This window comes from Trichosurus vulpecula, chromosome 4 (assembly GCF_011100635.1).
Source record: "Trichosurus vulpecula isolate mTriVul1 chromosome 4, mTriVul1.pri, whole genome shotgun sequence".
Taxonomy (NCBI): Eukaryota; Metazoa; Chordata; class Mammalia; order Diprotodontia; family Phalangeridae; genus Trichosurus; species Trichosurus vulpecula.
This window is the reverse complement of record NC_050576.1, coordinates 430,548,380-430,692,092: the sequence shown is the minus strand read 5'-3', so window position 1 is coordinate 430,692,092 and position 143,713 is coordinate 430,548,380. Positions and strand designations below refer to the sequence as shown.

At 45.6% G+C, this 143,713-nt stretch overlaps 3 protein-coding genes across 3 annotated transcripts in view; 1 reads left to right on the top strand and 2 right to left on the bottom strand.

Annotated features, from left to right (window-relative positions):
* Window positions 1-9,895, bottom strand: part of CROCC2 (ciliary rootlet coiled-coil, rootletin family member 2) — a 124,574-nt gene extending 114,679 nt beyond the window's left edge. The window contains exons 1-2 of the mRNA XM_036757719.1: window positions 9,811-9,895; window positions 8,628-8,773 (exon numbers count right to left, since the gene is read on the bottom strand). Of these exons, the coding sequence (XP_036613614.1) occupies window positions 8,628-8,773; window positions 9,811-9,880 (216 nt within the window). The 5' untranslated portion in view covers window positions 9,881-9,895. The remainder of the gene's footprint in view (window positions 1-8,627; window positions 8,774-9,810) is intronic.
* A 67,743-nt stretch (window positions 9,896-77,638) lies between these two features.
* Window positions 77,639-105,587, top strand: MAB21L4 (mab-21 like 4). Its single transcript, XM_036758163.1, has 5 exons — window positions 77,639-78,143; window positions 96,360-96,585; window positions 99,414-99,567; window positions 103,976-104,329; window positions 105,495-105,587. Exons 1-5 carry the CDS (start codon window positions 77,642-77,644, stop codon window positions 105,585-105,587), a joined length of 1,329 nt encoding a protein of 442 aa, XP_036614058.1. The 5' UTR covers window positions 77,639-77,641.
* A 4,285-nt stretch (window positions 105,588-109,872) lies between these two features.
* AGXT (alanine--glyoxylate and serine--pyruvate aminotransferase) lies at window positions 109,873-133,038 on the bottom strand. The gene is made up of 11 exons (XM_036753874.1): window positions 132,632-133,038; window positions 128,552-128,744; window positions 125,709-125,773; window positions 123,747-123,847; window positions 122,886-122,956; window positions 122,090-122,174; window positions 118,312-118,407; window positions 116,618-116,687; window positions 114,310-114,405; window positions 112,188-112,316; window positions 109,873-110,372 (listed from the first exon to the last, which is right to left on the bottom strand). The coding sequence occupies exons 1-11, from the start codon at window positions 132,890-132,892 to the stop codon at window positions 110,265-110,267; spliced, it is 1,275 nt and encodes a 424-aa protein (XP_036609769.1). The 5' UTR covers window positions 132,893-133,038; the 3' UTR covers window positions 109,873-110,264.
* Between the last annotated feature and the right edge of the window lie 10,675 nt (window positions 133,039-143,713).

The following is a 143,713-nucleotide window of genomic DNA, read 5'->3' as shown; positions in this document are numbered from 1 at the left end:
TCCAGTATCTTTGCCAGGAAAACCCCAAATGGGGTCAGGAAGAGTTGGACACCACTGAACAATAGAGGAGGAAGACAGGGCACTATCAGGAAGTTTCCTGTAGAAAGCAGTGTTTTGTTTGTTTTATGTCTTGGAGGCTCTATGGTATTCTATGAAGTGGAGGTGGAGGTGGAGAACCTTCTGGGCATGAGGGAGAACTAGGCCAAATGTACAGAGGAGGGAAATGACACCCATCTGTGAAGAACTGTGATAGTGTGACTGGACAATAGTGTGTGGGAGAGGAGTAAGGTGCAGCAAGGCTAGAGAGGCAAGCTGGAAGGGCACTGTGTTATCCCCTGCTCACAGAGCTTCAGTGAGTCCCCTCTGGAACCCTCTAGGGTTAAATAGCAATCCCTCAGCCCTCCCTCACTTCACCCAATTCTTGGGCATCTTCCCTTTTCCCACTCTGTTCAGTCAAACTGACCTCCCTGCTGCCAACTGACCTTGACCTTCCACCTCCTGCCTCTGTGTCCATGTGCATTCTGCTCCCCCTGCCTCCTCACCTCTAACTTTTAGTATCCTCTTTCTTTCAAAGCTCAGCTCAGGGACTTCTTCCTGCATGGAGCCCTTCCTCATTTCCCCCAGCAGAAAATGTCCTTCCTCTCCCTCCTCAAATTCTTCTTGAGCACATGATCTCCTTTGCTCTCACCACACTCTACATTCTCTTATTTCAAGATCATAGGCTCCTAGAGCTAAAGGTAAAGGACCTCAGAGGCCATTTTACAGATAACAAAACTGAGGCCCAGAGAGATAGAGTGATTTAGGGTTATAGATCTAGAACTGGAAGGTCTCCAGAAGCTATTGAGCTGTCCGGGGATACACAGCGAGTAAGCATCATTAGACTGTGAACTCCCTGAGACGGGGACTGTTTTTGGCCTCATTTTTCTGTCTTCAGTGCTTAGCATAGTACATAGCACATAGTAGGTACTTAATAAATGTTTATTATATCAGAGACAGGATTTGAACCTAGGTCCTTTGGCTTTAGATCCAGTGTTCTTTCTGTTATAGCAAAGCTCCTTGTTTCCATGCTGTACCCACTCTTCCATCAAGGAAAGTGGAAGTTCCTTGAGTTTAGAGACTGGGCAGCATTTCATCTTTGCATCCCTGTGGCTAGTGCTATACCTTGCACACACTAGGGGTTTATTAAATGCATGTTGAATCTCATTGGTCATTGTTACCTTAGCTCTCTAGGGTAGTACTCATTCAATTGAAACCTGTGTACAATGACTGCCACATCTCCAGCAGAAGATTCTCTTCCTCCTTGGGATCCTTCCCCCTTCCAATTCAGGGGTCATTTGGGCAGTATTTGTTTCTACCCACCTTAGTCCAAAGGACAGAAAGGAGTTGTAATGTGCATAGAAACTCTGGGTCACAACCATGACCACTCACAATTATATAGGAGGATTTGAGACTGACAAAGCTCTTTCCTTGAGACCACCCTTTGAGGCAGAGGGTGAAAATATCTTTTATGGAGAAGGTCTCTGCCATCCACAAAGGCTGGGTAAGGGACTTGTCCATGGTCACACAGCTGATAAATGAAAGGGCCTGAATTTGAAGTCAGACCTCTTGATGCCAAGTCCAGTCCTCTTTTCACTCTGTTCTGTTCCATCAGAAGTTTAAGATCCATCTCCAGTGGTCTGTTTTCCTTAGACAGCAGCTGACCTCCTCCAATCCTGTCCACTCCAAACCTATCGAATCCTTGCAGTCCCACTGCATTTCCCAATCAAATTCCCATCCATCCATGTGTCTTCTCCGTTTCCAGGTCTCCTAAGTCTTATTTCCATAGTCCGTGCATCTCATCTTGAGTCCAGATCTCTGACTCATAAAGCTTAGTAATCTGTTTGTGAGATTCTTGTGGCTTTTATTCCCACAGGACCCTGTTCTCCAAATCCTCCCACTCTGGGTGATATTTTATTGCAGGACCAGAAAGATGCCTTTGGTACCAGGAACTGAGGTCGAGATTCCTTCATACGCAATCTTGTGGAGGAGAGGAGGAGGAGATGCAGGGAAGGCAGAAAGGATAAAACTCCTAAACCAGATCTTTCCTCAAAGGATGCTTGAAAAATGTCTCTCCTGATCAGGGGTCCCCATCCTGTGGACTAGACCCCTGCCATAGGAGGAGGGCTGCAGGAATGTGGTACAGGATTGGTTAAAGAGAAACCTAGGTATCCCAGTGGATAGAGAGCTGGTCCTGGAATCAGGAAGATCTGAGTTCCAATCTGGCTTCAGATACTTATTAGCTGTGTGACCCTGGACCAGTCACTTAATCTCTTTCTGCATCAGTTTCCTCAGTTATAATATGAAGATAATAATCTCTCTTTGAGAGCAGAAATTTTTATTTTTCTCCTTTTGTTTTCTTTTCTATTCTCTTTCTTTCCTTCTTCCTTCCTTCCATCCTTCCTTCCTTCCTCCTTCTCTCCCTCCCTTTCTTTCTTTTCTTCCTCCCTCCCTCCCTTTCTTTCTTTCTTTCTTTTTTCTTTCTTTTCTTCCTTCCTCCCTCCCTCCCTTCCTCCCTCTCTCCCTCCCTTTCTTTCTTTCTTTCTTTCTTTCTTTCTTTCTTTCTTTCTTTCTTTCTTTCTTTCTTTCTTTCTTTCTTTCTTTCTTTCTTCTTTCTTTTCTTCCTTCCTTCCTCCCTCCCTCCCTCTCTTTCTTTCTTTCTTTCTTTTCTTCCTTCCTCCCTTCCTCACTCCCTTTCTTTCTTCTTTCCTTCCTTCCTTTCTTCATTTGTATCCCTCGCACCTAAGCACAATTCCTGACACATAATAGACATTTGATAGATGAAGTACTAAAGGAAATATGGAGATGTAGCCAGAGATATGCTCCTTTAGAAGGGTCCTTGGATTCACAGCCACTTGCTATCCTAGACTTTCTTAAGCACTTTCTTAAGGGGGGCAGGTCCAATATCTTCCCTCAGAGACCAAGACAAGCCCCAGAGAAAGAACATTGGCCTCCTGCTAGGCTTCATTCATATGGTATAGTGCAGATTGTCCCTGGTAGCCCCTAGCAACAGGTGCCTGGGAGAAGGGAAGCCACCTGGGATATGAAGAACAGGACAGAGGCTCTGGCTCAGGGATTCATTCAAGACTTCAGAGAGATGAGCTCATGGCTCCCAATAGCAGAGTGGAGGAGAAGGCCTAGTGGGTCACATCCACAATCACTTCTCTCCTAGATGGGACCTTCTAAGAGAGGGGAGTCTTCCAGCATAATGTAGCCATTCATCCTTTCCCACTGTCCCAGCAAATTTCAGAAAGTGACAAGTAGCCCATGAAGATCAACCTGGTGGGGCTTAGCTTGTTTTACATGCTCGAGCTAGCAAAGGGCAACTGGGAAGCAGTTTTCCTGGTGGCCATTCCCTTAAGCTTTCCATTTCCAACAGCCAGGAGAAGGGATGAGCAGCCAGGACAGAGTGTGATATGAGTGGCCTCCATCTCTTGCCTCCACACCTTTGCACGCAAGGGCTAATCCCCATCTTCTACACTCTCTAAGTTTTTGTGGCAGTGCTTTGTCATGGTCCACCTCCCACCTCTCAGACCAGTACCTCTCAGTCTTCTTTGATATTTCAGCATCCATGTCCCACTCCCCAATGCATTGTCGAGAGGAAGCGGATGGTAATTGGAGAGGAGAAGGCATTATCATCTAGGGTTCCAGGACGAGGCTTCTGCAGAAGGTGGCATTTGAACAGTCTTGAGGAAAGGAAGAGACGCTAGGAGGAGGCAGAGATGAAGAGAGAGAAAGCATTGCAGGCATGGAGGACAGCCAGTGCAGCGATAGAGGTGGAGGGTTACACTAGGCCAGCTGAAAAGAACCTCGTATAGCTGGATCAGAGAGTGTGTGGAGGGCAGGAAAGCGTGTTGTTGAGTTGTTTCAGTCATGTCCAACTCTTTGTGACCCCATTTAGGATTTTCTTGGCTGGAGTGGTATACCATTTCTCCAGCTCATTTTACAGGTGAGGAAACTGAGGCACACAGGGTTAAGTGACTTACTCATGGTCATACAGCTTGAAAATGTCTGAGGAGGCCAGATTTGAACTCAGGAAGATGAGTCTTGCTGATTCACAATCCAGTGCTCTACATACTGCATCACCTAGCTGCCTGCAGTAAAGTGTAATGAAATATAATGGTAGGAAGGGCTTAGATTGTGAAGAGCTTTAAATATCAAACAGAGTACTTTATATTTGATTATGGAGGTAATAGTGAATTACTGGAACTTATTGAGCAGGGAGTCGACATGGTTAGACCTATGCTTTAGAAAAATGATTTTGGCAGTGAGTGGAGGATGGATTGGAACAGAGAAAGACTTGGATCAGGGAGACAATTAGGAGGCTGTTGCAATAGTTCAGGCAAGGGGTAATGAGGACCTGTTCCAGGATGTGTGAATGGAGAGACAAGAGGCATATTATTTTGTATGGGGCACAGCAAGTAGGTGAATGACAGTGACAGAAGACTTCAATATCTCTCTATCAGTTTTGGACAAGCCTAATAGAAAAATGAAATGGAAAATATGGAACATGACAAATTTCTGGAGAAACTAGAGTTAAAGGTCTTCTCTTAAATGGTATGGCAAAAGGATATACACATTTCTCTGCACCACATACAACCTTTGCAAAAACTGACCATGTATTAGGGCACAGTGATCTTGCAAAATTGTGAAAAGAAAGAAATACTCAATACATCTTTTATAAACCATAGTGCAACAAGAAAAAAAAAACTTGCTTAGGGACCACAAACAAAAAATATAGACCCAAATGAGGACTTAATAATAATGAAATCTTAAATAATGAGTGGGTCAAAGAACAAGTCATAGAAACAATTAATAACTATGTTAAGAAAACAATAATGATGAAGTAATATACCAAAATTTCTAGGATGCAGCTAAAGCAGCGCTCAAGTGTAAAATGATATCATTACAATCATACACTAACAAAATAGAAAAAGAGAAGATTAATTGTGCATTTTAAAATTAGAAAGTGAACAACTAAATAAACCTAAAATAAACACAAAAGATGAGATATTAAAAGTTAAGGGGAAATAAATTAGAAATTAAAAAAACATGGAAATGATAAATAAAACTAAAAGCTATTTTTCAAAAGACTAATAAAATTGATAAATCTAAGGGTTTATAATCTATTAAAAAGAAGAGAGCAGAATATCAAATCAATAAAATAGGAAATGATTAAGGTAAAATGACAAAAAACTAGAAGAAATAAAAAAGAATAATCAGAACATATTATGCAGAACAAAAAGTGAGAACATAAAAGAAACAGAGGAATGCTTTCCAAAATAGAAAATATCCAAACTATCAGGAGACCAGATAGACATCTTAAATAGCCTGATCTCAGAAAAGGAAATACGTCAAGTTGTAAAGAAACTATCAAAGGGGAGAAAACCTCAATAATTTTCAAATTATTCTTAAAATTGAGAAAGAACCCACCAGGATCCTTTTATGAGAAAAAATATAGTCCTAGTACCCAAAACAGGGAAAGATAAAATACAGAAAGAAAGCTATAGGCAACTATCATTAATGGACACTGAGTCAAAGATTTTAAACACTATCTCATCAAGCAGAGTACAGCATTTTTCCAAGGACTTACTCATTATGATCAAGTGGAGTTTATACCATGGATGGAAGGATGGCTCAACATTAGAAAAGCAGTCAATATAATTAATCATGTGAAAAACCCAAACCTCCCAAACTACACAATCATGTCAATAGATGCAGAAAAAGCCTTTGACAAAGTATAATACTTTCATGCTAAAAATATCACAAAATATCGGCATAGAGAGATTTAAAAATCATACAGAGCATCTATCTAAAGCCAAAATATCATAGGCAATGGGGATACAACAGAACTTCTCCCAAAAAATATGGGAGTGAAACAAGGATGCTCACCATCCCCACTATCATTTGATAAAGCTCTGGAAATGCTAGCAATAGCAATATGACAAGAGAAAGGAATTAAAAGTATTAAGATAGGTAAAGAGGAAATAAAACTATCCCTGTTTGTTGGTGATTTGATGGTTTACTTGGAAAAGCCCAGGAAATCAGCAAAGATGAGATCATTAATAGCTTCAGTAAAGTTGCAGGCTACAAAATAAATCCTCAAAAAATAGCATTTCTATATAATTATAACAAAACACAAGAAACAATAATCGTGAGGGAAATCCCATTCTAAAAACCTACAAAATGCTTAAAATATATGGAAGCCAATCTCCCAAAGGGCACATAAGACTTGTAGAGACTGAATTATAAAGCATTCCTTAAAGAAATAAGGAACAACCTAAATAGTTGGAGAGATATTCAGTGCTCAGGGCTAGGCTGTGCCTATATAATAAAAATGGCAATCCTACTAAAATTAATTTATACTTTTAATGCTATACCAATAAAACTACCAAGGGGATACTTTACAGAGCTTGATAGAATAATAACAAAATTCATTTGGAGAAGCAAAAGATCTAGAATGTCAAGGGAAATGACGGAAAGAAGTAAGGACGAAGAGGGGAATAGCACTTCCAGACTTAACACTCTATTATGAAGTAGAAATTATCAAAACCATCTGGTATCACTTAAAAATAGAAAGGTAGATCAATGGAGTAGATTAGACAAAAGAGATTCAGAAACAATAGAACTCAATAAGCAGTGTTTGAAAAAGCTGAAAGTATAAGTTAGACAGGGGGAAACTCCCTATTTGATAAGAACAAATAACTGCTGGGAAATCCGGAAAGCAGTCTGTCAGAAATTAGGCTTAGACCAACATCTTACACCACATTCCACAATACATTCAAAATGGATACATGATCCATTAAAGATCATACGATAAAGAGATTAGAAGGAAATAGATTATGTACCTCTCATAGCTATGGTTAAGAGATGTATTCTTAACTAAATAAAAGATGAAGGCAATTACAAAAGATCAAACAGATAACTTTAATTACCTAAAACTGAAAACCTTTTGCATAGACAACATTAATGTGTCTAGTATAAGAAGGGAAAAGGTTGAATGGGAAAATATCTTTGTATTGAATTTCTTTAATAAGGATTTGGTAACCAAAATAAATACACAACAAACAAATAAGTAAATATGTATGTTTGTGTATGACTAATAGCCATTTCCCCAATAGATAAATGGTCAAAGGATATGAATAAACAGTTCTCAAAAGAACAGAAAAATATTCACAGCCACATGAAAAATTACTCCAAATCTCTAATAATAAGAGATATGCAAATCAAAACGACCCTGAAATTTCACGTCCCACTTAGCCAATGGGCAGAAATGATCAAAAAATTGGTAACAATCAATGTTGGAGGATTTGTGGAAAGACAGATGCATTAATACGTTATTAGTCCAACTGTGAAATAGTACAACTATTTTGGGTAGCAATTTAGAGTTATGCAAATAAAGTGACTAAAATGTCCATATCCTTTGAACCAGAGACTCCATTACTAGATTTATACCCTAAGAAAGTCATTGAAAAGAAAAAAGTCCCCAAATGCTCCAAAATATTTATAGCAGCCCTTTTTTGGAAACAAAGTTGATGCCCATTGTGGCTAAACAAATTGTGGTACATGAATGTAATGGAATATGACTGTAATGAAGGAAATGATACATGTGATGAACACAGAGAAGCATGGAAAGATCTACATGAACTGATACAGAGTGAAGTCAGCAGAGTCAAGAAAATAACACACTCAGGGACTACAATGTGAAAGGAAAGAATAGCAACGCATCAAAAGATTAAGAGTGAATGTATCAAAATTATAAAGATCAAACGGTATTGGAATGAAGAGAGATGAGAGGACACCCCCAACCCATCCCTTGGTGGAGGTAGGGGATCCACAGGGATTACACACTGCACAGGCTTTTGAACTTTTCCAATGTATTGATCAGTAGCACTGACTTGTTTTATTCTTTCTAAAAATATTGTTTGTTATATAGGATGGCTCTTGGAGAGGGGAAGGGGAAGGATATATGGGATACTATGGCGATAGAAGAAGCAGAAAATGTCAATAAGAACATTTTTTAAAAGGCGAACTGTTCAATGACTAAAAAACATTTTGAGTCCAAGAAAAAAGAAATAATGAAGTATCTCTCCATCCTCACGGCAGAGATGACCAGGACAAAGTTTTAATAACTGTATGATTTCACATCTGGCTGGCATATTAGTGATTTTTTTTGTCACAAGGGCAGGCTCGAGCCAGAGAGGGAAGGTAGGCTTTTCCCATTCCTCCTAGCACCTATTTATTGTGCCATGAAGACAGACCAAAGACATCAATCAAATGTATTCCAAAAAGACATGAGGACGTCGAGATGTGATGGACAGAGCACTAAGCTAAGAGTTAGCAGGACTGGGTTGAGCTCTGACATGAATTAGCCCATGTGGCCTCAGGCAAACCCCTCCCCCTCTCTGTGTCTCAGTTTCCTCTTCCATAGTAGTAGTAATAGCCATGAGCATGTTGAAGTAAATGTTCTCTAAGGTCCCTTCCAGATTGAGTGTCTAGGAATCCAAAGAAGATGTGGTTAGACACAGGTGACTCTCCCCAACCTCCTTCCCTGTGAATGACAATGGATTTCACTTGGAGTGTTCTCTTACCCTCTCACTGACCGCGTGGTGTTTGCTGGCAAACTCATCCCTTTCAGCTCGAGTCTGTGCCAAGAGGTCCTCGAGCCTTGAGAGCTCACCCTGCAAGAGCTGATTTTCTTCCTGCACACTGACTCCAGAAGATACTTCCCAGAGGCCTAATGACAAAGAGAAGATGGAATCACTATCGGATAAAGTCCAGAAAAAGGTGGAGAGCATTTCCTGCAGTGCTCTATCCTTGTCTCTGGGGCAGGTAGAGGTTTTTTGCCTTTGAATTCAGACCCCTGGATTAGAAGCAAACTTCTGAACAACCTGGGCCTTGAGATACTGAGAAGATCCTGGCCAGGAGGACTTTGTCTTTTGTTTCCCTGGGGGTCAGGGTGGGGTAGTGAAAACTGTGTCTGGAGGCCCTGGAGAGGAATGAGTCAAACATAAATGACTAATGGGGGTTGGGGGGGAGGGGAGCCACCATGACCCAGCCCGGGATTGAGGATTCCCCAGGGGCCTCTCCAAAGGCTGCAGAGACATGAAAACAAACGAACTGATGCCAAATTGGCCACTGACTCGAGACTGTTTTTTTTTTCCTTTCTTGTTTGCTAACAGGGTCAGGTTCTAGTGGCAAGACAGTGCATGAGGGAGATTTGGTTCAAACACGATAAATGAAACTCCCTTGAGGACTGGCAGCCCCATGGCCATCCCAGGATAAACTTGTCAAGCTGCAGAAATGACTCTATTTCCCTGTTTGTTTGTTTGTTTGTTTAATCTTATTGGCTGCATCAGTGGGTTCATGGGAACTTCCCTGTAATTCTTATTGACTATCCTTCTGTCCAACAAGCATTTCTTAAGCACCCACTGGTAACAGGCCCTGCGCTGGAGAAAAGGGATACAGAGACAACAATGAACCGGGCCCTGTCCTCAAGGAGCTTACCGTTTGCTGTGGGAGACATGTCCACAGATAAGTCAATGCAAAAATATACAAAGTAAGTTCAAAGTGCTTTTTCAGGGGCGAATGTGGGGAGGCCTTAAGTAGGTGACACTATGTGGGTCAATGAATCGCCATCTTGGAGCGGGGATATGTTTCCACTCCAAGCAAAGGAGTGGATGAGAGATGGAATGCCCGGAAGGAGATAGCTCAGGGTGGAATGGAGAGTAGGAAGGTTGTGTCCTTAGGTCCAGGAGACCTCCCACTTTTTACCTTGGAGAGGGTCCTCCACCAGATTGCCGGTAACAATCTGTCGAATCCTGGCAGGGACAGGTATGGGCATGGTTTGTCCACCTTCACCCTGGACCGTCAGGGTTCTGTCTTCTCTCTTGGCCTCTGGGCTCAGGACTGTGTCTTCTAATTTCTGAAAAGTATGCAACCATCTTTGGCATTATGGTTTGACCAAATCCTCCCATAAGCCACCAGGACTAATGAGGCCAGCCAGGTGGTCTTAGTTCATGTGTCATAAAGGGATCCCCATCTACTGATTGGAGCTAAGCAATGTTATCTTCTCCAAGGACTCATCTTTCACCTCTGCCTCAAACATGAATGGGAATGGAAGGGAGTCAGGATGCAGCATCATACATTTAGTGATGGGAGTCACTTCAGAGATCGCCTTGTTCTACCCTTTAGTCTACAGCTAAGGACAAGCATGCCCAGAGGAGTGGAGAAACTTCCTAGGAGCAAAGATCGAGAGCTTGAAGGTGCACCAGAGACTAGCAAATCCTCATTTTATGGATAAGGAAACTGAGGCACAGAAAGGTTTTAGTGACTTGCCCAGGGTCATACAACCAGTAAGTGTCAGAGGCAGGATGTGAGCAGAGGGCACTAGCTCCAAATCAGCATTCTTTCCATCACTCCTTGCTGAAGAAAAGAGAAAGAAGGCACCAGGGAAGAGGGGGAGGCATTCATTTTCCCAAGTGGTTCATCTGGAATGAAGTCTGATTTTCATGATCCTCTGGTTAGAGTCTTGGGTCCTAGGTGGGGAGGAGGGGGAGCAGTGGAGGCCTGAAGTCTTTTAGACATTCCCCAGAACCAGGGAAAATGTGGAAGGAGAGAGCTGATAGGTGGGAGGAGAAAGAAAAGAGATAAAGTCAGGATCGGTTTGGTTTTTGCAAAATAGCTACCTAAAAGCAACCAGTTTGTTCTTATATGGACTCAAGGGCTGCAAAGAAGGCTTCTTCCCAATTATCAAACTAGATAATTTTACAGATTATTAAATGAGATAATAATTGTTAAGCACTTACCAGAGTGCATGGAACATGCTTAAGAAGTGATTGTTTCCTTCCTTCCTTTCTTTCTTCCTTCCTTCCTTCCTTCCTTCCTCCCTCCCTCCCTCTCTCCCTCTCTCTCTCCCTCCCTCCCTCTCTCCCTCCCTCTCTCTCTCCCTCCCTCCCTCCTTGCCTTCCTTCCTTCCTTCCTTCCTTCCTTCCTTCCTTCCTTCCTTCCTTCCTCCCTTCCTTCCTTCTTCCCTCCCTCCCTTCCTCCCTCTCTTCCTTTCTTCCTTCCTTCCTTGGAAGCCATGCACAACAAAACTAGGCTGGAGGCTAGGGAACTTCTTTCCATTCCCATTTCCTGGAAAATATCTCCCAAGGGCTCTGGGTGCCAAGGGAATGTTCTGGGGCCACATGGTGTATAATTGACAAACAGGTTTCCTCAGTGCCCTTTACTCTGGCATCTTAGCTCTAAGGCACAATTTACAGTCAAAGCAAACAGACAGAACTGGGCAAGGACCATATCCCCTTCCTCCTACAGGAGCTCCTAGTCATCCCCATATGCTGACAAACATTCCCTCCTCCCCCTCCATAGTGCACGTCTCTGCCAAGCCAATAGTCAACAGATATGTGACTAGGCAAGTTAACACTTCCCCTGTGAGGCAGTGCCCAGAAACCAATCTTGGCATCATGGATATTGAACTGAAAGGGACCTTAGAGGTCATTTAGACTAAACCTTTCATTTTCCAGATTAAGAAACCAAGCCCCAGAGAAGGGAAGTGACTGTTCAATGTCATATAGCTAGTAAATAGCAGAACCAAGCTTGAACCCAGGGTGTTTTACTCCACATCCAGTGTTTTTCCTTTGATTGCTGAGTTCCAACCTTTCACTGAACTCAGGAAAGGGGGCTTGTCATCTGCCATGGTCTAATGGGCATCTCTGCTAGGTCATGGTCTTTTACAAAGAACCCCCAAACAGACTTGAGCCTCTGGAGGGCAGACACCACCTTCTCCTTCAGTCATTTCTCTTCTGATTTTCATGAAATCCTGATTGCTAGGCTCTCTCTCTCTCTCTCTCTCTCTCTCTCTCTCTCTCTCTCTCTCTCCCTGTCTCTCTCTCTCTCGGTTACTGATGGGGATAAAGGGGTCTCTGCGAGCCCCATTCCCCAAATCTCTGAATTTCAAATCTCAGTGACTTTCCAGTTTGATCCACACTCCCCAAAGAGCCCCCATTGCACTATATCTAACAAGGGGTCATGCAGTATCTGCCCGAAGACCTCCAATGAGAGGAGAATACCCCACCTCCCAAGGTAGCCCATTCCCCTTTGGTACAGCTCTCATAATTGGGAAGTTTGTCCTGATGTCAAGGCTAAACTGGTCTCTTCGAGACTTCTGCCCATTGCTCCAGATTCTGACCTCCCAGGGCAAATAGTACAAGTCCATCCATAATGTCTTTTGGGTGAAAACCCTCCCAATTCTTGAAGATAGTAACTCTCACCCCCAGCTTTTTCTTCTTTAGGGCAAACACTTCCCAGCTTCCACATAATCCTCATCTCCTTTCCTCAGTTTTACTCTGACATAGTGTGGCAGCCTGAATTCAAACAGGAAGTCAGGATCCCTGGGTTCTAGTGCAGGTTCTGTCTGTTCCTCATAGTGCACCTTCATGGTGCAGTAGGAAGAATATGGATCTTGGAGTCACAAGACCCAAGTTCAAATCTAGGCTCTGCCCCATACTGCCTTGTGTAGACCCCTTCATGTCTCTGGGCCTCAGTTTCCCCCTTTGAAAAATGTGAAGTTTGGATTAGATGACCTCTCAGGTCTCTTCTGGCTCTAGAATGACAGCCCTGGGGTCCCTTTCTGTGAATTGCCTCAGTTTTTCTTTTCCGTCAACTCAGATCCCAGGATTCTTTGAGAACTCAAACTCCCTGATTCTCAAGCCATTCCTCCTAGCAGGAGCATTTGTATTTTAAGAGAGAACCTTTGTTTGGTCCAGATGAATCTCATGTGGGTGGACTAATGGAAAACAACAGCAAACCATGATAATGAGCCCTATGTAGGGCAAGGTGCTGTGTGAAGCTTGAGCATGGAGGCAGCTGGCATCCTTGGCATTCTAGGCCAGGCCTTCTAATGCCAGCTCTGCTGACCGTAGGAGTCAATGTCTGTCCAGTAGACTCTGTTTCCTCATCTGTTCAGTGAGGATCACGAGAGCTGTATTGTCATCCAAAGGATGTAGAAAAAACCCAATGAGAAAGTGGGTGTAGAGCCCCCCAAAGTTGGCTGGCTGGTGGCCATTGTTATCTGTAGCATGTTTCAAGTGTTCCCAAAGAGCCGGGGGATTTTAAGCAGTGTGGTCCCTTTTATTACTGAGGAGGAAACAGGTCTGGTGAGCCAGTGCAATGACTTCCTCAGGGTCACTAGGCTAGTCAGAATGAGAACTCTACCCTGAATCCATCCTGTCTTGGAGTCCTGTCTCTTCTTGCTATATTCAAATGGTGAGGCAGGTACCAAGACAACCAGACCTGCTCCTGCCTTTGAAGATCTTAGAGGTAAGCAGGCAAAGCACAACCAAGATTTTAGGGCGTGTGTGTGTGTGTGTGTGTGTGTGTGTGTGTGTGTGTGTATGCACACATGTATGTAAAATTGTACTATTTGGGGGCAGAGGGCCTAGGGGAGGATAGCTTACTACAAATACTGCTCCAACATGTGTTCCTCGTGCTCCTGAATTTGGGTCACCCTGGTCTTAGCCAGGGGGTGACAGGGTTATATCTGTGTCCCAATGTCCAGCCCTTGGCCCCATGTCATAAGCCAGTCTTGTTCATAAATGGCACACATATCAAACAAGATTCAGCTAACACAGAAAGAGGAGAAGAGGGGCTGGGGAGTGACTGTGTGGATGACGGGCCAGGACTTTGGGGCATCTTGAATTGGCTGTCCCATGGGCACCCCACACCTGACATATACCAAACAGCTCATTATTGCTCCCCTTCCTCCAAACTCTTCCCCTTGCTTAGCTTTTCTATTACCGTGGGGGGCATTGTCATGCCCACCCCCAGGTCCCCACGCCCACAACCTTAGTGTCCTGCTTGTTTCTCTCACTCCATAGAGCCAATCTGTCGCCAAATCTTGCTATTCTCACCATCACGGCATCACTAATCACTAGAGTCCCCTCCTCTCCCCTTACATGGCCCCCCACCCCAGCTCAGCCCTTTATTGCTCCATGCATACACTGTGGCAATAGCCTTCCGGCTGGTCTAGCTGCCTCACTCCAGGCCATCCTTCACTTAGATGTCAAAGCGATTTTCCTAAAGGGCATCTCACCATGTCAACCCTGCCTTGCTCCTCCCTCTGCCCCAACCCCAACATATTTCAATCAGCCCCCTGGTTCTGTACTCTTATGCATCCGATACAAAACCTTCTGTCTGTTAAAGCTCCCTATAGCCTGGCCTTTTCCTCCTTTTCCAGGCTTCTCCTTCTTTCCTCTCCTCCACACACTCTCTGAGTCACTTAACCAACCCTTTTGCTGTTCTCTTCACAAGACTCTCCATGACCTGATTCTCTATATTTTCACCGGCTGTCTGTCAGGCCTGGAATTCTCTCCTCAGCTCCACTTCCGAGCTTCCCTGACTTTCTTAGGACTTTTCTCTTCTCCTGCCCCCCAGTGCCTTCCCTCTGATCCGACTGTCCATCTACTCCACAGATCTTTCCTGGGTCTCGTTATTTCTATGTTGTCTCCATTAGATCCTTGAGGGCAAGTCTTACCGTCGCCTTCCTTTGTATCTCCCATGCTTGAGCAGATAGAAAGTGCTTAATGCTTGTTGACTGACTGACAGATTGGGCCTACCCTGGCCTCTACTTCAGTGTTGGGTCAAAAAACAAAGGAAGGAATGACCAGCCCAGCCCATGGGCCAATGGGTGGCTGTGCTGGAAAGCATATCAAGGGCAGCATCAGAAGGTTTGGGCAGGGACAGAAAGATGCCAAAGAAAAGCAATTGAAGGAGAAATGAATACCCTGGACCCTAAGCTCCCTGATGGCCTGGACATTGACCCTTCAGGAAGTCATGAGTGGAAATGCAGCTGGGGAAATGTGTGCCTGTTTCCAGTGGGAGTGACCCATTGGGAAGTTTGAGTCCAAGCACCTGAACTGTCCTTGGAATTCTTGAGACTGAGGGAGGCATCCCCAAAGCCTGGTTTTAGGCTGCCTGGGTTTGGGATCACATGGTAGTTAAATGTGTGACTATGTGTGTAATATATTATATTTATTCTGTATGTACAAACATATATACATATGTATATATACATGCATATATATATGCATACATATATATACAGGCAGCTAGATGGCACAGTGGATAGAGTTTGGGCCTGGAGTCAGGAAGACTCATCTTTCTGAATTCAAATCCAGCCTTAGACACCTACTAACTGTGTGACCCTGGACAAATCACTTAACCCTATTTGCCTCAGTTTCCTCATCTGTAAAATGAGGTGGGGAAGGAACTGACAAACACTCCAGTCTCCTTGCCAAGAAATGGGGTCCTGGAGAGTTGGCCATGACTGATAAAACTGAACAACAACCAAGCATGTATGTATACAGAGGTATGTATATGTGAATATATACGTACACATACTTGTATCACCATTCAGAATGTAAAGCCCCTCATCTGAGCCACCCTATTAGAATATCCAGAATCAGATATAAAGTCTTAAATTTGGCTTTCCAAGCCCTTCTGACCTGGTCTCATCCTAGCTTTCCTTCCCTTCCTCCACACATCTTATAATCCAGTGACACTGGCCTTCTGGCTGTCCCCAAATAGGACGCTCCATGGCTCAGTCCAGGGCCCTTGCTCTCCCTGCTCACCTCTACCTCCTGGCCTCCCTGGCTTCCTTCAAATCCTGGCTAAAATCCTACATTCTACACGAGCCTTCCCCAACCTTCCTTAATTCTGGTTCCTTCTCTTGTTAACTACTTCCTATTTTTTTCCTTGGCATAGAGTTTGCTTTGTTTATATTTGTTCAGATGTTGTCTTCCCTATTAGACTACAAACTCCTTAAAAGCAGGGGCTGTTCTTGGCTTTCTTTGTATTTCCAACGCTTAGTAGGTAGAGAATAAGCAGTTCTACAGCACCTACTATGCGCCAGGAACTTGCTAAACACTTTAATGTAGCATGGTTCCTGGAATATGGTAAGTGATCAATAAACATGTTTCCATCCTTCCTTTTTTCTTTCCTTCTTTTCTTCTTTTTTCCCTTTTCTCTTTCCCTCTCTCCTTCCCTCCCTCCATCCCTCTTTCCTTCTTTCCTTGAGAGAAATGGCAAACCACTTGAGTATCTTTGCCAAGAAAACCCCGGACGCATCCTGAAGAGTTGGACATGTCTGAAAATGACAGAACATCATTTCTTTCTTTCTCCTTGTATCATCAATATCTTGCTCCGTTGCTGGCCCATAGTAGGTACTCAATAAATAATAATAATCTATTATTATTATGATATAACAATAAATGATAAAAATTGATTTATTGATTGATCTTTATATACAGTATGGCTCAGTGGATAGAGAGTCCTCCTTCCTGTGGTGTTGTCCGTGTGAACCTGGGCAAGTCACTTAGCCTTTTTGGTTGCCCCAAAGCCTCCCCATCTTTCTTTCTGGGTTGCCTCTAGTCTTCCCTCCAAAGCACTAAGTTGTAAAGGAGGGACAGCCATGACTCAGCGAAACTACAGGTCCCCAGTGAACGTTTACATACCTAACGGTACATATTCATGTGTGTGCACATGTGTATATGTTTGTATGTGTGTGTGGGGTTGGGTTGGTGGGATCCCTGCCACTGTAAGAAATGCCAGAGTCAACCAAGTAGATAAAGGAGAGGCTGGGTGAGCATTGCCAATACTGGGGGCTGGGAGCTTCCCTGCTGCATTTCTTTGAGCCTTGGCACGCATATTATTAAATCTCTGACAGAAAGGCCCAGTGAACGATGTGGGGGAGTGGGTAGTGGGGGGCAGACACTATGGATGAGAACACTAGAGGGGACCTCTAGTGGGGGGCCATAAAGGGATGGAGAAGAGAAGGCAGTGAAAGGATGGAATCCTGTTGTATGTTTTAAACAGCCAACTGCACTGGATGGCAGCTTATGTCTATGGCCAGACATGGGGACATTTACCCTTGACCAGAGAGTGAGGTCTCACTGCAGACCTTTCTCCAGACCCCCCAAAGTGGGAGAGGACTGGATACCCACAAAATGTGATCCTATGCAAAGGAAGGGGACCTTGACTTGAGGTCAGCAGAAACCTGGGTTCAAATCCCAGTTCTTTAATGTAGTAGTTGTATGACTATGGACAAGTCACTTCCCAGGGTCTCAGTTTTTTCTGCTTCAAAGTAAAGTGATTGAACTAGACCAGAAATTCTTAAGCTTTTGTGCATCCTGGCCCCCTCTGGCCATTTGCTGAATGATGTTTTTAAATGCATTAAAGTAAAAGAAATGGGATTATAAAGGTAACTAGAGGTTAGTGAAAATAAAGATAACATGCTTTCTCCATTCAGGCTCATGGATCCTCAGAAACCTGTCTATGAGCCCCTCGGGGGTTCAGAGCCCCTGAGCTAGATGGTCTCCAAGACCTCTTCTAGCTCAAAATTCTAGGATCCCAAATCTTTTGAACCTCCCTGGGACTCGGTTTCCTTTCCCTGTAAAATAAGGGATTTGGAACCTGAGGAGCTCCAAGCCCGCCTCCAGCTCTGTGCAAGCCAGGAGCTTGGGGTTCTTTCAGTGTGCCGGGCACACAGACATTTCTGCAGAGACGGCCCTCCCAGCGAACAAAGCCGTTCCTTTATTCCTTTCTTCTCCCCTCCCCTCCTCCCCTCCCCCCTTTCTGCTCCTTCTCTTTCCCCATCTCGTGTCTTCCTTCTCCCCTCCTCCATCCCCTTTTCCTCCTCCTCCTCCCTTCTCCCCTTCACCCCAGGGTATCGGAGGCGCCACATGTTAACGGGAAAGCAGCTCCACATTCATAAACTTCAGTCATTGCTAACGTTTACAGTAGGTCACTTATTAGCAAAGCCGTGGCCGAGAAGCCGCTGCCAGGGTAATGGGTTCCAGCTGCTGCTGCTGCTCGCCCCGCACACTCAGGGCCTGAGGGGAGCTGGAGGCATCTCCGGCGCTCCTCTCGGTGTTGCTGACGTCAGCAGCAGCTGGAGCCGGGAGGCACTGCCCGATCCTTGCTCCTCGGGTGAGGCCGACTGAGCTCAATGTCAAAGCCAGGAAGATTCCCCACCCCCCAGCCCTGCCAAGAGCTTCTCCTGGAGGAGCCCAGCCCATCTCCCCCACCCCCCAGCCTTTCTTGGAGGAGCCCAGCCCCCCCTCCCACTCCTGAGCCCCTCCTGGAGGAGCCCAGGACTGCCCCCCAGTCTCTCCTGGAGAAGCCCAGCCCATCTCGCCGCCCCACCCCCACCCCCACCCCCGGCCTCTCTTGGAGGAGTCCAGGACTGACCCCCCCCCCCACCAAGCCTTTTCTGGAGGAGCTCAGGTCTCTGCCTTCAGCCTCTCCTGGAGGAACTCAGGCCCCCTCCCCCAGCCTTTCCTGGAGGAGCTCAGGTCCCCATTTTTAGCCTCTCCTATAAGAGCCCAGGACACCCCCCCCCCCAGAACTTCTCCTGGAGGAGCCCAGCATCCTCTTAGTTTCCCCTGGAGGAGCCCAGGCCTGCCCTCCCCCCACTCCCAGAGCCTCTCCTGGAGAAGCCCAGGATTGCCACACCGCCCCCCCCCCCCAGCCTCTCCTGGAGGAGCTGAGAACTCCCTCCCGGCAAATGACCACCTCTAGCTGTCTCTTACTTGAACAAGCCCAGCAGGGGCAGAACCACCTGAATCTCCTTATCAGATCTGGAGCTAGAAGAGACCTTCCAGAACATCTGGTCAATTTCTTACATGGGATGACAGACTTAGGGTCAGAAAGACCTGAGTTCAAATCCTACTTCAGATGCTTACTAGCCATATGACCCTGGGCAAATCACATCGCCTCTCTGTGTCTCAGTTTCCTCATCTGTAAAAAGAGGAGATTGGACATGGGGACTTCTAGGGAATCTGTGGATTCTAGGGAATCTGAATCTGTGACCCCATGAACAAGTATCTGTGGATAAATCTGGTGCCATTTGGATCTTTGTACCAGAGTAAGTTCATCAAAATAACATTGAGATTTCTTAAACAAAATCCACTTTGCTCTTTTTCTTCTCAATGCTGGACCTGAGATCCACATACTGATAGATCACCTCTGTAAATTTTCTCTCCGACTGCCTATTACAGCCTGGACAAAGGTTCCAGCTAAATAAAAGGGAAATCATTATTGTAGTAACTGGTTCCCTTTCTCGCCCAACTGAACTGGTCTTAAGGACTTATGTTACTTTCACATGATGAATTGCAGAGTTGATTTGAGGTTGTGCTTCGTCCTGCTTGCCCTGGGTGCTCAAATTGCTGGATACAGACTGGGAACATGGTCTCCCAGTCTGGGGAAGGTGGTTTCAGATTCTGGAACAATTTTCTGGCCCAGTTGAATGGCCAGCTGCACTCCTGGCTCAGATTGAACTGTACTGGCCATTCCATCCTGAGAATTCCCAGGTGGCCACGCCAAAGTTGTCCTGGTCATATTTCACTTATCAGGGAGGTCCATGAAGGGAAAGGGCAGGGCCTCACCATGTGACGCTATTGCTAATGGAGGAATCCCCTTACTGGAGATCATGGAGGGTTTGGGCTCAGAACTCAGAGAGCTTCTTGGGATTGCCAATTAGATCCAGGAACTTAGACAAGAGCAGAGCTCAGTCAGAGACAGGTCCTCTGTTTTCTGGACGGTGAGTCAGCTCCTGGATTGAAAAGAGGCAGACAGAGTGGACCAATGTGCCAAAAGCCAGATGGACTCCCCAAAGGAAGAATTCAGAGAGGAATCTGCCCTATTCCTGGCTGCCCTGATTAAGCGGAATCTTTGCAATGAGGTCTGTGTTTAGTCCTGTCCTAGGACCTGTGTCCCATCCTTCTTTGTGAGGGCATACATAAGACACCTCATGCCTTGGCCAGAGGAGCCCATGTCCCCAAGCTAGGTCTAGTCACACTTGACCTTGTCAGACTAGACCAGGGGGCAGGGAAAGAGAGTGAGCCCATACCATGGACAGAGGGACCAGTTGCCCCACTCAGGGATAAGGGAGAGATCATGAGCTGGGCTCAGGCTACTGTATTATCTTTCTTTTGTTCCTCATCCTGAGGGGTTGAGGTGTCTGATGTTCATTCTTGCACAGAGGGCTAAGGCTCACCAGTCACTGAATCTCCTAAGTATTAGAATTGGTGAACTCAGGCACTTTTAGTCCTGGGGTTTGGCCTAATTAAAAATAAAAAGGGCTGTAGCTGGGCATTACCCTACTGATCCCCTAACTGTCCAGTAGCTATGGAGATCACAGGATCTGAGATTTGGGAAGGACCTCAGCAGCCCTCTAGTGCAACTCATCCTTCAGGACCTCCATCCACTACAGACCCAGGTATGTGGACATTGGGAAACCCTCACCCTATGATTTATCTGTTTCCTGTGGTTTCTGGCAGTCCTTGGAGCACAAGGGCTGGCACTGAGTGCCCAGAGTGCCTCTGCCTCAGAGTACTGCCTTCAGTGATACAAGGAAAGTGCCATGTGGTAGGTGGCTATCATCCTTCGATGGCCTGCTCCCAGTTACTAGCTGCTCCACTTACCACTAGGATTTCAGAGTCCAGAAAACTAAAATCTTGTTCCTGCTTTGAGCTCTCAACTGTGACATCACCTTGTTGCTGGAGCTCCATTCTCAGAGGCATAACTATACTCCCTCAATGAGCTACAGATCTTTAAGGGATTCTTGGCCCCCACAAGGGCACTGTTGCCCTCTGAATCACAGAATCTCAGAGTCAGAAGGAACCCAGGGAGTCTTCCAGTGTGCTCTAGGAACAGTGAGTTCAGACCATGCAATAATGATTGAGCCCTTCATACTGTCACCATCTTCATCTGCTGATCCTTGTTATTGTTCCCAGAACTTCAGAGTCAACTGGGGCACACATGGGTTCCACTATTCTAGACCTGATCAAGGTATGTGACCAAATTCAGGTATGGGTGGGATGTGAGTCATGACTGGAATATAGCTAGGGATGATTATACGTTATTCAAAAGAAAAAGAATTAATAAAAGAAGCAGTGAAGTTATATTTACAATATGACTATAGTCATGTGAGGAAATCCAAGAGCCAAACATAGAAGGGTGAAGAGGAAGAAACAGAGAAATCTCCTCTAGCGCCCACCCTGCCCCCCATCAGAAGGAGGAAGAGGATGAGTTTACAACGAAACCCGGCATGACACTATGATAGAATACTGGCAGTTGACCCCAACTACCCAGACTTCTGTTGGGATGCGCTCTTTGCTAATAGTAGAGTGATTGATAAATTCTTGGCTAAATAATAGTTTTCTTCAAAAGACTGATGAAGCAATAAGTAGAAATGATGTGAAGCTAGGGGAGAATGGCCATTCCATCTTAGAATCTTAGAAATCTAGAAATCCACATTTCAAAGGAAAAGGAGAGGTAAGATCTCGTGGCCAAAACTTCTGCAGGGGGAGTTGTCCCAAGGGGCATTTGGACAAAATGTACACGATTCCGATGAGTAAGGAAAGGGGGAGATGTCTAAAGAGACCAATGTCTTTATTTGGAAAACCCCAACTTGGAGTCAGAAACCCTAACATAGCAGGGATAGGAGCCAAGGCAGGCAACAGGGAATAATACAAAGATCGATATGACCTTGGAAGAACAATGGCAAAAATGCTCAAGCCAACTGAGCTTAGCCTGGTGGTGATTGAGAAACAGGAGAAAGGGGGCTAAAGGAGAGAAGGAGCCATGTTGGGGGCAAGAGGAAGAGCCAAGTATGCAGAAGCCCGTGGATGGAGGTGGGCAGGAAGATGACGACAGCTGGCCAAGGGCAGAGCCATTGAATTTCTATTTTACTTCTGCTATTTCTATCGAAGATAATATTCTTTAACTGGGAATACAGGACTTGATAAATGGTTCATGGCATCAAACTGGAGGTACACAGCAAGTGTGTAAGGTAGGATTTGAACCCAGGTCCTCCTGATTTGAAGTTCAGATCCCTATCCATTGCACTATACTACCTCTCATGTCTATCCCTGTTCCAATTTAGTCCTTGTCAGGACCAGATGATCCTTGAGGTCCCTTCCAACTCTTAGATTCTGTGCTTCTATCACAACTTCCTGAAAATGTAGTAACATGCTTGGGGCAGCTAGGTGGTTCAGGAAACAGAAGGCTGGGTCTGGAGTCAGGAAGACCTAAGTTCAAATCCAGCCTCAGTTCAGATATTTACTACTTATGTGACTCTGGACAAGTCACTTAACCTTTGTTTGTCAAATATTCTGGTTTCATATCTTTCCCAGAAGTGGTGTGGTACCGTGGGAAGAGTGTGGGATTGGGAACCAGGGGACGTGCATTCGAATCCTGGCTCTGCTTCTCACCAACTGTGTGACCCCAGGTCACTTTCCTCAGTTTCCACATCTGTAAATGAGAGAGGTGAACAGAAGCCCCCTGAGTTCTCTTCTGGCTCTAAATCTGTGACTTGTGATCCTTTACCACTCCTGTTTATCTTCTCCTTCTTACTCCAGAACAAGGTTCATCTTTCCACCAGGACTGACAGGCACATGGAGACGACCACCCCCATAGCTGGTCAGCAGATCTGCTGCTCCATTGATTCTTTTAAGGGCTAGTGGCCCATGACACTTGCTCCTGATGGATTCTGTTTTAATAATTCTGGTCACAATTAATGGTCTAGGCAGGATATACTGGTGGTGGTGGTGGTAGTGTGTGTGTGATTCTTATTTCACTCTTGTTTTTCCTCCATGCCTCATGGCTCACTCCCCTGCTTAGAAGATGCCCAGGAAGGCCCTAAAGCTTGACTAAGTGGCCCATAGACCTAGCACTGACCACCATCACTGCCACAATGACCACCTACACATCAGCAATGAGCTTTGGATTGCAACCAAGAAACTTCCCTGAGCCCAGAGGATGCAGACTTTGGGCCTTTCCCAATCCTGTGGCCTTCTGATTAAATGTTTCCAATACCATGAAGATTTATGTGGTCCAATCACTTCTTCAGGAGGCCCACAAGGATCCTGGTCTCCACTCCCAGGCCTCATTTTCTCCTCCAATTATTATTAAAGATCAAGAGGAGTTTGTCTCTTGGACATGGAGAGGGCAATTCTAATCTTCCATGGACCAAGGAGGCTACAGGCCCGAGGATCATCCCTGGGGGAGAACATGTGAAGAACCTCCAAGGTCCTGAAGTACATACATGCTTTGCCTCCCTGGTGCCCCTGGGAGCTCTCACAGAATGGAGGCAGGAGTCAAAATGACACATCCAGGGCAGTGCTTTTGTGGTTGAATGGTTTCAGTAGTGACCAACTCCATTTGGAGTTTTCTTGGCAAAGATACTGGAGTGGTTTGCCATTTCCTTTTCCAGCTCATTTGACAGATGAGGAAACTGAGGCAAGCAGGGTGAAGTGACTTGCCCAGGGCCATACAGCTAATAAGTATCTGAGGCCAGATTTGAACTCATGAAAACAAGTCTTCCTGACTCCAGGCCGAGTGCTCTGTGCACTATAGTTGCCTAGCTGCCCCAGGGAATAGCTAGCAGGACCATTTGAAGAGAATGGCCTATTCAGGAAGATGTGTGAGAGGAGATAAGATTGTAAGGGGAGGTGGGAGTCAGATCTTAGAGGGTTCTAAATGTTGTGCTCCTGACTTGGATTTTTATCTAAAAGCCATTGGCTATTTTTTGAGGACAGAGCTGTGGTTTAGGAGTATCTCTTTAGTAACTAGAATGTTTTAGAATATTTAGGAATATCATCAGTGTAGAGACTGAATTGGGGAGAACCAGTGAGCGTGTGGGAAGCAGCCACTAGGGGACGCGGTTGGGAGGGTTTGACTTGGGAAAGAGAAGCTAATGAGGCAGCCTGGAAGAATGGATGGCATGCTGGATGTGGAGTTGGGAAAAACCCAGGTTCCCATCCCACCTCTGACACTTCCTGGCTGGGTGACCAGAGGCAATGCTTCTCTGAATCTCTGTAAAATGAGGACACGAACACCTGCAGAAGCTCCATCTCAGAGGTGTAGGGGCATTTGAGGATGCCATCTATTGTTGCTGTTGCTGTTCTTGTCATGATGCTGTAGGACAGTTCTCAGGATGGCACTGAGTGGGGGCAGCCAAAAGATCTGCTGGCCTCTGGGCATGGGGGGCGTGGGAATGAGCAATGAAGAGGCTCTCTGTCTTTTTCCTTGGGAATCCCTGCCCCTGTGGCTGGAGGAGACCAGTCTCAGAGAAGCCAATGAGCCGACACTAGAAGTCTGCTGGGCTGGACGAGGCCCAATGTTGTGGTCCTTCAGATTCTGAGGAAGACCTCAGAGCTACATTTTAAGAGACCAAGAGATGACCAATTGTTCACACCTTAGGAAAATGTCACCCATTTTCCCTGGGAGTGGGGTAGAGCCATGGCAAAGGGCTGAGCTTGGGGGAAATCTGGAGAAGAGAAAGGGGGCCCCATGAGAAGTAAAACATGAGGCTATAGGGTCCAAATCCCTTCCCCTCCCCCCTCCAGCCCTTTTTGCCCCCGGGGTTTAGAAAAGCCCAGCATTCAATGGGACAGCAACTGTGACCTTTCCAAAGTTGACTTATCTTTGAATAAGCAACTAAGATCTGTAAAATCTATTTGGAAGTTTCACACACAACCTTTCCCCTCCCACTCTACCCCCATATACCCATTTCTTTTCTCTTGTGCTCCTGAGGCTGAGATGGAGCTTTATGAAACTTTATGGTCCTTCTTTGTTATTGAGAGGGCTGCTGTTGCTGCTAACCAGTATGCTGCACCATACATGGTTATTAACGTTTTCATGTGTGTGTGTGTGAGTGTGTGTGTGTGTGTAACTTCTCTAATCCTGCTTATCTGTCTACATGCCCCATCCCCCTGGAGATCCCAAGCACCTTGAGGGCAAAGACTCTTGGGTGTTTTTTTGGTCTTTGTATCATAGGGTCTGGCACACAGTAGGTGCTCGATAAATTCTGGACTGTCTAGAGCAATGCGGAAGCTCTTTTCAAAGCTTTAAAAGGCTGTCACATGGAAGAGGGATGAATTTTGTTCTTTGTAGTCCCAGAGGACAGAACCAGGGACAAAGGGGCCATTTTAGGCTGAATATCAGGAAGAACTTCCTACCAGTTACAGCCATCCCTAAGTGGAGGGGCTGCCTGGGGACATGGTCAGTCTTCCCCTCCTTAGAGAACCATGGGCCAGGCATATCATAGTGGGGATTCCTGTTGTGCACAGGTTGGGCTACAAGACTTCTGAAAGTCCTTCCAACTCTGTGATTCTGGGGTTCTGTTGCAACTTGTAGTTTTCTTGACCCTAAAAGGTATCAGCCACAAGGTGGGGACAAGATCCCAAACCTAGCCAAGGACAATGGAAAACTGGCTCACTCTTCTTGGTCCTTGGGTGTGCCTGTCAACTTTGCCTAGTCAGCAGTAGGTGCCAGGGGTTGGCCCATGAGGAAACACAAATTTAGAACTAGACGGTATGTTAGTTCCAGTGAGAGCAGGGATGGAGGAGAAGCATGTGAATGGTAGAGTCTCAAAGTTGTAAGGGACCTCGATGACCATCAAAATAAGCCCCCACCTGAACAAACACCTCATCTATTCCATAGCTGCCTGAAGACCTCCAAAGAGGTGGAACCCAAAACTTCTGGAGGCCACCCCTTCCACTTAGGGACAGCTCCCTTTTGTTGGGTACTTTCTCCTTACATCAAAACAACATCTGCACTTTTGTAGGAACAGACCTCGAGCTGGGACTTTAGAGGTCATCTAACCCAATTCTCTCATTTTACAGATGGGGAAATCGAGTCTCAGAGAGGCTATCTCACTTGTTCAAGGTCATAAAGATAGTGGAATGGGGATTTGAGCCCAGATTCTCTGATTCAGAATCCAATACTTCTTCCCTTGCCTCATGCTACCTCCATACAAAGCTTCTAGTTTTCCCCTCTAGGGCCAGATGGAATTAGTCTAATGAGACAGGCCAGAAGACAGCTCTCCTGAGCCCCTTGGGTCTTCTGATCTCCTGATTAAACAAGCCCAGTTCCTTTAGAGAAACTGACCTTCTTGTTGATTTATTTCTGTTGTGTCCAACTCCTTGGGACCTCACTTGGGGTTTCCTCAGCAGAGATACTAGAGAGGTTTGTCATTTCCTTCTCTAGCTCATTTTACAGATGAGGAAACTGAGGCAAGCAGGGTTAAGCAACTTGCCCAGGGTCACACAGCACTCTAGAAATAGTCTTACCAAGGCAAGGGGCAACATATTTGGGGAGGAGGCACATTTCTTAAATATCTTTCTTTCCTCCTTTTCTCCCTTCCTTCTTCCTTTCTTTCCTTCTCTCTCTCTCTCTCTCTTTCTCTCTCTCTCTTTTTCTCTCCTTCTCTCTCTCTCTCTCTTTCTATCTCTCTCTCTTTCTCTCTCCTCTCTCTCTCTCTCTCTCTCTCTCTCTCTCTCTCTCTCTCTCTCTTTCTCTCTCCTTCTCTGTCTCTCTCTCTCTCTCTCTCTCTCTCTCTCTCTCTCTCTCTCTCTCTCTTTCTCCCCACCCCCTTTCTCTCTTTCTTTTTTTTAGGCAATAGGGATTAAGTGACTTGCCCTGGGTCACACAGCTAGTTAGTGTTTGAAGCTAGATTTGAACTCAGGTCTTCCTGACTCCAGGGCCAGTGCCCTATCCATTGTGCACCTGGCTGCTCCTAAATATATTTTAATAACTGTATTTTGATATGCTTGGTTTTCTTCATAATCTTAGGTATTTTGTCCATTTTAAGGAGGGCTCCATATACTCCATGGGTGGCCCAAGTGGCCCACGACTCAAAAAAAAGGCTAAGAAACCTTGGCTCTAACCCAAATTTGGCCAACTGGCTAGTCTTTCAGGTTGCAAGCTTTTACCGTTCTCTCTAGCTTTTGAGAAGCCCCACTTTCAGACACTTCCAACTTTTAGAACATTTTTCTTTATGTAAACTTTAAATTTGTCTCTTGGTAATTGCCTTCCTTCCTCTTTGTTCTCTGGTCTAGGACACAGCAGAGCAAATCTAAGGCTTCTTCCATGTGGTCACCTGAAGGAGGTGGCCTGGCAGCTGGGCATCCTTCCTACTGGAGGAGAAAGGGCCCTGGGTTGGGTGTCAGAGGAGCTGAGTTTGAATCCAGGCTCAGCGGCTTCTTTATCTGTGTACCATTGGGTACCTCACTTCATATCTCTGGGCCTCTTTAAATGAAAGGACTGTCTTGTTCTGTCCTGGTGCCCCAGAGCCTGCCTGGCACAGAGCCTGGTACATACAGAGAGGGATAGGCAATGGATCTGCTGTATCTTGGTGTGGAGAATGGCCAGGGGGACAATTCCCTTTCCAATAGAGGCTGGAGACTGCTTTGCAGCTGAAAGTTTCAGAGAGCTGCCTGGGGCATGGAGAGATCTGAGTGATGGGACACTGGTCATGCAGTCAGGACATATCAGTAGCAGGACTGAGCCCTTCTTGGCTTCCCCGCTGGCTCCCTAGCTATGAGCAACACTGCTTCTGGTGTAGAGTAGGTGCTTTGTGACTGCTTCTGGCGCAGAGTAGGTGCTTTGTGAATTCTTCTCAGGGTAAATTAGATTGAGTCTGCGAATGAGGCTTGAATTTTCACACGCATGCCCTGGAGTTGGGAGCTCTTAATCCTTGGAGCAGAAGGCACTGTCCAGCAAAGCCTCCCTCTCAGCTTGGTTACCTTCTTCAGGAATAAAATAAAATATTGTTTTGTGTTGTGTTGTTCATTGTCTAATGCTGACCATTGAGGCTGGGGAAAGCTCTTGCTTGTGACAGCAGAAATGAGCATGCAGAGATGCCAATTTCCAGGGTCTCCAGAGCCTTGGGCTGTCAGCAGCCAAGAGTCCGCTTCCCAGAAATCCCGCGCTGTGAAAGGAAGAGTGACCTAAGCCAGCAGGCGGCCTGCCAGCTCTTGGCTCAGGCCTCAGGGCCCAGGGGCCAGTTCTGGCAAAGTCCTGTCCCACTGCTGGTCAGCTCCAGTGACCTCAAGCCATCTCAAACCTAGGGGAGCCAGAGCTCTGGTCCGGGTCAATGCCAGGCTGGAAGCTCTCCTGGGATGGGGACTGCTAAGGGGGCCAGGTACCTGGCTCAGCTGCTGTCCCTTGGGGGAGGGACCCTAGGCATCCCTCAAGGCCATGAACTTGGAGGCTAGTTCCAGGATGTGAACAAATTTGTCATGTAGCACCAGGGAAGAAGCCTGGGGTGATAGAAAGGAAGGATTGGTGAATTATTAGGTTCTGTTCACACCACTTAACCAATCCATCAGCAAACTGGGTGACAGTGGATGGAGCATTAGATATGGAGTTAGGAAGGCTGGATTTCAAATCCTGCTTCATACTCTCTCTAGCTATATGAGCCTGGGCAGGACAATCACCTCTGTAGCACAGGAATAATGATAGCTCCTATCTCAGGGGATTGTTTTGAGGATCAAATGAGAGGATGTCTATAAAGAACTTTGTAAACCTTAAAGTGGGGTAGCCAGGAGGTGTAGTGGATAGAGTACCGGGCTTGGAGTCAGGAAGATTCATCTACCTGAGTTCAAATCTGGCCTTAGACACTTACTAGCTGTGTGACCTTGGGCAAGTCACTGTTTACCTCAGTTTCCTCATCTGTAAAATGAGTTGGAGAAGGAAATGGCAAACCCCTCTAGGATCTCTGCCAAGAAAACTCCAATTGGAGTCCTGGAGAATTGGACCCAACTGGACAACAACAAAGCCCCTTGGGGTGATGGCTACTATTATTTCTGAGTGCCTACTCTTAGGAAGGCTCTGTCCAAATGCTGGGAACAGTTAGGGCCAGCATCCCTACCCGAGGGGATGTTCCATTCTGGAGGAGGGTAGATATGCAAGTGTAGTGAGAATAAACACAAGGTCATGGGGAGGGGGAGTAGCATCGCAAGGGATCAGGGAAGGCCTCACATGGGGGGGAGGTCTCTAAGCTAAGGGACTCTCAGGCCACCTCTTCTCTCCCTCAAAGCCTGAACTTCTGCCCCCCCCCCCATTTCAGAGGAATAAATGCCCTCTCCACTACCTGGCACTGTTTCCGCGCATGAAGTTTGTTGGGATGTCATTTGGGGATCTGTTGTGACCATAAGAACAGGCCTGCCTGACCATCAGAGACAAACTAGCTAGCCAATATTATGTGTGATCTATCAAGACATTCCATACTGGCTCTGCTCACATACGAGGCACAGAGTCCTAAGGTCAGAGCTCTGGAGCTGAAAGGACTTCAGAGACCATCCCCTCACTTTACAGATGAGGAACCTGAGATCCAAGGTCACCCAGACAGGGAGCATCAAAGGCAGGATTGAACCCCAGCTCCTGATTCCAGAGACAGGACCTCTTCAGAGGCCCCTGGTGAAACTGGACACTAGCCATGAAACCCTGGGCAAATCTCTTCACCTCTCCTTGCTTCAGTCCCCTCCCCCCCACGCCCCCGTAAAATGAAAGGATTAAATTAGATGACCTGAGGTCCCTTTAGGCTAAATCTCTGCTCCCATGACCTTCACCCTTTTCAGTGTCAGGTGATAATTAATATTGGACATTTCTATAGTGCTTTACACACATTTTCTCATTTGAGCCTCACAACAACTCCGTGAGGTCGTTGCCATTATCATCCCTATCATATAGATGATGTTAATTGAGCCTGAGAGGTTAAGTGGATTGCCTAGAATCACACAGCTAGTTGGTGTCTGAGGCAGGATTTGAACTCAGGTCACCCTGACTTGAAGTCGAGTATTCCGCCCACTGTGCTCCCCAGCCGACGTTCCTAAAACGCTTGCAGGTTTGCAAACTGCTTTACGGAGGTGATCTTATTGGAGCCTCCCACCAGCTCCGGGAAAGAGACGCTATGCTTGTGATCATTCCCATTTCATGATGAAGCAGCTGAGGTTGACAGAAGTCAAGGGACTTGTCCACAGTCATGCAATTCCTACCTGCCAACCCCAGGTTTTCCTGACTCTGGGTCTAACTCGAGGTCTCCCCCACTGACCTTAAGGGACAGTCCTTACTCAGGTCCAGCTTGTAGCCGTCACACTGAAGATGAAACTCATTCCTCTTCATCCCTCCCTTCCTCACCCCCCCCACCCACTCCTGCCTGTATCAGCACAGACACCTCCCATCTGATCCCAGGCCTCCAGGCTCACCCTTTTCTAGCCCTGCCCCAGGATATTCACATTCACCTTTCCCTGGGTGATCTAAAACACCAATGTTATCTCATCACTCTGCAAAGGCCACACCAATCATATCCACAGGTATTTATTAGGGGTCTGCATGGGCTAGCTAGGTGGCGTAGTGGATAGAATACTGGGCCTGAAGTTAGGAAGACCTGAGTTCAAATATGGCCTCAGACACTTACTAGCTGTGTGACCCTAAACAAGTCACTTAACTCTGTTTGCCTCAGTTTCCTCCTCTGTTAAATGATCTGGAGAAGGAAATGGCAAACCCCTCCAGTATCTCCACCAAGAAAACCCCAAATGGGGTCACCAAGAGCTGACATGACTGAAAAAAGACTGAATGACAGTCATGGGCCAGTCATTCTGCTACATGCTGGGGACACAACCACAAAAACAAAGACAACTCTTGCTAGCAGGGTGCTTACATTTTAGTGGGGGGGCGGTATAACATACATACAAGTCAGCAAATACTAACTCTAATTTGCAGAGGGAGAGAGTCCTAGCAACTTGAAGGGGAGGAGAGGGGGAATCAGGAAAGGCATGAAGGGAGCTAAGGATTCTACGAGGTGGTGGTGAGGCCTTCTACTGCATGTGGCTTCAGGTCCAAACTTTTATGTCCAACACTTGAAGCCTCCCATACTCTGGCCAGCTGAGCCATCTCTACTCAGATACTGGGATTGGGTACAATTGAATCAGACACTGTTTTCCCCACAAATCAAATCCTGATAAAGTATCAGAGCATCGTAAGGTGAGAACTGGATGAGACCTTAGAAATCATGGAGTCCAGCCTTCTCATTTTGCCAATGAGAAAACAAGCCCAGAGAAATTAAGAGACTTGTCCAGAATCACACAGCTGGTAAATGTCTGAAGCAGATTTCCAACCCAGGTCTTCCTGAGCAAATCCTGTGCTCCATCTACTCATTGCCACGAGGAGCATCATGGGAACTCATGAGGAGGAAAGAGATGACCCCCAAAGTACTGTGGAATATATGGCCTTGGGAGCTTCCTTGATACGCACACATATATGCGCATATACATACACACAGGTATTTGTGAATATATATGTATGTACACACACACATAGACATTCAGCTCTGTGACCTTGAGAAAATCGCTCAATCACTGTGAGCCTCAGTTTCCCTTATATGAAGATCAGTGGGGTCAAAGAGCATCCTTATAGTCAGTTGTAGATGGGGCAATCATTGAGAAAGGATGAAGCTCCAGGTCCCTGAGCTGTCTCCCTAAGCTTCCTCCTAGCATATTTTTTTCCCCACAGAAAAGGCATCTTGGTAAAGCTATATTAGTCAATCGATCAGCATTTATTTAGTGCCTACTAGTACAAGGAATGTATGCTCCACGCTAGAGATACAGAGAGCTTACATGTTTGGAGGGCAAGGGCACACAATGTATGAAGCATACCTACTTAAGTAGTCACAAAATCAACATGGTGGAATTTAGTGGAGAGGCTCCAGCTGCTGAGAGGATCAAAGCTCCGTGTGGACGAGCCCTAGAAGGTGATTTCTAAGCCCCACCATCCCTCTCCAGGGGTCTCCCGTGAGTCCAGCCCTCTGAGATACTCAATCTCAAATTCTGGAGTGATTTGCTGCCTCTTCGCCTGTCAAATTTCTGTGATCCCACTGCCCCCTTGTGGACATTTGAAGGGGACAATGACCATCTGTGATTTGCCAACTTCAGTTAGGTCTGTTTGCCTCATTTCATCAGCCTTTCCATTTCTTTTCCCTGATAACTGATTTTCCCAGATGTGTCCATCTGGGAAATACATCTAAGCATGCATCCAAGCACAAATCCAGAAGATGTGGATCAATTTCTCCTGGCAATCGATGGAATCTTTCCCCAAGCCCCAGGCGTGTCCATGGAATAGGTCTGGCACCTTCACTGCTTCTCTGTGTTGGCAGAAACCTTAGTGGCCATTGATGTAACTCTCCACACACAAGAATCCCCTCTATAAACCACTTGGCATGTGGACATCTAGCTTTTGTTTGAAGACCTCCCAGGAGGGGGAATCCACAAGCTTCCACTTACGGACAGCTCTCATCTGGAGCAAGTTTTCTTTACCCTGAGTCTAAATCTGCCTCTCAGAAAATCCTCTTTTTGCCCCCCAAAGTACTGTGGCCCCCTGGAGCCAAGCAGAACAATACTTGAAGAAAACTGTCATCCCTCCGTGACCCATCACTATCCTCCACCTCCCCCAAAGTGCTCTCTTCTCCATCCTTCATAAAAGCTATATGACATTGTGAAGTGACTAAAATGCGCATACCCATTGACCCAGAGATTCCACTGCTATGCATATACCCCAAGGAAGTCCATGACCAAAAGGCTCCACATGCATCAAAATATTGATAGCAGCAATTTTTGTGACAGAAAACTAGAAAGAAGCTCCATGCCTGTCCAGTGGCTCTGTAGTATTGCACTGTGAACAATTACGAATGCAGAGAGGCTTGTACCAACAGATAAAGAGTAAAATCAGCAGAACTAGGAACGCAGTATAGCCAATATCTGCCACAATGAAAATGGAAGGAAGATGGCCGCCAGCTCCACCACAAGAGACTCAATGGTGAGAAATCATAACGACCAAACCTAGCTTCAGAGGAGGCAGCTTTCCTGGCTTCTACATACAGGTGGGGGATCTGGGGTCCTGGGGAATGTTGCACATGGCATGCAGCTTTTCTATGTTGTTGGCTAGCTTGGCTGATTTTTTTTTTGTTCTTTCTGTGTGATTCTTCATCATAAAGGATAGCTCTCTGGGCCAGGGTACAGAAGGGATACTCAGGAAATAAAGAAGATATCAATAAAAAACTTATTTAAAAATAATACTCCATTGACCTACACGGTTGCCCCCTAAAGTTACCTGGGGAAGACTATGCTCTTTTAACCATGCTAGGGGTGAGCTGACATTTGTGTTTATCCTCAGTGCTTAGAGTTGGCAATAGTTTATGAGGACAGGAAGGGACCATCGAGTTGGCTTGGCTGTGATGCAAAAGCAGTCTCTACTCAAGTTCAAGGCAAAAGGACATCCTGTGCACTGTACTTCCCTCCTGCTACTACCCCTTGGACAACTTGGCACAGGATCTAGCCTGGGGCGGGGGGGGCATCCACCACATTTAGGAGAGATAGGAACTTGGGAGGACTTCTTCATCACCAGGGGTCTGCTGGGGTTGAGGACTGATGGGATGGGGAGGTGGAGATAGTGAGGGTTGTGGTCACTGTGGTTGTGGGGCCAGTGGCCTTTGGCTTCATGTGGCCCCACTCGGCTGACACAGGGCCTGGCATTCTCAGTCCTGCTGTTAATCCTGGAGGAGCTGGGGAGGTTGGTGCAATGGAGAGGAAATAACATTGAGAAGGAGTTAGTCTTGTTTTGCTTGGCTCCAGCAGGGAGAACTAGAAGCAAAAAAATTGGGAAGCTGCAGGGAGGCAGATGTGGGTTGAATAGGGGAGCAACTTCCTGATGGTCAGAGCAGTCCAGAAGTGCAATGGGCTGCAAGCACCTGGGGCAGCACATCCCCTGGCACTGCAGCACCTTGCAAGGATTGCTGAGCTTTCTGATGAGGTCCAGGTTGGGCCTGACTGCCTCTGACATCCTTCTGGCCCTGGAAGTCGGAAACTCTTTGACTCTATTAGTCAGGAGCCCCCAGCCCGGCTCTGAGTCCTGGTTTTGGCTCTTACTAGTTGTGTGTCCTTGGGAAAGTCACTTGATTTCTCGAAACCTCAGTCCTCTCACCTGTAAGATAGGCTTACTAATACCTGCCTATCTCTTTGTAAGGAAGAAATGGATGAGAGCATAGAGAGGATGATACATTGGTCCAGAACAAGTATCAGACACTGGTATTACTGTTACCTGGGTTAAGGCATCTGACAGAGGGCAGAGTTTGAGGAATTAATGAACCTCATTACTCCACCATTACCTAAAGATCTTCTACTTCCTTATTAAAAACAGTAATCCCCTATCTGCCTATAACCTTCTATCATTCTATCTGTTCTTACACTTTACTTCCCCCACCCCAAGCCTATTCTTTGTCCTCTTAGAGAGCTTTCCCAACCTCCACTCAATAGTTAGCCATTTGACCAAAGCCATTGCTTTGGGGCTTGCCTTATCACTTTAGGGATTGCCAAACCTGAGCCCTGGATTACTCTCACTGTCTGCTTCCTTCACTTCTCCTTGGTGCAGCAGAGTGGAGCTGGAGGGAGTCAACCTTTCCCTGTCAACTGGTCCCTTACACACAGTCTTCAAATCTGCCCAAGTCTCCTCTATCTTAAAACAAAGAAACAAAGTCTCCTCTATCCTTAAACAAACAAAGAAACAATTCCCCAATTAAAGCCCAAGCTCTCAAGCCAACCTCCACCACACAAAAAGCCATAAGCTTTCACTGGATCTTACCATCCCCTCAAGCCTTTGCCCTATGTCTTTGCTCCCTTTCTTAGTTAAATTCCTAGAGAAAAGCTGTGGTTGCTTTCCCTTCTCTGCTTACTTGTTAACCCTTTGAAATCTGTCTTCTGAATTCATCTACTGAAATGACTCTCCAAGTCTGACTGCTCCTTTTCAGTCTCCTTTGCTGTCACTTCCTCTAAGGTTGAGTGTTCCCAAGGGCTTGGTCCCGGGGCCCTCTTCTCTTCACTGTCAGTGACTCTATCATCTCCCTGATTATCTCTATGAAGATAACTCATAGATTTATACAATAATAATGGTGGTGGTGAGGATGATAATGATGATCCCTAACATTTCTAAAGCAATTGAAGCTTTTCAAAATACTTTACACATCTCACAACGACCTTGGGTAGTGGGCACTATTATTACACTCATCTGATGATATATGAGGAAAGTGCAGCTGAGAGAAGTGACTTATTCAGGCTCACATGGTTAGTATTTGAGACCAGATTCCAACTGAGGTCTTCTTGACTTCAGGTCCAGTGGTATTGTTTCCACTGCCCGATAGCCCTACACTCTCCCCAGAACTTCAGTCCCACTTCATCTAAAGGATGTCCCAGAGACATCCCAAACTCAACATGTCCAAAGCCAACCTCATGTTTCCCTCCGTACCGCCCCCCACCCCGACTTCCCTATTTCTGTCTAAGACTACCACTATTTCGCTCTTCCAGATTTGTACCCTTGGACCCCTGGACTCCTCACTCTCCCTCACCCCACATATCCATTGGCTGCCAAATCTTGTCATTTCTGCCTCCACAACATTTGTCACATCTGATCCCTTCTCTCTGCTCACACCACTGCCTCCAAATGAAAACCCTCATCATCCTTCACAACGATTATTGCACCAGCCTCCTCAATAATCTCCCTGCCTTGTGCCTCCAACACGCTAACCCATTGCCCACATTATTGCCAAAAGTGATTTTCTTAAGTTCATATCTGACCGCATCACTCCTCTGCTCAGACCACCCCAGCGATTCTCCATTGCCTCTAGGATCAAATATAAATTCTTCAGTTTAGCTTAAAAGCCCTTTACGATCTGCCCCAGTCTATCTCTCCAGCCCCACTGGTCATTACTCCACGCCTCCCTCCCTCCATCACCCCCAAAGTTCCATCCAACCAATCTGGCCTTCTCTTTGTTCCACCTATATGGCACTCCATTTCCAGTTACTTTACACTGGCCAGCCCCTGGAATGCACTCCATGCCTCTTCTTTAAAGGCCCAGCTCAAGCATCGCCTTCTATATGAAGCCTTTACTGATGCCCCCTGATCCAGCCATCTTGGGGAGTGCTCATACCACATCAGGAGTAAAGCCGTCTCATATATAATTACTTTGTATCTATTTTTGCTTATTTTGTATAGACTTTTATATGTCCTTTTTGTCCCTCCTGTTAGAGGGAAAATATGTAACTACTTTGTATTTATTTGTATCTATTTTTTTATATTTATATGGTACATATTATATCTGTCCTTTTCACTTCCTTTTTCTTCTGAGTCAGGATTGTTTCATTCTTTAGATTTGTATCTTTAGCACCCAGCACAGAGCCCAGATCTTTATTGGCCCTTGATAAATGCTTGTTATCTATCTATCTATCTCTCTGTCTGTCCATCTGTCTGTCTGTCCGTCTGTCCATCCTTCCATCTGTCTATTTATCCATCTTTCATTTATTTGGTTCATTTATTCATATATAGTAAATATTTGATTGATTGCTACACAGGGGAGGGCAGAATATTCAGGCCTGGGAATACATGATGGGAGAGAAGCATCTGGGGGTGTGGCATCTGTCTAGCTAGTGGGGTACTGCGTGAAGGCATTGAGAGAGACAGAAGAGAGTGAAGTCCCTGCTACTTGGCCACAGCTGACCTTCCCTCCTCCTAACTCCTACAAGCAAGTCAATATCTTGGATTTCAGTCTCTTCTACAAGGTACATGTCGCTTTGGAAAGAATTCTGATTCTGAAGTCAGAGGTCCTGGGTTCACATCACAACTTCACCAATTGTCTGTGTGTGAATCGAGGGCATTGAGCTCCATGATCTCCAGGTTCCCTTCCAGCTCTGATTCTATGATCCTATGGCACACTCCATACTAAATACTGCTGCTCTGTGATTAGCCCCTTCAGGTCAAGAGCAAGTCTGCAGGGCAGGACATCTAGGATTGCTTGTCCATCAATGAACACTTAGTAAGTGCCTTCAATGTACCAGGCGTTGTGCTAAATGCTGGGGCTATAAAGAGAGGCAAAAGACAGACCCTGCCCTCGAGGAGCTCACAACTCAACAGGAGAGACAATATACAAATGACTATGTACCAATAAGGTACAAACAGGATAAATCATACACATGTGTGTGTGTGCATATACATATACATGTATCTATACATACATGTATATGTGAGTACACACAGGCACAAACACACACATACACACATACACACACACTTCTGCAGCTCATATGCATCCTCTGGCCCCTTAAATTTTGCCAGCTTGCCCTAGGCGCAGTTGTGGACTAACATTACTCTGCTGAGAGGAACCAGACAGTTGATCTATAAAGTCATAGCAGCTACTGCCAACAGCCCTCAGGAGGGGCACCAGCTCCTTTTTCATTCTGAGACTGGCTCTAAGAAGCCTACAAGAGCCGGGAGAGCCAGAGAGTCTGGGCTGGTGTTTAGGCTACTCTAGTTGAGAGTCATTGCCTAGTACAGTGTATGGCATATAGTAGATGCTTAATAAGCTTTCTGATTGATCTATTGAAGTAAGGCCTTTTTAAGGCAGAGTAGTGCAGGGGACTGGTAATTCAAGTAGATTTCCTCATTCATCTGTGCTTCCCTAAGATTTGTATGTCCCCAAGGAAGTCATAGATGTAGCTAGATGGCTCAGTAGATAAAGCACTGGGCCTGGAGTCAGGAAGACCTGAGTTCAAATGTGACCTCAGTTACTTACTAGCTTTGTGACTCCGGGTAAGTCATTTAACCTCTGTTTGCCTTAATCTCTGGGAGAAGGAAATGACAAATCACTTAGGTATCTTTGCCAAGAAATCCCCCACACACCATTGGCATGCCATGGTCCATGGGGTCACAAAGAGTCAGACATGACTGAACAACAAATATTCTTGTGTCTTAGACTTTGCTGAAAGCTGCCTGAGGTCTTGAGCTCAGAACCTAGAGAATGGCTGGCCAGTGAAGCCTGTGTGTCCCAATGTCAGTGACAGCTATGTCCTCATTGACACTTTCCAAATCCCTTAGCATCTGCTCACTAGGGGCATGCCTATGTCAAAGGTCAGGGCACCTGGGTGGAGATTGTTCACACCTTGACTCTGACAGATCTGACTCAAGATTCCTCCATGTTACCACATCACCAGCGGTCCTCTGTCTTGGTTGATTGGGTGTGATTTCAATGACAGGAATGCTGCTCACAGCGGGGCTCTCAGGCCATAAGAATCAAGTCTGGGTGCATGTTTTTGGGGTGTTCCCAGAGTATTCCTTGAAATCACACCATGAAGGCTGCCTTCAGTAGGCGGTCAAGGTGCTCTGGGCTTTCCTTGGACAGGATCTCTATGAAATGTTGTGTTTTTCCAAGCTATGCTCCCATTTGCTCCCAAACAGTGGCTCTATAGGTAGAGGCAGAGATAAATATATGATAGAAGCATGGTAGACACTGAATTTGGCTTCTAACAACCCCCTATCTTTATTTTCCACTCTCCCAAGGCAGACACACCCAAATTCTTGCCAGTTTCAGAGTTGTGTAACTCAACAGGCCTTTCCTGTCTTCCCAGCAACTATTTTTGGAACTGCTTCAGGTGCCCATTCAAAGCATCTCAGGGCATTACAGGTTCTGTGGCCAAGTTTGGCCAGGCAGGGTTTGATTTTTTCCCCCCTTACAAAGCATTCCAGAAGTTGGCATGCTTGGATGGGGCCCAAAACACAGTTTAGTGGCTGTTGGCTTATAGCTCACTGTAAGGAAAAACAAACCTCTCCCTACTGGTCCCACACCTGGCACCTCAAAATCCATCCTTAGAAGTTGCTCCTGGCTGCTCTCCCTGCTATTGTGGATAGAGGAGGAGGGGGAAGATGGTTTTTGCCAGTCTCCTGGGTGATGATCCATCCACAAGAAATCAATTATCTCCCTTCTCCTTTCTGCAATGGCAGGGGGACCATGGATTCAGAAGACTGCTTATGCTTTCAGACAGCTGTGTTGGTTTGTTTTGCTAAATGCTACTCACCCCCCCCCCCACCTTTCCCATTTTATTTTTGTTCCATGGGGATAGATCCCTGGTTTGGAGAAGGGTAGAGATATATAAGGAAGTGAAGGTGATGCTGAGAAATTCATCAATGACAGCTTTTAAACATATCTGATACATAAAAATAGGAACATTGTGCTTATTTTTCTTTTGCAAAAACAAGACTCATGCTCATAGGGGAAGATAGGAGAGGCAGGGAAGTGGAGTGTGTAGAACTTGTTCATGTTTAAATCTTGCCTTTAACATTTTTTAGCTATATAACCTGTTGCCTAACCCCTCTGTGCCTCAGTTTCTTTGTCTGAAACATGGGGATAATAACAGTACTCAGATCACAGAATTATCTTGAGGACCAAATAAGGATAAGATATGTAAAGGGCTTTGCAAAATTAGTTACTCAATAAATGCTAGTTTTTTTTGTGAGAGTTTGCAATTTTGAGAAGACTAGAGTTAGTCAGTTACTCTAAGGCCATTTTCATTCCCGTGTTTATTTATTCAATCAGCAGGCACTGTGCTTCCATGGAGGGCTGTGTGTCAGACAGTTAAAATTTATTTAGTTCTTGCATCCTACTGACTTCCAAATATAAAAGGGAACCAAAAAGAATGAAGACAATACAAACCAATTAAGAGAAACAAACAGCTGTTACAGGCATCCATCTGAATCTGTGGCTGTGGCCATATTCTTGAATTCAGCTTGTGTGTGTGTGTGTGTGTGTGTGTGTGTGTGTGTGTGAGAAAGAGAGAAGGCTTTGATTTCATTAACTGTCCTCCAAAATTTGCAAAGCATTTTTGGACCATCTGTAAACATTAAGATGGGCAGCTAGGTGGACAGTACATAGAGCACTAGGCTTGGAATCAGGAAGCCCCAGATATTTATTAGCTGTGTGACCTTGGCCAAGTCACTTAACTCTGCCTTAGTTCTCATCTGTTAAATGAGTTGGAGAAGGAAATGGCAAACCACTCTAGTATCTTTGCCAAGAAAACCTCAAATGGGGTTATACATGAAGAGTCAGACAAGACTGAACCAAATAACAACAACAAACATTAACTGTGGGTCTTCTAAATGAAGCCAGGTGATTGGAATATCAGGACCTGTTACTTTGACTATTTAGGAAGCTTGGGTAAATAGGCATGGGGGTTGGGTTGGGTGGGAGCAGTATCCTAGGAACAACCCACTTGTGGTCTATGCAAAACCTAGACTGGTGTGGAATCTTCCTTCTGAAGTTGCTGATCAGCAACTCATGTTTAACTTTGGATTTTAGCTATTCCTGGGGCCACACAAGAGGCTAGCTGACTTGCCCATGGTCCTTGCATCTGTAGGTGTTGGAGGTAGGACACGAACTCAGGTCTGCGCAACTTCAAAGGCAGCTTCGTTCGCTACCCCATGCTGCCTCCTGTCTTGCTCGTAGCAGGCTCTTAGCAAATATTTGATTCAAAAGACCTGGGTTCAAATTCTGTCTTTGCTACTTCCTGTGACCTTGGGCAAATCCCATTGCCTCTCTAAGCCTCAATAAGTTCTCTGTAAAATAAAGAGGTTATCCTCTTTCCTGCCTGGCTGGGCTTGAGTAAGGGGTCAAGGGGATTCACTGTGAGCCTCCTGGAGGGAAAATAGAATTCAGCTAGTGAATAGGGACTTCTTGTTTTGCCTTTCAGTCTTAGTTCTTTCCTGCTCTTAGGTAAATGAGTATTGACAAGGCTCTGACCTTGTGAACTTGAAAATATTGGGCGATGGAGCCCCCAGAGGTTCTAGATGCTAGATTCTGAGCCCAGTGAGGAGCAAAACCTTGGACCTTCTTGACCCAGCATGGAAGTGGACTGAATCCAGCCAAGAGGAAGTGACAGGCTCACTCAACAGTTCTTTCTCACTGGGAAGGGAATTTAGTAGGGCCAATGTTTTCTACAAATCTCCTTAAGCTTAAGCCCACTCTTGTCAGGTTAGGGGAGATTGTGCCCCTGGGGATCGGGAGAAATGTTTCTGCTTCTGGTTTTTGTGGGTTTTGCTCAAGCTTTTCAGTAATTGTCCCTTTGTAAAAACTAAACAGAATAAAATAAAACAACAGAGAGACTTGGACCAGATGACCACTAGGGCTCTCTTCTAGATCTAAATCTGTCATCTTCTGATACTATGAATCTAATGATAATTTAGGAACATAAGACCTCTGAACATTTCCTCTCCCCAAGAATTTTATTGTGAAGATGATGGGGGTAGAGTGGAGGAGACAAAGCAGAAGGGAGCAACAGAGCAGGAGTTACCAAATATCTACCAGCATGCCCAGAAGGCCCAGCCAATGTCAAACCTTTAAGGACTCAGCCCACATAACCCAGTGGGGAGCTGAAGCACGGCTAGGAGAGCCCAGTAAAACTATTACCAGGACAACAGAGGCATCTGATTTCTAATGCTTAGGGTGCTTATGACAGGGGGATCTACTTAAGATAGCATAATGCTGGCAGACTGCCCTCTAGCCCTGTTGTTTGGGCGACATTTTGGGGAGGGCTGGTAGTGCCTGCAAGGGCCGTGGAGGAGGGGGAGCCACGGTAAGCATGAAGCTGGTGATTGCTGGGAGGGGTGGGGATGGAGGTTTTAATTATGTTCTGGGAGCTTAGTCTTCCGTGGCTGCTCACATAACTGGAGTTATATGGGCCAGTAAAGTGCCCAGGTCAATGGGGAGTTCCTACATTATGGTATCTTGGAAGGACATTGGGTATGGAGTCCGAGGACCTGGGTTCCTATGTCACCTCTGACATTTCCTCCTTGTGTCGTTCTGGGCAAGTCCTATCAGCCCTGTGGGTGTCACTTTCCTCCTCCGTTAAGTGGGGGGCAGGGGCGCTAGGTGACCTCTGGCATCCCCTCCAGCTCTACGTCTACAGTTCTCCTGAGGAATTGATTTTTAACCTTGGAATCATCCTCCACTCGTCACCCTCCCTCAGCCCCTGTGGCCATAGTCTTTTGGCAGCATGCCTTTCCTCAGCGGCCACCACCCTAGAAGTGACCTTCATGACCCCTCATCTGCCTTCTCATTGTGCCCCATCCCTCTAATCTCTGCCATCTCCAATCCCAGAGCTGCCATATTGATATTTCTAAAGCACAGATCTGACATATAGTCCTCCTGTCTGAGAGTCTCCAAAGCCTTCCCCATTGCCTCTAGAGCTGAGGCCAAATTCTTCACCTTGGCATCGAAGGCTTGTGACAGTCTTCTTCCAGTCCATCTTTCCATATTTATGTCCCATTGCTTCCCTTCACTCACTCTGTTCCAGCCAAATCATTGTCAGCATCATCATCAACAATAAGCATTTATTAAGCACCTACTATATGCCAACTAGAGACCCAAAGAAAGGCAAAACCACAGCCCCAGCCCTTGCAGACATTTAACTCCATGCTCCATGCCTGGTATGTCCTCCCTCTTCACTTCCACCTCTTACAATTGTGAGCCTCCTTTAATGCTGAGCTTGGAGGCCATCTCCCACTGGCAGCCTTTTCTGATCCCCCCATTCTTTAGGGTTTTCTCCTTTCACAAATTCTCCTGTGTTTACTTATCCAGGCAAATGCTGCATCCCTTCTATAGGAATCAGTAACTTTTTTTTAAGGACTCCCCATGGGCAGGACACAGTGCCAGCTCCTGGGGATATGGAAGCAAAAATTGGAAGAAAAAAAACCCTCCCTGACCTCCTGGCATTGGGGAAGGGTGGTTAATAAATAATACTTACACAAGTAAATATAAAGCATAGACAAAGCAATCCAAAATAGTTTGAAACAGAGAGTGCTAATGCCTGAGGGGATCAGGAAAGGCTTCCTGTAGGCCGTGGCTTTGAAACAAGTTCAGGATACTGGGAGGCTTCAGGGAAGGGAAGGTTTCATTTTTAATTTGTGTCTCTGGTGGCTAGCACAGAACCTCGTGTTCAGTAGGCACTTAATACATGCTTACTGAATGTGAATGAATCAAATTTCAGAAAAGCCATGATCAGTGTGGGAAAGGGAGAAATACCTTTGACTGTGGGGACCTACTGGAGTGGGGTCACGATTCTGACAAGGATGGTGTTCCTGTGTGGGACAGCCACACTGCTCTGACTCAAGCCTTGTGCTCTTGGCCCCTTTGAGGATCCCCATGGCAGGAAGCATCCTTCATTCTTTTTTTGCAGAGATGCCCATAAGCTCACAGACCCTCTCTTCAGTAGTGATCAGGAATCTGGATTTTCCTCATGGCTCCCCAATATTGGCATCACTAGGTGGTGTGGGGAGGACTGTGCGCCAAACCCTCCCTGTCTCTTTCTGGCACTCAGTCACCCTTTACGTGGGACCCTGTCAATTTCGTCTTTTTATCCCCAGTGCGGTGCTCTGGAAAGGTAAGGGATCAACAAATATTTGTGGAACTGAAATTGTACAAGTTGTTCCAAGTCACAGTTATTGGTGATGCCAAGAGTCGAATGGCGCTCTTTGGATGCTCAGCCAACAGCTCCCAATCTCACTAATCCAACTGCATCTAACCAGGCCCTGGTGCACAGAATTCTCCCAAGCCTGGTTGTGCAAGAAGCAAAGTAATTACCTGGTGTGCGTGTGTGTCTGTGTAAATCTAGGCCAAGCCTCAGATCCATTTTATTTATAGAGGAGGTAAATGTGGCCCGGGGGATGGGGGGCAGGTGGGATAACCAATGTGATTAAGACCATACTAGGCTAGTAAGAACTGGAAGTTTCTGTAAAAGATTGAGTGTTCGACCCAGGAGTCGGGAAGCCCAGAGTTAGAATCCTTCCTCACTATCTGCATGACCCTGGGCAGTCATACCACTACTCTGGGCCTCAGTTTCCTTATCTACAAAAGAAGAGGTTGGACCCCAAATCTGTCCCAGCCCTTTGAGTGTTTGTTTCATGGCAGCCACTCACTGTCTCTGGCTAATGGGGTCCCACTATCACCCCTGCTGCGGGAAGGATTTCATCATCCCCTAGGAAACTGAGTAGATTTTCAATTTAACAAATGTTTATTTAGAGCCTAATTTGTCCAAGGCACTGGATCAGATGCTGGCTCTTCAAGGATAACAATGAAAAATGGTTCTTTTCCTCAGGAGCATGCATGTATACAGGTAAGTAGAACCCCAATCCTGCCTCAGGCTGTAGCAGAAGCTGGGTTATGGGAAGTAAGCAGAAGATCATTTGAGAAAGGAGAGAGAACCCAAAAGGAGGGAGAGGAGGAAAGACTTCTCTAGGAAGCGACACCTGGGCCTGGCCTTGAGGGCAGCTGAGAATTCTAAGAGCGGGAGCTGAAGAGAGAGTGTGCTCCAGGCATGGGAGACAGCCTATAGAAAGGTATGGCAGTAGGAAGAAGAAGCATTTCACAAACTTGAAAGTACCATATAAATGCCTCTTAGAATTAATCATACTTCCTTCCCACAGGTCCAGCCCTTTCCCCAGAATTGGGACCAGGTTTAAGTCTCAGTCAGGGCATCGGTTCCTGGTATATCTAACATGCTTAGACAGGTCAGGGATCTTCGCTTCTCTGGTTTCAGCAAGGTGAAGGAATGCTAAGTGCCACTGAGCCCTCCACTTTAAGGGGAAGGGGGAGTGGCAGAAGCACTGGAAGGATGGGAAAACCAAAACAAGAGCGAGAAAACAAATTAAAAGCTTGTTTTACCTGTAAAAGAAGGCAAGACACCAGAGAGTTTGTTTTCTTTAAACAAGGCAACATCCCTGAAAAGTGAGACCAAGGGCACCTCTGGGGAGCAGCTGGGACAGAATGGCAAAGCAGACAGTGTGGGCTGCAGACCTCATGTTCATCTGCCTTTTCTTCTGCTCTCTTTCCTATCTACCTTAAGCCTAATCACCCTGCTGTATTTTGTGCTGGTCTGACCATACCTGGGGGGCTGGCCCCACCCCAGATGTGTAGGAAGGGCATGGCAGCTGGCTTTTCTAAATTCTCTATCTCCACCGGCTCCTAAAACAGCAGCTGCGCAGAGGTATACTGAAATGCGTACTGAATGAACAGATGAGCCAAATCTCCTGGGGCATTTGTCACAGATTCTTTGGTTATCTTTTGGATTGTATCTCTCTTTGCGAAGCAAAAAGCTTTGTACCCCAGATAAGGAATTTCTGGGATCTGGAGAGCCTGCCAATACACAATCACTCATATTTTGGGGTGGAGACAAGTAGCTTCCCTGTGCCTTGGGACCACACCCATAGATAAACCCCGATCCAGGTTGGGAAGGGGGTCCTATCGAAGGATGCCTTCCAAAACAATTCCCTTAAATAAAACCTGCCACTGATGAGATGGGACAGTCCTGAATGTTGACCCCAGCAAGAAGGGGCTTCCACATTTGCTCAGTGGATGATGCCTATGCTCCAGCCCTCTTTGCAAAGCAGAGGGAAGACCTTCCTCCACTCACCAGAGTAGAAGGTAAGCTCCCTGAAGACAAGGGTGATATCATTTTTGAAATGAAACAATCATTGCACACGATAGACACTTAATATATCCTTATTGAATGGAATAAAATTACAAGACTGACCTACTTCGGGAACCTTTTAAAATGACTTGCTAAACCACCAGAGCAGATGGACGTAGCACTGCCAGATGTTTTTGGCTCTTTGTTAATGAATGCCCCTCCCCCCCCCCAACTTGTGACGGCCCTGGTCAAGTTCCTAGCCTTCATCTCCTGAAGTCCAGGACTGTTCTTCTACAGCTTGGGGAATTGGGGGCTCTCCTCTCCTCTTCCCACTGCCTTCACCCTGCCTTTTATTTTGAGTGTGAGTAATCTGACATTTTAAAAGTTCACTTAATTATAGATCCCAGATAGCATCTATCAGTGAGTCATCCTATGCCCCATCTCATCTCCATGACTACACATCCCTGCATGTCCATAGTGATGCAAACATACTTTTGGGGACACAGTTGTTTATGGTTTTCTTGTATCCTCTTAATTCTGCTTTTATCATTTTTCACTACCATGGAATTGGTGGCCAGATGGCTGACCTCAGAGGGAGGATAGCCTGCCTCTGATACTCATTAGCCGTATATAACCCTGACCAAGTCATTTTATGTCTCTGAACCCAGTTTCCTTATCTGTAAAATGGGCATAATATCTCTCAGCATCTATCTCACAGGGCTGTCATGAGGCACAAATGAGGGAGCATAGGTAAAGCACTTGGTAAATTTTGTAGTGCAATATAATGTCAGTTATTATTATTAGTAAGAGTAGTGGGTATTTATACAGTGTTTCAAGGTTTGCAAAGCGCTTTACAAATATCTCATTTGAGCTTCACAACAACCCGGGGTATAGGTGCTATTATCACCCCATTTTATAGATGAGAAAACTGAGACAAAAAGAGGCTAAGTGACCTACTGAGATGATATTGCAATTGATTTTTCTTTATGACAGGATAATACGTTATACAGATCACAGACAATGTGGCTCAGTGGGCGGAGAGCTGGGCTTAGAGTCAGGAAGATAAGGGTTTGAATGCTGCCTCCGATTGTTCTATGAACATGTCACATAGACACTCTCAGCCTCTGTTTCCTTCATCTACTAAACAGGAATAGGAATGCCCTTAGCCCTTATCTCACAGGGTTGTCAGGAGGCTCAGATGAGAGAGTGTTTGTAAAGCACTTTTTGCAATCATTAATGTCAGCTCTAACAGTAGTGGATGTGTCCCAGTCTGATGTACCCTCTCCCAACCATTACACGCATGTGTGCGCCTATATGTGTGTATTTAGACGTATACACAGTATATGCATTACACGTCTGTATATATACATTAATATATTTACATATGCGTAAATGTGTCGTTTGTGTGAGAAAGACCTGGAGATGTTACTTTACCTCTTTCCAAGTCTCTGTAAATGAGAATAACAGAAGTACCTAATAATATGTTAAATGAGATTGTGCGTGTCTGTGTGTGTGTGTCTCTGTGTGTGCGCGCGTGTGTGTCTGTGTGTGTGTGCACGTGTCTGTGTGTGTGTCTGTGTTTGTGTGTGTGTGCACGTGTCTGTGTGTGTGTCTGTGTTTGTGTGTGTGTACATGTGTCTGTGTGTGTGTGTACATGTGTCTGTGTGTGTACATGTGTCTGTGTGTGTGTCTCTGTGTGTGTGCGCGTGTGTGTCTGTGTGTGTGCACGTGTCTGTGTGTTTGTGTGTGTGTGCACGTGTCTGTGTGTGTGTCTGTGTGTTTGTGTGTGTGTACATGTGTCTGTGTGTGTGTGCACGTGTCTGTGTGTTTGTGTGTGTGTACATGTGTCTGTGTGTGTGCGTGTGCGTGTCTGTGTGTGTCTGTGTGTCTCTGTGTGTGTACATGTGTGTGTGCGCGCATGTCTGTGTGTGTGTCTGTGTGTTTGTGTGTGTGTACATGTGTCTCTGTGTGTGTGCGTGTCTGTGTGTGTGTGTGCGCGCGCGCGTGTCTGTGTGTGTGTCTGTGTGTTTGTGTGTGTGTACATGTGTGTGTGTGCACGTGTCTGTGTGTCTGTGTGTTTGTGTGTGTACATGTGTCTGTGTGTGTGTGTGCGCGCATGTCTGTGTGTGTGTCTGTGTGTTTGTGTGTGTGCATGTGTGTGTGTCTGTGTGTCTGTGTGTGTGTACATGTGTCTGTGTGTGTGTCTCTGTGTGTGTGCACGTGTCTGTGTGTGTGTCTGTGTGTCTGTGTGTGTGTGCACGTGTCTGTGTGTTTGTGTGTGTACATGTGTCTGTGTCTGTGTGTGTGTGCGTGCGTGTGTCTGTGTGTGTGTCTGTGTGTCTGTGTGTGTGTACATGTGTCTGTGTGTCTGTGTGTGTGTACATGTGTCTGTGTGTGTGTGTACATGTGTCTGTGTGTGTCTGTGTGTGCGTGCACGTGTCTGTGTGTCTGTGTGTCTGTGTGTGTGTGCGCGCGCGTGTGTCTGTGTGTGTGCACACGTGTCTGTGTGTGTGTCTGTGTGTCTGTGTGTGTGTGCACGTGTCTGTGTGTTTGTGTGTGTGTACATGTGTCTGTGTCTGTGTGTGTGTGCGCGCGTGTGTCTGTGTGTCTGTGTGTGTGTACATGTGTCTGTGTGTGTGTGTACATGTGTCTGTGTGTGTCTGTGTGTGCGTGCACGTGTCTGTGTGTCTGTGTGTGTGTGTGTGCGCGCGCGTGTGTCTGTGTGTGTGTGCACGTGTCTGTGTCTGTGTGTGTGTGTGTGTGTGTGCGGGCACGTGTGTCTGTGTGTGTGCACGTGTCTGTGTGTGTCTGTGTGTTTGTGTGTGTGTACATGTGTCTGTGTGTGTGTCTGTGTGTTTGTGTGTGTACATGTGTCTGTGTGTGTGTACATGTGTCTGTGTGTTTGTGTGTGTGTGTGTTTGTGTGTGTGTACATGTGTCTGTGTGTGTGTCTGTGTGTTTGTGTGTGTACATGTGTCTGTGTGTGTGTCTCTGTGTGTGTGTACATGTGTCTGTGTGTGTCTGTGTGTTTGTGTGTGTGTACATGTGTCTGTGTGTGTGTACATGTGTCTGTGTGTTTGTGTGTGTGTACATGTGTCTGTGTGTGTGTCTGTGTGTTTGTGTGTGTACATGTGTCTGTGTGTGTGTCTCTGTGTGTGTGTACATGTGTCTGTGTGTGTCTGTGTGTTTGTGTGTGTGTACATGTGTCTGTGTGTGTGTGTGTGTGCGCGCGCGCGCGCGCGTGTCTGTGTGTGTGTGGGGGCGGTGTAGTGCTTTGCAGACTTTAAAGTGATCTATAAATGCTAGTTATCATTTAATTATTTCTTACCTTTCTACAAATAGGATCCCTTTCCCTCCTTTTTAATTGTAATTTTTTTAAATTAAAGATTCTCTGAATGCCTAAGAGCCTGGGGTCTGTTTTTGGTTTTGTTTGTTTGTTTATTTTTGCTCATAGTCATTTTGTGGAAACGCAGGATCGGGGAGAGAGTATTTTAGGGGGCCCTGATGTTTCCTCCCTTCCTTCCTCCTCCAGTCTTTGGCACAGGCAGGTGGGAAGATGCTCTGGATTCCCCAAGAGATGCTGAAAGGGAGCCCAATATCTACTGGGAAAGAGCAAAGCCTATCTGGGCATCCAGGTGGCGCCTGCCTGCAAAGCATGAAGCCCTCAGGCGCAGATAACCATCCTGGCCAGGTGTAAATGACAGGTTATATGCCTGCTGTCCCATCCCAGCCCTGGCTGGTTTCTGTCACTGCCCCCGAGGAGCTTTTATGTATTGGAAGCTAGTCCTCCTTACAGTCGTCCTGCTCTGATTAGCATCTACGTGCTCCCCAAATATGAGCTCAGGACACCTGACTTCAGCACCAGCTGTTCTGGACCAGGAGACAGCATTACTGAGAAGCCCCAGCCCTCCCTGGGTAGCCCATGCTGAGGGGTTGCTGAGCCAGGGAGTGGGAGAGCTGAAGGCGGAGCTTTTCCCTCTTAGGAACTTAGGAAGGGGTTCCCAGGATGACAAGTTATGGAACCCAAAGAGACTGGAGACGTTAACTAGCCCAATCTGCCACAGTGACAAATTTTATTTAAAAAAAATGACAGAGCTTCCTAACTAACCCAACTTGCTCCATTGTAGTTTTACACTCACATCGGTCAAGTTCCATGCAAAAAGTTTCCTTTCCAGTTCCTTCATCTAAGTCAGAGACCTCTGAGCATTCGTTCACATAGGAAGGTCATTGAGCAGTGTGCAGCTCGTGTTCAGACGCTGGTTTATTTTCCCTTTGTGGTATTTCATAAATAGTGCTCCCACTTTCTCCAAAGTCCTCATACTTGGCAGAACGTGATTTCACTGCATTTGATGTGCCGTCATTTATTGATACATACACTGGACATTTAGTCTGCTTCACCTCATCATTGTCCTCCCTCCCTGCCATGAATGTCTGAACAGATAACACCTTGTCCCGTTTGGGAAAGTATTTTCAAGGTATATCTGGTTGTAAACTCAGGCTCTGATTTCATTGAATCACCGTATGTGTCCCAGACCAGCATTGTTACTTTTTAAACCAGATTTGTGATTCCATTAGCACAGTGAGAGAATTCCCTTCACCAGGCAGATAAGGACCTGTTCTAAAACTGTCTTAGGGGTTCCTAATCTGGGCTATGTGAGACTGGTTTTCCTACCCAGCTGAGAATGGAAGTGCAGAGACCACTCAGTGCCAAGCCCACTCCAATCAGCAAGGCAGCTTTAACCTGCTCTATTTCATCTCAGCCTGTGTGCCCCTCCTCAGGCAGCCTGGAGGATCCCTTGTCTCTCTTCTGCATCCTTCCTCTCCCCACCACATCAGAGCCAAACTGAGAAATGATCCTGGGGTGGCTTAGCCCGCTGAAGCTCAGAACACCCGAGTCTCAACTTCCGCAGGAGCGGGGATTGCCGGAGTATTCCACTGCTGGCCAGTGACCTTTTTTTTTTTTTTGAGAATTTTTATTACCATATTTCAAAATAATTGATTTCCTATGGAATCTTATATTTTTTTTTAAAAACATGATTCTGAAAAGAGATGCAGAGGTTTCACCAGATTGATTCCAAAGGGCTCTAGGACACAAGAAATGGCAAAGAATTCTGGTCTTAAAGAGTTGATGGGAGCACAGAGAAGGTGTCTTACCCACGGTCACATAGCCATTATTCATTCATCAGAGGCAAAATTTGAACCCAGGTCATCTTGACCCTGAGACCACTAAGTCTTGCCTCTTCTAAGTCTAAACAAATTCTCAATGACACCTTAATTTTGAATATAAACACCCCCCAAAAAACTTCGGTCAGCATAAAGAGGTATAAGCTTGTTAGGGTCTGTGACATGACACTGAGAAACAGAAAGTCCTTTAAGGGGATGAGTACAAATTGTGAAGGTGTCAGCGTGAAGATTTAGGGAAGAAAATGTCAGTCAGTCACTCAACAAGCAATTATTAAATGCCTTCTGTGTTCTAGGCACTGTGCTAAGCATTGGGGGTGGGGGAAGAAAGTCAAAAACAGTCCTTGCCCTCAAGAAGCTCACATTCTAGTGGGGGAAAAAGGGGAGAAAGTAGGCAAATGGTGGCAATGAGAACTCCAGGGTTTTCTTAACTTTCTGCGTGCAGATTACACTTCCTTTACAACCTCACCTATCACTTTGAGGACCAGGACCATCTCTTCCTAGGCTGCTTCTCAGAAGGATCAGAGCAGGTAAAACTGGGACCTTGGGCACCATCCAATTCAGGGGCGCTTACTTTTTTGTGTTATGAATGAATGACTGAATAAAGCATTTCTTAACCATGTACTTTGGAGGGGCAGCTAGGCGGCACAATGGATAGAGCACCAGGCCTAGAGTCAGGAAGATCTGAGTTCAAATCTGGCCTCAGATACTAACTGTGTGACCCTGTTCAAGTCACTTCACCCTGTTTGCCTCAGTTTCCTCATCTATAAAATGAGATGGAGAAGGAAGTGGCAAACCACGCTAGTATTTTCACCAAGAAAACCCCAAATGCGGTCATGAAGAGTCAGACACGACTGAAATGATACAACAACCATGTGTTCCTAAGAGCTGGGGATAAAAATAGAAAAGTGGGGTGGTCCCTGATCTCAGGGGGCTTCTATTCAAGTGGGGGACATAGCACATATTGAAGGTTTCACCTGCAAGTCAGAAGGTCCCACGGTCCTTAGGGTGCAAGGATAAGACAAATGACCGTACTTTATTATGAACCCCTTCTTCCTCACCCCCCTCACCTTGAGGAGTCTGGTGAAGCCTAGGGACCCTTTCTCAGAATCATGTCTTGAAATGTCTAAAATAAAATATATAGGATTGTAAAGGAGTCCAATTCTATTGAAATGGTTATCACTTTTTTTTAAAGTTCACAGACCCTAGGTTAGAGCACTTTACTGGCTTTACTCTGACCCCTTCATATTCCACAGGAGCCAACTGAAGACCATCAAGAGAGAGGGCACACTTGTGGTTACAAGGCTGGGATCTGAACTCAGCTCTCTCATTAAGACAGCCCCTTCTCATCGCTTTCCTCCTGGACAGAACTCGGGGGTTGGGGGATGTGCTCTCTAAAGTCCCTCCTGGCTTTAAATTGGGACCCAATGAGGGCAAAGGCCTCCCCTCCCAAACGGCAGATTCTTGGTGCAAGCTGGGCCAGGTGGTCTCTGAGATCTTGTCTTGTCTGAGATCTTAACTGGTTCTACTGTAGTTAATGTGCTTTTCTTCTAATTTTTATTAACTCTCTACAGGTGCATCAAAGTACTTTTGGGAAAGTTAATGAAGCACGAGCATAGATCAGAATGATGACCAGCCATGGACCTCTTCTTGGGGGGGAGGGGTTTCCTCTCTCTCCCAATTCCCTGCTGCTATCCTATGCTCTCCATCTCCTCCTGGTAGAGTCTAGACCAAGCTAGACCATGAACACTGCAGGAAGTATCCCTGGGAGGATCTCCATGGGGCTCCCCTCCTACAAGTTACTTCCTGTCATCTGGACTTCAGGGAGGCAATGCCAGGCAGTAGGAAAGGGACAGGCCAGGCCAGGAGTAATGGCATTCTCCCTAAGTCTGTCTGTCTGCCTGTCTGTCTCATCTTTGCCCACTTACTTGGGGGAGGGTGGTAGGGACAGGTGAACTGACCTGGATCACAGCTTCCAGCTTCAGCCTGGGCTTCTCATCCCCATGGTCACCCAGATCACTGGCCTCAGCACTCATGGCATAGACCACAAAGAGAAAGTGAGGTGGAGGAAGCTCCAGGCAAATCCAGCTTCTTCCTGAAGTCCCAGCAGAGACTTGCTCAGTATCGATAACAGAGGAGATTCAGGCAGGTGGGGAGGGATATTTCTAATTGTGCCAATTCACAGATTCCACCAGAAGATTCTGCAGACAGAGGAGTCCCAGCTTGGTGTCAGGACTGACTGGCTGGGCCCTCCTCACATCTAGTCTTGGCTCACCTGCTGTTTGCAGAAACTGCTGGGACTTGTTCAGGGGAGCGGAGCAGGGAGCAAGCTTTCGCTGGGGCCTTGGCTGGTTGCTGTGGAAACCCAGGACGCTGAGGGCCTGGAGTCGCCCTGGAAACAAGAATGCCAGCGCCCTATTGCCATGGGGACTGTGGAATGCTGCTGGGTGAGGGCTGTCTCCTGGAGACCTTGGGACGCCTCAGCTGAAGCCTCTAAGCCTGGGAGGTTCATTGAGAAAGCATCTTCACTGAGGACACAGGTAGTCTAAGGCCCAGCCATGTGTATAGGTGCCTCGGAGTTGGCCCCCTGGGTGAGGCCAATGGGCTACTCAGCCCAGGACATGGGGCTCCCAAGGGATACCTTGTGGGTGAATGTGACCAGACAATAGTCCGCTGAGGCTAAGTGGAGTGAGGTGGCCCCAGGGGCCCTCACTTCCCCAAATCACCTGGAATCATAGAGATGCCCTGGGTAGACCTAGTTTCCCTTAAAGATTTAGAAACTGAGATTTTTAGCTCTGGAAGGAATCTCAGATAACATCAAATCCACTTGCTCCCTTGAGACCAAAGGCAAGGCAACTAAACTGACTCAGTGGAAAGGTCAGAGCTGGGACTCGACTCAGGCAGCCCAAAGCCCAGCTCAGTGCATGATCTAACATTGTGTGGTTTTACAGAAATACTCCTGAACACAGACCCTTTCTGGGAGAGAGAACAGGGAATAGTGAAGAAAGAGACAGGTCTGAGGTAAGAGGGCTTGGAATCTAGTCCTGCCTCTGACCCATAGTGACTGGGTGACCCTGGGCAAGTCACTCAAACATGCATTGTTCCAGGAAACTCTGTAATCATGTTGCAATCTGCATGGGTGGAGGAACTTTCTATATCAGGGAGTTCCTTCTACTGATGAAATCGTAGCTCTAGAAAAGAAAATAATGACCAAAAATCACTTTTGAGGTGAACAGGATCCATAATTTGACTCTGGACTTGGGAAAGTCTTCTGATGTATTCCCTTTGCATGCAGGGGATCCTGGGTTACCAATAATGGAGAGACAGTGGAGCACGAGCTTCGGCAAATTCTTTGGAGCTGGATAAGCATTGAGTCTGAGCTCAGGTCTGGCCTGTTGTCTGGGGACAAGCCTGGCTAAGTGCTGGGAGGCTCTTCTCCTGCTTGGCAGCTGGAAGCAGGGAAATGGCATTTCAACCACTGCCAATCTCGGAGACCATCTACTACGTCTCAAAAGGTTGACCCTCTGCTCCCGTAAGCGGATCCCCACTGTGGGAAACCTAAGGGTCCCAAAGGACTGGGATGCTGCAAAGTCGACTTGTTCCTTCATTCTGGTGCCTGGTGGGGAGGAGACCAAAGTCCCAGAGAAGCGAGAACTCTTCATCCTTTAGTCTCCTCACTTGGTGATCTCATTGATACAGATCACACACACACACACACACACACACACACACACACACACACACACATCCCCCAAACACACCCCACACAAAAACACACACACAAACACAAACACATACACTCCCCCCCCATATACCCCTCCCCCATACACTTGTATCCATCTGTCTATCTCTATCTGTCCCAACACTCTCTTTGGAGGTCTAGTTTCCCATGGAGCTCCAGCTGCCTCTTGGATATCCCAAACTGTACATCCCACATCTCAAACTCAACATGTCTGAAACTGAGCTCATGGTCTCTCCCCTCCCCAAGCCTGATTCCCTTTGAACTACATTGTTACTTCTGAGGGCACTGCCTTCCTCCCAGTCATCCAAGCTCACAAGGTCAGGGTAACACTTGACTTCTCCCTCACTCCATATATCCAGTCTATTGCTACATCTTACCATCTTGACCTTCACAGCATCTCTTATATCCACTTTTCTCTCCATTCGAGGTCACTGCCCTGGGTCAGGCCCTCATCACCTCATGTCTGACCATTCCAGTGGTCTTCTGGTTGGGGGCCCTCCCTCATCTGTCTCCACTGCAATCCTCTCCCAGCTCTTCTGCTGACTCTCCAGGCCTTGCCACCATGCCCTTGCATAGGTGCCTCCCCCTGCCCCTTTTCCACCTGCTTTTTATTTCTCATCTCACCCCATTAGAGTGTAAGCTCCTTGAGGACAGAGACTGTCTTTTGCTTATATTTGTATTGCCAGTGCCCAGCACAGTGCCTGGCACACACAATAAGCACTTAATAAAGCTGTTGACCTGACCTGACTTGACTACAATCTGTCCTGTATTCAATGATTCTGTCACTCCCTACTCAAATAACTTCAAGGATTCCCTATTACTTGGATCAGATATAAAATTCTATCTTTGTAGCTTTTAAAGCCCTTCATTCTCACTCCCAAGTGTCATTTAACATAATGGATCGAGTGAGGAAAGCTTGGCTTCAACTCTTCCTATCTTTGTGACTCCAGACAAGCTATTTAACTCACTCACTCTATCCTACCCTGGTCAGATGACACCTGGAGTGTTCAGTTCTGACTGTCCCATTCTAGGAAGGCCACCTAAGAGGGGTGACCAGGAGGAGGGGGAGTTTGGAGCTCATTCCATGTGAAGACCAGGTGAAAAGCCTGAAGAGGCTTAGCCTGGAGTAGAGAAGACTCCAGAAGGATGTGGCTGCCATCTTTAAGTATTGGACAGACTGGTCTATGGGAGGAGAGGTGTTCTTGGCCCCAGAGGGCACAGCTAGGAACTAGAGGAGAAGTTGCAGGAATGAAGCTTTAGGATTTAAAAAGAAAAAAAAACCTTTCTATGATTAGAGTTATCCAATTGAAGTTGGCTCCCCCAAGAAGCAGTGGCCTGAGTGGCTCCTTGCTGCTGAGGGGATTCTTGTCTGGGGGGCAGAGAGGGGGCTGGCCAGATGCTCACTGAGGTCTGTTCTGAGTGATAGTCCATGATTCTGTTACAGTTAGAAGCCCTGCCTCCAACACAATAGCCGGCATTTACACAGCCAGCTTTCTACCCATCATCTTCTCGCAGATTATCACTATAGGAGGGAGATGGAACAGGTGTTCTCACCTCCAGATTTAAAGCTAAGGAAACAAAAGCTCAGGGAGGGAGAGCTGAGACATGCTCTAAACCAACCAATCAGTCAACAAACATTTATTAAGCACCATTTACTATCATCGACATATAATGTAAAATGGACATTTTGAACATGACATTTTGGGAGAGGGAGGGAATCACATAACTCTGGTTCTGTTGTAGGAGGTTTCAACCCAGGACAGCAGAAAGGTGGCAAAAGTACTCAGCAAGCACTGAGCATGTGACAGTCCTCTAGTGGCTAGCACCAGCTGGCTGACCTCTGATTTTCTCTCTTCCTTGACCCCTGGGCTTATTTTGACCCCACATTTTTATTTCATCTGCCCTCTTATGTTCTCTGGCTTCTGCATATCTGACCCAATCTGCACCTCTAGATTCTGGTTTTTGCTGTCTTCTTTGGCAAGGCAATGCCACTCTCTCCAACTCAGTGGTTAGACTTTTCTCCCAGACTCCACCCACTGTATTGCTTCTCTCCCTGTATGGTTCTGACACCCTGCATCCTTTCTTCATACACTGCCCAGGGTCCTCCCTCTATGGGCACCTGACTGATTCGTCCTTTCCTGATGGAATCTGATACCAGAAGCCACTTTTATTGACTAGAAAAAAAGCACCAATGCTGGGGATAAAAAATTGGCCTGGGCCTATGAAATGCAATTGTTTTTTAACAAAAATGTATTATTTAATTCCAAATTAAAATATAAAGACATATGAGTGTTCATGAGTACCTGAGTTCTTCAAGTAGATCCCTAGCATCCCACCTGAAGATGAAATTCCTAAAATGCCTGCAGGTCTGTATCACTGACTCCTCCCCTTTCCTACTTCCTAAGCTATAATCCAGAACCATGATGGAACGGGAAATGCACTGGGGGATTTCAAGTCAAGAGACCTGGTTTCAGATTTTGACTCTACTTCTTACTAGCTTGGGAAATCAATTTTCTTTCTTTGGTCTTCATCTCTCCCATTCCCAGCTTTAAATTCTATGACTCCACAATTCTACTTGGATGAGCTTGGGCGTATGGCTTCTCTCCTCCAAACTGGAGCTCCTCATCTATGAAATCAGAAGTTGGGTTAAATTTTTGGCCTTATCCCTCCCAGCTCTAAATCTGTTATTCTGTGATAGACAAGTTGGAAAAACAATCCTGGCCATGCCATGGAGTTATCAGGCTGAGGACAGGAGAATGTCTAGACTTAGATCTGAAAGCCACCAGAGAAACTGGTCCATTTGTCCATTCTGGACAGGTGGAGAAACTGAGGCCCTCACAGAACGCTCCAGGAACAAAGGTATTACTTGCTCTAACACATATTCCATACTGTTTTCATGTTGTTTTATGGACCAGCAAGGAGACAGAAGTGAATTTGTAAGTAAGTGCTTGGAAAATTGGCCCTTTCTCAATCCCCATCCTTCCGGACCTCTCTGTAGGCTTCACACTGTCAATTGCTCTCTTCTTGATACTCTCTCCGCTTTAGGCTTTTGTGACACACTTCTTTGCTGGTTCTTTCTCCTGCCTGTCTAACCGGTCTCAGTCTCCTTGCTGAATCTTCATCAAGATAACATGCACTAACTGGGGATGTCCCCCAAAGACTTTGTCCTGGGCCACCTTCTCTTCTCCCTCTATACTATTTCATTTGGTCATCACACATGGATATAGTATCTATGAAATTGATTCTCAGATCTATTTGTCTGTCTCTAACCTTTTTCCTGATCTCTGGTCTCGCATCTCCCACTGCCTATTGGACATGTTGAACTGGATGTCTGTTAAACATTGCATGTCCCAAACTGTTCATTATTTTTTCCCCTAAGCCTCCCTTCTTCCTCACTTCCCTGTTACTCCTGAAGGCACCACCAACCATCCAAGTCACCCAGGTTTGCAACCTAGGTGTCATCCTCAACTTCTCAGCCTCCCATCTCCTATAACTAATTTGTCGATAAGGCATGATGACTGAACTTTTGTAACCTTTCCCTTATAGGTCCCCTTTGGTCCTCTGGCACTGCCACCATCCCCTCATGTCTGGACCACTGCAGTAGCTGCTGGTGGGTTTGCCTGCCCCAAGTCTCTCCCTACTCCAGCTCAATCTCCAGTCAGCTGTCACTGATCTTCCCAAAGCCCAGATCTGAACCTGTCACCCCCATTCAACGAACTGTAGAGGCTCCAATTCCCTCCAAGGTCAGAGTTAAACCAGTCCTCTCTTTAGTGCTTAAATCTCTTTGTAACCTGATTAGGCGACTCAGGCTCCTAGATGGTTCTCCAACAGGACCCTCCATCTCAGACTCCCTGCATTTCCTCTGGCTCTTCCCCCATGCCTGGATTTCTCTCCCTCCTCATCTCTGTGCCTTGGCTTCCCCGCCTGCCTTCATTCCTCAGCTACAATCCCTTTGGACAAGAAGCTATTTCTCAGTTACTTCCCTCTGCCTTAGTCAGTCCACATCTTGTTTGTACATAGCTGTTTGCACATTGTTCCCCTCATAGGATCAGGGGCTTCTCGAGGGCAGGGACTGTCTTTCCTTGTATTCTTAGCACTTAACCCAATGACTGGCACATAGTGGAAATGCAAGAAATGCTTGGTAACTTGGAAAACCTTCAGCATCCCAGCTGGAGCTTGAAGGGACCCCAGAGACTATCAGTCCAACTCTCTCATTATAGGAAAGTGTGGCCAAGGAATAGAGTGGTCATAGAGTTAATGAACAGCAAAGCCTGGTATCATAGAGCCGGACTTTAAGACTCCAAGATCTCAGCAAAGTCCCTTACACCAGCCTTCCTCAGGGAGACCTAATCTTGGACAGCAGCATAGACTCTAGGAAGGCTATTGATCTTGAGGTAACATCTGGAGGTCAGCATCCTGGATGGAGAAGGGCTGCTCCAATCAGGGTCAGTGGATGGGCCTGCAGTTTGGTCAGAGGAAGAGAAGACTGAGGGCAGCTTAGAGTTGGCATAGGGCACAGGGATGAGGGATTAGGCTTATTTTGCTTGGGGTCTCCATGGGGCAGAACCAGAGGCAGTGGCTGGAAGCAAACAGATAACAATTCAAGTTGTCTAAATGAAGAATGGGCTGCCTTTGGGGAGGTGAATGCCCCTTCACTGGAGGGTTTCAGACAGAGGCCAGGGACCTCTTGTCAGAGGGATACTAGAATGGAGTTTCCTTCAGGTCTGAGTTGAACTCTGTGGCTGAGATCTCTCCCAACTCTCAAATTAGTGGCATTGCCCAATGGGCACATTAGAGGCAAGGCGACTGTGTGCAGTGGGAGATGAGAATGCAGAGGGCCCAAGTCCTAGTCCTGGTTCTATGACTTAGGGGCTGAGTGAGCCTCAGTTTCCTTATCTGTAAAATGGGGATCATAGTGCTCTCCATGCTTGTGTCACAGGGTTGCTGAGGGTGTTAACAGAAGGTGTGAAAACCTCCTATAATCTGTGAAGGGTCATTGAAAACTCAGCTGTCACCGTGCCATAGTCAGAGAGGAGCATCCAACAGGCTTTGGACCAAGATGAAGCCAAAACATACTGAGGCACATTCTTTGGAGAGACAGTTCCCTTGTCCATAAAAAGAAACAAGGATGATAGACAGGTATAAATACAGTCTAGAGACACTGTTTCATCCCCAACTAGAAAATGAACTCTATTTGAATAGGATTGTTTCATTCCTGGTACACATGTTCAGGGCTTAGCACAGTGCCTGGCATGTAGCAGGTACTTAACAAATGCTTGTTGACTGACTGATCTTTTCAGGAGACTTCAATTGGAGCCGTGTGAATACTTTTCTGACTCCCTAGGACACCCTGGGGTAACTAGGTGGTGTCATAGTGCACAGAGTGCCAGGCCCGGAGTCAAGAAAACTCATCTTTGTGAGTTCAAATCCAGCCTCAGCCTAGTTGTGTGACCCTGGACGAGTCACTTAACCCTGTTTACCTCAGTTTCCTCATCTGTAAAATGAGCTGGAGAAGGAATGGTGAAGCACTCCAGTATCTCTGCCAGGAAAACCCCAAATGGGGTCACAAAGAGTTGGACACGGCTGAAAAACAACTGAGCTGGATGCCTTGGGGCAGAGATGCCTAGCCCTGATGCCAGGGATGGATGCCCCAGTAGTTAACTCTGGCCCCTGCAGAATGGGTGGCACGAGGGAAGAGTGGCACCCAAGTTATTTTGGAAGAGACTTAACAAATGGCCTGTCTTGATAGCTGGCCAGATAGAGGTGATTCACATCCATGACTTCGGTCATCGTAAAGATCAAATGAAATAACTAGGTGGAAAGCATGTATACTACTTAAAGTGCTTCTAAATGTTAGTCATTATTATTGTCATTCTAAAAGATGGAAGGAGCAGGGAGGGCATTCCAGGCAGGTGCACAGCCTGTGCAAAGGCACCAAAGTGGGACATGGGATTCCATGTATGTAGAACAGCAGATCAGCCAATTTGGCCAGAAATGAGAGCAGGTGACGAAAGTGATGTGAACTTTTTATTTCAGGGCTCAGAGAAATCTTTTCCTTCTATGAACACATTCACTTCCACCTCTTTCCCTAGAAGTCATAGTTACAGACTATTAGAGTTAAGGGGTTCCTTGGAGCCCATTTTACAGATGGGGAAACTGAGGAAGAGAGAGACCGAGGGATTTACTTAGTACCACACAGCCAGTCAGTGTATGAGCCAGGATCATAGTCACTGACATAGATACTACCAGGGGGTCTCAGAGACTCAGGGAGGGGAAGGGATGTAAGACTTAAAGCCATAAGGACCTTAGACACCAATGACTTCATCCTCCTCACTTTACAGATGAGGAAACTAAGGCCCAGAGAGGGAAAGGGGATGGCTCAAGGTCATACAGAGGGTCAGTGGCAGAGCAGAGACGAGACCTTAGACAGATCCAGAAGTGGATCGCATTCCCCTTTGAGAGTCAGCTTGCCTTTCTCAGCTGGCATATTTTTACCCCCTTTGGCATTTACCAAAAACGGTTTTCGCTGCCTGCTTGACCCTTCATGAGGCTGCCAGGGACTCCAGGTCCAACACCCTCTCCAATATAACCCACTGCCACTGGTGCACATGGAGAGATTGCAGCCCACGGAGCACTAAGGTGGCTGATGTTCTGGAGCCTTCTGTTGCCGTGTTCTGGGGAAAGTGCCAGGGCATTCCTTTCACCCTCACCTCTAGCTAGCCAGGAGACCAGGCAGGTGTGGCCAGCTCTGTTTCCTCCTCCCAGTGATTACGCTCATACCACCTCCCCCACATGGTCAGTGTGAGGAAAGCTCTTGGCAAATGGCACTTTTATCATCCCCATGTCATGGAAAAGGAAACTTAGGCTCAGTGGAGATGACGTGACTGGGCCATGGTTATTATCACAACTCAAAGAAGTGTCAGGGGCAGGATCTAAACCCAAGTTTTCCTGACTCCCGATACAGGGTTCTGCCCACTGCACTGTACTGCCTCTGGGTTCTGACATCCCTTCATATGCTTTGTTCTTCGCTATCAAGATAGTGTTTTTAGATATAAACTATTATTATTTTTAATACCTACATAAGTCACCCAATGAGCTTTTATTAGGCACTTACTATATGCCCACTGTCATACGAAGCCCAGGGGATAGCTTGTGATAGTGTTCCTACAAGAGAGAAAACTCTTGTAGGCACTGGGGATGCAAAGGGGAAAAATGAAGATGTCTGGCCTCGGGAGCTTCCATTCTATTCTAGAGACCCCACAGCTCCCCAGCCCAAGCCCTGAGCTTTACAGAATGAGCAACTGAGGCTGGAAGAAAGAGAGAGCCTTCATGGGTACAAGGAAGCTCCTTCATAAAATCCAAGGGACTCTCAGCTTTCCTATCTTCCCCGCACCTTTGTCTCTGTCTGTGTCAGGCTCTTTCTGTTTGTCTGTCTCCGTCTCTGTGTATCTCAATATGTCTGTCTGTCTGTTTCTCTCTGTCCCTATCTCTCTTCTGTCTCTTTATATGTTTCTCTCTGTTTCTCTGTCTGGGTCTGCATTTCTGTCTGTCTGTCTCCCTCTCTCTCTTTCTTTCTATCTCTCTCTGTCTCTGTATTGCACTCTGTCTCTCCATCCTCTCTCTCTGTCTCTCTCCTGTCTCTTTATATGTTTCTTTCCTTTGTTTGTTTCCTCTGTCTGGGTCTGCATTTCTGTTTGTCTATCTGTCTCCCTCTCTCTCTCTTTCTGTTTCTTTCTGTCTCTCTCTCTCTCTCTCTGTGTTGCACTCTGTCTTTCCATCATCTCTCCGTCTGTCTCTTTCCTGTCTCTTTATATGTTTTTCTGTCTGGGTCTGCTTTTCTGTCTGTCTCCTTCTTTCTCTGTTTTTTTTTTCTGTCTCTCTGTGTTGCACTCTGTTTCTCCATCCTCTCTCTCTCTTTCTCTCTCTCTCTCCTCTCTCTCCTGTCTCTTGATATGTTTCTCTCTGTTTCTCTGTCTGGGTCTGCATTTCTTTCTCCCTCTCTCTCTCTTTCTGTTTCTTTCTGTCTATCTCTATCTCTATATGTTGCACTCTGTCTCTCCATCCTCTCTATTTCTGTCTCTGTCTGTCTCTCTGTGACTTTCTCTGTATCTCTGTCATGGCCTCAGATTGACCCTGTGGAAATATCTTTGCCAGCTGAGTCAAGCTCTGTGATTCAGTAGCAAGGCAGATGTCTATCTGTTGTCTGAGGCTGGCTCCTAAGTCTGGGTGACTTGTGGATGGTGGGTGTGGATGGAGGGGGTGCCAAGAGACAAAGGTGAGGAAACACCCACTCCCTTCCCCTCCCCATCCCCATCTTCTCTTTCCAAATTTGAGCTGCCTCTAGTTTAAATCATCATTTAGATCTGAACCATGGCAAAGTGGGTCAGGAGCTGCTGTCCTCATATCCCTTCCTCTTCGAGCTTGATCTCTCACTGGCTTAGCCCCAAAGACCCGTCAGGTTGGTATTGAAATCTTAGGAAGAATCAGGCGATGTCAGAGGGACCTGGGGACATCAGTCAAACCAAACCTTGTTTTCATAAGCTTGGCTCTGTGGCATTTTCTGAGAATTTAATTTGACAAACATTTCTTCCAGGCCAATTATAAGCTGTGTGGTGAGGTAGTGCAGTGGATAGTGCACTAGGCTTGGAATCAGACTCATCTTCTTGAGTTCAAATCTGGCCTCAGACACTATCTGTGTGACCATGGGCAAATTATTTAACCCTGTTTGCCTCAGTTTCCTCATCTGTAAAATGAGCTGCAGAAGGACATGGCCAAGAAAATCCCAAATGGGGTCATGAAGAGTTGGCGACTCAACAAAAATAAAGGGCAAAGAAGGTGCCAACTACACATGCTACCTTGAGTAGCCGCCCCCCTACCCTGCCTCCGCCATAAGCGTGAGTTTCTTTTTCTATAAAATGAGAGGGTTGGAATGGATGGCCTTGGAGGTCACTCCCAGCTTTAGGTCAATGAACAAGTACTTATTAAGTACCTACTATGTGCAGTGGATAGCGCACCTAGCCTGGAGTCAGAAAGATCTGAGTTCAAATCTGACCAACTGCAGATACTTGCTAGCTGTGTGACTCTTGGCAAATCACCTAACCCCTATTTGCCTCAGTTCCTCATCTGTAAAATGGAGACACACTGGAGCAGGAAATAGCAAACCATTCCAGTATCTTTGCCAAGAAACTCCATGGACAAAAGTCCATGGGGTAATGTAGAGCTGGACATGACTGAACCACAATGACAGCAATGAATGTGTAAGGCACTGTGCTAGGCACTGGGGACACAAATATGAAGAGTGAATGATCCCCACTCGGGAGGAGCTGGCATTCTGATGGGGGTCTGCATGCCCAAGTACATCAGAATGCCAAACACAAGCAGGTACGAGTTAGCTGGGCCATCACGTAGAAGATAGTGCCCAGTGATGATGCCACATCTTATTTTTTTCCCACTTAATAGTATTTCACTTTTTCCAATTACATGCAAAGATAGTTTTTACATTCACATTTATAAACTTTTGAGTTCCGAATTTTTTTTCTCCCTCTCTTCCCTCTCTCTCCCCAAGAGGGCATGCAATCTGATATAGGCTATACATGTACAATCACGTTAAACTTATTTCCACATTAGTCGTGTTGTGAAAGGAAAAGCAGAACAAAAGGGGAAAACCACAAGAAAGAAAAATCAAAAACAAAAAAGTAAGTGAAAATAGTCTGCTTCCATCCACTTTCAGACTCCAGAGTTCTTTCTCTGGATGTGGATGGCATTTTCCATCATGAGTTCAAATCTGGCCTCAGACACTATCTATGTGACCCTGGGTAAATCACTTAACCCTGTTTGCCTCAGTTTCCTCATCTGTAAAATGTGCTGGAGAAGGAAATAGCCAAGAAAATCCCAAATGGGGTCATGAAGAGTTGGTGACTCAACAAAAATAAAGGGCAAAGAAAGTGCCAACTACATGTGCTACCTTGAGTAGCCCACTCCCCCCCCCCATAAGCATGAGTTTCTTTTTCTGTAAAATGAGATGGTTGGAAGAGGTGGCCTTGGAGGTCACTCCCAGCTTTAGGTCAGTGAACAAGTACTTATTAAGTACCTACTATGGTGCAGTGAAGGATGGGGAGTAATGTTCAACATAGCTTGAAAGATCGATTGAGGCCAGGTAGTGAAAAGACTTAAGAACTAAACAGAATAGTTTATATTTGATTCCAGAGGCAATCGATTCTGTCTTACTGGAGTTAAATGAGCACAGAGAGTGATGGTTGGATTTTTACCTAAGGAAACTTGTGTTTAGAATGGATTGGAGTGGGGGGAGACTTGAGGTAGAGAAACATAATCTAGGAGAGAGGTGAGGAGGGCATGAACTAATATGACAGCTGTGTGGCTGCAGACATGGTCAGAGGTGAGAGTTGTCTTGGAGAGGGAAATGACAAGATTTGGTAACATCTGATGTGGGAGGTGAGGGAGGATGAGGAGCCACAGATAGTGATGAATAAGGGACCTGGGGGATGGGAAGGATGGTGGTGCCTTTGGCAGAAATAGAGGAGGCTTTGGGGGTCAGGGAAAGAGAATGAGTTCAGTTGGGACATGCTGAGCGTAAGATGGCTCTAGGTCTTCCAGTCTGAGCAACTGGGCAATTGGCGAGGCAGGACAAGCTCCAGGGAGATGCTGAGAGTGGATGTGTACGTCTGGGAGTCATCAGCATAGAGATGATAGTTAAACCCATGATGAAGTCAGGTTCAGATTGTAAAGGGTAGAGGATAGAGTGAGGGGAGCAGAAGTAGAGGAAGCAAGTGTAGGCAGCTTTTTCTAGGATTTTTGTAGGGAAGAGAGATATAGGATGACGGCTTGAGGGGATGGCAGAGTCTGATGAGGGTTTTCTTTTCTTTTTTAAGAATGGAGGAGACCAGTTGATAAAGAGAGACTCAAGATTTGAGGGAAGGGAGAATAATTGAGCATGTGACCTGATGCAGAAGACAGGAGAGGATGAGATTAAGTGCAAATGGTGAATGCTTGGTTGACCTTTGTGAAGGGCTACATCTTGGTCAGAGACTGGGAGAAAGGAAACACAATGGGATGGGATGTCAAGGTGGGGCTTGGGGATGAAGATAACAGGAGAAGAGAGGAATCAGGTGGAACGGCCTCTATTGCTTTTAGTAAAGTAAGAGGCAAGATCCTCAGCTGGGGTTGGGGGCTAGAGGCGGGGGTGGGGGTGGGGCAAAAGAGGAGCTAGAAGCTTGAAGAGGGAAGAAAAGCTTCTGTGGGGTGTGAGATACGGATGCAGTTAGGGAGAAATGGAAGGACTACCTTGGTGCAAAGAGGGCCCAGCAGAGGACCCTCAGAGTATTCTATGCCTTGGTAGAAGGAATTAGTAGGGAGCACCCTACCAATAAAATCATCATTTGAGTTTTTTTAAGGTACCAGAATCTGGGAAATGAGGATCAAAAATAGCCACTGCCCTCCAGGAGCTTATACTCAACATAGGAGAGGAGAGCTGGCAACAGGCATAGAATATATGTGATATGTATTCTATATGCTTAGATATGTTCTTTCTATATGTACACATCTTTCTGTTATCTGTCTCTATCCAAACATCATCTACATCCCTGTTTATTTCTATCTATCTATGTATCTATGTATCTATCCATCCATCAATTATCTATCATCTATCTGTCTGCCTGTCTATCCACTCTTCCATCCATTTCTCTCTCTCTCTCTCTCTCTCTCTCTCTCTCTCTCTCTCTCTCTCTCCCTATCCATTCATGCATCTATCCATACACAAATGAATAATTCAAGGTGGGGAGTGATGATGACCAAGGAGAGAGTCAGACAACAGATTATCAGACAAGTTGGGGAAGAGAACATTGGGGGAAGGCAGAGAAGACCAAGAAGGCTTCATAGAGCATGTGGTGCTTGGGCTGAGCCTTGAAGAAAGAGAAGGATTCAAAAAGGCAGAGAGGGGTAGAGAGAGGGTTTCAGGCACAGGGCCAGCCATTGGGAATGCAGAGTGGTCAGAGAGGGCAAGTCCAATTCAGTGTATAGACATTAATTGGTCCAGTCTAGGTGCTATGTGGCTCGGGTGGAAGGGATCTAGGAAAGAGGGCTGCTGGGTAGGTTGGAGCCAGACTTCTGTCAGCTTTAAATGTCAAACATGCTGGGAATCTTGGTTAGTTGGGGGCAAAGGTTCAGCTTGATTGGGTGGAGGGAGAGATCTAGCTGAGTCCATATGCCCCCCCCGGGGTGGGGGGAGGTTGAGCCTCCTTCCATTTATGCACCATCCTTATGTGAACAGCTCTCTAGCCATGCCTGTCCCTGCATGCATCCCATCACATGTGAGGTTCAAGTTCACCCTATTATTCACACCTTCATCCCTATAATGATCCAGACTAAGTTAATACCAAATTTGAGTTCAGACCCTTGGGGCAAACTCTGAAGAATCCTGGCATCCACTCTGTCTTCTAGCATTGCCCAGAGCCTGGTGACTCAGCTCCTCTGTCTTTGCCCAAGTGCCTGGTCCTTTTTCAGAGCACACACCAGCCTGCCACTGAAGCCAGCAAGCTCAGGCCTCTTTCAGCCCAGAAGGGAGAGCATAAGTTTCTATAGGCTGCAAACTCCTTGAAGGCAGGGACTGGCTGGTTGTTGTTGCTTAGCCCAGGTGCCTAGCTCAGTGGTTCCTGGCATTTAACAGAGACCTAATGGCAAAAATACTCATTCAATCGAATTGGAAATACCTTGAGTGAAGGAAGCAAATAATCAGAGGCAGGTGAGAGATGGCATGTGCTTAAGTTCTGGGGGTTTTCCCTTCTAGAATTCCTTTATTAATAGAGAAGGGTGATAGCCCTGTTGGAAGTAGTCAAAGTGAGCTCTGGAAAGCATCTGGGCCAACATAGAGACACAAGGCAAACCATCCTCAGTCAAGTCTCTGGAGGGTTATCACTTGACAGAGACCAGGAGTAACGGGTTGGGAGGGGGAGGGGATGCGGAGTCAGGAAAAGAGTCCCACTAGTGATCACCATTCCCAAATAGAATGGGCTGCCATGGGAGCTGGTAGCTTCCCGTCACTGGAGGTCTCCACAGAAAGGCTGAAGGAGCACTTGATGGGGATGGCAGAGGGCACTCTTGTTCAGGTATGAGTGGGGGATTCACCTGCTATTCCCAACAATGACAACAAGCATTTCTACAGAGCGCTTTAAGGTTTGCAAAGTCCTTTAGGTAGAGTATCTGTTTGATCCTCCCAGCAACCCTGGGAGGTGAGTGTTATGATTATCCTCCTTTTGCAAATAAGGAAACTGAGGCTTGTGGGGATGAAGTGATTTGCCCAGGTCACACAGCTAGCAAGTGTCTGAGGCTGGATTTGAACCTGGGTCTTCCTGACTCTGACTTCTGACTAGTGGGGTCCATGCTGCTGTCTCCTTTACCCTTACTTCTCTTTCCCTTCACTACCTTCTTGCCTTCCTTTCTCTCAGTGGCCTTGGGGCTTCAGAACCCCAATGATCTTTAGAAGAAGTACCAATGAGGAAGCCTGGGCCCAGCCGATGAGCCCCCAGGGGGTTCAGAGTTCCTCCTTCCCTGGTCTGCTAACAGAGAGGGTGCAATCAGCCAGAGCCCTTGTGGCAGGGTACCTTCTCCTCCAGGCTGTTTGTGCTAAAGTTGGGCATGAGGCATCTAGCCAGTGAGCAGAGACCCAGCAGTGAGAGATCTGCCATACCTACCTCTATAGAAGGGAAAGGAAAAGACGAAAGAGAAAAAGGAGGAAGGGAAGAGAGGCAACCAAGGGGCTGAATTTGGGGGAAGGTCTTTGCTTTTGTTTCATCATGAGCATTGATTTCAGCTGAATCATTCAGGCCACAGTGGAGGAGGAAGCCAGGCGGTTTAAGTTTTATGCTCAGCCTAATCAGATAAAGGTGTGTCTACTTCCTGCACTGAGGCTAATGGAAGTTGGGCCTGGGGTTCTCAGGTAGAAGGAATGCAGGTGGGGCCAGAGGGGCAGCTCCCGGCAGGCTGGGGCAGAGCTGTAGGTGACCAAAGCAAGACAGAAACTCACCTCTTCTTTCCTCTCTTGGCTCTGGAGGTACCACCATTACAATTAATAATGCTATTAATGATATCCCCATTAATAATGAGGATAATAGCAATGTTCCTTGCTAAGCAACCTTACATATAAATGGTCTCATGTGAGCTTTATAACAGTCCTGAGAGTGAGGGGCTCCTATGTATGGTTTGTTGGGAACTCCCGAGTGAGGACACCCTCTCCCCTGCAGGTGAGAATCTTCTCTTCCCCTTCGCCTCTACCTCCACGTTTCCGTGACCCCACTGTCTTCTGGAGTGCAACTTGTGGCAGGTCCAATAAGCTAGAAAGGTGGTAGCAGTAGCAGCTATGTGTCTGGCACCCAAGAGTCTGCCTGTCTAGGGTGGAGTGGCCCATCGATGGCTCACCCAGAGCATTTTGTAGCCACTGGAGCCCTCAAGGTTAGGGGAGGGGCTGTGTGGCTGAGGAGGGCACCCATGCCGATGAAGCCACAGATGCCTGAAGAAGCCTTGTGGGATAGTAGATGGGTCCCTGGACTTGGGGAGACTTAGCTTCAGGTCCTGCCTCAGAACCTTACTGGTGTAAATCAAATTGTACAATCTGTTTGAGCCTCAGTGATGTGAATCTGTAAAATGAAGACGCTCGTCTCAATGACCTCTGAGATTCCTTTAGCTCTAGATTTCTGATCCTACAGAGGTCAGTCCCCTGGGGGTTACTACTGCTCTGCTATTTTTCATCTGTCTGGCCAGGGACAACCATCCATTAGTGAGCATCTATCTATACAGGTCTAAATCTATTGTTCAAATATAACCTGGAATCTATGATTGAGGCAGCTGGAGACTGAAAGGGTGTTTTGGATAATTAATTGTGTGACACTCATAAAAGAAAGACTGACCTTCCCATTTTTAAGTGGAGATGAGGAGGAATTGGCCTAAACCATCTCAATAAATGTGGATATATTGACTTCAGAGAGTTATGTGGGATAAGAGAAAAAGAACATGGGGCTTTGAGTTAGGAGAGGTCTGGATTCAAATTCCACCTTTTGGAAGTGGTTGTGTGGCCCTGGGCAAGCCGCCCTCTCTGGATGCTCTGCTAGCCAACATCAAAGGGTCACTGGGAGGCCCAGATGAGATAGCTCATGCCCATACTTGGCAGCCTTTAGAAAGGGCCACAGCAAGGTCAGTATCACAGCTGCACCTCCTAGCCCTGTGAGGCAAGTCTGACAGCCATTATCATCACACCTGCTCTTTTACACTAGAAAACAAATTCCCCGAAGGCAGGTGACTTGTCGCCCAGCTGGCACCTGGAGCAGAGGTTTGGCCCAAGCTGGTACCTGGTGTGGAGACCTGAGATTCTGTATACTACTGCCTTCCTCCAAAGCCAAGGTAAGTCAGTCCTTGCTTGGGGCATATCCACATGGATGGAAGAGCCACTATCCCTGTAGAGCTCAGAATTAAGTGAAGTCAATTTTAATTTAATCCCCCCAGCAATCTTACAAGGTAGGGTCTGTCCTTATCCTGATTTTAGTGAGGGTTAGAGAGATTAATCACACAGCCAGTACTGCAGGTAGCAGAGAAGGTATTTGGATCCACATCCATTGTCCTCACCTCTATGCGGCCGTTCCTCTCTACATAATAGCAGAGAGGGTGGCATTCTTCCCTGGAATCATGGAACACTCTATCTCAGAAAAGTTAAGGCACCAAAGACTCCCACTCCAAGAGTGATGGAGAGACACAGGGTGGATGCGAGTGGGCTGTAGTGGGATCTCAAAGAGGAAGAGGGAAGGCCACCATTGATGCTCTCTGTGGGGGCCAGAAAAGATGAGGAGCCTTGTAGCAAGAATGAGAGGCAACAAATGTAAGACAAGACAAGGCCCAGGGTAGTGCAGAGGTATAAAAAAGACCCACAGAATGAAGAGGGGCAGAGTGGAGAGATTTCTGGACTTGGAGTCAGGGTCCCTGGGTTCGAATCATTCCCTGTCCCTATGCAGCCTTGGGCCAGTTACACCCTCTCTGGGTTTCCACTTCCTTGGCTGTATAATGATGGGGGTGGTTGGACTAGGCTGTCATTAAGGTCTCTTCTGGCTCTAAGTCTTGTTAAACTACAAAAGGGATCATTGGTTTGATGCCCTGTCAGCCCCTAAGAATACAGGGCTGCTGCTGAGAAAAGCTCTTCCATCGGCTCTTTAGAAAGGGCAGGCTTCCTACTTTCCCCATCTTTAGATGAGTCTGTCTTCTCCTATCTCTATTTTTTATAATTTATTTATCCCCTTCCCCTCTGGGGGAAGCGGCAAGACTGTAGCAAACACAAAGAAAGGTTAGGCCTCTGTCTCACCTTGATAGGCCAGTCTAGGCCCCAGGAAGTCATGAGGGGACACAGAAGGAGGATTCCACAGACCCAAAGCAGTTAGCTTCCATTTCTCCCGTTTTTTTGTTTTTCTTAGTGCCTTTCTTTTGCCATCCAACTCCGGCAGGTGAACATTCAAATTCAATTTTCCTTCCTTTTCGGAGGACTTTGGAACTTTGCGAAGGTGATGAGGCTGGCTTAGCAAAGAGAGCTTGTTAAATGTATGAGAAGATTCCACCCGTCATGAGTAGTCCCAGGGCAGAGGTCACTGTTGACTCAAGGCATAGGGAAGCCTCCTTAAAGGACATTGAAGAATAACAGGCATTGGCTGTGGGGCTGGAGCAGGAAGGGTGGGCAGGAGAAGAGAGAGAAAGGGCCATTCCAAGCATTCAGCACAGGGTGAGCTAACACAATGACCCAGGAACATGTGGACCACGGAGATTTGTCCAGTTAGGCTGGAGGATGCATAGGGCAGCGTAAAAGACAAGACTGCACAGGACCAGCTTGTGGAAGGCCTTAAATACTGAGCTAAGAAGTTTGAATTTTATTTTCTGGGCATTAGGGAGCCCTCAGCGAGTCCTGAGCAGAAGAGTTATGAGACCAGGTCAAGGGGCCATGCATCATAGTATATTTAGAGCTAGCATGGAAATTCTAGCTTAGAATCTTAGAAATCATCCAGCCCATGTCACAATTAGAAGAGCTGAGATTTGAACCCAGGTTCTCTGACTCCATATCTGTGGCCCTAAGCATGAGGAAGACTACTCTGACAGTGGTGTGAAGGGTGAGTTAGAGAAGGAGAGAAAATGGAGGCAGGGAGGCCCGGTAGGAGGTTGTGGACAGAGGGGTGGTGGTGAGAAGGAAAGCAAGGGAGAGGCTTTTCAGAGCTCCTGTCAGTGGGACTTGGGACCTGATTGAGAGGGACGAGGGAGAGGGAAAAAGGAGAGTTGGGCAGGATGGTGCAGTGGGGAGAGTCCTAGGTTCAATCTCTTATTAGCTGTGTGACCTTGGACAAATTACTTTACCACTATGAGCCTCAGTTTTCTGTTCTCTAAATTAGAGGGTTGAAACAGATGATCTCTTAGGTCTTGTCTAGTTCTCATTCTATGACTGGATGTATTTAATCATAGTTATCACCAAGGTTTTGAATGGATAAAGGGTCATGCTATCAGACAGAAGAGTGAAGTCAGACATGGAGCAGGTTTGGGAGGAGGAGGAAATTACCACCCCAAATATTTTCTGACCAAGGTCTGACCTAAAATATCCATAAGAAATTGGCTCAGATTTATTCAAATATCAGCTACTTACTCCCCAGTAGCTAAATAGTCAAAGGACACGAAGCGGCAATTCATACAAGTGGTTAGTGACTCACCTCTGATGCTTACTAGCTGGGAGACCCTGGGAAAGTCATTGACCCCCTTCTGCCAGAAGCCCTTCCCATTCTCTCTGATTTTTAGTGGCTTTTTTATGTGATTTCCTATGTATCCTGTCTGGGTCTTGTTTGTATGTAACCGTTTGCATGTTGTCTTCCCTACCAGACTGTGAATTTCTAGAGGGCAGGGACTGTCTTGTGTCTTTCTTTGCATCCCCAGAACTTAGTACAGTTCCTGGAATATAGTGGGTGCTTAATAAATATGTACTGGTGGACTCTCTGGATCTCTAAAATGGGAGAGAGTGTCATACTAGATGGCATCTGATGTCCTTCCCAACTTAAGATGCTATGGAAAACCTGTTGAAAACCTGTTCGAGCTCTGAAATTTAAACAACTGTAGATTCCCTCAGCTTTAGATGGTATGCACAGCATCCCAAGATTTTCATAGTTGTGGACTGACTGTAAGGTGTCCTGAAACTAGCCCCATCCGTCCCCACTCACCTCCCCACCACCAATGCCCCAGTCCTCCTCTGCTGTGCAGACTGACCTATGGCTCATAATTCTTGTCCAGTACTCCACAGTTTATTCCTGTACAAAGGTCAGCTGAGCTCTGCCTAGCTCCTCAGCTTGGCTATTTTCAATGAAGTCTTGAGGTAGTGCTGGAGTTTAAAAGTCTTGGAAACTGTGAGGTTGGTGTTTGAGAAGGATTGAGTAGCACAAATTTTGAATTCCCCATGAGCATGGCAGGGATGGGCTGGACTAGAAGGCTGTGACCAGATTCTAACACCACTGAGGATGCTGACAGAGTGATCTCTGAGACAGTAGGTGCTGGCAACATGGATGGTGAGAATGGAATTGTACTTAGACCAGGGTGAATGGGACTCAGCCAGGGGAAAGGGTAGGAATAAAAGGATTGAAACCCAGAGAAATTCTATGACTGGTCCAAGGCCACAACATTAGTGAATGCAATCTGGGACCCAAAGGTAGCTCCCTTAACTCTCCTCCTGTCCCAACTCCCCTAGTCTTATATTCTTTCTAACATGCCATGTAGCATCTTAGGAAACAGAGGCAAGGGTGTGGAGTGGACATAACTGACAACCACTTAAATTGCCTTTGGGATTTTGAGAACACAGCAGGAATCGCAAAGCTTTCTTGGTGCCTTTAAAGTTAAGCAGGGAAGAGAACACTTCCCTTATATAAGGACTAGAGGGTATTAGGGGCAGGTATGTGATCCATTCTGTAACCTTAGCTTAGCTGTTATCTAGCTCTAGGACCATGGACAGTCCCCACATAAAATCACAGAATATTAGGGTCAGTAGGGACCTTAGCTCTGTCTTCTAATACAGGAATTCTTTCATGGGGTCCATGAATTTGGATGGGAAAAATACAGCTTTATTTTCACTAACTGTTGGTTTTCTCGGTAATCCTGTGTATTTTATTTTATGCAGTTAGGAAGGAAGGAAGGAAGGGAAATAGTCATTAAGCACCTACTATGTGCCAGGCACTGAGCTCAGTACTTTAAAATATCATCTCATTGGACCCTCACAACATCCTTGGGAGGTGAATGTTGTTATCATCCCCATTTTAAAGTTGAGGAACCTGAGTCAAAAAGAGATTAAGTGACTTGCCCAAGGTCATACAGGCACTAATTGTCCTCTAAGGTCCTTTACAATTCCAACCCTATAATCCTTGGTGACCCCTAAGGTTTCTTCCAGTTCTGACATTCTGTGATTTCATATTTGTAGGGAAGTCAACAATTACAAGGTTGCCATGCCGTCTAGCCAACAAGATAGAAGATATCTGCTCCCATGGCTGCGTTGTCACAACAACAGCAAATGGAATCAGTGATGTTGGCTGATACGGGAAGGAAACTCATGTTATTGCAAAGATGCAAGGCTGTCTTTGGCTTCACGTGTCTCTGGTGCCAGTTTCCGTTTCTGGAGCTGAGTGTCAGAGCTCTGTGTCATCTCTGTGATTTGCTGGTGAAAAGGCTGCTGGGAGGTCATGGCATTCTTTTCTCAGTCTAAGTGGTTTGGAGTGATTCTCAGGGATCTGACTTGACATGAGCGATGATGCTTTTATTAAGGAGATAGAAATCACAAAGGGAAGCTGCCCTGGGGCTTTCGCTGGGTAAGGAATCCCTTCCATTCTTCTCTGAGAAGTGTTCATTTCCTTGTGTTAGTCCTTCCAAGCCTCAATTCTCCACCAAAAATCTTCCATCACTATTGTTATACCTTTATGGAAATTCCATCATGAAACAGTTCTTTGGGCCAATGTTTAGCAGCATCTGTTAAAGGAATGAGGGATGCCTGTAAAGAGAAGCTGGGAGTGGAATGGGCATAAACATTATCTTCAGGAGTATAAATGGCTGTCATGTAAAAGAAGGATTAGTTTGGTTCTACTTGGCCCCTGAGGGCTGAACCAGCAGCAGTGGGTGCATGTTTATTGTAAAGAGCCCAGTTTAGGCTGGATGTCTGGACAAACTGGCTAATGATGAGCCCTGTTGCACAGTGCCTGGGGAAGTGGTCACTTCTCCCTCCTCTGAGGTCTTCAATTAGAGGTAGACGACCACTCATTGGGTGTGTTAGAGATTGCTTTTGTGTATGGGTTGGACTGGTGGGCTACTGATGCCTCTTCCAACTCTCAAATTCTGTTCAGTTGGTTGTCTGGACTGGGCCATCCAGAACCAGATTAAGAAGTAGTTGAGAAATATTTAACAAAATAAATAAAAATACAATTAAGCACAGATAACAGTCAGTATGTGGCCAGCAAAGACCCTTAAGTCCGATTCTGTTTAACACCATTGGCCTAGATAACCTGAGCCTTGAACAAAGGTTTTCCTGACTCTCTGCTCCCCTCTCTGTCTTGCACACAGTAGGCATTTGTTAAGTGTCTGCTGCATGGAAAAGCATCATGAATTGGGAACCAAGCCCCTTGAATTCACATCCTCAGTCTGCTCACTCTTTTGCCATGTAAGCTCAGGCAAGCCTCAGTTTCCCTGTCTGTCAGATGTGGTATTTGCAGTAGATGATCCCTAAGGTCTGTTCTAGCTTTAACCATCTATAAAACATGAATGAAACATTCTCTGGTTCAGCCCACTGTCTTCTGGCCAGGAAGATGACGTTTGTTCAAATCTTCAAAGGTTCTGAACCAAACTGAAGAGACAAAGAAAACAACGGTTTTGGCTTCCACCATGGGGCTCTGAATCATACATCCTGGGGAGGGGACTCTAGGTAGAGACTGCACATCAGACCCAGGGAAGCAGAGATTTCCCATGAGGCGAGTGCCCAGCACTACCCTCATGCCTTCCAGGAGGGACACCTGCGAGAGAGGAAATGAACCCGTGGCTTCCTGGTGTTTATAGATCCCCACACCCCAAGGCGTGAAGCCAAGCAGGACTAAGGGTCAGGTTTGGGTTCACACACCTGCTCAGACTAAAGTCGAGACATGCACATATCCCCCCCTTGGGGCGGCGGGCAGGGGAGGTTAACCTGCAGGTGCAGAAAAGCCAGGCAGGCAGAGGTTTTCCTCTGCCTCCTCTTCGGCTGCAAAAAGGCAGGAAACTGTTGGAAACGCTTTCAGATCTTGACTCGCAGCTCCAGTGGTCCTGCCCCTGGATGAAGCAAGTGCTTTTCCTAAGGAGATAAAGTGAGATGAATTCTAACTGCTCTCATCATGGAGAGAGACAGTCATCTGTTAAGAAATTGAAGGGGATTTCTAGATATGATCAAGTTAATGAACAGGATAATTTTAAAAAGTGTCAGATTTGAATCCAGGTCTTCCTATCACCAACTCAAGCCTCCGTATGCACTACGCTGGTCTAGCTATGAGAGAGAAGTGTAACCAGGGTGAAACAAGTGAGATCCTTGCCTCAGGGTACAGGAAAACATTTATTTACTATTTCAAGTATGCCCCAATAAGAGGACTGGATGGGAAAGTGGAGAGAGGTTTTGACCTGGAGTCAGGAAGAGCTGAGTTCAAACCCAGCCTCCACCAATTATGAGCTGTGTGACCAAGTCACGTAACCCCGTCTGCCTCAGTTTCTTGATCTGTAAAATGGTGTTAATAGCACCTCCCAGGGTGGTCGTGGGGATAAAATGAGAGAACTTTCGTAAAGCTCTTTGCAAACTTTAAACGGCTATATCGATGCTAGCCATTGCCTAGGGCACAAAATAAGTTAGTTATGGCCCTGCTATATGTGCTATGGGCCTGCTACTAAGTGAGATAATTTAAGAGAGGGTCAAATGAAGAGAACATAGGGCTTAGAGCAAGTCCCAGAATAATGAGAAGACAATTACTGGGGTTTCCATTGTGGTTTTAGGTTTGCAAAGCACTTTACACACATGGTCTCATTTAATTCTCACAAGAGCACTGGGCAGTAGGTGCTATTATTATCTTCACTTTACAGATGAAGAAACTGAGGCAGACTGAGGTTAAGTGACTTCCCCAGAGACACACAGCTACCAAGTGTTTGCATCTGGCTTTGAACTCAAGTTTCTGAGTAGAGGTAAGTCCAGCCCTCCATCCATTGCACCACCCAGCTCCTCTCTGGGGCTTAGTTTATTCCTCTGGAGAATGGGTATTATGCAGTCCCTTTACTCACCCTGTAGGAATGCTGGTCAGAATAGTGATATCATGTCTATAGGATGCTTAGAACACCTCAGAGTTCTGGACCAAGTCCAATTTTTACTGGATGAAGACAATTATACTTGTCACTATTCTGTAGGTTGTATAGAGGATGAGCTCTCTAGAAGGTAAATAAATCCTTCAACAAGCACTGCTAAGCATCGAGAGGCAGTGTGCTCTAGTGGATAGAACACTGGGCCTCTGGATTCTAATCCTGCCTCAGACACTGTAGCTTAGTGGCCCTGGGCAAGTCACTTGACTGGAGTCCCAGTCTCCTCATTTACAAACGAGGAGATTGGAGTTGATGACTTCTACAATTTTTTTTCCAACTCTCCCTCCTCAGATCTGTCTCCTGCCTTCCTTGGCTTCCTTCAAGTCTCAGCTAAACCCCACCTTCTACAAGAAGCCTTTCCCAGCCCCCTTCATTTTCCTGCCTTCTCACTGAGGTTAATTCCATTTTGTCCTCTTTGGATCGTGTTTGTACGTAGTTGTTTGCTCGCTGTCTCTCCCATTAGGTTGGAAGCTCCTGGACAGGAGGGACTCTTTTTGCCTCTTGCTGTGTCCCCTTCTTAGCCCAGGGACTTGGCAGGAGCTTAACGGATTCTTGTTGACTTACCTTCCTGGCTCCAAACGCAACACACCACCCACTCTGCTCCAGAAGGGCCCCTGCCTGGGAAATCTGACCCCCATCCTTGGGTCTGGGGATGCGGCCCTCCCCTTTGGGTTCTTTTCCTTTGCTAGTGGCTGTGCCCGGGATATTACTGGTGGTGTGTTTTCCCTGTGTGGCAGTGCCAGATGGCAGCAGGGAGTGGGGATGGCAAGGGTGTTCTGGGACAGCCCAATCTAGGCTGCCCTGAGATAAGCCAGGCTGGCCTCCTCACTGCTGGCCCAGCCCTCCTGCCACCCATACCTCTAATTGTGAGTTACCTGACACAACAATTCCCTTCAAAGGTGCTGCCTTGGCTCCAGTTCAAGTATTTCATAGGGAAACACTGGGGCTTGTTGTCTCCCTGGTATTTCTCTCGGCTGGCTGGTGGAGGCTCCGCCCCATTGTACCTGCTCCTCACCCTGGTTCTCAGGAACTTTTCCCTCCCAGGTGCATTCAGGCTCTGCCCCACAAGATAGCACAGCACAGACACACAGCTCCAGCTGGCCTCTGACCCATCACTAGAAGAGAGTTGTGTTGGAGGTGTCTCTGCCACCATGGCGGTGAAGATCTCCTTGTGGCATCATTGCATCCAAGCCATCCAGTCCCGGGAGACACCCAAGATCCAGGACTACCAGAGGGCTGAGAATGTCCTACTGACCATACTTGAGAGGGTCCAGGAGCTGGACTCCAGGTTTCGGGTGGATTACTCCAGGGATCTAGAGGCCTTCCAATTTGCCCTGCGTACTTCTGAGGATGACCTGATTATGGAAGTGCCCCTGTGGGTGGATTCTGACACCCTTTTGGCCCAAGAGGCAATAGATGGTCAGCTTGCGGGAAGAAGGATACAGGAAAACCTTCCCAGCCCAGCTTCCTACACTCTGGGGGTTCCTCACGATGTGGCTGGCTTAGAGAAGTGGATGACTGAGGATGTCTTTAGCCCATCTGAGAACACTGAATGCCAAGGCTACATCCTGCCCAGCAAAGTCCTTAAGCGGCTGAAAGACCTTCTTGTGGCTGCTATTGTCCACTGCAAGCACCACTGTCTCATCATGCCAGGTAGAGTGAAGTGTGTGTGTGTGTGTGTGTGTGTGTGTGTGTGTGTGTGTGTGTGTACACGTGCGGAAATCTGGGGCAAGTTTTTGGATATTTTGATAGGACCCTAATCCTAGATCTGGAGGGGGATTTGGAGAATAGCTGGTCCAATCCTTCTCTCTTTTTATGGATTGTGAACTTGAGATCCGGAGAAAAGTAAAGTAGCTCGCTTGGGTCGTATGGCAAGTGTCAGAGCCAGGATGTGAACCCAGTTCCTCTGACTCCCAACTTCAGGGTTCTTTCCACCATCTTTCACTACCCGAGTGTTCCCTGAACCTTCATCTTCTCAAACTATGGGCTCTTGGGGCTGATCCCAGGTAGACCTGCCAGGCAGCCCACACAATGAGACTGTCACTAGCAGCATTGTTTTTGTAGGGAGCTAGCCCCAGGGAAGGACCTCTGCCGACAGAAGGGGCATTGAGGGACAACCTATAGCCATAAAAACGAACCCACCTTCAAGCCCACAGAGAGTTGCTCTATTCATCCATTGCTTTACTTTTGCTTTGGGGGGTGAGGCTGCATGTCAATGTAATCTGAGTGCCAAGCCGCTGATGCTGGAAGGGAGGTAGATGACATGGGAAAAGCCTCTGTAACAGGGAGGGCTACCCAAAAGGAGAGTAGCTTTCTCTCAGCAGGCACTGGAAAGGCTGTTTGACTATTTGTTGGGAATAATGGAGGGAACATTCTCTCTGAGCTTTATAGTCTGGACAAGATGGCCTCTGAGGTCCCTTCCAACTCATGGATTCTGGGATTCTGTTTCTTTCCACCGTGTTCTTTGGGGCTAACCATAATAATGGTGACAGTGACCAACAGGCATTTTTAGTCTCACTGTGGGCCATGTAGTGTGCCCTGGAGACACAAAGACAAATGACGATAGTAAAAATAACTATAAAATATGTTAATAACAATAATATTACTGACCTTTATGCATCCATTTTTTAGCCTTTAAAAGGACCTTATAGACATAAGCTCCGGGACAGATTCTTTAAGGAGGATTTGCAAAGTCTTAGGGTAAGCATGGCTCTAACACGAAGGCAGTCCGGGATTCTGACCTCCGTTGTTGAAGGGAGTCCCAGGCAGACAAAAATCACAGATCTCCCCGAGCATCAAAGTAACCTGGCAGTGGTTCAGTGCCTTTGGTTTTGACTTTAGGAAAGAAGTGTCACAGAAAACAATGCTACGGGCGAAAAGAGGTGATTGTGGATTTGGGTAGGACCCTAAGTGAGGGTGGATGAGGGGTCAGGGAGGAATGAGCGATCTCATCATTCAAGTCCCTAAGAAACACATTTTTGTTTTTTTAATTACCTTTTATTTCTGTCAGCCATTTCTTCTAACATTTTCTTCCTCTCCTGCCCAATCCCATTGAGCCCTTCATTAGAACAAATAAGCCAAGCTGACCCCCATCTGGAGTCTCCACCTCTCCGATGTATTTCATGAAACCAGTGAAAGTCAAGGACTAACAATGATCCCATGCCCTAGGGAGGGGTTCTTAATCTGGGGGCCTGGGGTCAGGAAGACCCGAGTTCAAATCTGGCTTTAGACACTTACTAGCTGTGTGACCTTGGGCAAATCACTTCATCCTGTTTTCCTCAGTTTCCTCCATTGCAAAATAAGGATAATAATAAGACCTACCTCACAGGGTGATGGAGGGGCTCAAATGAGATAAGATTTGTGAAGTGCTTAGCACAGTGCACACACAGAGGTGCTATGTAAATATTTATTCCCTTCCCTGAACTTTAGCTATTTTCGATAACTCTTTCTCTAGGATTGGTTTCTCTTGCAATCCTATGTGTGTTATTTTGTTCATTGAAAAGCATGATTTGGAGAAGGGGTCCATAGGTTTCACCAGATAGTCAAACAAAACAGGTTAAGAGCTTTGGACCAGAAGGACACATTCTGGGAAAACACTGCCCTGGGTCAAGATTGCAGGAGAAGGGGGAAGGGGGAGGGGAGAGGTACAGAGTTAGAAAGAGGAACTGGATTCCTCTTTCACATTGGGAAAAGAACGAAAGCAAAGGAGACCTCCAGTCCAAGGGCAATGATGGAAAGCCAATCTTCCTATCACCGGTGGTCTCTAGAGGGATTGTGGGTCTTTGCTGGGGATGATGCCAAGCTCTTGACCACATCCTAAAGTCCACATTCTCAGGGAGGAATCTCTGAGAGGATCTGTTTCTCTCTTTTCTCTTTGTTCTTCCATAAGCAACCAAACCACAAATCTGTGCACGGTCAGGAAAAACAGCCCTGACAATTTGTCACCACTTGTCCTCTGAAAGCTAACGTACGGATCACCATGAATTTTTATGAATCACCAAAGTCCTGAGCTCTCTTCCTTGATGTCCCGCTCATTTCATTGACTTGATTGGAAGACTCCCTCACTTAGTGGTACCGTTGGCTGCCATGTGTTGTCAAGGAGAGAGATGCTTTGGGGGTGGGGGGAGTAGGTGAGGGCGGACTTTACCTTCTGTTTGGCTTAGCTATATGGGCTGTTGACAGAGCCTGAAGGAATAATGAGAGCTAACATTTATATTGCCCTCTCAGGTTTACAGACTTTATCTCCCTGGAGCCTCACAACATCCACTGGGAGGTCGGTCAACAATCATTTGTTAGGTGCTGCTTAGTGTGGGCCAGGCGCTGTGAGGAAGCTACTCTGGACATCATCCCTATTTTACTGAAGAGGTGACTGGCTCAGAGTCACTTGGTAGCAAGTAGCAGCCAGGGTGACATTTGTGCCCAGGTCCTTGGTCTCTGAATGGGCCAAGTTTCATACTCATGTCTATCCTAACTCCAGACCTAGGGCTCTTTCCACCCCCCCCCCCCCCCGCCCCACCTTGGTCTCTTTTTAAAAACTAAAGTTCTCTGGTTTCCTCCTCTTGACTTGAAAGCCCAGAGCATCTCTACCTCAGATCTCCTGCCCTTGACCCATGGAATAAACAAACAAACAAAAAAAGCATTAGCTCCAAGGAGATGTTGGGAGCTCTGGTCCTAGGCGTGAGGATGTGAAGCTCAAGGGTGAGATTCCAAACATAGTTCTCTGAAGCCTTCCTTAAAAGGCAAGGCAGCCTACTGCTCAGGGCTCTAGTCCAGCCCCCTGCTTACCTCCCCAGGGACTGGAACAACAAGTCTGGCGTCTCATGCAAGAGGCAGGTGGTAGTTGGGAGAAGCCTTGGAACCTTGCCAGCCCCTGCCCCTTTCCTGCCTCTCTGGTCCAAAATCACTGGGAAAGGAAATGCGCCTTGGTGCTTGGACTTTTGGACTTTAGTCAGAGAGTCACAAATCCAGAGCTCATAGATGATGTTAGAGACCATAGGGTTCAACAGCCTCATTGCACAAATGGCAAATCTGAGGCCCATGAAATGCAAGTAGACTGAGACGGGAGGACTCAGTTTGTGTGTGTATCCCGGGCACCTAGCACGGCCCAGCAGATGGAACAGCAGAGCCGGAAGTAGGAAAAGCTGAGTTCAAATTCTTTCTCAGACACTAGCTGTGATACCTTGGGCAAGGCACTTAACCTTGAAGCCTCAGTTTCCTCAACTGTAAACTGGGGATAATAATAGCTAACATTTCCCAGAGTGGGTGCAAAGATCAAATGACTCAATATTTGGAAAGGTCTTCGCAATCGTCCAAGTGCTGTGTTCGTGCTGGTCGCCACTGTTGTTGTGGTGGTGGTGGTGGTGGTGGTGGTTGTGGTTGTTGTTGTGGTTGTTGTTGTGCTTGTGGTTGTTGTTGTTGGTTGTTGCAGGTACTTTAAATCCCTGCCAACTGCCTGATTGATGTGACCAATGTCACATAGATGGCAAGCCCCCAATCAAAGCCGAACATAAGATAACAGCTCCCATTGATATAAGCTTTAAGGTTTACAAAGCACTTTACAGACACTATCCCATTTGATTCTCTCAATAACCCTGTAAGGTAGGTGCTAGAATTATCCCCCTTTTATGGGAAATTGAGGCAAACAGAGGTTAAGTGACTTGCCCAAGGTCACATATCTAATAAGCATCTGAGGCAAGATTTGAACTCGTAGCCCCTGGCTCCAAGCCTCCTTAAGATGATGATACCATTGATTTCAGTACTTCCAAGACTTACTGGATGTGTACTCTTGGACAAGTCTCTTGGCCTCTCTGGGCCCCAATTTCCTTACCTGAAAAAGCAGAATTTGGGTGAAGCTGTTCCTTCCAGCTCTAAATCTATGAGCTTATCAACCTTAACTTCATTGTCCTCACTCTGTTGATGTGAATAGCAGCAGGTCTGTGACTTACTAGCCGGTCCTGATCTTGGAGATATGCGGAGGCTTGGGCCTGGATTGGCAACCGGTGACTCGTTCTCGGCCTGCAGCAGCTCTTGAAGACCATCCATTAGCTTAGGCTGTGAAGCTAGAGAATGAAGAAGACAGGAAAGTACCGGACAAATTCAGAGGAGAGAATTAGCCAACTTTGGAGTGTTAGGTATGTGTAAAGGATGAGTGGCAGACAGGGCCAAGTTATGGAGGGTCTTGAATGACAGACAAAGAAGTCTGGACTTTGTTGGACATCGTCCACTCTCTAGACCGTCAACTCCTCCAGGGCGGGGGGCTGTTTGTGGGGTGGAGTGCTTAGGGCTGAGATTGGAGTCAGGATGACCTGGATGCAAATTCTGTCTCTGCCATTTCCTAACTGTGTAACCACGGGGAGGTCACTTAACTGCTCTGATCATCAGTTTCTCTATGTGTGAAGTGGAGATATTAAAAATGGTGCTTTCTCCACAGGGTTCTTATGAGGCTTATATGAGATGAAGTGTTTTGTAAATCTTCCAGTAAGATTGCAAATGCAGCTATGGGACCTAGCACAGAGCCCAGAACCCCACTGCTGTTGTTGAGATATTTCAGTCATTTCTGACTCTTGGTGACCCCATTTGGGATTATCTTGGCAGAGATACTAGAGTGGCTTGCCATTTCTTTCTCTCGCTCAATTTACAGACATGTAAACTGAGGCAAACAGGGTGAAGTGACTTGCACAAAGCCACATAGCTATATGTCTGAGGCCAGATTTGAACTCAGGAAGATGAGTCTTCCTCCAGGCCCAGCACTCTATCCATTGCTGCCACTTAGAACACCAGAGGCATTTAATACACATTTGCTGAATTGGATTGAGTTTGTTGGGCAGTGAGGAGCCATGAAGATTCTTAACCAGGGGGATGGCCTAGTCAGACCTATGCTCTTGGAAGGCTAAACTAAGCTGCATGTGGAAAATGGCAGCTCGACTCCCATCCAGGGGAGGAGAACTGTGCTGCTAGGAAAGGGGAATGGCAGAAGAAAAGGAAAGGAGAAAACAGATCTCAAGATTCCGAGACTGATTGGGCATGGCAGAGGTCCTGACTCACATACATCTCTGTCCCCTTATGCTTATCCTGGCATCTCCATCAGTATCACTGCTGAGGCAAGAGCTTTGTATGTGATGCACCCCACTTTTGGGGAATGTCTCCATGCACTCCTGGTGCTGGGCTGATCCTGCTGGGCCTGGAGCTCTTTCTGCTTTGTTCTTGAGCTTGTTGGGATGTGGGTTCTATAACACGTCCCCGAGATGATCAAGAAGTGCTGGCTGTGTCTAGCTCTGAGTTAGGCTTCTTGCTAGCGAAAAATCCAAATTTCAGATCATCTACACTGATGCGACGGTCTCTGTGGTACCCCCATCTCCACTCAAGAATATAAGATGTCAAGAAGAATGAGTGAATGAACCAATAGGTAATGAAGAACACTCCTCTGATGTTTCAAGGCTGACAAGGAGTTTCTTCACTAAAACCCCTTGAGGTAAATAGGTAGCTAGCACAAGTAGAGGAAACTCAGTAAACTCAGCTAAGCTAGATGGCCCAGTGGGTAGTGCACTGGACCCAGAGTCAGGGAGACCTGAGCACAAGTCCTGTCTCAGACACTTACTAGCTGTATCACTCTGGCCAAGACATTTAACTTCTCTTAGCCTCAGTTTCCTGATCTGTAAAATAGGATAATAATAGTATCTACTCTCCAGGGTTGCCGTAAGGGTCAAATGAGGTAACATATGTGAAGTGCTTTGCAAACCTTAGAATGTGATCTAAGTGTTAGCTAGTACAAGGTAGCTGAGCTTCTGAGAAGTCCTGCTACAGACCCAAAGCCACGCAGCTTAAAAGGCTTTAGGGGGAATTTAGATCTGAAGCTTCCAGGGCTCTTCTCAGTAACATCTCTGTTGTAGGAGCTGAGATGAACATCTGTCTCCTGCTCAGACCAGGGAGGTCAGCTTGGTGGAAAGAAAGAAGTTTGAACAGCTTTGCTGTCTTTTGGGAGGTGGGCACTCTAGAGGGAGAGGAGCCGTGTTTGAATGACCCCATGATGCTTGCTGCCTGCATTGGACTGTGGAGTCTTTGTCTCCAAACTGAGGAGTTTGGACTCTATGACAGCCGATGAGTGAATGATAAGTCCCCTTCCAGCTCCAATCTACGGTCCTTTGGTGTCCTTGGGACCAGGATGTGTTTTGAAGATCCTTTCACTTTGTTAGACAAAGAAAATGATTTGTAATTTGAGTATCTCTAAATGTTGGCTCTCTGGAACTGGGAATCTTAGGAGCATCAGGAGTTTTCTCCAGCACCATCTAAAATTTGGGAACAGAGACAGCAAGGGCATCTCTTTACTTTCTTCTAAATTCTGCTTTTCCCCTCATTGTGTATATTCCATACCCAGGTCATTCAGAGGTTTACGTATGGGGATGATGACCCCCAATATGGAAGGGGTTTGGGGGTGAGACAGTGAACAAGCACAACAGCTCTATTTAGAACAAAGCCAGGACTTGAGGTCAGGAGACCTGGGTTTGTATCCTGGCTCCGACACTTATGGGCTGCGAGAACATAAGTGAGCCCTTGAGCACCAGAAACCTCAGTTTCTACAAAATGGGTACAGTGCAATATACTATTGCAATACACTCTTACACTCTATTGTGTATATTATATACTGTACTATTTATATTATTATACTATATAGCAACATACTATTGCTGTAAGCAAATGTCTCTCTAGATCTCAAAGCGCCCTAGAAATGCGATTTGTTGTTCATACTGTTCAGTGGGTAAAGGGCTGGCCATCCTGAACAAATCACTTAACCGCTCCAAACTCCAGGCAACTCTCCGAGATGCTGAGTGATGGAAGAATGGCTAACTAAGAAATGCAAAAGCGTTCATTAAACACTTAATGGTTGTCAGCCACTGTGTATGTTTGCTGGGGATCCAAGAAGAAAGAAGGAGACAGAGTAGGATGCTAAGGAACTCACGTAGCAAAGGGGGGAGGGGCAGCACAGGTTAGAGTTCAAGTGAAGGGCAGACAGAAAGGGCTGGAAGTCTAAAGATGGTGGGGGTGGAGTAGATCTCCAGGCCCAAAGAGATGAAGGGTGGAGCAGTAGAGCAGATGGCAAGGCCCAGCGGTCCTCTATCTTACCAAAAGAATGATGCTTGATTTCTCCAAGTCATCCAAGCTTATCTCTTCCCTCCCCATTACCCTATGGATGAGGGATGGGAAGAGACGACGGGAACAAATGGGATCCTCATGGACTCCTTCCACCCAATCACCTCATGGTATTTGGGCTACCCAGAGATAAAGTGAAATGAAATGATGGGGGAAGGGCCACCCACTGCCCAGCTACCCCTTAGGGTATGGTCAGGAGACCTGCAAAGAGAAGGGCTTACTGAAGGCTATTCTTGTCTGTCTTCCCTGAATGCCAATCTGCATCAGTGAAGGGAGTTTCACTCCTGGAGTCCCCTACACAGATTGACATCACAGGTTCAGCTCCAATCCCAAACAAAAAACAATCATAAATAAAACCAGCTTCCAGCCTCTTCTTTGTCTCCACTGTCCTCTCTGATAGGAAAGGAATAGATTTCAAAATGGTCAAAATGTCCCTATTCCCTGCCTCTTCCTTTATTTGGAATTTGCCATGCAAACCAATAAGCATTTATCAAGTAACTACTGTGTGACAGGTGCTAGCTGGAGATACAAGGAGAAAACAAAATTGGGTCCTTCCCTTCAAAAATCATCCCAGGTGTAATCCCAGAATATGATAAACTCACCAATTCATTCATTCCACAGATCCTTATTAAGTGTTGACTGGGTATGAGACATCCTACTACCCTCACTTATCTGCATGTGCCTAGGCAAGCCTGTATATGATAACTTGAGCGGAGAGAGAGAGAAAACATTAACAACTAATGGAATCAGGAGAGGCTTCCTGTAGAAGGTGGCATGTGGTCTCAGTTCTGAAGGGAGCTAGGGATTCTAAGAGGTACAAGGGAAGTAGGGAGAGCATTCCAGGTACAGGGCAGAACATGGGCTAGGAAGAGTAACCAACCATTCCCCTCATTGGCATTTTGCTCTCCAGGACACACCCACTGTCTTCATTGTGTTCTACCTTCTGTCTCTATCAGAAACATCTCCAGCTCTTTAGACATCAGAAGCAGACACTTGTGATGTACCTAAAGGTGCTTCTAGACATTGGGCAGATGGATCAGTCTGAGGACAGCAGGTGTGTCCTTGGGGCTGAAATGCAGTAATTAAATGAATCGACCCTGTGGAGCCAGAGAATTTCATTTGGTTATTTCTGCCTCCCTATTTCATGGAATCTCGTCATCAGAAGGGAACTTAAGCAGTCCTCTAGCCTAACTCCTTATCCCATACTTACTTTGATTTTGGGGGACTGTTTCCAGTAATGGGGAGTTCACCTTCTCACAAATAGTCCATTCCAATTCTAATGGTTAGGAAGGTTTTCCTGGTATTGAGCTGAAATCCACATCCATGAAACTTCCACCCATTGACTTTAGTTCCTACTTTCTGGAAGTGAACAGAATCTGTCTAAGCTCTTTTTGACAAAAAACAGTAACAACAAACAAAGCCTTCAGATATTTGAATGTAGGTATAAGGTGACTCTCTTAAGACTGCTCTTTTCCAGGATCCCCCAGATGCTTCTCATATAACACAACTTTGAGGCTCTCCCTCAGCCCTCCCTGCTGTCTTGGTCCTCATTCTCTGGAGTCACACCCTCTCAAAATGTAACAGTCCTCTAGGTGTGAGCTGGGTAGATGAGAGCATAGTAGAGTTCTATTTTCCTTGCTGTGGACAGTAGAATTATGGTTCTCATATTCAAGAAAGCTTTTTGGGAAGGCAAATTGCATTGTTGACTCAGAATTTTAGAGTAGGAAGGAAAGGTCTTCTAGTCCAATTGCCTGGTATATAGTAGGTGTTTAATAAATACTTATTTATGACTTGACTTGACATGAGAAAAAAATCCTTCCACATCACACTCAGTAAGTGACCATCCAGGCTTTGTCTGATGATCTGCAGTGAGTAGGAGCCCACTACCTTGAGAAGGAAGAATCCATCAAAGAACAAACATTAAGAGCCTACCATATGCCATGGACTGTGCTAGTTCCTAGCAAGAAGATATCTTCCTTCCCTTCACACACCCAATTGAATGAAAGCTCCTTGAGGACAGGGAGTATTTCCCTTTGTCTGTATCCTTAGCACCCAGCACAATGCCTGGTGCATAACAGGTAAAAGCTAATTGATCCTAGTGAATAATATTTTGAATATGTTGATGCGATCTTTTTGTCCAGATTTGCTCTAAAATTTTTGGACCAACGTTCATTAACGATGTTGGTCTATAGACTCATTCTTTGCTTTATTCTTCCCTGGCTTAGGTATCAGGACTATATTTGTTTAATTACATGAGTTTGGTAGAACTTTTCCTTCTCAATTTATTTTACAATAATTTGTGTAGTATAAGTACTAATTGTTCTTTAAAAGTTTAAATCAATTGTTTAAATCCATCTGTACCAAAAGAATGAATGCTTATGGTAAATGGATTAGTTGTAGACACAGAGACGAGAATGAAACAGACCCTACCTACCCTTAAGGAGTTTACATTCTCTCAGAGGAAACAACACAAGTTGTTTCTTTTATTTTTTCCAGGGAAGATGAGTAACTTGGGAGATCAGGAAAGGTCTCACATGGGAGGCAGTACTTTGACTGGGCTCTGGAGAAAGCTGGGGAATCTAAGCAGTAGGAATGAGGAGGGAGTGCATTTCAGGCATGCAGGATAGCCTATGCACGAAAGAGGAGTTGGAATGTCATGTATGAGGAACGGGTAGATCAATTTATTTGGAATGTAGAGTGAGTGAAGGACAGTAATGTGTAATCAGCCTTCAGGTAAGGTACAGCCAGGTTGTGAAAGACTTTAGATGCCAAACAGAGTTCTAGGACTTCACATAGGTTCCTCCTAGAAATAGTAGAGCACAATTAGGGGACCTGTTCTTGAGGGAACCCAGCTGCCTCCTTGTAATCCCTGCTCCCTCTTCTAGATGCTCACAAGCCATTTCTTGAGTGATTTGTTTTAGAATATTCTCCGAATAGAAGTCAAGCCCACTAGCCTAAGGCTCCATCCTCTTCCTTTTGGGAAATCTCAATAACATCTGCAGCTCTCTCCTCTGATGGCCCCTTTCCCCTTTTCCATGATCTTTCAAATGTTACTAGCAATGGCCCAGAGATCACAGCGGCCAGTTCTTTCAGTCACCAAGGACTTCATTCATCTGGACTGTCTACATGCCTCTCATCTTGGGGATCAGCTCCTGGTCACCCATTTTAGTTTGATCATTTTCAGGGTAAAAGGCCATTCTTGGCAAAGGGAACAGAAGCAAAACAATGGAGCAGAAATTTTCATCTATCTCAAGCTCAGTCCCTGTCCAATCTTTGGTTCTCCTCTTTCCAGAAGTATGGCTTTAAAAATACCCACGGCTCTTTTTTGTTATTATTGGCCTTCCTTGCTGGCCTTAGCTTGCTGAATGAAAGAGAAAGCATTTACTAAGTGCTTACTATGGGCCAGGCACTGTGCTAACTGCTGGGGGTACAAGTATAAGCCAGCAAGACTGTTCCTGCCCTGGAGGAGCTTACATTCTAACTTGTTAGGGAACAATGCATAAAAGGGAGCTGAGGTCAATATAGGGAGTTTGGTTCTAGTGAGACAGAGGGATGGTGAGTTGATACATATGACATGCCCTTTCCATAAGTATGGCACCATTGACTTATTACTGTGCTCAGACAAAGAGGGTCAATGTGTGTGGGGTTGGCATTCAAATGGCACTTCAAGAGGGTAGGTGGATGCCAAAGGGATTGGGTAGACAGCTGAATGGTCAGATGGGAGGTAAAGGTGAAATATTAGTTAGGGTCTGGGATTTGCATTCATTAAATCACCCTGGGAGATGAGGGTACTGGGGCCCAGGGAAGGGAAGGGAAATGATTCACTCACATTCACATAGCAAATGAGAAGTGGACGTGGGACTCTAAACCAAATGTCTGAACTCTTGAGTTCAAGCAATGCCCTCTACACTAGTTTGTCTCCTCCTCCAGTCCCAACGTCTCCTGGATTGCAGAACTCCTCACTATATGTATACAGCACCTGCTTGCTCATTGTTGGAAACTGCTCTAGAAACCAGAGCATTGTGGGTCACCTCTGAGCACCCAAGCCTTGCCTGGGACTCTACCTCAAGACCCTTCTAATCTCTAGCCCTAGCTGAAGTCACTTCTCTATCCCATCCCAGGCAATGTCTCCTCTCAGAGTCCCAATAACAAAGGTGCATGATCAGCAAAGGTGCCAGGCTGGGTTTGTGAAGTCTTGCTGACACTGCATTGTCCCGGAAAGCTAGTGTCCCCTCCCACAGGCCCAAGTCAGGAGCCAGGAGCCAGCCTTAGCTTTCTGGGGAGCAGCTGGAATGGAAAGCCAAGAATGGGAGTGGCTGGAGCACATCCCGGGGCAGGGGGTGTTCCTGCTGAGCCTGGCAAGCAGGGCTTGGGATGGATGCAGGGGTGTCCCCTCTGCACTCCCCTACAATGTGAGCACTTCATGCTCCAGGACTCTGTTAAACCCTGGTGCAACTGGCCCAGGGGCTCACTAGGGATGGGAAAGGAAGGGGAATCTCAGCTGGAATATTTCAGGTAGGCATCTAGCTATAGGTGGGCTCTGAGCACAGCAATGTTAGCTGACATTCCAACTGCTGAAGATTTGTGAAAAACAAACCCAGCCCCCAATCTGCTATACCATATCATTATAGCTTTCCTTACCTAGTTTGGGAGCATCTTGCATGAGGACCCTGGAACATTAGAGCTGACCTGGCACAAGTACCTCTAAACATCACCCCCCACCCCCGCCCCGCACCATGAAGGAACAGGAGCAATTGTTGAAGGATGTTATTGGAAATGAGGAGCCTTGAGCCACAACCCTCCCACCCCGCCCCGCACCCCCTCCGCCACACCCCCTGCCCCACTCCCACAGTGCTAACCTATGCTGGCGTAACACAAAACTCTGGGAGCAGACCTAGGACAGATGCCCTAGGTGCAGTGATTTGGGACCCAGCTATGAGCCCTATGGGCATAGTTTTTGGCTGTGGAGGGGAACTCTTGAGACTCTAGAGAACTTTCTTGTTATTATCTCTTTGCCAAGGGTTTTTATTCGCTTTTAATGCCTTGTGGATTGCTTTTACCTGGGGGTTAATGCATATATTTTTATTAAAGGAAGTGTTTACATGCACCCTCAGGGTCTGCGTGATCTAGTGTATCTGATTTGGAACCTCAATCAAGCCAATCATGCCCTGAGAGTGTGGCTACTGCTCCTCCAAGTATAGGCCGGATCTACCAGCTACATTATCCGGTGGCTGCAAATACCCAAGTGGGAGTCCTGGTATGAACAGGTGCCCTCAGCCAAGACTGCTGCCAAAGAGCCTACCCTGGGGCCATCTCCTGTGGCCAGCAGCCTGGGCACTTCCTTCTATTTCACGGTGCCCCAATTTGCCTACTATCCTGCTATAAAACTTTGACAATTATTTTAAACTCTCAAGGGAAGTGGAAGGAAATGTACTTCTGAGGAACATGGTGATTAGCAGGCCAATATGGTACACCAAGGCACCCAACAAAGCTGTTGATGTGGATAGTGGGAAACACCAACACCTGTAAGACCAAGGAGAGTGAGCAGGTCAAAATGACGACTGGATTCAACTTACTTTGATGTAGGACCACAGACTCTAGAGGGCTGGAGGGGCCATCAGGGGCGATCTAGTATGATCTAGCATTAAGCACCTGCTGTGTACGTCACTCTATTCGAACTACTGGGAGAAATCCTGAAAGTGTAACTAAAACTGGAGGTATAACTATGAATATTTGCCCTCCTGGGACAAAGAGAGAACAAAGGAGGGAAAGTGGGAAGATATTGAGTGAGGCTTGGCTGCTGGGAGGATCATTTTCCAAAACACCTTGAGTTTTCTTTGCTGATGTTGAACTGGTTGCTGCTGAGGATAGAGGCTGGAGGCAGGGAGAAATGATTTGGCTACTGGTGGGGAGAAAGTGTGCCTTCAAATGATCTTCTCGGTGTTCCTTAAATTGTGGGTGCCTGAGGCACAGCCCCTAGGCACTTGGACTTAGTTACAGTTTTGATGAAGGGTTTAGTGTCTAATACGGGCATTTCCTGGTGGGGAATCACAGAGGAACTCTTGATGGAAGAAATATCTGAGTCAGGCTTTTAAAGAAGGGATTGGTATCCAACAGGTGGAGTCGGGAGTAGGGAGTCACTTCAGGACTGTGGAAAAGGGTAAGTCATGAATGGAGGCTGGAAAGTGTGGGGACATGTAGAGAAGAGAGAACATAGTTGTCTTTGGCTGGAGTATCTGGTACATAGAAGGGAGTGGTATGTGGCAAGACTTCAAAGGATAGGGCGGTAGCAGATTAAGGAGAGCATGCTGCTAGCATTATGCACCAGCATGGAGTAGTAGATAGAGTGCTGGACATAGGAAGCCCTGGCTTCGCCTCCCACCTCTTATGCTTATTAGCTGCATGATCCTAGGTGTCACCTCTCTGGGGGTCAGTTTCCTCACTTCTCAAATGGTGATCAGAATAGCACAGACTGCTGGGAGGTGGACAAAATCTTTGTAAGCCTTGGAGAACTACAGAAGTGCGAGTTATTATTAGCAGGCATTCACTCATAAATTTGCATGTTTGATTGCTAGAAAAAACCAAAATAGGCATTATTTGGGAGACCCATCTCTGTGAATGTTGCTGAACATTTCCCCCAGTGCCTAGCAGGTGGTGCATTTTACATCCTCAGCCCAGATCAGCCAAGATTGTTAGATGTAACAATAGATGTGACAATGTAACAAATTAATTTTCTGTTTATCTGGGCATCACTCATGAGAGTCAGTGTGGTAGACTGGTGGTTAGCAAGCTGTCTCTGAAGCCTATGGCATGTACTGGCTGTATGACCCTGGGCCAGTCACTGAACCTTAGCTTCCTCATTTACCTCTACAGTAAAATGAAGATAACAACACCTGCCACACAAGGTTGTTGTGAGGAGCAGATGAAATAATTGTAAAAGTGCTTATCTCAGTGCCTGGCACATAGTAGGTGCTTAATAAATCTTTCCTTCCTTCCTTCCTTCCTTCCTCCTTTCCTTCCTTCCTTCCTTCCTTCCTTCCTCCCTTCCTCCCTTCCTCCCTCACAGAAGTACAGGGCATTGATTTCTACCAATGAATAGAAAGTCCCATTCCAATGGGCTTTGAGACTCAGGTTACACACACACACACACACACACACACACACACACACACACACACACACACACTTATTAATTCAAGGTAACTTGGCGGTGAGTGAGAAGGTACTAACAGGTGGGGGAAGGATCAAAAAAGAGGAACAACAGATTCAAATGGTTCTAAATTAATGACAACAACAACTAACACACGTGTGTCATCCTTTGCATACCTTATCTCCTTTGGTTGTCACAACAACTCAATGAGGTGAGAGGAATGATTATTTCTATTTCACAAATGGGAAAACTGGGGGGCTCAGAGAGGTTAGGTCATTTTGCCAGGCTCACACAGCTAGTAAGTGTCCGAGGCACTGAAAGGGCAACTCTACTTGTGCCTTCTGGTGGTTCATATGCAAAGGATCTGTCAGTCAATCAACAAGTATTTATTAAGCACCTACATACAGTGTGCCAGGCACTCTGTGCTGGGCATTGGGGACATATAGAACAAAATCAGTCCCTGCCCTGGGACTAAAGCACCCTAAAGCAGCACAATCTGTTGGTATTCAGTTCTAGTTTCTTCGTGTGCCAAAGCACAACCATCTGCCTGCTTCTTTGGAATGCACCCAATTCAAGTGGACAAACCTTTATTAAGTGCCTACTGTGTGCAAGGTTCTCCCTGAAAGGGGTGGGGGTGGGATTGAGGCCAACACACAGAGGAAGAGTGTTTTCATTTAGTCACCACCGGGAGAAAAATCCATTAATTAATTTGGAGGAAGGATACCCAGGCTCCTTTGGGAACATTCCATGACTAACAGGACAAGAAAGGTAAACTAATGAGTTCAGAAAAAACAACACCTAAAAAAGGAACTCTGGGAGGTTTCAACTTCAGAGAAAAACAAGGCAAAAAAAGGCTGTGCAAAGGATACCGTACAAGTTGGCTTTGGTTTGAGGCCAAGGAGAAACTGACACCCATTTTCATCATGGCTGACATCTTGGCTGTTAATAATTACCATCTAGATCATACTTTCGAACATCAATGGTTTCATGATTCCCAGAAACCAGCATAGGTCCTGGAACATAGTAGGTGCTTAATAAATGTTTGTCGTAATTGAATGAAATCTCAACCACTTGGGGTTTCCCTCCATTGGTACAAATCTTATCCTATCTATGCCTTTTCATCCTTCATGTTTATTGTCCCTTGCTTCCCATGACTCCTCCATTAAAATCCTACCCAATGATCTGGGAACCGCCTGTCTCAAGCTCTTTCAATAATCTGTGGGTACTATTGAGGCCTCAGTCTGTTAATCTGTTGCCCTTTATGCTCCTTCCATGACTGATCCACTCATTCATTTATGCCACAAATGCTTCCCTACACATCATTTCTCACACAGAATTGAAGCTCCTTGAGGGCAAGAACTGTTTCATCTTTATCTTTGTATATCCAGCACCTGATACAGTGCCTGGCACCAATTCATTAAGTAAGAACTTAATGAATTCTTATTGATTGATGTACCCAAGTCAGAACAAAATACCCCTCCCTGGTCGCCAGTGCCCTACCTGTCTTCCCCTATTAGAATGTAAGTTCCATGAAGGTATAGAATGTCTAGTCATTTAAAAAAATCTGTATTGCCACTGCTTAGCATATTAAGCACTGAATAAATACTTTTTCATTTATTCTTTTTTTCCACTTTATTCATTTACTCGTTGATTTTTTCATGGTGAGTAATAAATATTCCATAGCAAGCTTATGGCCACTGTGGACTTCTCCATTGTCCTTTGGGTGACCTTCATTGCCTATTCTTCTGAGATAGTGGTGGTGTTCCATGAGCAACAGCCACACGGGATCATACAGCTTCCTACTAATAACAACATCTTGCCTACAGTATGTTCATGAGAACACCATGATGGTTCTGGCTACTAACCAGTTTGGATAATTACCAGAGCTGTATCCCATGATGTTGACACTCTGAATTGATGGTACCCAGAGAATGTTAGAGGCAAAGACTGGTTGCCATAACATCTGGGTTGGTTTCAAGAAAAGATAAACTATCCTTCTAATAGATAGGAGGCCAAAGGAGATGAACCATCAGTTCTCAAAAGAATTGCAAACTATTGGCAGCCATTTGAAAGAATGCCCCAAATCACTAATAATAAAGAATGCATATCAAAATAACTCTGAGGTTTCACCTTACATTCAGCATATGGCAAAGATGACATAGGATGGAAATAGTACTGTTGGAGGGGTTGTAGAAAGAAGGGCACACTAATGCATTGTTAGTGGAGCTGTGAATTGGTCCAACCATTCAGTAAAGCAACTTAGAATTATTTAAATAAAGCAACTAAAATGTCCATACTCTTTGACCCAGAGATTCCACTACTAGCCATATATCCCAAGGAGTTCGGAGACTACAAGAAAGGCTCTTTTTACATTATTTATAGATGCATTTATTTTGCAGTAGAAAAGAAATGGAACAAAATTGGATTTTGGGCAAAAAGAGGTTAATCAGATTTGTGATGCACCAATTTATTTTGCTGTAGGAAATGCTTAGCATGATGAATGCTGGGATGCATGGAAAGACTTATATAAACTAAAGGAAAGTAATGAAAGAAGAACCAGAAATCATTATGTACAACGACTATAATAATGGAAATGGAAAAAGCTAACAACCACAAAACAAGTGAAATTCAGTGTTACAAAGTGATAAAGACCAAGTTGGGCCCCAAAGGAGAAGGATGTGAAGAGCCTTCCCCGGCTCCTTTGCACCCAATCTTTATTTTTTTAGATGTGTTGATTGGTTTTGCTGACTCCCCCCACCTCTGCCCTACTCCTTAACAAAGCAAAACAAAACTTTGTTATAAGGGATAGGTTTCTGTGAAGGAGGAGAAGGAGCACAGGGGGAAAATGTAGACAATGCTGAAATGAAAGATGTTAATAAAATCTATTTTTTAAAGAGAGATGAACTTTCCTGTGAGGAAAAAAATAGGGGAATGACTACAGTAGATTGGAAGAGGACTGAGCCTAAGGGGTGGAGGGTTTGTGCAACTGGAAAAGGGGGGGAAGAAAGAAAGAAAAGAAAAGAGAGAGAAAGGAAGGAAGGAAGGAAGGGAGAGAGAGAAAGACAAAGAGAAGGGAAGAGAGAAACAAAGGAAGGAAGAAATAAAGGAAAAGAGAGGGAGAAGGAAGAAAGGAAGAGAGGGAGGAGAAACTAAGGAAGGAGGAAAGAAAGAAAAAAACAAAATAAAGTACTAAAAGAAAAGAAAGTACTGGAGGGAGAAAAAAGGAAGCCAAATTCTGAGTATTGTAACAAATAAACAATTTCTGGTCCCAGAGAATAGAAATCAGGGCTGCTTCTTCTCAGAAGAAAGGTGGGGGGGGGGGCTACAGATACAGAATCTTGTGTACATTGCCAAAAATCACTCTCTAAGTTGCTTTTGATTGTGTTTCTGGGGACTATTTTTCTTTTTAAGGAAGGTAAGTTTTAGGGATTGAAGATTTATATATAGAAATGACTAAGATGTATAAAGGGCATCAATAAAATGGGTACACATCTGTGTGTGCGTGTGCGTGTAAAAGATTTATATTTAGGGATACCCACTATCATTCATTTTGGTGCTGGCCCTTGTTTCAGGTTCCCTGAATGCAGCGAATTTGAAGGAAGAAGATCTCCACATGTCCTTACTGGTGTCCAGTGGTTGGAGAATGATCCGGTTCAACATTATTCCTGTGGTGAAGAAGAACCACAAGATTCTTCACCTTCAAAGGAAGCACCTTGCCCAGGGCTTCCCGGATGGCAGCTTGGAGAAAGTTCAACGCCAAGGAGCCGACCTGATACCCTTGAGCTCCCATCATTGGCGGTAAGTGCAGTTCTATTGTCTTTCTCTTCCCCCCCTCCCCTGTCTCCCAGGGCACAGGGATGTCCTCAAAGAAGGCAGCGTGGGGTGCAGGGCACATCTTATTAGCACACATCTTGAAGTAGCCAGGTGGTGCAGTGGGTAGAGTACTGGTCTTGGGATCAAAAAGACTTGAGTTCTAATCTGGCTTCAGAGAGTTACTAACTGTATGAAACTGGGCAAGTCACTTACCCTCTGACTCAGTTTCCTCATCTGTAAAATCAGGGTTGTTGTGAGCATCTCGAGATAATAGGCACAAGGTGCTTTGCAACTTTAAATCTCTACTCTTACTTTCCCGATAGAAGCAGCCATTTTGTCATGGGTGCTAACGATCATTGAGGCTCTGTCTAACCTGGGGCTCCTTGACCAAAGCATTTGGGATAGAACTCAGCTGTGTCGTCAGAGGGTGCAGAGGCCCCCCAATGCCAGCTCCTCACAAAGCTGTTGGGAGGGTGGAGTAAGACCACGGTGACCAGCAGAAGACACATCTGTGCAAGGCTCCTGATCCACGGGGCAGCTCCCTCACCTGGGGATATCTAGGGCTTCTCAAAGCTGGACTCCCAAAGAGATCACAACGATTAGGTCCCATTCCAGGACAGCACCATAATTATCATTTGCATCCATGTGACCCCTTTCCTTTGAGGTTCTCAGAGCCCTTCAAAAATATTCATTAAACTGGCCACACCCCTGAGAGGCAGATCCCCATTATTCTCACCAGATGAGGAAGCCCAGATAAAGGGGTGTTATGTCTTGTCTAAGGTCACAAAGTAAACCAGTGGCAAATTTCAGGTTGGAATTCAAGAACTGCTTAGGGAAAGATGCAGATTAATATAAAAGTCTCCATTCAGCCTGTTTTATTTTTCACCCTAAAGTCGCATGGGGCGGGGAACCTGTGGCCTTAAGGCCTCATAGGACCTTCTAAATCCTCAAGTGCGGCCTTTTGACTTAATCCAGATTTTACAGAACAAATTGCCTTTTGACTGAATCCAAATTTTACCAAACAAATTGGTAAAATTTGGATTCAGTCAAAAGGCTGCACTTAAGGATTTAGAAGGCCACATGTGGCCTTACGGCTGCAGGTTCCCCACTCCTGTAACCTAAGGAGAGCTACATTAAGGGAAGCATGGCTTTGAGTCTTGAGGAAGTGACAATCCCACGGTCCCCTTGTGAGAGTCCATCTGGAGGACTTTGTTCGGTTCTGGGCACAGTACTCACTTGGCACATAGTCAGTGCTTCATAATTGTCTATTGATTCATTGAGCGATCACTTGAGATTCACAGTTTAGGGAGGGCATTCATAAGATAAACTACTGAGAGAAGGGCAGTCAAAATATGAAATGTTTCAATGACCTGCCATGTGAAGCGGCATTGGAGGAACTGGAGTCCTTTAGTGTGAAGACTCAAGTGGATGGGGTGGAGAGGCATAGGAGGTGTCTTAGAGTATGTGAAGGGCTGCTGTGCTTGGCAGAAGCTGGATTGTTCTGGATGGTCACTGAAAAGATGCCTATTTGGCCGGATGTCAGGAAAAACCTTCCTGGCCATCAGAGGTGCCCCAGAGTGGAACAGATGCCTTAGGAGGGAGAAGGCCAACCAGAGTTGGGTTTTCAGAAGTCTCTTCCTTGAAGGTGGCTTCAGGCCCCAATAGTTTTTTTCTGTTTTCCTGGAAGTCAGAAATACCTGTTCTCCCTTCTGCTTTCTCACTCTCAGGCCTTTTCAGGTCTGCCCATCCCTGGAAGCCCTGAGCTCTCAGCCCGTGCCAAGGATGCTGTGGCCAGGACTTTCCTATGTTAGCTGGCTCCTGGTGGGTGTTCTTCCCAGGAATAGGCTCCCTCGTCATTGATGAGTAACACTTCTGGGTGGGTAAGGAGAGGCAGGAAGCTGCAGGCAGTGACTGAAGGGAGACATTGAGCAGACCCCCTGTCCTCAGACCAAAAGGGACATGTGAGGAGGGTGTGGGACTAGATGACCTCAAAGGTCATTTCCAACTCCCAGCCTGTGAGATCTGAGAGATATGTGGGCTGCTATTCTTGAAATGACTGTGTGGAACCAGAGCTTTTCTTGTTAATGACAGTGATTTAATAATAGTGATTTGGAAGAGTATTTAAATCACACCATCCAAGGATCCACTAAAGGAACTGGAAATAACATGCGTGTGCTAGAAAGGTGGACTAGCTCGGAGTCACAGAACCTGAGTTCAAATTCCTGCTTTGGCACTAACTGCATGACCTTGAGCAAATCAAATGAATAAATACAACATACACAAAATAGCTAAAAACAAGGTAGTTTGAGAGATGGGCGCTAGGTGGCGCAGTGAATAGAACACTTGGCTCTGATCTTCCTGAGTTCAAATCCAGTCTCAGACACTTACTAGCTGTGTGACCCTGGGAAAGGCACTCAACCCTGTTTGCCTCAGTTTCCTTATCTTTATAATGAGCTGGAAAAGGAAATGGCAAACCACTCCAGTGTCTTTGGTAAGAAAATCCCAAATGGGGTAACAAGGAGTCAGACACAACTGAAATGACTGTACCTCTGAAACCACAGCCTGGTCAGGCATGCCTACAAAAGACAGATATCTGACCTAGTATAACCACTTTCATCCAGTGTGGCCTGTCTTTTCTCTTTGATTTCTCTGTGTGAATTGTTGAGCCCTCATGTACATATCCAGGTGCTTGAGGATATTGGTGGAAATAAAATAGAATTTTAAAGAATCTCTTCTTGGATATTTCCCAAGATTCCCAGCTAAAGGAACACTTTGGGTTTTGCTTATTCATTTGCATATTGCTCTGCCTTTAGGATCTCCACGGACAACCTCGTTACCAAACTCCTCAACATTGTGGGTTCCCTCCAAGGGTACCGTCTGGACAGCCTCTCCATCTTGGATCGGGTCAACAATGAGAGCTGGCGAGAAGGGGGCAAGAAGGCTGGCCTCACATTTGACCACCTGAAGGTCAGTGCTTGGGGTCATCATGTACTCCTGAGGCATGGACCATGAGCTCGGATTCCCTGTTCACGTCTAAGGGCCCTGTCAGCCCTAGACCTATGAACAATATGGCTCTGGTCTAGAGCAGAGACCCAGGGCTAGCTTTGTAAAAACTCCAGTATCTTTCTCTAGCTCTTTTAATGATAGGAAGACCAAATGAGCAATTATCGATCAACACTCATTTATTAATGACACGCTATGTACCAGACATAGAAGGCAATGACAGAAGAATGATGGTTGATGCTTTTAAAGAGCTTCCATTCTCTTGGAGACAGTGTGCAAGTCAACACAGCATAGAAAGAAGAGATACAAAATAAACAACATCCAGAGGAAGGGTGAGGCTTGAAGCAAGAGAGGGCTTCCTTGAGCTGCTTTTCCTGGCTTCCTTCAAGACAGCTCCAGTCCCACCTTCTGCAGGAGACCTCTCTCCAGCCACCGCCCCCAGCTACTAGAGCCTTTCCTGAGATTACCCCCTTATTAACTGAATGACCAGTCTTGTATGCACCTAGTTGTTGGCATGTTGTCTATCCATTAGACTGTGAGATCCTTAAGGGCAGGGACTGAGTTTCACCTTTGTCTGTATGCCTGCTACATAGTAAACACTTAATAAGTGCATTCCCTGGGTGAGCGCAGCCCGTGCATGAGCAATAACCAGGGCAAAGGTGGAGATGGGAGATGGAGTGATGAGTGTGAAGTTGCAGCTAGTCTGGTGGTGCTGGGGTGTGCATGATTAGGAATGCTGTATGATAAGGCTGGAAAGATCCTTAGAGGGCATAATTATAAAGGGCATTAAAAGACAAGTGGGAGTTTGGAAAGGTCTTTGACAGAAGGAGGGATTAGAGTTGAATCCAGGGACACTAAGAAGTAGAGGTGAGGAGAGAGAACATTCCAGTCATGGGGGGTGGGGCAGTCAGTGCAAAGGCCTGGAGGTGAGAAACTAAATTTGAGAGAGATAGCAAGAAGGCTGCATCGTAATGTATATGGAGGGAAGTGAAGTGTGAGGCTGGAAAGACAGGAGAGGACCAGGTTATAAAGGTCTTTGAAAGCCAGAGTGGAGGAATTTATATTTGATCGTACAGGGAATAAGAGTTTATTGGAATTATTATCATTCGGATACAAATTACTCCCATAAGAACCATTGGAGTTTATTGGGTAAGAAAGTGATATGGAAGGGGCAGAGCCAAGATGGTGGCTGGAAATCAGGGACTTGCATAGGCTCCCCACCCCAGGTCCCTCCAAACATCTATAAAAATGGCTCTGAACAAATTCTAGAGCTGCAGAACCCACAAAATAGCAAAGGGAAGCAGGGCTCCAGCCCAGGACAGCCTGGATAGTCATGGGGAAGGGTCTATTGCATGGAGCTGGGAGTGGAGCAGAGCAGAGCACAGTGTGGCTGTGCCAGGACCAACCAGACTGGGAGCCAGGTGGGACAGGCATAGTACTCTGAATCATTGAGCTGTGGCAGTTACCAGAATTCTCAACCCACAAACTCCAAAGACAACAGAGAAAGTTAGTGGGTAGAATGGCTAGAATGGAGTGAAAGAAGTGGGTGGTCGGCCACTGCCCCGGGGGGCAGTGAAGGTGGTGAAGTTCTGGGGCTGTTTCCAGCTGCAGTTACTTCTGGCCCCAGGCCCACCCTGTGGGAGGAATTAAGTGGCAGATCAGAGCTGGAGTGCAGAGCCTGCTTGGATCTGAGTCACGGTCCGGGCTGGTGTTTCTTGGGGGAGGAGGAGTGCTGCTGTGGCAGAACTTGCTGTGGAGAAGTAGCTCTGAAAACAGCAGCACAAGGCCCCTAAAGCTTGGGACAAAGTACTCTCTACTCTACAAGCAGTCATACCTTTCCAAAAAGCTCAAAGGTCAAGTAATTGACTGGGAAAATGAATAAGCAGCGAAAATGGACTCAGATTCAGACTCAGACTTTGGAATCTTTTTTTTTTGGTGACAAAGAAGAGCAAAACATACAGCCAGAAGAAGTCAACAAAGTCAAAGAGTCTACATCAAAAGCCTCCAAGAAAAACATGAATTGGTCTCAGGCCATGGAAGAGCTCAAAAAGGATTTGGAAAAGCAAGTAAGAGAAGTAGAGGAAAAATTGTGAAGAGAAATGAGAGTGATGCAAGAAAACCATGAAAAACAAGTCAATGACTTGCTAAAGGCTACCCAAAAATATTGAAGAAAACAACACCTTAAAGAACAGACTAACCCAAATGGCAAAAGAGCTCCAAAAAGCCTGAGGAGAAGAATGTCTTGAAAGGCAGAATTAGCCAAATGGAAAAGGAGGTCCAAAAGACCTCTGAAGAAAATACCACCTTAAAAATTAGATTGGAGCAAGTGGAAGCTAGTGACTTTATGACAAATCCAGATATTATAAAACAGAACCAAAGGAATGAAAAAATGGAAGACAATGTGAAATATCTCATTGGAAAAACCACTGACCTGGAAAATAGATCCAGGAGAGATAATTTAAAAATTATTGGACTACCTGAAAGCCATGATCAAAAAAAGAGCCTAGATATCATCTTTCAAGAAATTATGAAGGAGAACTGCCCTGATATTCTAGAGCCAGAGGGTAAAATAGAAATTGAAAGAATCCGCCAATCACCTTTTGAAAAAGATCCCAAAAAGAAAACTCCCAGGGATATTGTTGCCAAATTCCAGAGTTCCGAGGTTAAGGAGAAAATACTGCAAGCAGCCAGAAAGAAGCAATTTGACTATTGTGGAAACACAATCAGGATAAAACAAGATCTAGCAGCTTCTACATTAAGGGATTGAAGGGCTTGGAATATGATACTCCGGAGGTCAAAGGAGTTGGGATTGAAACCAAGAATTACCTACCCAGCAAAACTGAGTATAATGCTCCAAGGCAAAAGATGGATTTTCAATAAAATAGAGAACTTTCAAGCTTTCTCAGTGAAAAGACCAGAGCCGAATTGAAAATTTGACTTTCAAACACAAGAATCAAGAGAAGCATGAAAAAGTAAACAAGAAAGAGAAATCATAAGGGACTTACTAGAGTTGAACTTTCCTACATGGAAAGATGATGTGTGTAGTTCATGAGACCTTTCTCAGTATTAGGGTAGTTGAAGGGAATATAGATATACATAGGCAGAGGGCATAGGATGAGTTGAATATGAAGGGATGATATCTAAAAAATAAAATCAAATTAATGGATGAGAGAGGAATATATTGAGAGAGGGAGAAAGGGAGAGATGGAATGGGGTAAATTATCTCACATGAAAATGGCAAGAAAAAAGCAGTTCATTGGAAGGGAAGAGGGGGCAGGTGAGGGGGAATGAGTGAATCTTGCTCTCATCGGATTTGACTTGAGGAGGGAATAACATACACACTCAATTGGGTATCTTACCCCACATGAAAGTAGCGGGAAGGGGATAAGAAAGGGGGGACAATAGAAGGGAGGAAGAAGTAATCGAAAGCAAACACTTTTGAAAAGGGACGGGGTCAAGGGAGAAAATTGAATAAAGGGGGACAGGATAGGAGGGAGCAAAATATAGTTAGTCTTTCACAACATGACTATTTATGGGAGTGTTTTGCATCATGATACATGTGTGGCTATGTTGAATTGCTTGCCTTCTTAGAGAGAGTGGGTGGGGAGGGAAGAGGGGAGAGAATTTGGAACTCAAAGTTTTAAAAGCAGATGCTCAAACCAAAAGGGTTGTTTTTGCGTGCAATGGGGAAATAAGATATACAAGCAATGGGGCATAGAAATCTATCTTTCCCTACAAGAAAGTAAGGGGAAAAGAGATGGGGGGTGGGGAAGGGGGTGATAGAAGGGAGGGCTGACTGGGGAACAGGGCAATCAGAATATATGCCGTCTTGGAGTGGGGGGAGGGTAGAAATGGTGAGAAAATTTGTAACTCAAAATTTTGTGGAAATCAATGCTGAAAACTAGAAAATAACAAATTAAAAAAACTCAAAAAAAAGAAAGCGATATGACTGAGCTTTAGGAAAAAATCACTTTGGCAGCTATGGCGAGGATGCACTGGAGTGAGGAGAAGAGGGGAATGGATGAGCAGGCTAGTGTAGTAATCTGCTGAGAAGGGCTGAGAGCTTGAGCTGGGGGGTTATGTGTGGAGAGAAGGGGATGGCTGCAAGAGATGTTACAGAGGTTGACTGAGGAACCTCACAAGGTTAAGCTCCACTATAAAAACCTCACCCCCATGACCTAGCCCCAGAAATCAGGACTCCCTCCCTCCCTCTCTCTCATCTCTAGTCAAACTGAGCAGTAAATCCAAGCCATAGGACAGTTCTGGAGGTGCTGGATTCAGGTTTGTTCTTGAGGGATCTTCTATAGCCTTCTTCCCTGCTCATCTCCTGCCCTTGGCTTTGGGCCCTAAGTGGATGCTTTGCTTCCCACAGATGGTGCTGCTATGGGCCACTGAACTCTTCCCTTCCCCAGAAGACTGGAGCGACCTGGAGGGCTCCGTGTACCGGCTCCTGGTGATCCTGCTCTGCTGCCTGGCCACCAAAAACCTGCCTCACTTCCTCTTCCCCCAGCACAACCTTCTCCAAGGCCAAGGTCTTGACCTGAACTCTCTGTACCAACAAGTTGAAAAATTTGCCAGCCAGCCAGAGCAGTTCCTTAAGATCCATGTGACCCACCTGTTCCCCAGCCCCCCGAGGATAGACAACGGTATCAAGGCATTCCTGCAGCTGCCTGCCAACGACCAAACCTACTGGGATACTGCCTATTTCGATGTCCTCCTGGATAAGGTAAGCACCTTCCACTATGCTGTAGTACACAGAGCACTGGGCTTGGAGTTAGGTAGACATAAGTTCAAATCCAACCTCAGAAACTAACTATCTGTGTCATTTGTTTAAGTAGCAAGTCATTTGTTCACTATTTACTCAACTGTAAAGTGGGAATGATGATGGTATCTATCATACAGGGTTATAATGAGGACAGAGTGAGATAATACTTGTAAAAAATGCTAGTACCATGCCTGGCACACAGCAGGTACCACCTACATGCTTACTCCCCTTCCCATAATTTTTTCAGCCACTTCACAACTGAAAGGCACTCATTCCATTGCCAATTCTTTGCCACTGACAAAATGATCTCCAGACCCAGCCTTCTGTGTCCATGTTGCATGTCCCTTCCTGGATCCTTCAAGTAGAATGGGAACTCTTACTTCCTTTTTGTTGTTTGTTTTGTTTTTGCCTGTGTACCCCCAGAGTCTAGCATAGGTTCTGGCACATAACAGGCACCCAATAAATACATGCTAAATTGAATCGGAGGAAATCCTCCTCAGGTGTTTCATTGTGTTGTGATTGTGACCTTGGGCTTTCACAGGCTACATTGACTGAGCGGAAGCTCTGACAGGTCTGACTGAGCTCGGGGAGGATCTATGTCTGCAGATTCAGGACCTGAGATGAGTGGGATTCCTCACCAGATTAGTTGTGGAGTGATAACATTTTTGAACATATCAATTCTTGAGTCAGCGAAGTCTTGGGGTCTGCCTTCATGGTGGGACCACCCCACTGACAAAATTAGGCAGCCTTCATGTCCTGGAACATGGCAGTGTGGGATGACTAGGAATCATTGCTGAGCCTGGGGGCCTGGGGCTTATTTTTCCACCCCTATAACTTGGCAAAATGTAACCAGGCTCTGGAGTGTGGCCACCCACACTCACAAAAGCTACAGTCCAAAAGGACAGCGTGCATTTCTCTTGCTTGGATGAGAAATATCATGAGTTCTACCTGAGTGGACAATGTGTGAGGGTGTGTGTGTGTGTGTGTGTGTGTGTACTCACACTCGAGCACACACACACACACACACACACACACACACGCGCACACGTGCGCGCGCGCGCGCGCGCACACACACACACACACACTTAGTTTATCCTGTTTCTCACCCTCCTTCTCTCCGCTTTAGTTCCAGGTCTACAACGTTCAAGATAAAGATCGGATTTCAGCGATGCAAAATATCTTCTTGAAGACCAAGAAATTAGAGAATTGTGCAAGCTGAGCTGCCCTGCTTTTTTATCCCCTAGAGGCTATAGACTTTTGGGAATCTTCTCATGAGGTCATTGGACCTTTATGGGGACCTCCCTCCACTGGGTGCTCTCCCTTCCTTCTCCTTGCCCTCAGACAATGCCTCAGAGCACCATGGGACAAGATGGGAAGGGAATGGCAACAGTTTTCTGGAAGATCTTGGCATTCAGCTTGTTCTCCCAGAATGCATGAGGTGATGGGCTCTGCATGAAGTACAGACATGGTGGATCAATATCTCAATATTGGGATTTCCCATTGCAACAGAAGTCCATCAGAACGGGTGCTGTCATAACCATATTCTGTTACACTAAAGCACAGTCTTTGGTCTCTAGGGTTGCTGTTCAGATTTGCTGCTTTTATTTATCCTCACAGAGATTTGGGGCCAACACCCACACCCACACAAGCATACCCACCATTGACAATGGGCATGCGAGCATGAAAGGGAGTTTTCAGGTGATGTTTTAGCAATGAAATGTGATATATTTAATCTAAAATAAATAAGTGCCAGCGTATGGGATCTGTGCATGGAGCAAACATCTGGTTTTCTTTAAGTATTTACCTTTTCCTCTTTTGAGTTTTGCCTTTTAAAATGTAGAAGAATGTTGTACTCTTCTGAATCCTTCCCCATGGCAGTATTCTAGAAGTAATCCCTAGTTTTCCTATGTTCTCCTGTGTCTAGAGAGAGCTATAAGTAACAGTTTTTACTTCAAGGCCATAGGGTACAAAACTGCTCTGTGGCTTATGCCATGATAAGTGTCTTTCATTCACTAGTTGGGGAAGACCATAGTGGAGATCCTTGGAGGAAGCTGGATAAGGCAAAGCTGGTACAGATAGGAGCTCCTGCACCTAAAGGCTTGCTGCCAAGGCATGAGGAAGCTCGTGCCATTCTTGCCCGCTAGGTGCTAAGCTTGGTTGTTTTTGGAAGCTACATGGCATAGTGCTGGTCTTGTAGTCAAGAAGATCTGCATTCAAATGGTGCCCTCAGACACTAGCTGTGTGACCCTGGCCAAGACACTTAGCCCCTTTCAGCCTCAATTTCTTAATATCTAAAATGGGGACAATACTAGCACCTGCATCATTAGGGTCGTTAGGAGGATCCGCATGATATGTAAAGAGCTATCTAAATCTTAGATATTATTTTTATTATTACTGCTTCTATACTGCTGAAAGACTGAAAATATTACCTGCCTGGCCCTAGTTAGGGCTCCACCTGGAGCATTGCAAATGTGGGAAAAGAGTGATGGGGGAAGGAGACAGATCGGGGAGAGGCAACAGGTCATAATGAATGTCTGATGACAATGACAGGTATGATAATGATGACAATGAGGAACAATGGACAGTGGCAGCAAGAGCTCCTGTTTATATCACCTAAAGGGCTAAAAATGACTCCATTTAAAACTGCCCTCTAAGCACATGGAAGGCAAACACAGACAGGCAAACAGAGGCTCTGGAATTGCCCAGAACCACATGGCACTAGAACCCAGCTCTGCTAATGGCAAGTCTGCTGGGACCAAGAGGTGGGGGCTGCCAGACCCAAGGCTAGCCTGAGGCCAGTCAACCTCAGCAGTCACCAAGCCTGGCAACTGGGGACCCACCAAACCATCACAGACAAGCAGATGACTAGGAAAAGGGAATGGGGCCAGCCTCTGGATTTCTGGGGCAAATTTCAGTAGAATGGAGTCAGATACAGGCTCCTTCAGCACTATCTCATTCAGAGACAGGGTCCTGCAGCTAACCCCTCCAGAAGCAAGGACACGAGGCCAGATCTGAGAAGTGGCACAGAAAAACTTAATATACCAAGCTTTGCAAGCGCAGGTGTTTCTATTAGAAAGGATATTGCTTTTCTCTGTCAAGGCTGCAAGAGTGGGCATTGGGCATACCCAGCAGTGGGGTTTGTTTTTGTGCTTTGATGTGTGTGTGTGGAAGGATTATAGTGTTTTTTCAGCTGGTTCTAGCCCAGTCACAGGAGAGGTCATTACAAATTATTCAAAATTACAGGTTGCTTTGAGGGATTAGAGTTACCACTCCTTAGTAACCAAACTCTTGGAGGACTGGTTGAACAGCTGCGTTAAAGACTAAGGCACATCTTCCTCTTGTAGTTGTAGGTGCAAGGACTTGGGCCAGAATGTCTAGGAACGAGCGAGAAGTGAAGTGACGTGGCCAAGGTCACACAGCATTCAAGCCCAGGTTATCGGACTCAATTTCCCCAAACTCTCCTGTTGATCAATAAAGATGGATTAGTTTGGCTGACTTTTCTTTTCCAATTCACTCAACTTCCCAATGGCAGCCTGGAAATCAGGGGCTGGATCACTCTTGCTCAAATGAAGCAATTGGATTGGCCCAATTCTTATTTTTCAGGTGGTGAGAGGCTGACCCTAGAATACCTGGGCTACCAATCCCAAATCCTGATCCCCAGCTGTGAGGGACACCTTGAGCTACATTTCCCTCACCCCTTGTCCCTTTGAGTGGGCTGTAGGCCTCATAGAATCATAGAATCTTGAAGGAGACTTAGGCCTCAGAGGCCATCTGGTCCCTCTCTCACACTCCCAACAAGTGGTCATCCAGTGTTCACTTGAAGATCTCCAGGGAAGGGGAACCCACAACCCCTCAGGCAGGCAGCCTGTCCTACTTGGGATGGCTCTCAGGATCAGGAAGGGTTTTCTGACTTCTCTGCAACATCCACTGTTCCTGGCTCTGCCCTCTGGGGCTGAACAAAGCAAGTCCAATGTTCCCTCCGGCCAAAACAGTCTTTCTAATTCGTGAAGATGATGCTTGTATTTCCTGAGTCTTCTCTGGTGAAACATGCCCTGTTCCTTCAATTGACCCATTTATGGAAGGAACTCGGGGTCCTTGCCATCCTGACTCCCTACCTCTGGGTACTCTACAGATTTGTCACCTTTCCACAAATGTGGTACCCGGAACCAAACCCATCCTCCACAGGTGCTCAGACCAGGGATTCCCTGCCCGCATCTCTATTCCTAGCCCAGCCCAGCCCTTGCTGCTGAGCTCTGCTCTTCCCCTGCCTCCCAGCACATCTCCCCAGCTCTCATCTACCCCCTAATCCCTTCCCTCCCATCTCCAGTTCCTAATCTATGGACCTATAGGTTTGAAGTTCAGTGGGTGGTGAAGTGAGGCTGCCCATTTCAAAAGTAAAAAAGCCAGAAAGGGCGATTTTCCCCTCATAAAACAAGAATTTGACAAATAGCATGTTGTAGTGGAGTGAGGTCTGGCCTGAAAGTGAGAAAGACCTGCCTCTGCCTCTTCCTGACTGGGGGACTCTGGACAAGTTACTTAGAAGCTTCCTGAGGCACTGAGAAGTTAAGCCACTAAGAAACAGAAGAATGGCCAACCTGCATCAGAGGAGGGCGTTTCCACATTGGGAGTCAATTTTTTGACAATGATGAAATCACAGAACTAGAGTGAAGTGAGAATGAGTTTTGAGTTTTGTAGAGTTTTAAGGTTTGCAAATCACTTTCCAGACACTGCTCATCTGACCCTCACCACAAGCTTGGAAGGGAGGTCCTGTGGATCATCTCCATTTGGGAGATGAGGAACTGAGATAGACTTACGTCACTTAGCTACCCCAATCCCAAAATGAGAAAGGTTCTCAGGAGGGATTTGAACCCAGGTTTTCTTGACTTCAAAGCCAATGCCTTATCCAGTATGCCTTCGCACTGTCTGATGGAAGGGCAGTATGTGGGTGAATGGTACCATTGCGGAGGGGGGACAGGGTAGGGTTAGCAGTAAAGTGTGTGTGTATGTGTGTGTGTATGTGTGTGTGTGTGTGTGTGTGTGTGTGTGTGTGTGTGTCCATGTGTCTGCATGCACACTCTTGGGCTGGCCCTGTTGAACTTAGTTACTCAAAACTCTTCACTAGAGCTTCTCAAGCCTTTTGAGTTTTCCAATGCGCTGGGTCTCAGTGAACCTTCCTGTGCTGTCCACTCATTTTTGATTTTATCATTTGATTTTATCATAAGAAAGAAAATAGAGACAGATGAATTCCAATTTTGATTGGTTACTGCAGTGATTTGTCAGGGAGGCCCTTGCTGAGCTTCTTGTGGAGGGCACAGTTTGACTGAGAGCCCTGCTCTGGACGCTGGCCTCAGTATTCATTGAAAGCACTTTGATGCTGTTCTCATGTCTCTGATTTCCTTAGGGTCCTTCTAGGGGGGCCTTGATGGCTGTCATACAGATGGCTTTATTTAGTCTGCTTTATGGGGAGGACTGGGCTGGGAAGAGAAAGGGACAGAAAGGCCAGGGCAGACTAAACAGGTTCTTTAATTCAAGAACGACATAGGCATGGATTGGGCTGACACCAGTTTCCCAGAAAACCCTTGAGAAATCAGAAGCTGCAAAGACCATTTTCCGGAGGTTTGGGGCTCTGAGCTCTACAGAAAAGGAACCGAGGGATGATTAGCCCATATGCGAAGGAGACACCACCAGAACAGAAGGGGGGCCCATGAAGACAAGGAACGGAGAGGGGCCCCCTAACCCTGTCACCCTGCCTGTCCTCTCTTCCTTTTTCAAGAGGATACATCTTCCCTCCTCTTTCTCTGGCTCCCTCTCCCTTAGATTCTCACCCGCCCCCAGTTCAATCAAGTTAAGGTTTAGCTTATTTCAGATGAGGAGGAGGGTGAGGGGGCGGGAGCCCCTACAGCTTGTTCTTGGGGCAATGCTGCAGGGCATCCTTCAAGGCTAGGATGACTCGGTCCACGTTGGCTTTGGTGGCATTGCACCCAAGGAGACCAATCCTCAGCACCTAGGATGGGTGAGAGCACAAGAACACACAGTCACCCCTGGGGAGCAGCTTTAGTCAGAGGTCAGGATCCATCCCCATGGAGGCCTAGCTGACTGTCCAGGCTTATTTATGGCCCCGTTCCTTTTCGTGCACTGGGCATTTCAGTCAGACCAACCTGTTTGCCAACACCCAAACTCAGCATCGAAGCTCTGGCTTCAGGTGAGAGCAGAGGTCTGGACTGGGAGTCAGAAAGGGAGTCACACCCAATCCCTCCCCTGACACTCGCTAGCTGAGAGACCTTGGGGAAGTCATTTATCTCTTCTGAGCCTCAGTTTCCTCATCTGTAAAATAAGGACTAGATGGTTCTGGCTTTCAGTCCATGCCTTTGACCAGGCTGTCCCCAGGCCTATGAGAACCCCCCCCCCCTTCCTTCCAGGCTCACTTCATAGGCTCCTTCCTGAGGCAGCCCATGGAATCCTTATAGTGCCAACTGTTTGAAGTGTCCTTTCTCACACCAAGCCTCAATTTGTCTTTGTGCCTTTTTATCTGTTCTATTGCATCACCAGCTTACTGAGCTCGAGGTCCACTGAGGTGCCCAGCTCTTTTTCAGACACACAGCTGCTTAGCCGTGCCTCCCCCTCCTTCCTGCCTCTTCAAACCACAGCTTCATTGAGAGTCTGTGGAGACTCATTAGATCCTAGATCAACTTGTTTATTTGACTCTTTGTGGTCTCCCCCCCAAAAAGGAAATGACCAGGTCCACGAAAGCAGCCATCATGACCCGCTCCTTTGATATTTTACCCCATGGAAGGCACAGAATAAGAGAATAAATCCCTGTCACTTAACCTCTCTGGGCTTCAGTTTCGTCATCTGTAAAGGGGGCATAATAATAGCACCCACCATGCAAACGAGGTAACATGCGCCAAGTACTTTATAAACCCTAAAGTGCCAGCTATCAATGCCAGCTATTATTACTGTGTTATTACTGTTATCTGCATGTCCCAGAGCAGAATGGAATGGGGAAGGTAGGAGTTTCTACCTGTAGGCAGAATGTGGATAACTTCTTGCTGGTGGCACCTAAGGGCACTCGTGGTCAGGGATGAATTGGACCGGATGACCCTTAGGGGTCCCCTCCAACTCTGAGATTTTGTAGATGAATGCATCTTAACACACACACATACACACACTCACACTCACACACACACATACACACGCGCACCCACACGCACACACGTGCGCACACACATACACACGCGTGCGCACACACACGCACCCACACACATGCACACACATACATGCACACACATTCACACACACTCACACATACACACTCACACACACGCACACATGTGTGCACACACATGCACACACATACACACACTCACACACATACACACACTCACACACATACAAACACGCACACACATACACATGCACACACACTCACACACGCGTGCACACGCACGCACACGCACACACATGCGTGCACACACACACACACGCACACTGAGAAGTCACGGACATCTGGAGTTTTCCCCCACTTCAACATGGAAACATAGATCATAGGATTATAGGTTAGAGCTAGAAGGTACTCTAGAGATCATTCAGTCCGACCTTCATATTTTACAAATGGGGAAACCAAGACCCAGAGAACTGAAGTGATATGCACAGGGAGTAAGCGGTAGGGCCCAGGTTTGGACCCAGTTGCTCTGACTCCAAAACACTTTCCATCGTCCTATGGCCGTGAGGTTGTAGGCTTCCTCAAGCAGACACAGACATGGAGCCCAGCGAGCCCTGTGGTCAGCTCTCTGAGTTCCGTTTGCCTTCCCAGATTTACCTGTCCTGCAGAGGGTCCCAGGCCTCCGGTGATCTCAATGCTGTAATGCTTCAAGACATAGGAGGTGATGTCCTTCCAGTTGTATCCCAGAGGAACAGCCACTGCAGTGACTGTGGGTAACCTCACCTTCTGGAAAACAAAACCACACCCAGGTGCTTGCATCTACAGGTGACCAGCAGCCCTGGGTCCTGGGTCCTGTGCCCAGCAGCACCAAAGGAATTTGGTGCTTTTAAAGATAAATTCAGTTGGTGGCAAAGAGCCTGAGCCTTGGGATGCTAGAGGCAGAGACTCCATGATACTGACCCATGTTGGGGGCGGACAGACCGGGGACATTGTCAGGCCGCTGCTGGAGAGGCCGTCCCCTGGGAAGGGGGCAGGGGAGGGCTAGGCTTCAGGGGAGCGCCCCAAGGATGCTTCTCTCAGGCAACGATCAGCTTCTTGTTTTAACTAGATACGCTTGCTAACAAGGCGCTGAGTTTGGTTGCTGAATGAGTACTGTATTTCTAAATTTTCTGTATTTTTAATTTCTATTTTTCTGCAATTCTAAATGTCAGTGCCCTGAGGCAAAGCTCTGGTGGCCAGCCCTCGTTATTGGTCTAGTCGAGGGTAATTTTTTCAGATTCTCAACTTGACTCTGGCTATATGTAAATGACTTGGCATTGACCATATGATACTCATAGGCTAGGGAAAAAGGGCTGGACCTATGATTTTGGTCCAGGGAGCTCCTTGGGAGGAAAGTCTTTCCACTAATGCAAGTCAGTACTTTCCTAGAGCAAGTTGGAGTCTTGTAGTGCTCTTTCTGGGAGGTTTGCCCACCCAGGGTCACACACCTGGTGGATGGGAGAGCAGAGGTGTCAGACATGAAGCCCTCTGCAACACTCCTGAGGCTGTACCAGATTAAAATGTAATTGGGAATATTGAATAAAACATATTTTAAAATCCAATAAAACATAGATAATGCTGTATTAGAAAACTGCACTAACATGCAGACCTCAGGGACCTTTAGGTGCGGATTAGTGACCTCCAGTTTCTCTCTAAGTTTGACAGCCCTGGGTTAAAGGATGGACGTGAACCCCGATCCTCCTGGCTTCTCAGTCCACTTGGCCACAGCTGCTGTTCTTGCTCATAACAAGAATTTATATGGTGCCTTTAAGGTTTGCAAAGTTTACTTATTTTTTGAATACATTTTTACATTTAATTTTACATTTAATACATTTTTAATAATTCTTTCTTTCTTCTTTTTAAAGACTGGGTGTCCTCATCTCTCAGAGACTGAAGTGCAGGAGCTGCTCAGGCCTGATCCCCACCTCCACTGATTAGCATAGGACCTACCCTCTGCTCTGTTTCAGACCAGGACAGGTTTGTCCCTTCTGGAGGTTGTCCCCATTCCCTCCATCCACCCCCTCCCAATTCCATTCCCTCCATCCACACACTAAGGCCAAATGGTGCAGCCATGTGGTCAGCCTAGCTGACTGCAGCTCCGAATCCCCAAGATTAAATGACCCACCAGCCTCAGCTTCCCTGGAGGCAGGGATTACAGGCATGTGCCTGCCACCAGGCCTGGCTGGCTGTGTTCCCCTTGCAGGGACAGGCAGGTTAGTGTCACGGTTAGCACACCGTTATAATAGAGATGACCGTGTTCAGAACTTCACGGGGCTTCTACTATTTGTAAACCCTGGAAGGGTCTCAGGTTTTGGCACAACTGAGGCAGATCAAACCTGTAAGTGCCTGTGAAGCAAGTAACTGACCCAGACTCCCATAGTTGGTATCTGAGGCAGGATTCGAACCCAGAGCTTTCTGCCTCCGAGTGTAGCACTCCATCCATCTACTGAGAGGAAGTCAAGATGCCAGGATCTAAGCCTATCTCCTCCAGTTCATCCAACCAACTGCTTTCCAAAGCTCTATGTCCAGGCCTCACCCCACCCCTCCCTGGGCTGGAATCCCCTCAAGGGCAAAACCCAGATTTCTTTTCCTTGGTATTTTCTTTCCCACGACCCTGAGCTCAGGTGCCAATCCCTATGAATTTCAGTGGCATTTGATCCCAGAGCTGCAGCAGGTGAGAGCTCTCCCTCACTGCAGGGGCTCTGCCTGCAGGCCCCCTGGCCCAGCCCTCCAGCCTTACCGGGTCCTTCACAAAGAGCTGGAAGCCCAGCTTCTGAAGTTCTTTGTGCAGGTAGTCAGTGGCCTCCCGATGTTTCTTCCAGCTCTTCTCCAGGCCCTGAACAAAGAAAAGGGAGACCCTGAATGTCTACAGCTGTGGAGAAGGGATGCTGCTATGGTGGAGGAAAAGGAAACCCCACAAAAAGATGATGAGGGCCTCCCAGGAGCAGTAGCTGAAGATCTCAGAGTCACAGTGGACCCCAGAATCCTTACTGGTAACATGTAGAAAAGAGACTGAGAAAAAGTAGAGAGAAACAGAGGAAGAAGAAAAAGTGAGAGGAAGAGAAGAGAATGAGAATAGATTTAAAGCCAAAAAGGACCTTGGAGACCATCTAGTCCAACAATCTCAGATGAATCACCTGAGACCCAGAAAAGTAAAGTGAAAGGAGTGGATTGGCCCCTGGGTCAATATTTGGCTCTGAATTCAGCCCTTGTTCTACTGTTACCCCCAGACAAGAGAAAGTGATGGTAGCTAGCCACTTCCCTCCCATCCCTTCTAATCAAGGCAGCCCCCAGGGTAGCCTGTAGGAGAGAGCGATACATTCACCTTTCCAGGGATCCTTACCTGTCCCCTCACCAGCAGCCCAAGATAGTTGCTCTACAAGGGACCTGGCTCTGTAGGCCCCAGGGGTGTGACCCTCTCCTCCAGGAGGCAACAAGGGACCCAGCAGCGCCAGCCTAGGATCCTCTACAACCATCCGGAACCGCTGACCCCTCTTCCCAGAACTTCCTCTCTCCATAGCCCATGCATCCCTTTACATCCAGGCTGCTTGAGCCACAAATCATGAATGATTCATTTTTATGTGACTCTCAGTGATTAAAAAAAAAATGTCCACCAATCCATGGAGTGAGACATGGAGGCATAGACCAGGAAGAAGTCTGTGATCTTTGGAGGGTAAATCCCTAAGCTAGAATATTGTGTTCAGTTTGGCTCAATGCCTACAGTGGGCTTGGAAACATGGAGAATGTTTGAGGGAAAAACCCTATATTATGAAAATATTGGAATATAAAACCTGTGGATACTGGCCATGCCAAATCTCTGAGTAAAAGGACAATGGCAGAAGATTTGGCGAGGTCAAAGTCAGAATAAGAATAAACAGACTTAGCCTTTAGTGGGAGACATTCTGCCCACTCTCAGGAAGACTTTCCTGTGGTCAGCCTTTGGTCAGCATGAGAATGGGGCACCCCACAGGGCTTGGGAGCACATCCTTCTTAAGGAGAGCTTAAAGGAGGGATGGGCTGTGGGAAATACAACTTCTCAGAACTTTCTAGAGTCTGCCCATCATCTCTCTGTCTCTGCAGTCCTTCAGGAAAGCCTCAGTCATCAAACCAACTGTGGCTGTGCTCCTCTGTGTGAAGCCACAGGAGCCCTTTGAACCTCTCTCTAAAGGCAGTGACAAATAACAGCTAACGTTTAGAGAGCAAACGAAGATTGGCAGAATGCTTTACATCTCTTATCTCATTTGATCCAAACAACATCTTGATGTTACTAATATCCTTATTTTACAGACAAAGAAACTGAGGCAAAGAGAAGCTAAGGTACTTGCTCAGGGTGATGTATCTAGGCAGTACCTGAAGCAGGATTTGAACTCAGGTCTGGTTGCCTCCTAGACCTGTGCTCTGTCCACTAAGCTTGGATAGAGCTAGTGGATAGTCAGACATAAGCCAGTATGGGCAGCATGGCCCCCAAGGCTCCTCCTAGCCTTCCCAGTTCATCATATTGGCCCAAATCTATGATTTTATCAGTTTAGGGAATTCCTGAGCTTATCAAGTGTTATAGTGTAACTTAATTATTTGGTCAATTAATGAGCATTTATTTTCTTTCTCTCTTAACCCAACCCCATGGGGCAAAGAGGGAGGAGAAGAACCTTTGTAATAACTATTCAGAGTCAAACAAAACAAATTCCCACATTGTCCATGTCCAAAAATGTATGTCTTATTCTGTATACAACTGTTAAAATATTAGAGAACTTCCTGGGCCACTGGGAGGTTCATGACATTCCCAGGACACACAGGATGGTGAGGAACCTGAACCCATGTTCCTGCCATGAAGGGCAGCTTTCTCCCCACCATACCCCACTGCCTCTCCTGGTTATGCATCAAGGGTCCACAACTCTGTTTTGGAATAGAATATAATCCAAATCTCCTCAGCAAAGCTCCAGATGAACACATTTGCAGAAAGAGGGCCAGGTTTTCACCGAGGCTTTCCTCCTCCACTCTCTTGGCCTTCCCCTCCTCAGCCCAGGTTGGGCTGTCAAGAAAGTGCTCACCTCTTCAGCTAACAGGGCCAAACTCTCTCGAAGGGCAAAGAGGCTGATGACTGGGGGTGTGTGATGATACCTGAAAGACATTAGGCAACATGGAATTCAGTGGCTGTGTAGGTGATGGCAGCAGGACTTTTCCAGCCCAGAGCGGGCAAGATCCATGGAACCTTGGAGTTGGAAGGGACCTCAGAGCTCATCTAGTCAGACCAAGACCTGATTAAGCTTCTCCTCTACAACACAGTCCATGGGTGGTCATCCAGCCTCTGCCTGAAGACCTCCAAAGAGGGGGAACCCTCTCACCACCTGCTGAGGGGGCCCACTCACTCCTAAACAGCTCTGATTGTTAGGAGGAGTTGGCTGATGTCAACCCTACATCTGCTTCTTCCCTGGAACTTGAGGCTGGGCCAGATACCTCAGGGGTCCCTCTCCTGTCTAGCCCTAGGCTTCGTGACATAACTTCACGTTCTATTACCTGGGACCAAGAAGGGCGAGGCAAAATTTCTCTTCCACCTGGCAGCCTTTCATACACTCAAAGGCCAATAGCAGGCCCCACCAAGTCTGCTCTTCTCCATGCTGAAGTAGCATTTTTCTGATCATAAAAATATTACTTGACTTACTAGATTTTTAATGAATTGAGACGTGTTTTAAAAATTTTATTGGTTTTGACTTCTAATATGCTGAATATCGATATAACCTACTCAAATAAAAGCTCTTCACGTTCTAAATAATTTTTAAGAGCAAAAAGGGGTCCTGAGGCCAAAAAATTTGCAAACCACTGTATTACAGAATGCTATATGGGCCACAATTGACCCTCAAGTGTGGCATGTGGATGCCCTAAATGTGGTCTATAAGCAATGGTTTTTTCAGTATCTCTGTCTCTCTCTTCCTCTCTCTCTGTGTCTCTGTCTCTCCCTCTCTCTCACTTCTCTGTCTTCTCTCTCCTTTATCTCTCTCTCCCTCTCTCTCTGTCTCTGTCTCTCTGTCTCTCTCTCTTTGTCTCTTTCCCTCTCTCTGTGTGTCTCTCTGTCTCTCTCTCTCTGTCTGTCTCTCTCCCCCTCTGTCTCTCTCTTCTCTGTCTGTCTTCTCTCTCTCCTTTATCTCTCTCTCTCTCTCCCCCTCTCCTTCTTTCTCTCTCCTCTCTCTCTCTCTCTCTCTCTCTCTCTCTCTCTCTCTCTCCCTCTGTCTCTCTCTCTCTCTCTCTCTCTCTCTCTCTCTCTCTCTCTCTCTGTCTCTCTCTCTGTCTCTCTCTCCCCTCTCTGTCTCTGTCTCTGTCTCCTCTCTGTCTCTCTCCTCTCCTCTCTGCTCTCTCTCTGGCTCTCTTCTCTCTGTCTCTCTCTCCTCTCTGTCTCTCTCCCTCTTCTCTGTCTTTCTCCGTGTGTCTCTGTCTCTCTATTCTTTCAATGAGATATCGTTTTAGAGGTATACCCTAAACTGGGGAGGAGGATACTTCAGGTCATTATTTGGAAAGGCCTGGGGTTAGGTCAGGATCCTCTTTGGAAGCTTGTGAAAAGTGAAAGCCAATTACCATGTGTGTGACCTTGTCTGCTCACCTGTAAACTGTGGGTCTCTAAGCTCTTTCCAGCTCTAAATTTGATGGGCTTACTTTTACTATCAAGGAGCATGGGAAGGGCTGGATTTCTTGGTGCATATTCTTGCTATAGATACACAGGGACCAGAACCCATAACCCCTGATTACTCACACTCTAGGATTGTCATCACAACCCCAAAAGTTGGCCAGCCACTTCATATCCAAATTAAAAGAAAAAGGCTTTGTCTTCCGATTAAAAATCTTATTTCTGAGAAAAAGAAAAGAGAAAAGAAAACTCAACATTCATCTTTTGCCCAGTGCTATAGGAAGGTTCCAAACCAGCCAGTCCTAAATGTGTGCTTCAGTGATCCTTCCCTCTTAAAAGGAAAATTGCTTGGGCAATCCTGCTTCACAAGCAACAACATACCATAATGACTTCGGTATACAGGAATGGAATGTGGTGCTGTCATTAGGTAAAACTTAGAACCAGGAAGAGCTGAGACATATTCCATGGGATATCCAAGCTTAATTCTGCCTGGGAGCCACCAGGGATAAATGAAAAGCTAATCACAAGGATTATGATAATTTTGTTTGTTTGCACAATTTCTATCAGGGAATTAGCTGGGGTGTGTGTGTGTGTGTGTGTGTGTGTGTGTGTGTGTGTGTTTGAAGTGGAGATGTTGGCAGAAAAGGAAGTTTTCCTACAACTTCCAGGAAGAGTGAATCTAGAGGACATCTATATCTCTCTGGCAAGAGGCACCCAAGACCAGGTGTCCTAGGCTCTGGAAACCTCAAAATCTCTTTTGTCTTCCCTACTGCCAGGTTGGAGGGACTTCCTCCATAAGAGGGAAGTTCTAGTCACTTGTTCAGGTATTGGGCAAATTATTCAGGAAAAGGTACACTGTAGTTGCTAAAGGGAGTGAACTTCTTGACTTCGTGGGACCTTTTCAGGTCCCTAGAAAGACACCCAGAATGAGAGAAGCAGGCTAGCCACACCATCTAGGAATCAATTGACTAACCAATTAATCAGCTGGCTTTTCAAGAGCACCCTCTATGGGCCAGTCAGTGTCTTAGATACTGAGGACACATGCACCAGTGAGATAGCTCTTGCCCTTAAGGGGCTTATAGTTTATTGGGTAGATCTACAGTATTCACAGATTGGTGAACACCAGGGTAGATAACAAAATGAAAACGTAATGATGGAGGGAGGTAGGGCACACTAACAACTGGGAAAATTAGCAAAGTCCACTCAAATGAAGTCTTGAAAGGAGTAAGGGGATCCATGACATGCAAACAAGGAGTGAGAACATTCCAACCTAGGCAGACCACCTGTGCTTCAGATGGAATGTTGTGTACAGGGACTAAGCTGTAAGCTAGGGAGGCTGGAGTGGAGAGTGGAGGAGAAAAAGCAGGGTACTGTGTCATCTGCCTGGAAAGAGAGGCTGGAGCCAGAGCCTTTAAATGCAAAAATGACCCTATTACTTCTCTGAGGGACAAATAGGCCCGAGCTCTTCTCTTTGTCTCCATTTGGCACTGCCAGCTAGTCTGTCTCTCTCAAAAGTACTCTGAAAGAGTGTGTGTATATACACTGTGCATGTACACACTTCCTGGGGAGGGAAAGTATGGGTCTGGGTATGGTGCCTGAGCTGGGAAGTTGAGGCTAGTAGGAGAAACAAGTGTTGGTAACAAATGTGGTTAATATTAAATATATGGATATCAATATGTGTGTATATGTGCATATGTCTATCATATATATACACACATATAAAGGTGGAGTAAGACAGAGATAGAGAGACACAGATACAGAGACAGAAAGAGACATAGAGAGAGACACAGAGACAGAGAGAGCCAGAGAAAGTGATAAATATAGAGAATGCAGAACTTGGTCCAGGAAATCCAGACTGGGTCAAGAGTGCCTCCTCTCTGTTCAGATACCTGGGTGCCAGAATTCTTCTTTTTTTCCCAGAAGCCTCATGATTACTCCACCAATACACCTCTATTGCTTCCAGGTCTTATTCCTATACCTCCCATTTTGGCCATGAATTTTCCCTGCTCTCCTTCTTCCTCCAGCCATGCCTGGGGCTACATGGTTTCCTCTTCACCTAGGGTCTCATAATTCCCTGGGGGTCCCCCTAAATGTGCAGGCTTCCTTTCTGTGAATCCCAGTCAAAGCCTCTTGCTCTCCTGTTCTCTCTACCTCTCAGCTTCAGTCTTCTTGGTTCTATCCAGAGAATGGAGATCAGAGAACCAGCTCAGAGAACCACCCAATCCTTCATACTCAGGATAGTGTCACTGGTGAGTATCCTCATTCATCTCTTATCAAAGAGGGATCATCATAGTCCCAATTATACTGTGTGTGTTCCAAGAGGGGGATGCTTATCCATTGAATAAGAAGACATATCAATAAAATCTCCATCCTTTAACCTTGTCAACCTTGACCACCTGACTTTAGGTTGCCCTGCCTAAACAAGCATTGCCATTTAGTAGGAAGGTGTTGAATAAGGGCCCAGGATGGAGAAACTGGGTGGTATGTTTTCCTAAGGTGACTTGAATGCCCATGAGTTCCCAGAATGTCACACACACCCATTAAGCCACAAATTAATGAGTTTGGGGATTTTTTGCCATTTCCAAGTAGCTCTTTGAAGGGATATAGCATGGAAGTGACTAAAAATTTAACAACTCTCTCCTGCTGAGTCTAATTAAATGTTCAAAGGTTCATAATAGGTCATTTTCACATTGATCCAGCTCTTGGATGCCCAAGCAATTCTATAATTCAACTAAATGAATGGTCCCATTCATGAGGATGTGAGTAAAAGAGCTGGGTTACCAAAACAAATATTTTCTTTTCTTTAGATATTTATGGCCTTTCACGGATTTTAAAAACTCTCTAAGCATAACTACATGATATTTGTAGGACACCAAAATTTGAATGCTGATTTGGGCTACCAACCAGACACTGACTCACTCTGAGGCCAACAGCTGGGGTAGGCAAGAAACTGTTCCAATGCAGAGAAGACATTTAGCTGAATGACAAGATAACGGGGTTTGCATTTTTCAAATTTCAAAAAACAGTTTTCAGAAGAAGAAATGCAAATGTTCACTGGAGAAAAAATGCTCCAAGACACTGATAAAATAAATGTAAATTAACATAATTCTGAGGTGAGCTCACCCTTAGAAAATCAGTGAAACAAAAACAAAACCACAAAACCACGTAGTTGATGTTGAAGGGGCTATGGCTATAAAGATAGAGCTAAGGACTGGTCTTTCCATTCTTTACAAAGATTTGTAATTATGTGAGAAGTCATTAGTCTCTTCCTACCCAGTGAACTTTCTATTGGAAATATCCCCCCAAAGAAGTCATTGACAGAACTAAAGTTTGCACTGATAACAAAATATTGATAGCATCACTTACTGTGGATACAAAAATACTATAAACAAAATGGGGATGGCTAAAGAAATTGTAACATATGAAATAAGTACGTGCAACATAGAGGATACTGTAGCATGTGAAATTAGTATACAACAAAGTAAGTACTAAATAAAGGTGCTCACTTGACTCAAATGTAATCTAAAAGTGTCAGGACTCCAAAAAGGATGACTATGAAGAATTTGAAGAAATGGGGAAAGACTTGCAGGAAGTAATGAAGACAGAGGAAATCAGAACATATTTAGTGGTTACAATAACGTAAAGGAGGACAACTGAACTCAGACTAATTGCAATAAGCAATCTTGGTTTCCAAGAATAGAGGATGAAACATACTCTTCTTGGGTGAGAGGTGGAGGATGGTACATATGTGGTCAGGCAGGTTTGCTTTGTCAGTCTATTTTGCTTCACTATTAACCCTTGTTTCTAGGGGGAATTCACAGGGGTGGGAAGCACATCAGGAAATCAGTGAAATGGGGAGGAAAATGGGAAAGAAAAAGAGATGATGATAGAACAGCAAGCTTACCCAGCTTTTTCACTGAAGGAAATCATGGAAGTGCCAGGAGGGGAATTTAAGACTTTCTGAGAGCCAGAGTACAAGATGTCAATGCCTGCATTAACAGAGAAGAAGAGTTGAAGTGACATTTCTCCCTTTTCCTGTAAGAATGGAACTTGGTGGTCCAGATCTCTCCCTGAGCACTTGGGGAGATTCTTCTCGATATTCTTTTTTATGTCTTCATACGGAATTCTGGGTGGGGGCAAAGCAAAGTGTAGGTGATTATCTGATCTGTGCAGCTTTGGTCTTCTTCCTTAATGACACCCAGTGGCTGGGGCTGCTCATTTAGTGTCCATTTTTCTACAACAATCCTTACCCCAATATTTGGCTCTCCAATGCCCCCTTGGCAACTTACCCAGATGTGTTCCTGCTGGGCAATGTCCATGCTCCAGACTTTGCCCAGCCCTCTCTCCTCCATTAGGAGTGATCTGTCCCAGGTTCTAGGCCCCCAGAGACTTGCTTTCCAAGAATTTAGTCATCTAGTCTGAGTAACTCATTTTTGCTAATAGGACAGTGGTGCTAATGTAACTCTTCCCTTTCCTAGGCAAGAAATTTGTATTTAAAAGTAGCCACAACCAAAGTAGTATTGCCTATGAGGGAATTCCAGTGTTCACAGTAGATGGAGAGATCAAATATAGTGAGTTAGGTGTCTTTCCATATGGTGCACCCTAATCATGCACCCCAGGCCCTCTGGCAGGAAGGGCTGGAAGCCCAAACAGGGACTCATCACTGTAAGAATTCAAAGGGACCCCTGAGTGACTCTTACCTTGCTTGTCCATGTAAATTGGAGCTCCCCCTAACGAGGCTACGGAGTCCACCAGGAGCAAACAATTATGCCTGACAAAGAGAGAGAGCAAAGTCCATGGAAGAAGGCATGACTCGCTAACCCTTCTAGCACAAAGTATTGAGTATCCCTTATCCCTTCTCATAGCCCAGTGAGGTAGTTGTTACAGGTATTGATACTCCTCATGTATATGTAAGGAAACCAAAGCATGATGTGGCTTGTCCATAGGCAGTTAGGTGGTGCAGTGGTTAGAGCTCTGGGTCTGGAGTCAGGGAGACTTGAGTTCAAATCTGGCCTCAGACACATACTAGCTGTGTGACCCTAAGTAAGTCACTTAACCTCTTCTGCCTCAGTTTCTTCAACTACACAATGGGGATAGTAACAGCACCTACAGACACACACAGTTGTATGTATATATGAATACACACATGCACACACAGTCCCAAATATCAGCTCAGTTTTAAGTTTTAATACCTTTTAAATTTTTGGAAAATGGGTGACCTGAGTGTAGTATGTAGATTTATCCTTTTTCAACCAGGACATTTAATTCACTGGGAAACTCCTTCCCTGGCCAGGTTAGATTACAGAGTTTATTGTGCTCCAAGGAAGTAGGCCATGTATCACTGGGTGATACATGGTGAACCACAAAGTGTCACTCAACAACTTTCTGGAAAGTATTCTGAAATTCTACCAGGGAAAGGTTCACAAAGTTTACCAAGGCAATGATCCTGGGAATGCTAAGGGGTGGATTGTGAGGGATAAGTGGATTTCAAGCTAAGGTAAGGAATCTGGGAGACTGGTAGCCACTCTTCTCACCTCACGCAGGGGATCAGTGGGACTAACCTGTGGCAAAGATCACCATATCCATCCAATGGCTGGACTACTCCAGTGGATGATTCTCCATGGGTGAGAAAGAGCACCATAGGTTTATGTTGAGTGAGACCCTATGAGAGAGAGAGAGAGAGAGAGAGAGAGAGAGAGAGAGAGAGAGAGAGAGAGAGAGAGAGAGGACAGGGAGAGATGAGTTTCCTTTGCTGTCTGAGGAGGTTAGACAGGAGGCAATGGCCTTCAAGGTGCTTCCAGCTCTATACCCATGTTCCTAGAATCCTCCCCAAAGTCTTTTTCAGTCTTCCCCAACTGAAACTGTTCCTCACATTTTCTCAGAGCACTTTGTCAGTGTTGCTCTTTTGACTTGATTATACTCTGACTGCCTTGGGTGATGCACACATGTCCACGTTCTGTGTCCCTGGTAGATTGCAAACCCCACTGGGGCAGGACCTGAGTCATTCTGGTGTTTGTGTCTTTAGTACCTCACACAGCACCTTATAGCACCTACTCTATATATGCTTGTTGAACTGAACTAAATTTACACAATTTAACTGACAATGGCTGGTTATGTTTTGAAGTCCTTCCAAGCATTTGATCTATTGGTTGGAGAACCCAGAACAGCTATTTACTTCATAGACTCTCTGCCTTATGCTAGCTCTTCCTCTTTGTTCTTCTTCATCACCATCATCATCACTGCCACCATTATCCCTCTCATTTTCATCACAATAGTCATCACTGACATTCACTTAGAGCCTTCAGATTTCTGAAGCAATTTACACACACCATCTCATTTGAGCCTCACAACAACCATGTGAAAACAATACTACAGCTCAGGTCACACGGCCAGTAAATGTCAGAGGCAGAATTGGAATTCATGTCTTCCTACCTCCAAGTCCAGCTTCAGGGCACTACAAACCCATTTTTTCCAAGGATAATGATGATGACGATCATCATTTTAGACTTTCCAAAGGGTTTGAATTGAATTGCTCTGCCTTATCTAACACAATAGCTGTGTAAGGCAATGGAGCATGTATTTTCCATCAGGTCTAAAGAGGTGAAAAGAACATTTTTTTTACATTTTTAAATCATGTTTAATTTTTCCCCCAATTATATATAAAGACAATTTTTGAAGGGAACATTTTTAAGGTAGGTGCTCCCTAAGGCTTTATCCACGACCTTCCTTAGTCTTCTCACTACATTCTATGAAACAACAGTCTCTTCGATTCCCATGACTTCAGTCGTCACCTCTTGACAAATGGAGCCCTCATTGACACCTAAATCCTGATACCTCTTCTGGCCTTCAGATCCTGATCTTCAATGGCCTATGAGATGTTCCTTTCTGGCCATCAGGTGGCACCTCAAACTCAACTTCCCCCAAATGAATGTCATCTTTCCCCCAGACTCCCCTTCCTTTTGTTGTCAGTATTTCTGTCAGTGACTCCACTGTTTCAAGAGGGCAGGGATAATATAGATGATGACAATGATGATAGTTAACTTATATGGAGAACACTATGACCTCACATCTGACCTTCACAGTTTTTGAGGGAGGTTCCATTTCTATCCCATATTATAGACAGAGTGAGGTTTGGAAAGGTAAATGTTTGCTCATGGTAACACAGATAGAAACTGTCTGAAGAAATATTGGATGGTAGGTCTTGGCCTCTCTAAAGTCCAGTACTGGTCATATTCAGCACTGTATCATCTCACGGCTTAACGTCTCAGCATTCTACGTGACCCTAGTGCCCAGCACGGTGCTCTATGTACAGGTGCTTCACCAGTATTTGCTGAATTGAGCTTAATTGACTCAGCTTGGATTGTCTGGGTCCCCATTCATTAGCATCATGGTCACGGCTGTACCCCAAGCTCCTAATCCCAGGTTTTTCTTGTTGCACCCCCTTTACTGTATGATGTTAATCTGAAGTCCACTACAGGGTGGAAGGCAGAGTGTGGGATGGCTGAATGAAGCCTGACACTTACCTTTTCCACATCTTGCAGTGTATAATACTCTCCAGGGGCCTTCACCATCTGGTACACTTTGGCTCCTGATAGAATGAAGACATATAGGAGGCAGAGGATCAGAGAGAAATCGAGGAGAAGGCATCAGTCACAGGTCAGTGATTCAGTCCTACGTTTGACAGCATGGTGGGCTTTGCTGGACTGAGGAGAGAGGGCCAACCCCTCAGAATCCAGATGCTTGCTCAACAATGGCAGCTCCTCTTTTGGTTTTACAGCATCTACTTCTGCATGTAGCAGCAGAGTTGTAAGAGAAGGGGTATACCATTTTCCAGACCATCTGTAAACATCCGCTTGGTGGCTGGCATCCTAATATGAGCCCTTGAGTCCAGTGACAAACAAGTGAGAAGTACTGCTAGCTTCATTTCAATGGTACATAAAGAGCAGTGTCATTGGGCAACTGGGTGGCACAGTGGGTAGAATGCCAGGTCTGGAGCCAGGAAGACCGTTCAAATCTGACTTCAGATACTTGCCAGCTGTGTGGCCCTGGGAAAGTCACTTAACCCAATTTACCTCAGTTCCTCTTCTGTAAAATGAGTTGGAGAAGGAAATGGCAAACCACTCCAGTATCTTGGACAAGAAAACCCCCCCAAAGGGGTCACAAAGAGCCAGACATGACTGAAACCATGCAACAACAACAACAACATCGTTGACATAAAGCTGGCCACCATCAAGTCTGGCTTAATTTGGATTGTAGTGACTCAGTATCCCCTCTGTTCTTCAAGAGGAAAGCAGGTGGCAAAGGGAGATTGTAAATCTCAGAGCAACCCTACAACACTTAGCTTCCAACACCCACAGAATGACCTTTGGGTACTGTAGTTAGGAAGCTGAGAGACAGGCATGGGGGCTAGCTCTTTTCCCTTTTATCATCTTTTAGTGATGACCACATACTGTTGATTTGGCTCTGTGTACCTACTGGTGGTCTGAACCAGATGTGCTTCTCAACACCTGACTTCTATCTGTGCATTCTTTTGCCACGTTAGCAGGGACTAATGGAAAAAGCCCGGGCCTGGAGTCTTGAGAGTCACAATTAGCAGCTGTGTGACCTTGGGTGAATCACTGTATTCCTTTGAACCTGACTTTCCTCACCTGTAAAATGGGGATACTAGTAGCATGTGCACTACTTCACAGGATGCTTTGGAGAAAAGTTCCTTGCAAGTTGTTATAAATATGAAGTCGTTATAAATATGAATTATTGGATCTCTGTTGCTTGAATGTATGTGACTGTGATTTAGGGCTGAGAGGCTATACTTTCAATTTATAGGAGCTATTTTAGATGAGTCTAGCATCCTGCTGAACATTTCCTCCACATTCCAGGCAGGCTCAGAGATGGTGTGACACTGTGGCTGGAGGACCAGCCTTGAAGCCAGAAATGTCTGGATTCAAATCCCACCTCTGACACCCACCTCCCTCAGCCTTGGTTTGTTCCTCAACTGGTTGACAATCCCTGTAGTCACAAGACTGAGGCTCAATTGTCTGATATACAGAATTTGTTTAAAAATTTTCAAGTGCTATGTGAAAATATTCACTTATTCTTTTTTCTGGAAGAGGCCTTATCGATAGCCCTTGTCTTTCAAGAAAGTGCCTGTGCCTTCCAGTCGATTGCCCAGTTTTCTTGACCACTTTTTAAGCTCATGGGGTCATCGATTTAGTACTGGAAGTAAAGTTAGAAGTCACACGGTGCAATGTGCCCATTTTCCAGATAAGGAAGCTGAGTCTCAGTGAGTGAAGTAACACTTCCAATGTCACCCAGCTAATAAGTGGCTTTAACTCATGTCCACTAACTTCAGGTTTTATCTGGAAAGGAGATTTGGGAAACCCTTTCCCATGAAATCCCATTGTCATGACAAATTCTGTAGCTTCCTCTGTGATTCTCTTAGGTTGTCCATTAACAAGAACTTGGAATAATGACCTATCTCTTTTGAACTGAGTTCCTAAGAAATCGCCCTGGAAACTGTGTGTAAACAGTCTGACCAATCATTAAGCCTGGCGAGATGCACACTCCTCCACCTCATTTCTCCTCTTCTGAGTGGCTGTTGCTATGCCAAGATGGGAAACTCGAAATGGTATTGGCCATGTGGAAGAACTGCCCCAAAGCCGTGGTTAAGCTCATTCTAGAAAGCTCTGGAAGATGCAGAAATTCTTGGGGTTAGGTGGCTGCCTTTTGGGGGACCTTTCCATGTGGAGAGTGGTTCTTGGTGAAATTTTTGACCCCAAGTTGGACTGGGTGGGACTTGTGGTAATCAAACAAAGGTATTGCTATGTGTCCTGCCACTTTCCCTGGAAATATCTCTCCCTAGTTGATAGATGGATACTCAGTACAGCCATGCCCTAGACCTGTGGGAAGGTAGAAAATTTAAGTATGGCAGACAAGGGATTTAGAATAAACTGGTCAATTAAAGTGCGCAGCTAGATGGCACAATGAACAGAGTGCTGGGCCTGAAGTCAGGAAGAGCTGAGCTCAAATTCAGCCTCAGAAACTTACTAGCTGTGTAATCCTATGCAAGTCACTTAAAATAGATAACCCCAGTCACATGGAAGCTCCTTGAGAGTAGGGATTCTTTCATTTAGGGCACTCCTTTAGGGATTCACAATGGTTCTGAAGTCACAGTTTACTCATGGGTAAAATAGAAGAGTTGGATTATGCTTTCCAGGGTCCTTTCCAGCTTGAAACCTCTGTCCCTGTAATGCCCTTCATCCAACAGTACCTTACATTTCCCTTCAATTGGCCCCATTCTAAAGTCATTTACCTACCCAGTCTTGGTCTGAGTCTGGAACTCCTCCCAAGACAGGATGGAATCACTTACCAATCCTCTCAGCCATGTCCACTATCCGCTGTCCCCAGTTGCCATTCACTCCTACCAGGATGGAGTCCCCAGGTTCAATCAGGTTGAACATGGCAACTTCCATAACTGTGTGTCCGGAGCCACTGATGGCCAGAGTGAGCTTGTTCTGTGTTTGGAAAGCATACCGGATGCCATCTTTGATCTCATCCATGATCTGAAGTTAAAAAAAGGCAATGAATGTGCTGTGACCACCAGCTGGCCATTATCCCAACCAGGGCATTTTTATTTGAACAGAGGTGTCTCGAAGACAAATATTTATTAAGTTCCTACTATGTGTAAGGCACCATGCTAGACACGCCCGTCAATACAGATACAACTGCTGCCCTTACCTTGAGGGAAGGACTCAAATACCCTCTCTCTAGCTTTCTCTTCCTTTTGTTTCTATTCATGTCTTTCTCACTCTTTCTGTTTTTGCCTCTTTCTCCCTTTTCTCATTTTCTCCTCCTCTCTATCTATCTATCTTTCTACTATCTGTCTCTCTATCTAAGTTTTCTACAGTTTGTCTATCTATCTATCTATCTATCTATCTATCTATCTATCTATCTATCTGTCTGTCTGTCTGTCTATCTGCATATCTATCTATCTATCTATCTATCTATCTATCTATCTATCTGTCTGTCTGTCTATCTGCATATCTATCTATCTATCTATCTATCTATCTATCTATCTATCTATCTCTGTTTCTCTCCAATTTCTTTGACTTCTCTTTCCTCTCTGGAAGAAGTATCCTACTAACAAGGAGACAAGGAAAAACATGTGAGATAAGAGTGACTACAGCCCACAAGGTCATCGATCTAGAGCTTTGAAGAACCTCAGGCCATCTCTAGTCCAACCTCCTCATGAAGAGATTGAGGTTCAGAGAGATGAAGTGATTTCCCCAAGGACACACAGATAGTAAGAGACATCCAACAGAAGTGTGATGACAAATTGAAGGAGGTAGCAACAAGTATGGCATAATAGGGATTTAGAATTAGGAGACTTGAGTTCAAATTCTGGCTTTGAGATTAATTAGATGTGTGATCATGGACAAGCCTCTTGATGCCTATAAGCCTCAATTTTCTCAACGCTGAAATGGGCACATTAATATTTGTATTCCTTTCCTTGTTGTGAGGGAACTGGGAAAAATAACAAATTATCTCATGGAGGCAGACAAAACCAACATTATGCCTTGGTGGAATTTGGACCAAAGTCCTTCCTGCCTCCATCTTATTATTATTGTGATGAAGAGTCTGATTCTACTAATAATGGAGTAACAATTTTCCATAATCTCCCTTTCCGTCCTTATTTCACTCTACTTCCTTTTACGTATTCTGAATCTAAAAGAGACTGGACTGTTCTTAACTTCTATTCTTACCTTTCTTTTTTAGTGTCTCTGTTTGGCAGCTAGGTGTCATAATGAAGAGGCCACTGGTCTTGGAGTCAGGAGATCCTGAGTTCAAATTCTGCCTTAGACACTTAATAGCTGCACGACCCTGGGCAAATCCCTTAATCTCTATCAGCCTCAGTTTCCTATCTAGTCATGTTCTCCCCCCACCCAAGTCACTCTGGTTAGTGACCAAAGAATTCGAACTTTCCTGAAGACAATTCCTAAGTTGGACAAATAGCTGATTTCTTGGTTTCTTTGAACTGTAAGCAAGGGTTTTGTATTGACAATGGAGATGTTTTTACCTGTTTTCTGTGGATGACTTTGGAACAAGTAAGTGTGAAAGAGACCGTTTACCCAGAAAGTATTTTAGTGCAGAAAATATGTGACCTTAGCCAAGTCACTTCACTTCTGGACTTGTTTCCTCATCTGTAAAATGAAATTGTTGACCTGGATGGAGTCAAAGGTCCCTTCTAGCTCTGAATCAGTAAATATGTTAGAGTAGAAAGAGCCTTGGCTCTGGAATGGAAGGATCAGAATTTAAGTCTGACCTCTGATACACACTACCTATGTGACCTTAGGCAAATCAACTAACCTCTCTGAGTTTTACTTTCTTAATTGGTCAAATGAGACACTAGATAGCTTCTAAGGTCCCTTCTAACCTTAATATAGGAACCTCTGACTGTAAGCTCCCCTAAGCTCCTCTCACCAGGTCAAAGTGCAGTGGAAAGAACACCAGATTTGGGCAAATTCCAAATGGTTACTGACTCACACTATGAACCTTCTCACCTTAGGCCTCTATTTCCACCTCTGGAAAATGAAGAGATTGGACTTTAAAAGATAGCTCTAAATCATATGAACTGGGGCAAAGAGCTTAGAATGCTAAGCATGACCAGTTACACATCTCCAGTCACAGAGGTGTTGGTTAAACTTTCAGTTTCCTGAGAACTGGAAACAGAGACAATCCAAAGAGAGTCAGGAAGGAGACCTTGAAAGGCAGTGTCCTTTTGGGCCCTACTGGAGGGATGGAAACAGAGGGAGGCTGGGCAACTCTCTTCTATTCTCCCAAGGTCACTCATTATACACCATTAGGTACTTACTAGATGGAACACCCTATATTAGAAGGAATCCAATTTAATTCAATTGAACAGACATTTATTAAGTAACTGGGAATAACCTGAGATATCATCGAGTCTGGCCCTTCCAATTTACAAATGAGAAAACAGGTCCAGAGAGGGGAAGTAAGTTGTGCCAGGTCATATATTTAGTTATTGGCAGATGCTAGATTAGGAACCCGCTTTCTTGATATATACCTTTCACAGAATTATAGAATCTCTGAGTTAGAAGAGACCTCAGAGGTCTTTTGGTTTAACTGGCACTTGACTACGAATCCCTTCATCCTCACCACTACCACCGTCACCACCATGTCACCATCACCCTTATCTTCATTGCCACCACCACCCTCATCACCACCACCACCACTATTGTCACCATCACCCTTATCCTCATCACCACCACCACCATCATCATCATCACCACCACCACCACCACCATCATCACCACCACTACCACCACCACTACTAATGTCACCACCATCACCACCGCCATCATCATCACCACCACCACCACCACCATCATCACCACCACTACCACCACCACTACTAATGTCACCACCATCACCACCGCCATCATCATCACCACCACCACAACCACCACCACCACCGCCATGATCAGTATCAAGTGTTCCTCATAAATGACCTTCCATTTCCCATTTCTCTGCCTCTCACTATTTATCCCTCATGCCTGAAATGCACTTCTTTCTCATCTCTGCCTCTTAGGACCCCAAGTTTCTTAAAGACTCACCTCAGGTGTTACTTTCTATGAGTCCTTTCCTGATCCCCCAACTGATCAGCCTCCCCCTACAATCTCCTTGAGTCTGTTTTGTGGCTGTGTATGTACATGCACTTGTTGTCTGTCTCGATAGAATGTTAGCTCCTTGAAGAAAGGGACTGCTTCATTTTGGGCATTATATCTTCAGCACCTAAGAGAGTGTCTGGTACAGAGTAGGTGAATAATAAATGCTCATTAATTGATTTGTATCCCCAGTGCCTAGGACAGTTCCTGCCATATAATATGCACTTAATAAGGGCTTTTTGATTGATTGATCAAAATAGGTGACATTTGTATAGTACCTTAAGGTTTGCAGAGCACTTTACATACAGACAGCCCTAAATCTAAGATTCTGTGATTCCGTGATTGTTAGACCTGCTTACTTCTCTGTAAACGAGGCTATTGGATTCACTGCTTTCTTACATTCCTTCTACCTCTAGGCTCCCATGGCTCCCCCAGTGTTGCTGTGAAACTTCAATAAGAGGTTAATAGCTTATAGTTTTGTTTTTATTTCATTTGAACAAACCTGACTAGTCACCCCCACAAACAACACTGGGGTAGAGGCACTCCAGGTATTGTTCTCTCCACTTCAAAGATGAGAAAACTGAGGCCTAATGATGCCAAGTTACACAGATAGTAAGTGCCAGAGCTAGGACTCAAAGGCAGTTCTATCCTGCCTCTATGTCCAACATGGCCTCAGACTCCAACTTCTGCTATCCTGAACATCAAGCATGTTTCTAGAGAGAGTTTTGGAGAGGGATATCCAAGCCAATTTTCCCATCACTTACCCGATGCATATCATTCTGCATGTGTCCAATCATTTGGTGGCCCCCTGCAAGCATGACCCGAGAAGAAACATTGGCAGGTCCAGGTCCCAACAGAAGTGTGTTTGGGACATCCAGGGGCTTCCTCAGGGAGGCCGGGGGGGGCACAATCAATGGGTGGCTAGCCATGGCTCGGCTCTGTGGAGGTATCAGGACAGGGGTGTGTGGTTGGACCCGACTTGCCTGGAAAGCCAAGAATGAACTCCCTGGGATGAACTTGTGCATTTCCCAGCAGACCTGATAAGCACCGATTGGTTTGCTGTTTTCAAAAGGCCTTTTATCAACACAGAAGCAAGAATCAATATGTTCTGTCCTGTAAACCTGGAGTAAGCTCTCTCTCTCTCTCTCTCTCTCTCTCTCTCTCTCTCTCTCTCTCTCTCTCTCTCTCTGTCTTGCTCTGTCTCTTTATCTCTCTGTTTCTGTCTGACTATCTCTCTCTGTGTCTGTCTCTCCCTCCCTCCCTCTTCTTTCTTTCTCCTTCTTCTCCCCCTTAAACTCCACGTGGCCCTACTTGTTGTAGTGACAGGACCCGACTTTCAAAGGTTATTAAACCTTCTTTTTTAGGGTTGGAGAGGGGTTCCCCTCCCTCCCTCAGGATCAATAAAAGAGCCTGGTCTCAAGCCCTGTGTTATTACCTCCCTTTCCAACTTTTTTTTTGCTCCTGATCTTTTGGTAAAAGAACAAAAAGCAACTCTTAATCTACTAAAGTCTCCTAAAGAAAACCAATGGCTTCTGATCTCCAATTACCACCCTCCACCCTGGCTCAGCTGCTCCTCTGAAGGAGAGGGTGCTTCTCAGGGAGAGGCAAGCATCTCTCCTCATCTCTCCCTCCCTTTCTCCCCTCCCCACATTCCCTTAGACATTGAACTCTGAACCTCTGGAATTGGAAGGGCCACATTCCACTGAATTGTGCAGACTCTCTGTATCTGTTTAGAAAAATGGAAACAACATGAAAACTAAAGCAGGAGCTCCTATATGGGGATTCAAAAGTAAAAGAAAATCATGAGATAAAAGAAATGTGAATCGGATACTAGTCCATGGTGTCGATAGGACTTTTTGAGTCTTATGAAATTATTGAGTCTATTTCCAAGGTGGCATGGTGTCCTTGCCAGCCTCTGCCAGGCAAGAGACCAGTGTCCAAGGTTCAACTCTGCCCCCACCCAAGCTCTGCAACCAGGACTAGCCCCCCCTTCCCACCCCAAACCCTCTGGGCTTCAGGTTAATCATTTGTAAAAGGGGGTGATGCCCAATCAACATTCAACGTTAGTCAGGAGCAAAGTGCTTTAGAAGTCTTAAATGCTGTCAGTCAACAAACATTTACTAAGTACCTACTAAGAACCAAACCTTGTTTTCCTAGCTGGATACATAAAACCAAATGGAAACAGCCCCTGCTTCCTGGGGCTACTATAAAAACATCAACTATTAGTCTCTCATTTAAGCTTCAGAATGACCCCATGAAAGTCACAGGAACCTAGAAGGGAACCAAGAGAGAACATGGTCCAACTGTTTCATTTTACAGAAGAGTATACTGAGACCCAAATATCATAGAGTCATATAGCTAGAGCTAAGAGGATATCACAGCTTACCAGGTCCCACTTTCTCATTTTACAAACAGGGAAGCTGAGGCCCAGGTGGGGTAAATGTCTTGCCAAGGGTCACACATGGAGTAAGCATCAAAGGCAGGATTTGTACCCCTAGTCCTTTGAATCCAGAACCAGGACTTTTCCCATGTGTTCTACTCTGCAGAACATGTCTCTGTATTGCTAACATTATTTCTAGCTCCAGTATGAACATTTCTTACAATGAAATATCTCTTGTGACTGCAGACTTTTCATTAATAGAGGAAGACTCTAAGAGATTCCATTCTTTGGAAAGCATGGGCATGACACATCATGTTGATCCTAGGGGGATTCTGTGACTGAAGAATGTCCCACATGCCCATGGAAAGAGGACTGAAAGTAAGACTTTAGTAAGACATTGAGGCAGGAATCTTTCTGAAGGGGCTACAGTGGGAAGGTGGTAGATTTTGTGTCAGAGGACCAAATTATCTCAAAATCTCAGCTCTCCCTGTCACTACTGGAACAGCTGACATAATTTCTTATTTTAGGCCTTTGATCTTCCTCATCTATAAAATGAAGGAATCAGTTGACATGACCTTTAATGTCCTTTCCAGCTCTGAATCTATGATCTGATTTCCTTGCACTTATGGTTGTAAAGGCCAAGGCTTCATCTTTTTAAATTTCAAACATCATTGGGGAATAGAATGATGAAAGACCTTAGAAAAATAATGAATTCAATAATTACTGAATGAATATGAATGAAGATAGAGTCAATCTTTGTCTCTTTGAAAATTGATATTTCCTGATAGTCTTACAAGATAACATGGGCGATGTCTCTTTCATGTCCATTCCAGAATGAAGGAAAGAAGGAAGGAAGGAGAGAAGAAAGGAGGGAGGAAAGGGAGGGAGGAAGGAAGAAAAGAAGGAGGGAATGGATGGAAGGAGGAAGGAAGAGAGAGAAGAAGGAAGGAAGATAGGGAGGAAGGGAGAGAAGGGAAGAAGAAAGGAAAGGAGGAAGTGAGGGAGGAAGGAAGGAAGAGAATAAGGGAGGGAGGAAGAAAAGAAGGAAGGGTGAGAGGGAGGGAGGAAGGGAGAAAAGGAGACAGGAATAGATGAAAAAAACCATTTATTTAGTATTTTTTTATTTGACATTTCTTATGCAAAACACTGTTCTAAGCCCTGGGAATAAAAAGATAGAAAGGCAAATGGAAGCTGCCCTTAAAGAGTTCCCATTCTATATAGAGGGAGATTACATAGAGAAACACACAGAAGGTCAGTTAGAAGGGCCCTCAGAGGTCAATCAGTCTGAGCTCTGTCCAAAGCAGAATCCCTTCTACAGTAGAGGAGGGATTGTGGGTGACTACTTAGAAGTGAAGCCATATGCCTTCATTAAACCTGGCTAACATTCTTTTTGATTTTTTTAATTGAATCAGTAGAATGACAGATCAGGGATCTATATATCATAGATAAAACATAGTTTGCCTAGAGTTTAGTGAAACATTTGATAAAGAAACTGATCCTATTCTTGTAGAAAAGTTGGAAAGATATGGGCTAGACAATCTAGCACCCACGATACAATGGTCTTTGCTTAAAGGTATCAAAGCAGCTAGGCATAGTGGTGCTGGAGGATCTCTTGGCCCCAGGAGGTCTGAGCTGCCTAGGGCTAAGCCAATAGGATATTCCCAAAGTCTGGCATAATACGATGATCTCCCTGGAATGGGGAGCCAACAGGCTGCCTAAGGAAGGGTTAGCCCAGACTAAAAAACAGCAGATCCAAGCTTCCATGCTGATCAGCAGTGGGCTTAGACACATGAGTGGCTGCTGAATTTCCAGCCTGGGTTGAGACAGGGAGACCTAGTGTCAATGATGATGATGACAATGACATTGATAATGACTGTAGTCCAGAATTAAGGGAACTAGACTATGGTTACAAAAGTATAGGGGGCCAGGTGTGGTGAGACATGCCTAAAGTCCCTGCTTCTGAGATGTTGAGGCTGGTGGATCTCTTGAGTTCAGGATCCTTCATGAATGGAGGGCTACGAGGTTGCCTAAAGAGGGGGAAAGTAGCATAGGTTGGATCAATGGAGCAGGTCAAAGTTTCTATAATGATCAGTATTATGGTTGAGTCTGTGAGTAGCTTTTACACATCCAGCCAGAGTGAGATAAGGAGACTTAAGCTAAAAACAAGTATAGAGGGCTTTTTGTTCTTTGAATGTTTGATAGAATTCGTTTGTGAATCCATCTACTTTGGGGGCCTTTATACATGGAAGGCCATTAGCGGTTTGTTTATTTCCTTCTTCTGAAGTTGGTTTATTTAGGCTCTTTCCTGTTTTGTCCATTGGATATTTATGTAAATATCCAAACGTTTCTTTTATACTGTCAATTTTGTTGACATCTAGTTGTATGCAAGAGATTCTGATAGTTTTCTTTATTTCATTTTGATTTACTTTATTATTTCTGTTTTGGCAATTCAATCCTCCTCTACAATCTTTTTAAAAATCAAATTTGCTGTTGTTTCATCATTTGTGTTAGTCTTCATAAAAAACAAATTGTAAAAGATGTAGCAATCTAATTGTCCTTTGAATTCCTATTTTGTTTATTTCTCCTTTCACTTTAATTATTTCCCATTTTGAGTTTGCTTTTGGTACATTTGTCTGTTCACTTTTCAGCTTCCTCAACTATAAAGTAAATTCATTAGTTTTCTATTTCTCCTTCCTTTTAATGTAAGCATTAAGAAGTCTGTTGCTGAGTACTCCTTTGACTGCATCCTGTCTTTCATTTGTCCTTTCCAAGTTTCACTAACCTAAGTACAAACCAATAACCTCACAGTCTCTTGGAAAAACTCTGGACTGAACTGAACTCAAATCTTTGCTAAAAGAAGTGACCAGACAGATATAGACATTCAGGTTCAGTCCAAACAGATAGACTTGAAGTTGGATGAGAACATGTGCACCAAGAAACAGTCTATGGAAACAACCAAGGAGTAAGCTTGACTCCATTGCACCAAACAGCTAATTTGTGCTTTTGTTTGTTCTTTCTTGGGAGCCCCACCCCCTCCAGTTTTCAACTGTTTGTTTTGGCACTGAGTAGAGAGAACCTCTTCTTGTGTCGCCTATTACATGGTTGTGGATCAGGGGAGACTTTGCAAAGGGCAAAGCCTTCTCTTTAGCAAGCAAGGGGAGTCAAGGCTCTGTCATGGTTTCAGGGATTAAATATCCAAGACCTCCACTAATGTTGACCTGGGCACAGCATGGGAAGAAAAGCAAACCCAGAGCTTTCTTCTCGCTGCTCTCTCACATTAGATGTGAAGAGAACTTTGTCTAATTTAGGGACTCACAAGGCACTCAGTGATCTTCATGGCTATGGAAATCAGAAAGATAGATGGTAGATGGAGAGAAAAAGATGCTTAGATTTGGGGTCTGAGGACCTGGATTTGAATCCTGGTTCTGTTACTGTTTGTATTGCTCTCCCTGCTTCAGTGTCCTCCTCCATAAATTGAGAAAGCTGAGCAATCTGATTGGGTCTGCTCTGCTCAAGAACCTTCGGTGGCTTCCTATTGCCTCTAATGTGAAACACAGACTCTTCAGCATGCCATTTAAAGCCCTCCATCATCTTGATCATTCCTACTACCTTTGTATTACTACCCTTCATGTACTTTAACAGTGTTAACATTGCACACAGTAGGTGATTAATGAAAGCTTGTTGGATTGCATTTGAAGAGACTAGCTCATATCTGAGGATTGGTTGGTGAGTGGTTCCTGTTGGCAGAACAAAGGTAACAGTGACTTCTAGAATGTTTTATTCTTTAACCAGGATGGGGTTATGCTACATAAAGAGTGGATGGAGAAACAAGAGATGCCTAGTTTGGAGAAAAGCTAGTTGTATCTCCAAATTTTTGAAGGAAACTCATACAGAGGAAGAATCAGTCTTGTGTTGCTTAGTCCAAAAGGATGGAAGCAGGAGCAAGGGACGGAAATTACTGAAAGGCTGCCTTAGGTTGAATGCTATTCAAGCTGTCCTCAAGTGGAATGGGTGTGTCGGGCAGGTAGGGAGTCATCCACTTGTATTCTTCAATCATTGGCCGGGATGTTGGAGAGGGGAGTCCATTTCAGGTATTGTTCAAACTGGATTGCCTCTGAGTTCCCTTCTAACCCGAGAATTGCAGAACTCTGTAAACGTTGTGGTTGACCTTAATGCAATTTAATTCAGTATGATTTCTTCCCCCTTTTCCTGTATTTTTCAATCTATGAATGGCAGCATCTGGGAATTGGAAGGGATCCCAATGGAGACCTTGTCCAACCCCCCCCCCACTAAGAATTGCCCCCACAACATCTCCAAACAGTGAGGGGATCATCCAGCGTTTCCTTGAAGATGGGGAGAGAGCCCACTAATGACTAAAGCTGCCATTCCCACTGTTAAGTAGCTTGAAATGGGCTTCTTTTGCACTGTCCACCCATTGCAGTGCCATGGCTGTCTTGCAGTGGAGGCGAGCGCATAGAGAGTTGCCCAAGGTAGCTTCTGGCACCCTCCTCATGCACTGGGGAGCATCCAAACATTATTACCTTTTTGGATGGTGACAGCCAAAAGTCCCACAAAGTTCATCATTTCTATAGATTTGCTTTTCCATGTGGGGCCAGATTCTTAGCCACCCACAGGACAGGAGGTTTCAATTCTGCTGCAACAGGCCCTTGCATTGTGTCAATGCTCAGGCCGGAGATGCAGGGAAGGGGCAAGCCTCTATAAAGAGCCTGAATTGATCCTTGGAGAACTTCTCTTGGGAGACACTGTCCTAGAATTCATCAAAAAGGAAGTCATGGCTAGCTGATGAGCAGGCCCCAAGGGGTGAAAGATTTAGAACTGCCTTCCAGGGACCTTAGGGGTCATCATCTATTCCAACCTTTTCATTTTACAGATGAGGAAACCGTGGCCTAGAGGTTCAAATGACTTGCCTAAGTCGACACATGTACTAAATGGCATGGGCCCCAGACTTGGACCCAGGTCCTTTGATTCCAAGTTCTACTGTTTTTGCTATACCAAATTGCCTTTATTTATTCCCATTCACACCATTCTCTTCAGAGAGGGGCACTGGGAAGTTCAACAAATGAGAAGATAGGTCCTTGAAAGTAGAGATCGGACCATTTAAAAAATCTCCCTCCCCTGTGCCTGGTGCAGTACCTTGCACATTGGTGAGTATTTTAAGGGATCCATGGTCTCTGCCACGTGAGTATTGAATCCCATGTGGCAGAAGTGATTGTGTATTGGGTAGATGCCTGCTGCATATCAGAGGTAGAGGGGACGAAGGGCTAAGGGGTCCTTGCAGAAATGTAAGACCTTGTTGGTCAGCCAATAGTTTAGCAAACATTTACTTTAGAGATGGGAAAAGATTGGAAGGGGAAGCTGGAACAGCAATGTATCTTGGATGATAGGCATCTCTTGCCCCTCCCTCACCCCTTTTGCCCAACACCTCCTCCATGCCTTCTCTCAGCAAACCCCAAAGTCACCTCCCTGAGCAAGCAAAGCACCCCAAGGCTGATTCTGGGGAGGCTACAGCCAGAAGAGAGAATGGGGTGAAGCCAGATAAGAGAAGAGCTTACTTGAGGCTGTGTGCTATTGGGAGGTGAGGGGCCAGAAACTACCATAGGGAAGAATTGTATTGCAGTTAATTCTTCCTACTGGCTAAATGCTAAACCCACTTATTTCTACTTGCCAAAGGAGAATCAATGCTGTTGGTGATGTCTACATTTCTGTACCCTGGGACAAGATCCCAGTCACCTGTTCTAGTTAACCCATCTTTAGGAGATGTGTTGGTGGAGATGTGCTTAGAGGTGGAGGGATTATGGCCTTGTTTAGTAAAATGATCAGCCCTGATTTGGCTATAGTAATCAATAGTTCTGCTGGCCCCAAGCCACTAATTCTGGCCAGTTGGAGACACATAACATCATGATGGGGAGCAGGAAGTACCAAGAAGCCCTTAGAGAAGAGGACCTAGAAAGCCAAATTTCCTTGGGTCTGTGCTAACTGGCTGGGATGGTGCTGATATCTGGAACGTGCTTTCTGGCTGGTACAGAATGGAGAAGCAGAGGCTTCCTGGGATATCGGTAAATCCACCTGATGCTGAGTGGGGCATCTGATTCCCTTTCAGAAGTAAATCTCCATCGTTTAAGTCACAAACATCCCAGGATTTGGAGGGAGGGATAACTTTGGGAATAATGTTCGGGCAAACAACACAATTATGGAGGAGAAAACTATAGTGCCCCCTTCTAGAATTCTTTGGCTTTAGTCTCTAATGTTTGGAGTCTTAGAAAGAGCAATGGATGTGGGGTTAGAAAACTTGGGAGTGAGCCCCAGCTGTGCAGCTAAGCAGCTGCATAGCAGCGTAGAATGTCCATGATGAAAGGGAGTCTAGCCTAGTGTGCTTGTGCAGGAAACTCTTCTACAGCATTCTTCAAGAGTGGCCATCCAGTGCCCACTTAATGACCTCCAAGGATGGGGAACTCATTTTTTCCCACTGTAATCTTAGACTCAAACCCTGGGTTCCCCCACTTTGATAAGTAAGCTTTGACTTTATCTTGCCAGGGTTCAGGCATCCATGCTACTTCCTGGCTGTCTCTTCACTGTGTATCCAACATGCCCTCCTCCATTTTACATCTCACCGTTATGTGTTGTCTTCTCCCATTAGATTGTGTGCTTTTAGAGGACAGAATGTCTTGCTTGGTTGTATTTGCACAGTGCTTGGTACATAGGAAGCATTTAATAAGTGATCTATCCTATCCTACCCTACCCTATCCTACCCTATCCTATCCTATCCTATCCTATCCTGTCCTATCCTATCCTATCCTGACCATCTATCTATCTATCTATCTGTCTGTGTCTGCCTTTCTTTCTGTTCTCTGTCTCTATTTCTCCATCTCTTTTTCTCTCTCTATTTTTCTGTGTCTGTGTCTGTCTGTCTGTCTGTCTCTAAGCAGAACAAGTCCATCTTCTACAAGTGTTCTTCCACGACAAAGTCCTTCAGATTCTTGAAGAAGGCAGCCATATCCCGTCTTCTCTGCAGGAGATAAACTTTCCAAGTCCTTCAGCAGTTCCTGTCTCAGGATGTATCTCGGGACATGCTGGTCATCCTATCTCCCCCTACCCCCCGCCCAATGTATTCTCCACTTGCCAATACCTCCCTTAAGACAGGGTGCTCACAACTGAACATAATTGGCCTGATACTGTCTAGTGAGGCCAAGATGCAATTGAGGCTCTAACCTCCATCAGCCTATCCATGCCATTTTTCTGTTAATGGCACCTAAGAAAGTGTTAACCTTCTTGGCTGCCACATCATACCGTTTAATCATTCTGATCCTGCAGTCCCCTGAAACACTTAGGTTGTTTATCTTTGTTTTTTTTTAAATATGAACTCACATTGGAAGCCATGTGATAAAATGGAAAGAGCTGTAGCCTTGGAGTCAGAGGACCCAATTCAAACACCCCTCTTAACAATTATTTACCTGTGTGTCTTCGGATGAGTCTTTTTAACCTCCCTGAGAATCAGCTCACTAACTTGTGAATTGAGGGGGTTCAACTAAAGGTTTCTGAAGTTTCTTCCAGCCTGAAATCAATGATGCTAAGCACCTATTGTTGCCTATCCATTTTATACTTGTAAATTTGATTTTTAAAAAAGAGCCGAGGGTAGAACTTGTAACCAACTTGACCAGCAGAATACAGGGGAGGTGTGTCTAGACAACAGCTCCCTTGAAGAAGACCCTGGGGTCTTTGAGTAAAGGTTGGATGGCCACTTGTTGGGTACATTGTTGTTGGAATTCTGGTTCAGCTATGGATTGGACTATATGGCCATTCACTTTCCTTCCTGACTTCCTTCCTTTTTTCCACATTCCTGGAGTCTTTTAAAAATATATATTTAGTTTATTCTGAACTTGAGAAATAAAACAAGCATTTCTATGACCATGTGGAATAGGAAAACAGAGGATTACACCCGAAATTGCAGATCCATTATGTACAGCTTGCTATTCCTTTCAAATATACAGCAATGTTATCATGTAATTTTTTCCCTCCCCCCCAAACTTTGAGATAGCTACCATTAGACACAAGTCTCTCTCTCTCTCTCTCTCTCTCTCGCTCTCTCTCTCTCTCTCTCTCTCTTTATGAGTGTGAGTTCTTTTTCTGGATGCAAATGACATCTTCCTTCATGGGATCTTTGTGGTTAATTTGGGTATTTATAATAGTCAGAATGACTTGGTTGCTCAACCTTGTTCTTAAAACAATATTGCTGTTACTGTATACAATGTTCTTTTGGTTCTGCTCATTTCACTCTTCATTATTTCATGGAGGTCTCTCTGAGCTTTTCTAAAATCATTGAGCTCATCATTTCTTATAGCAGAGTAATATTCCATGCTGAACATATACCCCAATTTGTTCAGCCATTCCCCTGTTGACAGCCATCCTCACGATTTCCAGTTCTTTTGCCACCACAAAGAGCTACTATAAGAAGTATTTTAGAACATACAAGTTCTTTTCCTTTTCCCCTAATAATTTTGGGAAAGAGACCCAATAGTGGTATTGCTGGGTCAAAAGGTACAGGCAGTTTAATAACTCTTTGGGCACAATGCCAAATCTCTCTCCAAACTCAGTTCACAGATCCACCAACAATTAAGGTCCCGTATCCCCTCCAACATTTGTCACTCTTCCCTGTTATCATTTTAACCAATTGATTGATGTAAGATGATATCTCAAAGTTGGTTTAATTTGAATTTCTCTAATGAATAATGATTTAGAGCATTTTTTCATATGACTATAAGTGTTTTGATTTCTTCATTGGAAAACTGCTATTCATATCCTTTAACCATTTATCAATGGAGGAATGACTTGTATTCTTATAAGTTTGACAAAGTTCTTTAGTCATTTGAGATATAAGACCTTTACCTGATAAACTGTCTATAAAAATTTTCTGCTTTCAGTTTTCTGCTTTCCTTCTGATCTTGGTTACATTTGCTTTATTTGGGCAAAACCTTTTAAATTTAATTTAATCAAAATCACTCACTTTACATCTCACAACCCTCTCTATCTCTTGTTTGTTGATAAATTGTTCACCTATCCATGGAACATAGTACCATGTTCTTCAGATTTTCTTGTAATATTTGTCTTTATAGCTAGGTCATATCTTCATTTTGACCTTATCTTGGTAAATGGTGTAAGATATTGTTCTACGCCCAATTTCTGCCAGACTGCTTTCAAGCTTTCCTAACAATTTCTTTTACCAAATAATGGGTTCTTATCCCCCAAACCTAAGTCTTTACATGTGTCAAACACTAGGTTACTATATTTACTGCTGTAGATTGTATGTCTACTCTGTTCCACTGATCTCCCTTTCTATTTCTTAGGCAGTACCAGATAGTTTTGATAATCACTGACTCATAATATAGTTTAAGATCTGGTACTGCTGAATCTCCTTCTTTTACATTTTCTGACTTCCTTCCAACTCAGA

Bases quoted from the DNA above. Each gene is read 5' to 3' on its own strand.
- MAB21L4 (XM_036758163.1), top strand. From the start codon at position 77,642: ATGGCGGTGAAGATCTCCTTGTGGCATCATTGCATCCAAGCCATCCAG. The intron at 99,568-103,975 runs GTCAGTGCTTGG...TGCTTCCCACAG, and splicing joins TCACATTTGACCACCTGAAG to ATGGTGCTGCTATGGGCCAC. The intron at 104,330-105,494 runs GTAAGCACCTTC...TCTCCGCTTTAG, and splicing joins TCGATGTCCTCCTGGATAAG to TTCCAGGTCTACAACGTTCA.
- AGXT (XM_036753874.1), bottom strand. From the start codon at position 132,892: ATGCACAAGTTCATCCCAGGGAGTTCATTCTTGGCTTTCCAGGCAAGT. The intron at 123,848-125,708 runs GTAAGTGTCAGG...TCTCTCTCATAG, and splicing joins CACTGCAAGATGTGGAAAAG to GGTCTCACTCAACATAAACC. The intron at 118,408-122,089 runs GTAAGCTTGCTG...TCTTTTTCTCAG, and splicing joins TCCTTCAGTGAAAAAGCTGG to AAATAAGATTTTTAATCGGA.